The sequence below is a fragment of the Schistocerca cancellata genome, chromosome 9 (assembly GCF_023864275.1).
Source record: "Schistocerca cancellata isolate TAMUIC-IGC-003103 chromosome 9, iqSchCanc2.1, whole genome shotgun sequence".
In the NCBI taxonomy this organism is placed as follows: Eukaryota; Metazoa; Arthropoda; class Insecta; order Orthoptera; family Acrididae; genus Schistocerca; species Schistocerca cancellata.
The window spans coordinates 290,641,604-290,785,782 of NC_064634.1; the positions used below are offsets into that span (position 1 = coordinate 290,641,604).

Here is a 144,179-nt window from a genome sequence, read left to right on the forward strand (position 1 = left end):
TTCTAGTATAATACATTTGTCCAATGCATACCCGTTTATCATCTGCATTTCTTCTTGGTGTAGCAATTTTAATGGCCAGTAGTGTATTAAGAGAAATCATAAAAATATATGCGGACGCTACATTAAACGTCGAAAATACGAACACTTCTGCATAAATGCGGACGTATGGGAAGCCTTTGTAGGACGCATGTTGTCTCGTAAGTTGGAAGGAGAAGTAGCAACCGGAAGACGCTGAGCGCGCGAAACCGACGCCCTGGCGTTGCAGTCACGAGGGTGAGGAGGTGAAGCGGAGCAGACGCGGGCGAGAGGCGGCGTTGCCTATGTATGAGTGGCGCGGGGCGGCGCAGGCTGGAAACAATCCATTCGGTTCCGTTCGGGCTGAGTTATTGCCCCTCTAATGCGGACAGCTGCTGCATTCATTAAGAACGGCCCGCAGCCACGCACGCCACGGCGCACAGATTCGGCGTTTTCCGGCGTTTTCCATATCCTCCTACCCCCCGGCCGCCCTCTGACCCACTCGACTCGCAGTCCTCCCCGCCTCCCTCTTGAACAGTTGGTCTGCCTGCGGCACACCGCTCTGGCGAGCTGAATTTGTGTCCGCTTTCCCGACCGCCCGCTTCCGCAGCCGCCTTACCCGTGTCGCTCCTCGGACGACAGAGATGTGTGGCCGCCACAGGCCAGAGGAAAGAACTAGACGTGAGTGAAATTTCGGCTGCAGATTCTCTTTCCCGGCCTGGACTTCTGTTTTTCTGTTTCGATCCTTTCAAGACACCGTGACGTTTCAGCTCAACACTTCTAATATTGATAATGTTACACACAGTATCTGAACAAAAGTATTCGGACACCTATTAGTGGACATAAATGTGGGATGCGTCTATGTTCCAACTTTCCGCTGAGGACACTTTTCATGAGGTATCTGGACGTCTGTGGAAGAACGGCAGCCCATTCTTCCTCAAGCGCCGAAACCAGAGAAGGTAGTGTTGTTGGACACTGGTGTCTGGAGCGAAACCAACGGTCTGTCTCATCCCATAGGTCTTCCTCTGGGCTCATGTTGGGATTCTGGGGAGACCAGACCTTTTCAGGACAAACTGTTGCCTCATAGATGCTGCTTTATGGCAGGGTGCATTATCATGCTGATACTGTACGTAATACACAATTATCCAAAATGTGTTCGTATCCTCCCACATTAAGAACACCATCCATACTATGAGTGTTCAAAAAGTCTCTCCGCAGTGCCGTATGATCGTTAGACGCGCGTGCCGTATGGTGCAGTGAATATACCGAAATGAAACTCAGTGAAATACAAGTTATTGATTTATTGAATATTCATTTTTACATACAAATTTTCACATTAAATGTTGAAAGTGACCCCCCTGTTGTTGAATAGGCAATTCAGTTCGTCTAATCATGTTTCCAAACACAAGTTGTAACATTTCTTCTCTAACAGAAGCTGTGAAAGTGGATATTGCAGTTTTCAATTCATCGATGGATTTTGGACGCTTTTATAGACAGTTGCTTTAGCTGCACCCCAGAAGAAAAAGTCAGGTGGTGTTAGATCAGGCGATCGTAGAGGCCAAAGTCCCTTTGAAATTATGCGATCACCAAAAACATCAGCAAGTAGTGACACTGAAACGCGAGCTGTATGTGCGGTTGCGCCATCTTGTTGAAAATAACCGTTCAGTATTTCACTTAATACAAGTTCTACTAAGAATGGGTACAGAATATGACTGCAGTATAGTTGTACGTTTATTGTTTCGTTGGAAAATATGGGACCCACAATCCGACGTCTAGAAATTGCAATCCAAACTCCTATTTTCACAGAATGAAGTGGTTCCTCATGAATACACAATTGAGTTGCAGTAGTCCGCATACGATAATTTTGCGAGTTCATGTACCACGATAAAATGAAACCACGCCTCATCAGTGAAAAACGTTTCATTAAGAACATCGCTTTCATTTTGTTGAACGAAATTTTTGAACCATTGACAGTAATGCAGTCTCTTGCCATGATCAGTATTTTTCAGTTCTTGCACGATTGTCACTTTGTATGGGAAAAGTTCTAATTTTTTCCTTACAGCCGTGTGGGCCGTTCCGACACTAACATCGATTTTCTGGGCGAGTTTTCTTACTTGTTCGGACTCATTGACATTTTATCGGAAGTATCGAGTAGTTTATCCTCAGACAAAACTCTAGGATGACCACTTCTCGGTGCATCTGTCACTGAATCCGTACTTCGAAATTTGTTAATCAAATCTCGCACAGTATCGCGATGTGGGAGTGTTGTTGTCTCTGGGAAAATTGAATTAAATTTTTGACGAACTGAAACTGTGTATGTACCGCCAACTTTGAGCACTTGTTCGACTAAAAACACACATTCTTCAATATTTAGCATTTTAACAGTGACAAAAACGAAACAAACGAGCAAAGGAACTAAACTTAAACGTTCACGTCAACACGTAACAACACACACCAACAATACTACGGACGCTGGTTGAGATAAACGAAACAGTGGAATGTTGGGAGACTCCACTTGAAGGGAAGTAACCCAGGCAGGCGAACAATCAAACGGCACGCGCGGCTAACAATCATACGGCACTGCGGAGAGACTTTTTGAGCACCCCGTATAACACCACCTCCGCTGTACTTCACAAATGGCACTACATATGATAGCAAGTAAAGTCGTCCAGGTATTCGCCAAACCCAAACCCTTCCATCGGAGTGCCACTGTGAATAGTGCCATTCACCACTTTGTTGTGTTGTCTTCATCATCATTTCATCTCCATCCGGCGCACAGGTCGCCCAGTGTGGCGTCGAAATAATAAGACCTGCATCAAGGCGGCCGGACCTGCCCCGTAAGGGACCTCCCGGCCAATGACGCCAAACGCTCATTTTCATTACCACTTCAAATTAGTCGTTTTCAGTCATCCACCATCGAGTGGCATAGCTCTTTACACCACCTCAAGCGTCACTTACCATGGACTACAGAAATTTTTGGTTTATGGGGAGCTGCTTGACAATTGGACCCCATTCTTGGTAACTCTCTACGCTCACTCACCGTGCTAGTGGACTGCACGTAACGCTTTAGAACTCACCAGCGCTTTCTTCCAATGAGTGATTTCTTACGATCACCTTTTACAATGCTCGACAGTCCCTGCTGGTCAGTACACGAGGTCTGCCTGATCTAAGTTTATCTGTGGTTGTTCCTTTGTGTTTCTACTTCACCATTCACATCACCAACAGTACACTTGGGCAGCTTTAGAAGTGATGAAATGTTTGGATGGATTTGTTACTCAGGTGACATCCTATGTCTAGCTCATGTTCAGAGTCACCCATTCGGTTGTTACTATTTTTCTACTGACAGCACAATACTTCCCACTTCCTTTTATACCGGTAGGTCCAACTCTCGTAACATTTGATGGTCAATTCCCAGTACAAAGGGGGTGTTTGACTATTTTCGATCAGATGGTGTATGTTCTTCAGTTTTTCCTCTTCTCAACAAAAGCAACGTTGCATTAACGCTAGAAATGTATTTTAACCATTAGAAACGAATACATCACCAGTTGCGGATCCAAGTGGGGTGGTGGGGTGGACGGGAAGGGGGATTGTTATGTAGCTCATGACCTCCTCCAAAGGACAGTTTACCAAAACCATTTATATTTATACACCGTCCTACCTACTAGCAAGAGCATACTCGAAATGTTAGAGTCCAAGAAAGTTAAGTAAGGCAAGAAAGAAAGAGACGGACTTTAAAGAAAGAAAAAAGAATGTAACAGGAAGCTTCACCGTTGTCAATCATAGCAGAAACGACCAAAACAAGCAACATATCCATCAATCAGGAGCTTCCAAATTCGTTCTATGGAGACCTGTGCTCACAAATGTAGTGCTAAGTAAAATACTACTAACGGTGAGAGCGGATTTCAATTTTACAAGGTGTAAATTATGACATTGCCATAATTGCGAATGTTTCTTGTTATTACGATTCTTAAGTCAGCTGCGTGGCATACAGATTTCTCAAATTTTCCATTGACATATTTGTCTGATTTGTAGTATGATGGAAGCTTTGTTACAGCACTGATGTAAACATGATACTAATTTCTTATTAATATATTAAATATTTATAGGCATCAGTTTCATTCGTCTCCTCTCCCTCCTCAAATACAAACGTCGAAGATGAATCATATTTGGAAAATCATTCTAAAGTACGAAGCGACTGTGACCTTCGGCAGGATAGAGCCCTGAATCCGCGCCTATACAACATTCAATGCTACGTTAACGGTTTCTGTAAACCCCTATATAACTGTGTCAATAGGGGTAACTTTTATAGTTTACGTCAAGAACCGATAGGTTAAGAAGTTGACATATTTGTGTTTGCTTGGTTCTCATCTTTGGAATCTGTTTTGTACTGGAAAGTCGACGTGGAATCCATATTTTAGGTCATATATTAAAAATAAAGTGTGTGAAACAAGACTAATAAAGTGTTTCGCTTATTTAATATAATATAAAATGTTTCTCCAAGAACCCACAGTTGAATGAATTAAAATGATTCACATATTTGGTGGCTTCTGTTTTGTGGGCCTTAACAATATCTCCAGCATTATAAGACGAAACATCAGTCAGAGATATATGCCGTGGACCAAGGCCTAGTGCTCAAAAAACAAAAATCATCAAATACGCAAATACCAGCCGTGAAAGTCTGCATGTGTGATTAAACATTCCCACAGTTGACAGTCCACAGTACGCCGTTTTAACCTATGCAGAAACGACCTCAGCAAAGAGCATTTCCCTATTTCCACGCTTCCAGAGCCATAGTATTCACAAACTTAGTGCTAGAGCTCAAAAATAAATTTTACAGGAACAAGAATAATGGTGCAGCTCTCACATTGCAAACATCATGTGTAGAAATGTAACAACACACGAAAAATGCACTTCATAATAGGTTTTGTTTCTCTAAAGGCGTCATGCGTAAAAGAAAGGAAAATCGCGACTGGCAGCACAACCGTTGTTCTATAACAGACGTACTAGTAATGCTACAAATTCATAAGCTTGAGTATGATTATTTATTAATTTATCGTGTGGTTCACAATGTAAACCTTATATTAATTGTTTTTGAGTCACAAGAAAAGCTATACATATTCGAAGATTGCTAAACTACTACATATTAACATTTCATCACAACTATCCAGCATAATGTAACACAATGATAAGATGTCCCCACTACATGATCAAAAGGTTGGTGTTTGGTGCGCCGTGACTCGTTAACTTATCATTGGACCGATCTTCTTTCAGGACATCGTAAATGCAGAACAGTACTGCACGTGCATTCTGGAGCCCTTGCTAGATGAACTGAATGAAGACGAAATTGAGAATGCCTGATTACAACAGGATGGGGGGACTGCACATACCGCCCACAAGGCGATGAACTTTTTAAAGGACATCATCGATGGCTGCATCATCTCTCGAGGGCTCTGGCCTCCACGTTCACCCGACTTGGCTCCACCGGATTACTTTCTGTGGGGTACGTTGAAGGGAAAGGCCTATGAAAGCAATCAGTACACTACACAAGAACTCCAAGCTGCACTGACACATCACATTCGAAACATCACTCCCGATGTTCTGCACAACGTCTTCAACAACATGAAGAAAAGTGTGCAAATGTGTCTTGAAGTTCAAGGGGATCACTTCCAGCATCTCCCATAACTTCCATGACTTTAATACGGCACGTTATGAACTCCATAGTTACTTAGTGAACAACTTGTATATAAATTAAGCAACAGGAGAGCCAGTATGGATCCCTGCGGCAACCCTTATTCAGTACTTTTGGACAGCTAGTGACTTTTCCTATAGTTCCAGTGCATGTCCTTCCAACAAAAATAATTGACAACATGTTAGCTGGCGATAGGTTACACAAGAAGTGACTTAAACCATTCCTTGTCACACATTTCGAATATAAAACATTGTTCTACAGCGGAAGAAGCACTGGGGTAGCAACTGATGTGCATCTAGGAGAGGTTTACTACTTCCTCCCACGTATGTCTCCCAAAACGACCACAACGAGAAATTACACCACACGTCGTAAAGAGGTTTGCAGGTGTCGTGCATCTGGTTTTCAGTATAGACAATAGCATCACCTGTGAAAAGCTTTTAGGAACACAGACTGGAGGAAATCTTTGTTATGCATACCGCATGGTGGTTTAGTCAGATCTTGGGTGCACGCTGGAGACTCTAACCTGCAGTGGGACTTCGGAATAGACTTTGTGGTATCGATAGCTACGATGCCACAGTGTAGGTACAAGTTCTTAGGTTGGCACTACGACACCGACGACAGCGCCCTCTAACCGTCGCTGTGCAGCTCTACGAGCGCCGCTCCAGATTCAGCCCATTTGTTCGCGAGCTGACGACCAACCAACATTGTTTCATTTTCATAGTGAGCGAGCCACTACAGATTTTGCCTGTGTGACTTCTGTGTGCTTTGATACATCCCGCTTCGCACCTACGTGCTCCTCAGTGCAAAGTTAGGTATTGCCATTATTATGTATTCAAGTTAATATTGTTGTGATATAGTGAAACCACTTTTGCCTTATCAGCAGTACTAAGAGATTTTTACCTCACCTGCTCCTACTCGCTTCCTACATTCGGCCTACCATTCAGTTTACAGGAGCAGGCCTACGCGCCGCCTTCCACGCGGGACACAAAAGACTTAAGCAGGCCCTTGTTAAGCAATTTACGTTTCTGTAACAGACAGATGAGATGCACAGTACCGTACCCGAAATCCGATTCCAAAGTCATGCCATTCTCGAATAGCGCTTAGGAGAAATGAATAATGCGCCTAAATCTTTGCCTACGTAGTTGTTCTGTGTGTGATGTTATTAACGGCAACATAAAATAGAGTTTTCGTGCCACGTACATCCACGTGAACAACCATAGATCACCGTTGATTGTGGAGTGTGCTTGGTAAAGATATTAGAGGTTTTTCTGCCCTATGCGCATATTGAATGACGAAATAGGGATTGTATGTTCTCTAATTTCTCGTATATTATTCCTGTTGCCTCTATGCGAGATATACGATAATTGCAGTAGAATTACCGTGCGGTCTACTTTGAAAGCCCGTTCCCTAAAATTACCCAACAGAGTTTCGCGACAACTACATTGTTGTTCTACCGAATGGGAGAGACAGTAGTGGTACAAGGTACCGTATATGCAGTCGCTCTGTTTTAACAGAGGACTTAGGTTAAATGATGGAATGCTGCCATTGCATCATGTCGAAATGTTGTGCCAATAAAACGCCGTCTGTGCCGCATCTTTCCACGTGATATAAACAGGTAACATTCATTTCACAAGACTTGATGCGAACGTGACATCTTTTTGAAGGCACATGCAATATGGAAAACCGCAGGAACTGATATCGACCTTTGTTAGAATTCGATGCTGGCCTCCCTCGCATGGGTAAAACGTACGCTTGTCGTTAACGACAAAAATATACCAACCTGAAGTGCCATAGGTTTGTAGAAAGTACTCTGAGATGAGTATTTGTGACAAGGAAGAACACGAATGTGATTGCTCATCGTTTCACTAGCTGCGATTTAAATACGCTCTTAAGTTCCAGCCTAATCACACACTCGGAAATCGCCACATATTCAAAAATAAACAGCCAAATATTTATTTCATGTTCGTTCTCTAATCATACGGAAATGTTAAATAACATCGAAAATTGCGGAACATACTCGTATTACATTCATCAGTAAGTCACAAAATTTTTAACAAATGCTAAGATGAAAAAAAAGTATAAGCATGTAGTGGGATGCGAACCTTCATAAACCACACCATTATTCATTACATTTTTTTATCATGAGCGATCGCCTCAACCATTCTTTTCTTTTTATATTTTTATTTCTTTTTGTTCACATGTTGCGATCTCTCGGTTTCCAGGCACGCACTTGACCGCATTTTTAATTTGGCGTTTTCTCCTCACCTAAGTTTAATCTAAAAAACAAAAATCAAATCTACCCCTACTTGGCACCGCCACTTTTATCCTACCATAAATAATGAAATACTCCTCTTCAGATGTTACCTCTAATTATCCCCAAAAATGATCCCTAGGTGAAAGGATTCAAGGTTCTATTATTTTTCTTTTCCTTTTATATTATTTTTAAAATATTTTTCCTTTATTTTTTTATTGCATCATTATAATTAATTAACATGTAGAAATGAAAATCGTATAATACAGAAAGTTACAAAATGTTATTCAAAGGATAAACTAAAATAACTTTGCATATTTGTTGTGCTACTTTAGGTAAAGAATCTTTCTTCAAGAACAGGAGCAACTGGAGTTTTCTTGTTCACTGCCATTGGCTTTTCTTTTTTGTCTCCAAAGATGCTGCCTAAAATATGTACAACAGACTTATGCTGCTTAGTTAACGTCTCAGTGAATGTCGCTTTCCATGAATCTGTTTTGTTCCTCACTGCTTACAATTCAGGTCATTCTATTTTCGAAGTGATGCTACGCGAAACGTCACACTGACCCTGGCGCTCCTCACCTCTCTAGGACGATTTACGAAAACACGGTTTGAATAATTCGGAAAGAGCCTACGGTACCTCAGTGTGCGTTCAGGAGCGTTGTGAGCGTTTTGCAGGTACCACCAGTAATCAAGGTCCATTTCTCCCCTTCGCCAAAGACATATTGGATACTCATTCCCTTAAACTACCAAATTCAAAAGATTTTTCCATCACACTTCTGCAGGCGGTTCTGCGTAACAAGGTAGAAACCAAGTACCGAACTGTCAGTTGCTCACGTCATCGGGTTAATGGATGATATTTCGTGGGGGGAAAGTACTAGATATTCGGACACAGGAGGGTGCGAGGTTCAACCACATCCGGTGTGATCGATTCCCGGCGGGGTCAGGGATTTTCACCTGCCTCGAGATGACTGGGTGTTTGTGTTGTCCTCATCATTTCATCATCATCCAGGAAAGTGGCGAAATTGGACTGAGCAAAGATTGGGAAATTGTACGGGCGCTGATAACCATGCAGTTGAGCGCCCCACAAACCAAACATCATCATCATCATCACATCCGGTGTGATACAGAGGTAGCAAGCTAAGATCTGTGTCAGTCGCCAAACGCCGGACGACGATACACACGTGAAGCGATGTTCATTGGTGTCCAGGAGGCGACAGTCAGGGCAAAGTGGGGAGTCCGTTAATCCGATAGCGTGGAGCCGGTGTCTCGTCGCATATGTTTTTGTTGGCGACTTGATACTACGTTGTGCGGATTGTGGTTGACAGAATGTGGCGGTATATCGTTTTCCACACTTGTGGCCAATCGAAATTTGGGTATTTGGTTTCTGTCATGTTACGCGGAACTACCCGCAGAAGGGTGGTGCAAAAATCTTTTGCCTTCGGCGATCGCGTTGCTGGGATACCCGAGATCACGTGGCCGTGTTCTAGAACGAATGTCTATACATGGGAGAGCTGTGTCGCGACGTGTGCCACCGACGCTGGCGGAACGTGAGAAACTGGCATAAGGATATCCAATAGATGACTCACGTGGGAGTCGTGTAGAGTGTCCATTGGGCATACAAATGCAGCTGCCTGTGCGCGTACTTGAACCAGCCCCTGCCTTCTATCGTATGGGGGGGGGGGGGGGGAATGGCGGAGGGGGCTAGGAGGGAGGGGGTGAGGGTGTCATAATAACTTTAAATACAAGTCCTGTGGATAGTAAATAATCGAAGACTGCATAAATCTGTGACATATTACCACTGGCAGGGGGAGGACCTGTGCGACGTGACTGAGTTTTGACACCATGTAGAGGTTGCAGCTGGTTCAAGTCACAGAGCTGGTTCTGGAGCAACATCAAGCATACAATGTATAGTAACTGTCGATAATTTGCCGCGGCCCTTCTGAACAGATCCTCCATAAACGTGACTCCCAAATATTTCAGTTCAGTAACTGGCGGGAGAGGGACGGGAGTGCCTGGCCCGAGATCGCGCCTCATAGCCAGCGCCGACGACTTATTGATGTTCAGAAGACTGCCCACAGCTTGTCTGTATCGCTCTATCCAGTTTAATATGCTGCAGGCTTCATCGGTAGAACAAACCAGCAGGTACAGGTCGTCAGTGTATTCCCTACAGCGAAAGGTGACGTCTCACAGGGTGATGCCAGATAGCCTGCGGTTAAGACCCCTGAGGAATGGCTCGAGTGCGATTGCATAAAGGTAGGTAGAAAGGGGCCGACTATGTTGTGGAGACCTCTTCATAGGTATTGGACTCACCATCCATCTGTTGATCTGGACCTAAGAGCTGGCTGCTGCCAGAAGGAACCACAGCTTGGGAGAAATCCCATGTGGTCCATCAACAATAGGAGGTAGTTATGGTGTACTCTATCAAAGGTCCAATTGAAATCTATGGTGACGATAGTCGCTCTCAGGCGGCACGCCGAGACGTTTACTGTTAAGTCCCTGCAGTCATCAGTGGCCATTTGCATGTTGGCATTTCCCCCCTGCGACATCTGTTCTGGGGCAAGAATCATCGGCAATGTCTTCTTAAAGCGGCCTGCAGAAAGCCTCGTAGAGATCTTGTTGTCGGCGTTCAATATCGTATGTGGCAGAGAGTCATTGAGCGATTGCCCTCCCACAGGCATGTGTACTGGTATGCGAAGTTTTTCAACTAAATTATGTGGTACAGTGCAATCTGGAGACATGAATTCTCGGAACATTGTAACCCAGTGGGGCTTCGTGACGTCACGGAAGGTACAGTAAAATTCGATATGTAATCAGTTAGGTCCTGGAGACTTATTACTCGCATCTTTGTCCAAGGTGTTCCTCACCTTCTCGGACGAGAGTTCTTCCATTAATACCATCGCTGTTGCTGTGGCGATAGAGCGTGTCACCTGTTGTAATGCTTCTGCAGGAGCCTCGTCATCTACAGCTCTTTCCCAGTAAAGATTATGAAAATGACTCTCCACGGCTTTGGCTATGGTTGTCTTTTTCGTACAGGAACGACTGTCTCGCGTTGTAAGGCATCTGATTAAGTGTTGGTGCTGTAGGAGCGTATCTGCCACAATCTGGTGCATGGTGGGTGCCTCTGCGGCCGGTCGGACATGTTGTCATGAGCGCACTACGGTGCCTTCTAAGCGGCGCTTCGCCAACGATAGTATGTAAGCCTTGATTCGTTGTCGTTCTCGTTGTCTGTCGGACAGTGGGGTAGAGCGTTGAGGTCTCTGAATGCCATGTAGTAGAAGTCCAGGGTCTGCAGGTTCCAGGTAGCTGTGCACTCGTCAAACTGCGTAAGTGTCTTGCTGACTGCCAGTTTGACGCAGAGGAGCCACCACACCAAACTCGAGTGGTATTGGGAGTGACGTCATTCACAGTTGTCCCACACCGAGGCGACTTGCTGACGGCAATCTGAATCCTGGAGGTGAGTTATTATTCATCTTTGAGAAGCTGTCACTATGTCAGACTTGTTGAGGGTGGAGATGTACCGTGCAGAATAGCCAGTGTGATCAGAGGAGGCCAGAGGACCAGGGATGAAGGACACATTATTGAAATCACTGCCGAAGACGCAGCGCTCATATCATCCTAGAAAGAAGGGGGCAATGTCAGCAGGGTAGTACTTGGCCCGGTCACTATGTTTGGTGTTGCGTGACGATGCATAAACATGAATGAATCAGATTCCGTGTGCCATGACTGCAAGTCCTTGAGTAGAGGGGAGATACGTGATGTTGGTGGCTTCGATACGGTTGGGCACGAAAATCGCCACGCTGGTGTCTGTGGGACCTCCACAAGTAGCCACATACATGTTGTGTAACCATAAAAGTTCGGTAGTGCGTTCGTTCACACTTCTTGCAGGAATGTAATGTCGACTCCTGTGGCTGGTATTGTTTCTCTCAGGAGCCTAATCTTGGCATAGGAACTAACCATGTTATTATTCATCTTGGCCATGTAGTAAGCCTGGCGGTGCGGTGGTTGGGCAAGCTTATCCATGGTGATGATGGAGAGAAGTGGACATCGCGAATGATGTCACATTCCACCGACTACAGCCCTCCCAGTGTTGTTCAGACCTCAGTAGGTAACGGATAAGGATCCTGCCTGGTTTCGACGTCCTTGGCCAACGATGTGGTCGTGGAAGTCTGTTCATGTTCCATATGTAAAGTCATCATAGGAAGGGACCGAGCAGCTTCGCAGCCTACACTGAAGCCTTCCTGCGGATTATTTTTCACGGCAGAGGACTGTCACGGAATCCGTCTGCACCGCCATCCGTTCTACAGGGGTGGAGTCAGTGACAATGGTGTCAGCCTCATGGTCGGCGTCCTGCAGGATAAGTTTTTCTTCTTTCTGCGAGTGGGAGCTGCCGTGTTCCAAAATAGTCTTGCAGTGTCGCTTTTGACATTTCGGTGAATGCTGTTTTCGTGTATGATCTTTATGTTGGATGATGGCACTGACTCACGCCTCAGAGGCACAAAGGCTTTTGGTGGTACCACAAGTGTATCGATTGCCATCCTACTGTTGGCAGCGCCCCCAATGTTCAGTGATATCAATGCATTGTTCGGAGTTGTGCCACTGGCCAGCTTGACTGATCTACCAGAGGGCTGTTCAGTACTGCAACGTCCGTCTTTTGTATCTGGACAGGCTGGGATGTCGTGGGCACCGCCGCATAAGTTGCGTTCTTGCAGAGGAAGGTATGTGATTTGACGTTGGAGGCACTCGGAACATAAGGGACATTCTTTGCCACATCCAGAACACACAGGCTGACCATCATAAATAGCTTCAGGCCTGGCAGCCTCCTATTTGGAGATGTGATGGTGCGTATTGCATCTGGTGTACTCCATTGAGGATATGTCCTAAACTGAATCCACTTTTCTGCCACATGTTCTTGTATTGTATCGTGGAGGAGGGGGGGGGGGGGGGGGGCACCACCACAACGTATGCTGCTGGCAGTTCAAAATGTAGTTCGAATATGCGTATAGTCCGCAGTCCTAGTCTGGCGTGGTCAAGTCTCGATTTTGTTATTTCCGTCTTCGTGGCAGAAGTAGAGAACTTGCTTCATCTCTCGAAGAACCCTGTTGTATGTAGCGTCATTAGTAAGTTTGAACCAGACCATGTTACTTATGACCGAAAAGAGGATGCCAACAATGTCAGCAGCCAGGATCTTGGACTGTTCCTTTAACAAGTACTCGACATCGAGTCCTTTTGGCCTTGTTGTTGTTGTGGTCTTCAGTCCTGAGACTGGTTTGATGCAGCTCTCCATGCTACTCTATCCTGTGCAAGCTTCTTCATCTCCCAGTACCTACTGCAACCTACATCCTTCTGAATCTGCTTAGTGTATTCATCTCTTGGTCTCCCCCTACGATTTTTACCCTCCACGCTGCCCTCCAATACTAAATTGGTGATCCCTTGATGCCTCAGAACATGTCCTACCAACCGATCCCTTCTTCTGGTCAAGTTGTGCCACAAACTTCTCTTCTCCCCAGTCCTATTCAATACTTCCTCATTAGTTATGTGATCTACCCATCTAATCTTCAGCATTCTTCTGTAGCACCACATTTCGAAAGCTTCTATTCTCTTCTTGTCCAAACTATTTACCGTCCATGTTTCACTTCCATATGTGGCTACACTCCATACAAATACTTTCAGAAACGACTTCCTGACACTTAAATCTATACTCGATGTTAACAAATTTTTCTTCTTCAGAAACGCTTTCCTTGCCATTGCCAGTCTACATTTTATATCCTCTCTACTTCGACCATCATCAGTTATTTTGCTCCCCAAATAGCAAAACTCCTTTACTACTTTACTACTTTAAGTGTCTCATTTCCTAATCTAATACCCTCAACATCACCCGGCTTAATTCGACTACATTCCATTATTCTCGTTCGTTTTTGTTGATGTTCATCTTATATCCTCCCTTCAAGACACCATCCATTCCGTTCAACTGCTCTTCCAAGTCCTTTGCTGTCTCTGACAGAATTACAATGTCATCGGCGAACCTCAAAGTTTTTATATCTTCCCCATGGATATTAATACCTACCCCGAATTTTTCTTTTTTTTCCTTTTGGCCTAACAAAGTCGTTTCTAAGATCGAATTTCAGTGTTGATTTTCGGTATTGATACGCCATGATTTTGTCGCGCTTTGGCGTCGCATTAGTGTTGGTCAGAGGAAGTAAACGAGGCGAGCGTGCTCGCACTGCAGGTGGAAACACACACGACGTCAGCTCTGCTCGGCTGCTAAAGCCAGACTGCCGCTAGTCTAGGGGTTAGCTATGTAACTTTCGTCTCAAGTCTTAATTTCTCTTGAAGCCTTATATCACTGACAATTAATGATAAGGGTGTGCCATTGCCGTGAAATGGCATACAGCAAGTTATAATACAAAGCAGTTAAATATGCCAAAATGAATATGGCACCTGCCACATAGTTTGTCGATAAAGCGTGTAATGTCAAAATGACGTCATATTTGCAGGAAGTCTTGTGAGATGAGTGTTACAGAATATAAACGCTGCTGCAGAGAACTATCACATTATGCTTCAATATCTTGAAATGAAAGACTTCAAATGCATCACGAATCCCATACACTTGTCTCAACCTGACATGTCACATTCATCATTTTAAATACAGCAGCACACAATCGGAGCAGCAAAACATGTCATATTAATCCCCACTAGTGTGTGTCCAGACGTTTTCAATTAGACAGTGTATGCAGCATGTAGATAATTAAGATGGAAGCAATTTCTCAAGTAAGTTTTGTAATTGGACTTGAGGTTGTTGACTCTGGAGGTCACTGTGATGAGGAACAGCAGATCTCCTCCCACTGTGCCTTGCATGGAGGATGCGAAGACCGAGTACATTGTTCCTGACATGAGGTGGGAGTCAATAATTTATACAACTGTCCGCTCACATGTGATCACAAGGCAACGAGCCAGTGTGATGGTAGCCAACCAGTGCTTGTGGCTCGCCTGTTTCAATCATACGAGAAGTGGCGTCCACACCGCGTACATCACAGAGGAGTGTGGAGTGTTGATGGCCAGTGACCTCTGCAGCGCTGAGTAACACAGCTACTGGCGCAGATCTAGGGCCGGTCTGCTTGTGCATGTCTATTGTAATACACTCCTGGAAATGGAAAAAAGAACACATTGACACCGGTGTGTCAGACCCACTATACTTGCTCCGGACACTGCGAGAGGGCTGTACAAGCAATGATCACACGCACGGCACAGCGGACACACCAGGAACCGCGGTGTTGGCCGTCGAATGGCGCTAGCTGCGCAGCATTTGTGCACCGCCGCCGTCAGTGTCAGCCAGTTTGCCGTGGCATACGGAGCTCCATCGCAGTCTTTAACACTGGTAGTATGCCGCGACAGCGTGGACGTGAACCGTATGTGCAGTTGACGGACTTTGAGCGAGGGCGTATAGTGGGCATGCGGGAGGCCGGGTGGACGTACCGCCGAATTGCTCAACACGTGGGGCGTGAGGTCTCCACAGTACATCGATGTTGTCGCCAGTGGTCGGCGGAAGGTGCACGTGCCCGTCGACCTGGGACCGGACCGCAGCGACGCACGGATGCACGCCAAGACCGTAGGATCCTACGCAGTGCCGTAGGGGACCGCACCGCCACTTCCCAGCAAATTAGGGACACTGTTGCTCCTGGGGTATCGGCGAGGACCATTCGCAACCGTCTCCATGAAGCTGGGCTACGGTCCCGCACACCGTTAGGCCGTCTTCCGCTCACGCCCCAACATCGTGCAGCCCGCCTCCAGTGGTGTCGCGACAGGCGTGAATGGAGGGACGAATGGAGACGTGTCGTCTTCAGCGATGAGAGTCGCTTCTGCCTTGGAGCCAATGATGGTCGTATGCGTGTTTGGCGCCGTGCAGGTGAGCGCCACAATCAGGACTGCATACGACCGAGGCACACAGGGCCAACACCCGGCATCATGGTGTGGGGAGCGATCTCCTACACTGGCCGTACACCACTGGTGATCGTCGAGGGGACACTGAATAGTGCACGGTACATCCAAACCGTCATCGAACCCATCGTTCTACCATTCCTAGACCGGCAAGGGAACTTGCTGTTCCAACAGGACAATGCATGTCCGCATGTATCCCGTGCCACCCAACGTGCTCTAGAAGGTGTACGTCAACTACCCTGGCCAGCAAGATCTCCGGATCTGTCCCCCATTGAGCATGTTTGGGACTGGATGAAGCGTCGTCTCACGCGGTCTGCACGTCCAGCACGAACGCTGGTCCAACTGAGGCGCCAGGTGGAAACGGCATGGCAAGCCGCTCCACAGGACTACATCCAGCATCTCTACGATCGTCTCCATGGGAGAATAGCAGCCTGCATTGCTGCGAAAGGTGGATATACACTGTACTAGTGGCGACATTGTGCATGCTCTGTTGCCTGTGTCTATGTGCCTGTGGTTCTGTCAGTGTGATCATGTGATGTATCTGACCCCAGGAATGTGTCAATAAAGTTTCCCCTTCCTGGGACAATGAATTCACGGTGTTCTTATTTCAATTTCCAGGAGTGTATTACAGTGTTAGACTCCTCGAACGTAACTTGACAGTGATGCCATAGTTTGTGGGCCACTGTTTTTAGCACACCAAAAGTACAGGGACAAGTTTCCTACAGTGAAACATTCATACGTGAATATATGTGATAGCTAACACTGCAGTAACTATTACACATGGAACCATAAGATATTGTAAAAGAGTGTGTTGTTGTTGTGGTCTTCAGTCCAGAGATTTGTTTGTGCAAGCCTCTTCATCTCCGAATAACTTCTACAACTTACATCCTTCTGAATCTGCTTAGTGTATTCATCTGTTGGTCTTCCTCTTCAATTTGTATGCTCCAGGCTTCCCTCCAATACTAAGTTGGCGATCCTTTGATGCTTCAGAACGTGTCCTACCCTCCGATCCCTTCTTCTAGTCAAGTTGTGCCACAAATTCCTCTTCTCCCCAATTCTGTTCAGTACCTCCTCGCCGGCCGCGGTGGTCTAGCGGTTCTAGGCGCTCAGTCCGGAACCGCGGGATTGCTACGGTCGCAGGTTCGAATCCTGCCTCGGGCATGGATGTGTGTGATGTCCTTAGGTTGGTTAGGTTTAAATAGTTCTAAGTTCTAGGGGACTGATGACCACAGATGTTAAGTCCCATAGTGCTCAGAGCCATTTGAACCATTTTAGTACCTTCTCATTAGTTATGTGATCTATCCATCTAGTCTTCAGCATTCTTCTGTAGCACCAAATTTCGAAAGCTTCTATTCTCTTCTTGTATACACTAGTTATCGCCCATGTTTCACTTCCATACATCGCTACACGCCATACAAATACTTTCAGAAAATACTTCCTGACACTTAAATTTATACTCGATGTTAAGGGCGGTATGACGTCAGACGGGCGGACTTCGAGCGGGAGAGGCACCACAGAGGACATTTTAATTTCCACCGTCTACAATTTTACAAATAAATGCATAAAACTTTGTCAACATGACCAGGGAGGATTCAGGATTCACACTCATAGCAGTGGAAGTTCAAAAATATAACGAAATATTTTTTTTTTTACGTGTCAAATTTCATAATTTTTTTACTTACTATTGGTTGCATTTGTTACTATAGGTACACTTTTCTTCATAAGTAAGGGAGATTCTTCGATGAATTTTGCACAGCGTACAAACCATACTTACAGGTGTATGAAACTCTAGAATTTATTTAATTTATGGAAAAATGAATGAGCTGTTACATTTTAAACTTCATATTTACAAAAAAACTCAAATTTTATAGTTAATTGTTTCAATTTTTATCACAGTTTTTAAGAGATGTGGAAAATTCTAGAGTGTCATACACCTGTAAGTACGGTTCGTATGCGGTGCAAAATTCTTCGAAGAATCTCTCTTACTTATGAAGAAAAGTGTTCCTATAGCAACAAACATAGCCAGTATTAAGTGAAAAAATCATGAAATTTCATATGTAAAAAAAATTATTTTGCTATGTTTTTGAAGTTTCACTGCTATGAGTGTGAGTTCTGAATCCTTCCTAGTCATGCTGACAAAGTTTAACGAATTTATTTGTAAAAGTATAGACAGAGGAAATTAAAATGTTCTATGATGCCGCTCCTGCCCCAAGTCGGCCCGTTTGACGTCCTACCCCCCTTAACAAATTTCTCTTCTCCAGAAAAGCTTTCCTTGCCATCGCCAGTCTACATTTTGTATCCTTACTGCTTCGATAGCCATCAGTTATTTTGCTTCCCAAATAGCAAAACTCATTTACTACTTTAAGTGTCTCGGTCCCTAATCTAATTCCCTCAGCATCAGCTGATTTAGTTCAACTACATTCCATTATCCTCGTTTTCCTTTTTTTGATGTTCATCTTGTATCCTCTATTCAAGACATTGTCCTTTCTGTTCAAGTGCTCTTCCAGGTCCTTTTCTGTCTCTGGCAGAATTACAATGTCGTCGGCAAACCTCAAAATTTTTATTTCTTCTCCGTGGATTTTAATATCTACTCAAAATTTTCTTTTGTTTCCTTTACTGCTTGCTCAATATACAGATTTATTATTCGGGGATAGACTACAACCCTGTCTCATTCCCTTCTCAACCATTGCTTCCCTTTCGTGCCCCTCGACTCTTATAACTGCCATCTGGTTTCTGTACAAATTGTAAATAGCCTTTCGCTCGCTGTATCTGACAACTGCCACCTTCAGAATTTGAAAGAGAGTATTCCAGTCAACATTGTCAAAAGCTTTCTCTAAGTCTACAAATGATAGAAAAGTAGGTTTGCCTTTCCACTGGGGGCCGAGCCGCACAATAACCCTGTGTTCAATGTGGGGTAGCAGTGGGGTGAGTGGACTGCTGTAGCCTGTTGTGGGGTAGTGTACCACTGCGGGCTATGGCGAGGACGAAGCCTTTCCGTCATTTCAAGGTCCCCAGATCCATACAATACTATACAATGCCCCATGACTAATAAATTTTCGTCTCCCTTAACTATTTCAATAATTTCTTTTATTGCGTTATACATTTCTTCAATCTCTTCATCATCTTCGGTGGTAGTTGGCAAATAAACTAGTAATACTGTGGTTGACGTGGTCTTCGTGTCTATCTCGGCTACAATAATGCATTCAATATGCTGTCCATAGTAGCTTATCCGTGTTTCTAAGTTTTGATTCGTTATTAACCTACTCCTGCAGTACCCTTACTTTATTTTGTATTTGTAACCCTGTATTCATCTGACCAGAAGTCTTATTCCTCCTGCCACCGAACTTCAGTAATTCCCACTATAACTTACTTTAACCTATCCATTTCCCTTTTTAATTTTTCTAGCCTACCTGTCCGATTAAGGTACCTGACATTCCACGCTCCGATCTGTAGAACGCCAGTTTTGTTTCTGCTGATAACAACATCCTCCTGAGTAGTCTCCACCCAGAGATCCGAATGAGGGACTATTTTCCTCCAGAATATTTTACCACCGTCATTTAACGATACAGTGAAGCTGCATGTCCTTTGCCCCAAAACTGTGTATGGCAATGGAAGGTTGTAGTTTCCCCTTGCCTTCAGCTGTTTGCAGTACCAGCACTGCAAGGCTGTTTTGGTTGATATTACAAGGCCAGATAAGTCAATCATTGAGACTGTTACCACCTCTGAAACTACTGATTTGTTTAAATAATTCAATGTGTTAATTATTAAACATTAAAAGCCTCATAAAGACGATAATCGCTGTGTATCTGTGGATGATGATAATGAAAAGCGGGTATTTGAATAGTGGGAGAAAACGGTCCAAAAAAATTGCCCCAAAACTGTGTATGGCAATGGAAGGTTCAAATTTTACAATGGCAATGCAGAACTTGTAGCAATACCTGTGTAAGAAAATTTTGCAAAATATTTGCTAAATAACACTGGTGTCCACTACACCATTTATGCACCACCCAGTTGGCCTAGCAGAGTGCTGGAGGGGACAGGTAAGAGAGAGAAGGTGGCCATTTTGTATCATAAACTATGACCATTAATATTAGGTGATAGTATCTGGCCAAGCGACCAATTTGTTTACATAAGGAGAACAATGGGTCCATTGTGCTCGAACTCCCATATCTCTCCTACTACAGTAGTGTTATTACCATTGTTTGCTACTTTGTTCCGTAATGCTGATACATTAGAGATGTTTAGGAAATTTTGTGTTGGAACATCATGATTTTCATTATACAAGGACTACGTATAAATAGAAGGAAGGTGGAGAAGATGGCAGGAAGGTTGAATGGTAGATAGAAGCATCTACTGGTGAATAAACATGAGTGAGAAGAGAAGAGTCGAAGCGGTTTTTTAAACAGTGAATGGCGGAGATCATCCGAGCTAAGCTGGAGAAGTTAGTAACCATTGCACTTTGAATTGGGACATATGGGTCGAAAAAATGGAAAGAGAGAACTACTGTCAGTAGTTGATAAGCTTGCTGGAGAAAGAGAAAATGTGTGTAGGGACAGTGTCTAGAGTGATGAACTGCGTCTGAGGAAAGTTAATAATATTACATGAACATCACGGTTTTATAATAAAATTACACTATTCAATAACTGGAAGACATAGTCCGAATTTTGTATGGAGTGAAATTATAAACAAATGCGGACAATGCCGAACAATATAAATCTAATTGGGCCTGTACATTTGCTATAGCAATATTTCCTTTTTATTAGAACACTGTGTCAAATCCCATCCAGAAATTTTCTTCGGATTGTTTAAGATTTATATTTTACATGGCAGTACATTCTGAAGCCAGGACTGTGTCAGATAAATTTTTAGCGAAAATAATTCATATTTGATACCGAAAGCTGTCATTTATAACACATAACGAAGAATTCCTATGACGGGAAAAGACCAGGAATAATGCAGCATCCAGCAGTAGCCGGTAACGTCAAAAAGTTAAGAAGCTAAAAGAAAGACATCGCTGGTCGTGGAATAAACAACAATAATAAAACACAGTGTACAAAACACAAACTTTGTCAATTCTGTCACAACCAATGCACTTAGTTACCCTGGTACAAGTACATGTAACATATATACAGCGTGGTCAGAAACAGTCTAAGAAGTTTGTAAGAGTGTTGCAGCGTAGACTGTGCTGGTAAATCAATGTTAACAAAAAAATTCGATACATAGCGCCGTTTTAGAGATAATTAGCATTGATGTTTGCCAATCACGCAGTTGCGCACGCAAACCAAGCGGCCTGCCAGAGATGATGTCGCCAAACGTGAGTTTCACGCGGTTTGCTAAAACCAAGCATGAGAGCGATACAAAAATTGAACATGGGATACTAGTAAAGATCAGACCCAAGGGAAAGGCTGAGCACTCTCGTGAGCTATCATAGACGCTATGAAAACAACTAACATTAGTTGTACCAGGCCGGCCGCCTGAAATCGGGCGCGCACCGACCTTATTGGCTAACTTGAATGCTAATTAACTCGGAAACGGCGCAGCTTACCGAATTTTTTTCTTAACACAGATATTTCTTAACGCAACCTACCCCACGACAGCCTCATAATCTTTACAGACTGTTTCTGACCACCCTGTATGTACAATGCAATAATACGTACACAATTGAAAACAGTTATATATATATATATATATATATATATATATATATATATATATATATATATATATATGTGTGTGTGTGTGTGTGTGTGTGTGTGTGTGTGTGTGTGTGTGTTGGCATACATAATGTACTGAACTAAATCATGACTTGTTTACTCTGTGATTTGATGAAAATCCAGTTTCAAATAATTTTAATTTATACCTGTGTCCACTGCTTATGATACCATGTAGTTGATTTTTACGAAGCAGATTTGTCTGATGCGCTTGTGGTATGTCTGAATGAACGTGGACATGAATATGTGTATGCAGTCTATGTATTAAAACGAGAAGCAAGAAGTACAGACAAGCTGGTTACCTACTATAAGCTGATTTCAAGTAGCTTTCTGTGTGTAGAGGAGTAATTCAAGTTTGGTGACATCAGATGGTATTTTTACCAGGAATTAAAGAATCAGCTTATCTGAGAACCATTCAGCAGTTGAGTAAGGTGCAGCAGATCATCAATGTATTAAAGTGTGTAGTGTTGAAGCAAATATGAGTTACATATATCTATGCAAGAAAACGATCAGCTTTTGCAACTGGATGAGAAAAAAAAAAACTCTATCTTCATGAGAACTACCATTAATTTGATAAACATCGATCATATTTTGTGACTAGATTTGAAATTTTCCCTGCCACGAAACGCAATGTCTTCGCTTGGTTTGTTGAACGCTTAACTTCTTTCTCACCACTCTGAGGGACAGTGATATACCGGCATGTACCAAGTGTATTTGTCATTGCAACATTGGAGTCTTAAATATCATCTAAAAGACCGTGAGTGCACAATTATCTGCATGTTATTCTCGATACAAGTTAAGAATAGAAAATTATATGCTTTGCACCACATCTAATTTTATTATGCATACAGTTTAATTCACAATAAGTAGGAACATGACTTTAATCTACAAAAAATTTTAACAAATCACCTGATTTTTTACTTGTAAAAAACTTGTATCCTATGGCTAATGTTGGAAATCTGCTTTTTAAATTCTCCAGTTTATACGTAAAAGTAGTTCAATCAACAACACAGCACACATAAAACATTCTGCAGCAAAAACTAAAAAGCTATATTGTTTAAAAAATTGTTTTCTTATGGATACAAAATATACACTGCTATAATCAGCCTTTACAATTACTATTATTATCAGCTCCTTGCTTAATGTAAATAATTTGGAACATATATTAGTAATGATTAAGACATGCATCTACAGTATAGTTGGAAAATATTGTAATTCATTGTACTTGAGTACAATAAAAAGTTTTCGTAAAACAAAGATGCTGAACACTTGCCTACAAAAGGCACAGGCCCCAGGTTCGAGTCGTTGTTTGGCACACATTTTTAATCGGGAAGGAGATTTCACTAACTGTCCTGTTACACTTCTCATTATATTCTATAGAAGTGCTCTGGATATGTACCATAGTGTGATAAAATTTATTGATCCTATGTGTGGTGCTACAGGAGAATGCTGAAGATTAGATGGGTAGATCACATGACTAATGAGGAGGTATTGAATAGAATTGGGGAGAAGAGGAGTTTGTGGCACAACTTGACTAGAAGAAGGGATCGGTTGGTAGGACATGTTCTGAGGCATCAAGGGATCACCAATTAGTATTGGAGGGCAGCGTGGAGGATAAAATCGTAGAGGGAGACCAAAAGATGATTACACTAAGCAGATTCAGAAGGATGTAGGTTGCAGTAGGTGCTGGGAGATGAAGAAGCTTGCACAGGATAGAGTAGCAGGGAGAGCTGCATCAAACCAGTCTCAGGACTGAAGATCAGAACAACAACAACATAGATGAGTGTCGATTTTTCATTCAACGCTGGAACACGGCTGATTAACCTTTCTTCCCCTCTTTGCTTTGTCGCATTGCCTATAACTCGTTGCTGCTGCATTTGCCCAACTCTTTTATACTGTCGACTTTTGACCAGTCATTGCTAGAGCTCCGTCAGTGACTTCCTTATGCAACCTGTACGTTGCTCCACGCTTCCATATTGATGTTTTACTTGAACGTCAGCACACTCTGTTGCGTTCTACGCAATGCTCGCTACATCCGGCTAGTCCAGGCAGGTGCAGTACCTATTCTGATAGCCAAAACTACATTCAACAGTACTGGTTTTACAGGATAGCGAGCAGACTATACGACGCGAAAATGTGATAGTAACACGTGTGTGCAACAAAAATATTTAAACTTAGCGAAAAGACGAACAGTCTAAAGTATTTATGGAATGTGACATGTATTTTTGTTAAAGTAATTGATGCCGTACTCCAAGCTACGGCAAGATGAAGAACGCTAAGTGATGGGCTGTGAAGATAGGATCTTTCTGTTTTATTTATTCATTTCATGACACCAAAAAGTGGTTCAAAGATAGTCATCATCTCTCTGTCATTTTAGTGTATTAAGTTAATGGTGTAGTAACAACTGTCCTTTAGCAGAGGAGCATTCTGTAGAGCAGTTACCTCTAATTGATTTTCCGAAGATACAGTTGCTGCTATAGCTGAAAACGGAATGCTAACTAATGTAACTTCTTTTTCTATGTTACGCAGGTTCTGCATGCTTGGACCGAACTTCTGGCTGTGTTGCGCAATATTTCATTGCTAAATTAGGAGCGAAACATCCAGAGGTAGTTGCCGTTGTGAAAGAGATTCGAAAACTATTTGGTTTTCTGTTTCAAATAGACGAAGTGCATACATGAATGAACCAATTTTATTACATATGTTGATAATCAAGAAAACAGTACCTTTAAATAACACATGCAAGACTTTTAATTAGAAGCTGAATAACTGGTTATACTAGCATTAAAGACTATGTCGGCTACCCATTTCTCAACACTCGGCGATGAATAAATGATGTCATCTTTTCGTTTCTAGGTACCTGCATTTGGGGGGAACAAAATTTTGGTTGGCAATCTGAACAATTTCCACAAATTGGGTTCATCATTTTACATTATTAGAACGTTTAGCCACATAGCCAATGTAATGTACACATATTGTTTTTGTGGCCGCTCAAGCCAAATGCGGTTCAAACCACTGTTTTCAACAAGATACCAAAAATACCACGGGCATACGAAAATGTTTTACCTGTAAATAAATAGTTCTTCGTTATTGTTTCTCATTCGTAAGTCGTTATATTAATTTACATCTCAGAAGTGTTCATTTTCTTTAATTATTCTTTCTTTTTGTGTAAACTCTACTAATTACCGGTTGCGGTTTGAGCATAGTCAAAAATCTGTCGCAACTGCGTTGTACATAAATACGGGTCCTTATTTAACTATCATTAATTCACTTCCGGCAAAATTAAATCCTTGAATTTTCCGCCATATTTTTTGCTGGTGGCGCAGACGACGAAATAAAATTGACAAGAAATTGACAACAGTACTTTGATACAAAATGCAAGGACATGTCAATATCTGTGTTGATGGTGTATTTCTGGGTGTTCAACCAAATGGCTGTTTCCATTTTACGCACAATATTCCGACCGCGGACTCAGCCGTTCTCTTCAGGCGCTGCGAGTTGCGCTGTTATATGTACTGATCGTGTAGAGTCAACTAGAATGTGAATAACTGTTCGTTACGTGCCGCTGTTTATAGATGAGTTCTTCTCCCGACACCCACGGCACCCTCGAATGTTCTGTTGTTTTTTAGAGCCGGCACTGATATTCCGTGAAATGCACATTCTCTCCGCGTTTTCCAACTCTGGTGGACGTAATGGTCAGCGATATCTCAATAAATTCAGTGCTGGACCCCAAGCCTTATTTAAATTGAAACCTTCGTCTCTGATTGTTAGGCTGTCGGCATCTTTATTTCGATAGACTACTTAGTTACGCTGTCCCAGAATCTTGGCGTTCGCACCACAGTACCGGTCTCATCACATTTCATTTAACAATCATATTTGAGGATGTATTCGGCGGCAGCTGATTTGCTTCGTTGCTTTAATCGGGTGTGCTGCTTATGCTCCTTGACTGTTGTGATGGTTCTCCTCGCAAAAGACATGCCACATGCGAATGGAATGCGGCACACAGCCGGGTTTGGAAAACCTAGGTTGTTATTAACATTGCAGAGACGACTTTTTATCTTACCTGAAAAAACAGCGGAATACACTGGATGTCATATTACTGTAGAAGTCCACCGATGTTCCCAAGTATTGGGTTCCACTTTCTCTGTCTCAGTCTCAACCTCTTTCTTAAGTGTGTTATTGCAACTTTATTACCTACAGTTCTAATACTGTGTCAAGTTGTTACTGACGTTCTGTTTATCTATGTAGTCAATGACTTGCTTGGTTGTTTTAGTCGGATATATCGCTGATGTTCGTTGCATCTCTCCTTGTCATCTTCAAATAGTCTGCCTCACGTAAGACACGACAGATTTGCTCGTAACGCAGCATACATGCGGCATCCGGAGACCTAGATCGTTTTTAACAGTACTTGGAAGAGTTTTTATCTCAGCTGACGGATACGAAGAGCACTGAATGACATGTTTCTATAAGACTCTACCGCTCTACCAGGCTTTTGGAGCAACGTAAGGTAAATACACGATTCTTGACTTCTGTTGCTCTGCCTCAGTATCAACTTCTTTCTCAGGCTTGTTATTGTATCTTGACTTTTGACTTCCTGTTACTCTAACACACTGTCAGTTTGCTATTGCCGTGCTATGTTTTATGTAACTAAATCTCAGAAATTCTCACTGAACAACGTTTGGTGAGATATACTGACTACTAAAAGTCATCGAAGTTCAGCAGTGTAGCCTAATCGTGTGAAAAAAATAAAAAAAAATTTGAAGGTCCGCAAAACCGGATGTCTGCAGAAGAGTGTCGTCAACGTTTCGATCGATTCTCAAAGGAGCCTTCAGAGAGAGCTTCCTGCAGCTTTATAAAAAGTTTCATAAATGTGTTGTGATAAATGAAGATATTTCTGAAAAAGAGTGAAGATATTTGGGTCGTATTTTTTCTTTGTTTTGTCATTATAGTCACAAAAATTTGTCGACGCGCCGTATGGTTTAGTACTGCTGTGAGACTAAAATGATGTCCAATTCTGTGTACAGATGCATTTTCCTTGTTTGTGCCGTTAGACGAGAGAAAATCAAGACGTGAAGCTCTATGTGAGGTGTTTATTCTGAGGCAGGCGCATCATATGTGAAGGCCAATAACAGTGACGATGCATAGAACGACGTCATTCTTCCAGATGACGTTGCAGCACTTGTCGCGGCCAGCGTCCCATAAGTTGGCGAACGCTCCATGGCGGCCACATCCGTCGTTCTGCGCCACTTCCACCGTCACTGCCGACAAGAGCAGGGCGTTGTACAACAACCTGTGAGTCCATAAACTGCAAAAGTAACAATACACTGTGTCACAAATAACACGAGAAAGGTAGCTAAACTTGCGCCACGGAGGAACTGTGGAATGCTGGCTGGAAAATATATTAAGACAAGCGCATCTTTGTAATGAAGATGAGACGAAATAATAAGGACTACACAAACACCCAGTCCCCGAATGAAGAAAGTCAAACTCGGGAACCCGAGATCTAGGGGCAGCAACGTTAGCCGTAAGACGAGAAGACAGTGCACACGCCGCTCGTAGTTAAAGGCTCTGCTGTGGAGACGCCCAGTGCATACAATAGATTGGTGTATACGTTCTCAGCGTTTTTGTCGGTATTCCGGTCCCTATGGATCTATTTATCGACTGTCATTATTTATTTGTAGTTCACTGTTGCTGTTTGAGTTCAGATAGAAAATTTAATTACAATGAATACCCCTAGCTGCATACAGGCGTTGATATAAGTCAACGGGGATACTTGAAAACGTGTGCCCCGAGCGGGACTCGAACCCGGGATCTCCTACTTACATGGCAGACGCTCTATCCAACTGAGCCACCGAGAGCACAAAGGATAGTGCGACTGCAGGGACTTATATCTGGCACGCCTCCCGTGTAACCCACATTCCCAGCTTACTGTCTCGCACTATATTCATAGTGCCCCTGTCCATTATACTCATTACTCGCGGCTTTTTGCCGATTCCCGTAAGAGTTCGGGCACTGTTTGTGCATCCGCACAGAAGAAGATGGTCAATGAACCTTATATATATAGAAAATGTAGTGCCAAGTGGAGAAATCGGAACATTTCCGACATATTATTCTGTTTGAGTTCAATGGAAATGGAAATGATCGTATGGCCTTAGGTGATGCCGCATCGGCGACTTGCGAGTCAGTGATGATGAAAACGATGACGAAGGACACACAACACACAGTCCCATGCCGAGAATCAAACCCGGCCCCCCTGCGTGGGAGCCGGTAATGCTACCGCTACGCTACGGAGGCAGACTTGAGTTCAATAGAGGGGTGACAGGAGTGGAGGCAGCCAGAAGCATTTTCGCAGCGTATGGCGATAATGCCAGTGGGCAGAGTATGCCAAAAAATGGTTCTCTCGTTTTAAGAAGGATCTTTTTCACATTAATGACTGTCCGTATTTAGAAAGACCTTCGAGGTTCGATGAAGATCGTTTAAAGGCATTAATCCACAATGATTCAACTAAGTGTACTCGAGAGCTGGCAAATGTGATGAACTGTGATCATTCCACCATCGTGCGACTTGTGCATGCAATGGGGAAGGTTCAAAAATCGGGTGTATGGGTACCGCATGCTCTAATCCAAAATCACAAAAATCAGCGGGTGGCCGTATGTGCATCTCTGCTTGCTCGTCACCAATTAGCTTGTAAGCAACACCAGCCATTCCTATCCTGTATCGTTACTGGCGACGAGAAATGGTGTCTTTATGCCAAAATAAGGAAAAGAAAGGAATGGCTGAGCTCAAACAAAGCAGCAACTCGCCATACAAAGACCTGTGCGCATCCACAAAAGATAATTTTATGCATCTGGTGGAACAACGACGGTGTGGTGTACTACGTACTGCTTCTCCGAGGTACAACCATCATTGCTGACATTTATTGTCAACAACTGTGATGTCTTGCAGACACAATCCAAGAACAACGACCAGGAAGACTGCGTGATGCTACTCCACGATGGAATCCTCCAGCATTCTGCTAGACTGACAAAAAACGCTATGCAGGGCTTGGCTTGGGCAGTCATTCTACACCCACCTTATTCGCCTGATCTTGAGCCCTCAGATTTTCACCTTTTCCGCTTTCTATCGAACAACCCTCAAGGAACATACTTTCCAGATGAAAACGCGACACGACTCGAAGAGTTCTTCGAATCAAAACCACGTGATTTCGATAGTCGTGGAATCTAAAAGTGACCTCAGCGTTGGCACACTGTTTTCGATAGTGAAGGAGAGTATATTATTGATGCCTAAAGTCTGTGTTATGTGTATTTATCGTGTTTATTAAACTCATGGAAAAACGCTAGAACTTCTATACCAACTCAATATGAGGGACCCAAATGAAACCATTAAAAGCGTAATTAAAAATTGGCATTTTGCTCCATTGTTCTGTAAGTCGGCAGTACTGTTACCAATGATGTAAGGAATGCCCCGCAGATGGTAGCATAATACAGACAAGTGAAACGCGGTAACAACACTAGCTCAAAATGGCTACCCCACTTACTCCATGCACCAAGGAAGAACAGCATTCCCTAGTATGTTTTTGGAGCAGTGAAAGTACGAAACCTGTTGAAATTCACCAGCGAATGATTCTCCAATATGAAGATGCATGTCTATCACTGAAACAAATGAAGGAGTGGAGTAGGAAGTTCGGAAATCGCTTGACTTCTGTGACAGGCGCTCAGCACCCAGGTGAGACACACCGCATTGTAACACCAGGCGTCTACTGCAGCAGTTAAAGCCATTATGATGGAAAATCGCTGTGTGACATTGGATGAAGTAGCCGCAGATCTGAACATTAGTCATGACTCAACACATCACATCATTCATGAAGTGCTTAAGTTTTCTGAAGCACCTGCAAGGTGCCTTGGCAGGGCTCTCCAGAACTGGAAAAGCGATGCGCTGATATCTATGAAGAACTTTTGCTGCCTTTGAGCCAAAAGGTGATGGATTTCTCATTGGAATCGTCACAGGAGACGAAACCTGGGTACAGTGCCACCAACTTGAAACAAAGAGAGCAAGTAAGGAATGGTGCCACTCCTCGTCACCAAACCCCAAGAAGTTCCAGACACAGCCATCTGCAGGGAAGGTTTTTGCTGCCTCTCTTTTGGGATGAACGAGGCGTTGTCTTGGAACAATACATGACTAGGAGAAACATCATCACCAGCGTGTCATATTCCGATATTCTTCGGCTTGCAGTAAGATCAAAGCGACGTGGACTTCTGACTACAGGTGTCATTTTGCAATATAACAGTTCACGGCCTCACACTGCCCGTGCAACCTTGCAACCATCGATGACTTCCACCTTGATATTCTGCCACATCTACCATTTCACCAGACCTCACACCGAGTGATTTTCACATGTTTGGACCACTCAGGGAGACGATGGGAGGAAGAATCAAGAGGCACAGCAAGCGGTGCACGAGTGGCTGTGCAAACGGCCAAAAATAATTTTTTTTAGAGGAATCCGTGCACTTTCAACGTGCTGGAGGAAATGTGTTGAACGATAGGGAGACTGTGTCAAATGATACAATTGTGTTCCACTTTTGTTCAGTAAAAAATACTTAATGTTTTCATTCGACCCTCCCTCATGGTAAAACACATTATTCAATAATTTATTACTCAGTTTAAATTATCGGAAAGCGTTTCGAACGTTTTCGACACGGATTTAAGTGACGCCAATCGCTCTTTTCAGAATTGCTGATGCCAGCTGATGTTTTTCGGACTGATAATAGCTAGTCTTCAACTTGCATATTGGAATGCCAGTTATTCCCAGATAGCAAAGAAAAGATGTTGTGGCGTCTATAGCAGAGAACGGATGAAATGGCCTCTGCGTTGTATAGTTCTTATGGGCTTTTGTAGAAGGGGAATTTTAAGGGAATCGTACAAAATCTCCACACGATTTTCACTTTCTACTGCTTACAACGAAGAAAAATCAACGGAATGGCTGGACATTCACTCTCACATACCCATTTCACTATCTCTCAATTATGCTTTGATTATACTAACCTACGTTTGATTTTAATGTTTTGATAGTGTTAAAGAGCTTTTTTGTTTCTCTAGCATTGGCAGTTCTATCGATCGTACTAAAAGGCTTGCTAAATTTGTAAATGTCTCGTTTCAGGAATGCTACGTCTGTTGGCTCGAAAGCCAATGATCGTGGCATTTTGGGCGTCGGATAAATTGCTCCGTTGTCGCATTACTACAATGACTGCACTGCATCCCCTCGACATGTTTGACACAGGGTATATGAGAGGTGGTGGCCTATAATTCATACATGGAAAAATACAGACCAAAAGTAAATAAAAAGCTCCAATAAACATGGGTTTGCAAATCAACCGTTGCCGAGGCATCGCATTAATTCGAGTTGGGAACCAACTGTAAACGCCCCTGGATTCCGCGGTATTTACGTTGTTATCTCAAGGTTTGGGATCGACTATCTACTTGTTAATGCATCGCCGGCCGTTGTGGCCGAGCGGTTCTGGGCGCTTCAGTCCGGAACCGTGCTGCTGCTACGGTCGCAGATTCGAATCCTGCCTAGGACATGAATGTGTGTGCTGTCCTTAGGTTAGTTAGGTTTACATAGTTCCAAGTCTAGGGGACTGATGGTCTCAGATGTTAAGTCCCATAGTGCTGAGAGACATTTGAACCATTTGTTTATCCATGCGCAACTACTTCCCTTTCCCCCTCCGTTCACTGTGTTGTGCCAGCCTCATAATCAGTTACAAACATGAAGGCACCAAGGACAGAGGTTACACAAATGAAGAGTACGCTGACATGTACTTCATGTATGGCAAAGGGAATGGCAGTGTCGTTGAGGTAGTCCGACAGGCGTACATTTAGCCGGTTACATCAGAGCCTTAGAGAAACCTGTAGTTTCGCACACCCGTATCCATAACACCCGATGTTGAGGAGAGGGTGTTACGCATTGTACACGAACATCCGAGTACTTCAACAAGGAGGATTGCCGCTTCTCTTGAATCATAACAATATGTGGCGGATTTTACATCGGCAAGAATTCTATCTATATTATTTCCAGAACTGCAAGCCATCAACAATACACACTTACCTTCTGGAGAGAATTTCTGTTAATAGATGCAACAACAGAGTACCCTGAGTCCTGTTTGGAAGCAGTATTCTTTTCACGCATGAGGATGGATATATCAGTGACGGTATTTGTAACTATCATAACTGTCGCTGCCATAACTGAGATCACATGAAAGAAGTATATTGAGGAGAATATTTGAACTTGTGTATGAAAATGGGAGTTGGAGAAGGCGAAGGAATGACGAGCATTATGACTGCTATGAGAGGGATGATATGGTCAAGTTCATAAAGCTGTGTAGATTGAGATGGGCTGGACATGTAATATGACTCGATAAGACAGATCCTGCAAGGAAAGCCTGCTGCAGTGAACCTGGAGGGAGAAGAGCAAGAGGACGACCGAGGCTGAGATGGAGTGATGAGGTTGGAGAAGACGCTGCCAGAGTTGGTTGCCATAACTGGAGGTCTACAGCGAAGTCCAGACGGTCAACACTGGATAGGTAGATGAGGACCTGTGCCATGGTCTCCAAGGTCTCTGGCTTTAAATCCCATGGATATCTGTGTGTGGGGCCACGTAAAAAGCCTGGTCTACGCTACCGAGGTCAACTCCCTTGAGGAATTACGCTTGCAGACTGAAGCAGCCTTCCAGCATTTATAGAATTCCCCAGGACTGCCTGAGAGGATCCGCAACTCATTTTAGAGACGAGTTCAATGCTGCATTCAGACGCATGGATTACGTATCGAACACATTCTTTAATGTTTAGAGATTCCATGTGTTTCTAGACACTGATGAACGCAACAGAAAATGTGTTATTTCTCGACAAAGTTTGATTTGTGGACCCATGTTTATTGAAACTTTTTAGGTACTTCTTGCCTATACATTCCATGTGTGATTTATTGACCACCACTTCTGAAGCACCCTGTATACCCTCCACTGCCAGTGCTGCCACCTGCTACACTGTTCTGTGAATGGTTATTGGACATTCACATAGGTGGTGGTCACATTAATGTCACTGGGAATTGTAAATACATACATATAATTTTATGGTGTTTTCTTGTGTGACTGGTATGGCATTGTCTAGTTTTACACAGAGAATATTCAATGCCAACTGTTATCGGTATGAATATGAATGCAAAAGATTTTCACTACCTTAATCGATTGCTGGGTAGTGGGCCTTCTGTTTGATAGCTTATAGATTTGTGTACAATTTCTAAACGATTTCCGACAGGTGCTGTTATGGTTCCTTCAACAAGGGCGTTTGTGTAGGAATTCTCCCGCCAGTGCGTATTGAAAGTGTTAGGAGACGAGCAATTAAATAACTACATATGCCGGCTTGGGAAATTCTGCTAGTTTGTGGTCAGCTGTAGCGAAATATTTTCGACAGTTGTTGAACTTATATCTATTCAAGGTTGTGAGGAGTGCGATCCGATGAACGCTTCTCTAAAATATTTTGGATGAAGTGCGGACACTATTTATTTTATATGAAGCGAGATATGGCAGGAAACTGAACAATTTATGTTGAACAGGAGAGACTACATAACATTTCACACCATACATCTACGGTGAATTTGTAACAATATGCCCTATATTAAGGTAAAATCGTAACAAAATGCCCCATATTGCAGAGAAATTCTACCAAATTGCTCATGTTACAGTGAAATTGTAACAAACTGTCCATGTTGCAGCAAGAATTGGAACATTACTTCATGTTTCAGGAAAAAGTGTAAGAAAGTACCCCATTTAGAGAGAAATTGTATCAAATCGCCCACTTTTACAGTGAAGTTATAAGAAAATATCCCAGGTTACAGAGAAATGCCACCAATTGCCCCATGTTACAGTGAAATTGTTGCTAATTGTCCGTACTACAGCAAAAATCGTAACAAAATACCCCATGTCACAGTGAAATTGTAACAAATGTCCCCCTCTTGCAGTGAAATTTAACAAAATGCCTCTGTTAGATCAGAAGCTGTACGAAGATCCTCCATGTTACATAAGATGGTACTCCCTTAAAGCATTTTCGCCTGCATCACCTACATGGGGCGAGACTTTGGCTTTTGACATCACACATGTTTCTAGATGCTGTGGTGTTCTGACCTCGCAGGCCCCATGACAATGAAAAACTCTAAGTTCGACAACTGTCAAAAGTATTTGAAAGTCTAATTATAGTCGCACATATTACAATATTCTCAAGCTAGCAGACTTGTAGAATTCCAGTCGCACATATTTCAATATTCTCAATCTAGCAGATTTGTACAATTTCCCTCAAATTCAAATGGCTCTGAGCACTATGCGGCTTAACTTCTGAGGTCATCAGTCCCCTAGAACTTAGAACTACTTAAACCTAACTAACCTAAGGACATCACACACATCCATGCCCGAGGCAGGATTCGAACCTGCGACCGTAGGAGCAGCACGGTTCCGGACTGAAGCGCCTAGAACCGCTCGGTCACTGCGGCCAGCTTCCCTCAAGTCCCCAAGCATGGTCATTACGGCGTACATCTGGCACTCGCAACCTTGGTCTGTGAAAGTCTTCTCACACAAGCGGCCTTGTTGAAGGAACCACACCTGCATTCGTTGGACATCATTTAGAAATCCTGTGGAAACATCTGATGTCAAATCTTAAACGTTAAATATAAAATAGTGAAGCAGGAACGCTTAGACATAGATGTTCTATGATAAGATTGGTGTCATGTTTCGTTTCCTGAGTTTAAAATTTAGTTCTTTGATGTACATGTTCACTAACAGCGTAGCAGGCTTGACGCAAAATTCCTTAATTTCAGTAAAATATTCGCTGATTTCGGTCCTGTTCCACTCACAAATGGAGTGACTAGAGAACAGAAATCTGCTTCTGTACGAGCTTTCTTTACCCTCTCTTGTCTTCAGAGTCTTTATGCGAGACGTGCATTCGTGGCAGTATATTGTTCTGCAGTCTGTTGCAAGTGTTAATTCTGCAAACTTTCTCAGTAATAACTTGGAAACAAGAACGTCTGCACGCCTTTGAATTGCTTTGACACCTGCCTTCCATCTTAGCATCTCGCTAGAAGCCCGTTGCATTATATTTATGTGGCAGTAAATGTAGTAATTACTGTCTTGGATCATGGGGCTGCGCTAAGTCCCTCCATAACGGACTGCATTATATTTACACGGCTGTAGACGTAGAAGCTGTTGTTTTGGACGTTACAGTTTGTCATTACACGTCTTTTTCCGTAAACATTTAACGCCATATGCCTCCTGAAACCTGCCAAGGACTTGTGTCATGCAGAATCGTTGATGTATTGAGTGTAAAAGGTGCCTACGACAAAAATCTGTGTTACTAAGCGGCCAAGAGGGCTAGTAGCTGCTTGTCATAGGACACCTGCAGTTTCCTTATAACCAAGTGAGGGCTATCTGATACGACATTTCTTGTTGATCAGGCTGTGTGAGGTGGACAGCTGTAGTCTGGCTGCAGTGCCTCTCGCTCGCTCTGACGTGTGACTCATGTTTAAAAAAATGGTTCAGATTCCTCTAAGCACTATGGGACTGAATATCTGAGGTCATCATGTTACGCCGGAAATGCATATCCTCCTATTTCCATCTATTGCACTGCAAATTTTTTTCCTTATTTTGTTACCTGAAGATATAACATTTTTGTGTCTTCGTATATTGTAATTGTTTTACTATTTGTATATATATACATTTATGTCGATTTATAATTGGTTTGTTTTGTGAATATTATTTGTATTTATACGCTGGGTCTGGCCTAGGGAAAACTATGCTATCGAACGAATACATCGAGAGGTCGTGAGGAGAACCAAAGTGTTTAGGATCTTTGGTAGTGTTAACTCTGTCGCGTGGAGCGCAGGCAGAGGGAGAGTCTGGCTGGGGTGGTGCAGTGGAGCAGGTGTGTTGTGTGACGCTCCCGCGAGTTGCCGCGCTTTCGGGGTTGGGCAGCATGTAATTGCGCTCGACTTGCTATGATAGTTTCTGACACGACGTCGAGGACGGGAAGCATTAGCTGGCGCACATCAAAACCCCGTTTCGCCTGGTGACCGTGTCGAGAAGAAGGCGCGCCAACATCCAGCTTCTGCAACAGCGACGGCCGACAATGAGTGACTGTCGCCACCTCCTCGATCGACGGCTTCAAACTGTAAGTAGGCTGTTTATATTTTCTTATTGGCAACGTTACGTAGCGCTCTGTATGAAAATCACTGGCTGTGCTGTGTGCAGTCTGTGGCTAGTTTGCATTGTTGTCTGCCATTGTAGTGTTGGGCAGCTGGACGTGAACAGCGCGTAGCATTGCGCAGTTGGAGGTGAGCCGCCAGCAGTGGTGGATGTGAGGAGAGAGATGGCGGAGTTTTGAAATTTGCAATACTGGATATCATGAACTGCTATATACATTATGACTTTTGAACACTATTGAGGTAAATACATTGTTTGTTCTCTATTAAAGTCTTTCATTTGCTAACTATGCCAATCAGTAGTTAGTGCCTTCCATAGTTTGAATCTTTTATTTAGCTGGCAGTAGTGGCGCTTGCTGTATTGCAGTAGCTTGAGTAACGAAGATTTTTGTGAGGTAAGTGATTTGTGAAAGGTATAGTTTAATGTTAGTCAGGGCCACTCTTTTGTAGGGATTATTGAAAGTCAGATTGCGTTGTGCTAAAATTATAGTGAGTCAGTACAAGCACAGTCTTGTATAATTTTTCTAAGGGGACGTTTCATATGTCGACCCTTAGCCGAGGATACCTCACTGGAATCTTCTGATTTTTTTCTTGTAGTTTGTGTATTTAGTGTAGCTTTTGTTTATTGCTAGCGCGTAATTGTAGAGAGAATATCCTTTGTAGTTGCAGTCTTTCATTGTTGTATAGTAAAACAGGTGTGGCACGCATGTAAATTTGCGCCAAGTATTTCGCAGCTGCGCTTGCAATTAACGAGATATTATTTTCAGTGCTATGTTAATGTGTTCTCTTATTTTTACTCTTCAAATTGTGCTTTTCTGTGTTATCGTGTGAAATATTGTGACAATAATGGCGTGTGAAAAACGTATCACTAGGCTCCAAAGTAAACTGAGAAATAATAGTGACGACGAGGGTAGCTTATCAGCGCCGCCGATCAATGAATTAACTAATGTTCAAAGTAGTAATTTGGTAATTGTGCATAGAGAAATGGAGCGGGCTGCAAATAATGCTGTAGGCAGTGAAACAATTAGTGAACAGCGAAGCATTATCGATCGATCGGTCGGCAACAGCTCGCCTCAGGAATCCCAAATGACAGGACACAATCTTGCAAATACTGTAGATTCAGGTTTTGCGTCCTCACCGTTTTCTCAAATAAGTCAAGACACATTTTCTGCTTGTCAAAATGTGAATGTTGCCGGTGCAAATTCTCTGCCGAAAAGCATAGAGGAACAGATTCCAGACACTAATACATTATTATTGCAATTAATGCAACAAATGGAACAAAATCAGAGACAAACACAGCAAAAGCTTCAAAAGTTAGACGCAATGGAACAAAATCTTCAAAAGTTAGACACAGTGGAACAAAATCTTAAAAAGTTAGACACAATGGAACAAAATCTTCAAAAGTTAGACACCACACTTGAACAAACACGTGAAGATTTAATTACTGAGTTACATAAAATCGAATCGAAATGTCAAAAAGTCTGTAATGACGTAAAAACACAAATTTGTGAGAATTTCCGACCTATTTTTTCGCGTCATGAAAATTACAGAATCACGAAGCAGCCATAAAAGAACTGCAAACTATTGTTCATGAAAATCACGACACCTTGCAAGTTAAAATTGACTCAGTTGCATCTACCGATTCGGTTACGCAACTTGCAAAAACTCAAGAAAACTTAAAGGACACAGTAGATACGATTTCAACACAAATGGACACTCTGAAACTTGGTTCAGAAAAACACACTGAGGAAATAAGTACACTATCGGAGAAAGTAGCCGAACTTTCGGATCAGTTCACTAATTTATCTGCAAAGGTAGATGATGATCTGAATGAAACAAGACCTGTAGCCATCACTGACACAGAAGAGTATGAACAAATTAAGAAATTCAAACAAAATCAAAATCAAATCAATACACAGTACAAAAGAGAAATCCGGGGAGTACAAGATCAGTTGACGCAGGTAATACAAGAATTACATATTTCAGAGGACACTCGCGCTCCAGTACGGGAAGAGGGACATAGAAATACGGAACAACCACAAAATAATAACAGAGGACACTTCGGAAATTATGAAAGAAATTGGCAAGGTACACCGAATTTTGAGAGGGAACCGCCGAAACGACGTAACAATGACCGACATGCGACTCGCCGACATGATGATTTTGACTATAAGCTGTTCATTACTGCACGTAAATTCAAAACGTTTAAGAATTCTGCCAACGACATTCATCCACAAGCATGGCTCCATCAATTCTCTCATTGTTTTCCTCCCAACTGGTCATTAGAGCACAGATTAGAATTTATGTGTGGCTATTTAGAGAATGAACCAGCTGTAAGAATGCGATCGGTCATTCACGATTGCCACAGTGAAGGAGAATTTTATCATGCGTTCCTCTCAGCATATTGATCTCAAGCTACACAAGACCGAGTAAAACATAGTATCATGATGATGAAACACTTTGAACAATCTGAATTTTCCAGTCTTGTCAAATATTTTGAAGACATGTTGCATAAGAATCAATATCTTTCAAACCCATACAGCCCTTCAGAACTCATCCGCATTTGCTTAATGAAATTGCCTGAACATTTAAGAAATATTATTTTGGCAGGACGTTGCAAAGACGACATTGAAGCTTTTCAGGGACTCTTACAAGAATTAGAAATTGACACAGACAGTCACGGGGTGCGAAAACAGGAAAACAATCACTACAGGTCACACCCATCACAATTCCGTGACGACAGAAACAATAACTTAATACGACAAGTCTATTCTTACAACGTAAATCGTGACCAAAACAGACACCACCCGTATGACAACCACTGGCAGAATAATAGTTACAGAGAAAGATCGCATTTCCGTAGTAATGAATATGACAGGGACAATCATAGAAACAGAAAATTTGGCAACCAGAACTATTATTATCACGGGAGACAGAATAACTTCAGACGCAATGGTCCACCGTGCAGTGTTAATTCAGGGAGAAATTCTCCACCACTTAACTGACAAGAAAGAAACCTCAGGAACTACCGACATGACGACAGACGATATAATATAACGACAGACCTGAATTTCATCAGAACTGGCGGGATTTAAACAGGGCTGGGCCCTCTGGGCAAGGTGAATTTGTAGAAGTTAGACCTCCAAATCTCAATAACGACATGCACCAACAAAGAAACAGACAATGACTCGCACCGCAGGCAGCCACATGCGCCGGCTGGCTCAGAGAAAAATAACATAGACGCTAACATTGAGAAAAATTCCAGTATTCTTTACCGACGTATACCACATAATAATTGTGTCGAAGTTGAAACACTGCGTACTAGGAAGAGTAAAAGTTTACACCACATTTCACATGTAAAATCATTTATTGAGAGATAATCTGCTTTTTAACTTAGTCTTTGCTATAAAATTTTTCACTTTACATTACTAGTATGCTTTGTCAGACTTAGAATCTGTTAACATGCAACAATGTCTGAAGTTAAATATCCAGTCAAGAACCAAGAGAACTTATTTAAACAGAAATTACCACTGCATTGTGATAGTGAACAGATGTCACAGTGTCATTGTGTGTGTACATACTTGCTTGTTAGTTGCACGATTACATAATGACTACAAGGCTTACATACTTAGAACATATACTGGTACTGCTAAGGAGATTTTAATCCAACATTTTGGTTTACTTGAAAATACATTCTAGATTTAAAGTACTTTCTGTGAGATACCATGTGACACAGTGGTTAGTTTATGTGACAGCTACACGATTATATCATGACGCTACTAATGTGTGACACAATTTACATGTTGCTTTTGCGGTGTTTCTGTTTTATATCTGCACAGTTTTTCTGAATTATTCTGGAAAGTAAAACATGTTTTAGTAGTAACTTTTGTGGTATAGCTACAATGAGATAGCCTTTTTCGTAGTACAACAATACGTTACATTATAGTACTTTCTTGATCACGGTAAGGTATGTAATAACTTCGATATCTATACGCAAAGCATTTCACTTTCGTTTATGATGAGGTAAGTACATTAACTTTAGCAGAACTTTGCTTACAGAGAACGATAATTACGACACTTCCACAGAATTATCTTACAGCAAGACGCACATTTAGCGCTACATGGCACGCATTTGAGTGATTAATTTTGTACTTAAACCATTTATTTTTCATGATTTTTGAATTACAAAGAAAGTTTTCCGTGATACATTTCATTCCATTGCTGTAATCTGTAACACCTGAGAGTATAATTACATTAATCCTCAGGGGGGTACACGCCTACTTTGTGTACCAATCCTCAGGGGGGTACACGCTTACTTTGTGTACCATGTGCGTGGCAAGCACAAGGAGCCCTAGCTAATATGGTATTTGCTTATACAACTTTACACATCGGTACCATATTTCTCCAACACAGAATTACACAGCTATCTGATTATTTAACAGAGAAACAAAAAATTTTTTATGTCAGTGACACATGTTTACGTAATTACATAGTTGGATAACTTCACACTTATGAAATTGTATTTGTTCTGTACTTTGTGAACTGTTCATATTATTTCGGAACCATTGTGATACTATGAGAGCTTTGACTGATATATTTGGTATGGGATCATGATATTTAAAGTACGTTTGAGGTAGATGACACTATTTAAATGAGCAGAGAATATTTTTTAGGTTTTGAAATTATTGCAGAAAGCTACGACGTTTTTGGGATTTGACTGAGGTGTTATGATGTTGTTATTATGATGACAATGTGTATTATGCTGTTGAGGTATGTTTATGATTAATAAGCTGATGCTATATGAGGAATTTGATTATGCTATGTATTTATTATGATGAAATATTGAAGAAGTGTTGACGAACATTTATATGTGTAATAAGGTAATGAATAATAAGTAGTGGTTAGGGACTCTGACTTGTGAAAAAGGATGTTAGAAACCAAGAATCGTACTTTAAGAGTTATGAAATGTGTGTAAATGCGTGAATGTATCACAATGCCGGCGAAAATTTTTTGGACACTGTTATATTCATAGGATTTTGTTTCTACAGATTTGCAACGCAAATTCTTGACCTGTGAAATTTTTATGTGAGACTGTCATTGTAGTGGAAACTGCTGTCGTAAATATTTCGGTAAGAAAGGTAAGTGACCGTGACGCAATGCGTTGTGAGCGGCCAGGTGTGCCAGCTGCTTTGAGAAAAAAGCCATCAGGTGGAGAAAAAAAAAGACCATTAACCTCACTATTGACATGTCTTTGTAGAAAGCATCGCAAATAGGACACACTGAAACTTGAAAACATATGATTACACAGTGGAGCTCTTAATTTATGATATTTACTAAAATGCCCAATGAAATGATGAGAAACATTTTACATTTATTGTCTTTCTAGTTGAGAGATTCTTTTGCCTTTGGAGGCGCCATTTGCCCAGTGAATGACGTTTTATGCCTTGCTCTATATAGGCTATATATATTTGCTCATTTCGTTTAATATCTAGTTTCTAGCTGCACTGCAGCATTGGTTATTATAAAATTTAATAGATGTACTAATATCACTATTTTCTGTCTACAGACCCATGAAAGAATACATTTATGATGTACTTTCTTAGAAAAGAGAGCACAAATAGACATTTCCCTTCACAGGAACTGCATAAATAATTTTTTAAACGATTTGTTAACTTGTCTGCTACAGTAACTTATCGTGATGCATCACTCTAGTATTAAGGTGTGACATAGGTGTTAGACATGGCCATCTTTAGTGTAATATTTTTTCTGCTTGAGCTTTGTCATGTTTAGATATAAGTTATTGCATTTGCTGCTGCTGTTTGCCAGGCCTAGTGCTACTAAATTTCACTTTGTATTACTCTGTTAAGCTAGTTTTACTACTGATTTATTTTTCTTGTTACTGCACATTGGCTCATATTACTTATAATGTTGCATTGCTTGGTAATTTAGATTTGCTGTAGCTTGCTTTAGCAATTTCCATTTTTTTTCATTGCTGTTAGTATTAATTGTTTTATGCTGCTGCATTGCCTCGTCCCTTAGTTTAGCATCTGAGCTCAGTAGATTTAAGTTAACTTAAGAGGGGGTAGGCTATATAAGAGAATGAGTTGCGATGAATTGGAAGAAATGCATTGAGAAACTATACGAAAATGGTTTGGCGAAAAAAGTATTTTTGAAAGAGGATATGAACAAAAAAGTAGGGTTTAGGGACAACAGGTTTAGGTAGGATTTTCTTGGAAATAAATGATGAGGTAAGATAATGGAAAATAAATAATGAGGTAAGAAAGATGTGAACAGAATACAGAAAGCATGCTTGGATAGGATTTTTTGGTGGAAACAAATGTTGAAATAAGAAAAAAAGATCTATGGAATGAAGTTTTGGGTTGGACTGCAGTACCAAATGTTACACTGAAAACGAACCCTGTCCTTTCCTTTTGTGTTATCCCACTATGTGTTTGTGTACCCTTGTGTATTTGTTTTCTTCCTGTCTCTGTGTAGTTTCATAGAATTTTTTCTTCTTCTAATACTAAGCTACATCCACTATGATGAGGAATACTGTTATCCTAATATATAACTGGCATTAATAATATGTTATTTACTTTGTAAAGATGTTAAGACATTATTTATTCTGTTTTGTTTTAATGCTCATGTGTGAAGTTGATGTTTCAAAAGTTATTCTGATCTTTTATGTATTTAGTTATCTCATAATTCCTGTAACACTGTTGTATATGTTTATTTCTATTGTTTTGTAAAGCCTGTATTACTACATATGTTATCTGTATTGTTATGTTCTTTAATGATGTATTTTGTACCTTTGTAATTGTATTCTTATATTATAAAATTGTAACTGACACCAGTTCATCATATTATTAAGTTTTAAGTTCCATTTCACTGCACACGTTTCTGTTGGTCATAGTATATGGACAATATGTCAGAAGTAGGGACTGATAGTGTTTGCATGTGTGTTAATAATTCAGCAAGGGACTGGTTAACAGCATTGCTGGTTCTAAGGACAATTCCAAAAACTTTGTGAGTGCACAAGTGGTGGTTATGGACTTGCTATATTGTGCGCAAGACTCTTTGATGGTGATTGTGCACCTGCACAGTCGCAGCAGATGGCTGCTGGCCATCTCTACAAGGACTACAGTGGGTCTGCATCTCTGATGGCCCACCAATATCATTATTTCTACAAGGACTGCAGTGGGTGTACCAATATTCTTCAAAACGTCGAATGACTCTGCTGTGGGTTTGCTCTGTTGTGGCCCATTACCTATCAGCATGTCTAGAGTCAGCACTGTCTTTCTGTTGGAAGGACAACACTACTTCTTCAAGACTGCATGGAAATCCACTACTTCCGTGTGCATTGTCTTTTACTGCTCAGACTTTGAGAAAAGAAACGGCAGTTTTACTGTGATGAATGATCAGGACTGTCTTTATGGACTGTGACAGAATTTTAGCTTTTGACCAACATTGTATTAATAAGTGTGTGCATTTGATATCTTTGTAGTTATGAAAAATTTCATCAAATCATTATTGGCCACTGCCCAAAACAATTTGTAAAATTTTTTGTGGGGAGCATGGGGGCTATGTAAGTAGGCTGTTTATATATTCTTATTGGCAACGTTACGAAGCGCTCTGTATGAAAATCACTGGCTGTGCTGTGTGCAGTCTGTGGCTAGTTTGCATTGTTGTCTGCCATTGTAGTGTTGGGCAGCTGGATGAGAACAGCGCATAGCGTTGCGCAGTTGGAGGTGAGCTGCCAACAGTGGTGGATGTGAGGAGAGAGATGGCGGAGTTTTGAAATTTGCAATACTGGATATCATGAACTGCTATATACATTATGACTTTTGAACACTATTGAGGTAAATACATTGTTTGTTCTCTATTAAAGTCTTTCATTTGCTAACTATGCCTATCAGTAGTTAGTGCCTTCCGTATCGCTGTATTGCAGTAGCTTGAGTAACGAAGATTTTTGTGAGGTAAGTGATTTGTGAAAGGTATAGTTTAATGTTAGTCAGGGCCATTCTATTGTAGGGATTATTGAAAGTCAGATTGCGTTGCGCTAAAATTATAGTGAGTCAGTATAAGCACAGTCATGTATAATTTTCCTAAGGGGACGTTTCAAAACCTTCAGTCAACCAACAAGGAAGACTGGAAGCACGTAAAGTTTTAGAACTGTATAGCAGACCTCAGCTTTCAAACTGTTCCATTTTCATAACTAAATTACAGCAACGTAGCATGAACCTTTGTTGCTCATTGTCCCAATTGCGTTACCAGGCAGGGTCCCTTCCTTTTCCGGAATGAACCCGAGTGTCGTTGAAATTCAAACGCCAGCATCATTCGATTTCACTGCTTTAATTTCAAAGTTCAGTTAAGGTATTCATAGCTGGCTACAATATTTAGATTACACAAGCACAAATTAAGAGTGCGAGTTTTGTTACCGTATTTTAGCTTATCTGTGACTGCAGCTCAGCTTGGTACGTACTAAATTTTAATATTGTTAATCGTTCAGAATCATTTAATTCAAGTTCAAAGTTAAATTGCGTAGATTCAAGTAGCTTTTGAAATGATTGTTGAGGTAGTCCAAGACTAACCGTATTTTACTGAATTTCGATGTGCTTCAGAAAGAAAGCTCACTATTAACTTCAGTCACTAAATTAACTTTCGATTTTCCGGTTTTATTAATTCTTTTGCTAAATTAAGTCAGAGTGTAGCGAAATTTGTTACTTCTGACAAACTTTCAGTTTTCACACTACACGTGTCAACCTTCGGTTGCCATGCTTCTAGTGCTAATTATATGTGTAATAACCTTTCTTTTTCAGTTGCTATAGTAATTGTCCTTAGGACTGGCGACCATAATTTCCCCCAAATCTCAAATATCTAATTACCGCTAGTTAATTGTTAACGTAACGGCCGCACATTTACTTTCTTTATTAACTTTACCCCTTTTCAAAATTAATTTTCACCAGTTTCATTTGCATTTTTCCTTTCATTTAGATGTAACCCTTTCCTCCCTCTTTACCGACAAATTAACTTCGGTGACGATTTCTTTTCCCAAATTTCCATTAGGTACACGCGGTTTAATTTTTTCACTGTCATTGAGGTCGATAAGTGAGGGGGAGGTTACAATCAGTCCCCTAGACTTAGAACTACTTAAACCTAACTAACCTAAGGACATTGAAAGGTGGCTACACTGAGCCACAGCGCCAAAGATCGCGCCAGAGAGTATTGTTCCGCCGCCTCCACTGGCAGTGCTTATTGAGACGTAGCGGCAGGCAGTTCTCACCAAGAAGTTGTGGTGGACACTGCTTGTCGTGAAGTCAGAGTGAGATGTGGTAGTGGAGAGTGTTGTTCCATGTTTTATGCAGTGGTTTGATGGGAGAGATAGCAGATGTTGTTCTAATGGAGATATTGTAATGGTCAGAGTGCATTTCGTCAATATATATGGAGGTATTTTCTTTTATTCTTTCAGTGACCTGGATAATGTGTCATTACAGGTTCAGTCAACAAAGCATCTGGCGTGTGTTCTTGTATTAGAGTGTAATTTTGGTTTTCTTGCACAATTATAGTATTTCTAATTTTCTTTCATCACGTCAGTATAATTGGTATTTAAAAATTCTTGTCTTGTTGAAGAAGAACCGTGCCAGATGTGCGTTGAGTCATACTACCACATACAGAACAGCTACACTTGTGTTTGTTGTTTCGTAGGTTTTATAGTTGCTGGGGACTTAATTAATTAATTGTGCTAACAGAAATTTCCTTACATTCTTTGTTGTCATTCTAAGCAGTCAGATTGCGTACTAAAACTAGACAGGGCCAGCCGTTTACGAAACAGCGTAATCGGACATACAGCGACAGAAAATTAAAAAGTATTTGCATTGCATTCTTATATCTTTATTATAATAAAGCCCCCATGCAACATCACGCACATCCACCCAAGGCAGGATTCGAACCTGCGGCCTAGCAGCAGCGTGGTTCCGGACTGAAGCGCCTAGAACCGGTCGGCCACAACGGTCGGCACTCATATTTCATCACTGTGTTTACGGAAGGACTGGACCACAGGCAGTGGTCCGAGCTGCTCCATTCATGTCCTTTCCGCCAAGTGGGGTTGCTCTGTTCCGTTGATGATAGCAGAGTTCTTTCATCCTGAATTTTAGAAGCATGCAAGGACACCCATCATTACTCTCGTAAGATATGTTTTTTCCCCCTGTTTTTGATGATTAAGATACACATAGCATCCTCATGAATTAAAATCTTGTTTTTGGTATAGCACGTTAGACACCCTTGCTTACTTGTTCTTCTATGTCTGATAATAGGGTCATTAAATGAAGGAACAATTTCGACTGACAGTGGAGTAAGTGGTTGGAGGCCAGTAGCAAGGCTCTACCGGTTCGTGACTTCTGACTCTGACTTAAGATTGTACCTTTATATTTTTCTTTAAACACAAGACATTGAGAGGCTAGCACATATGACTCGAAACCCTAAGATGTTTTAGTCTTATGTAAAGTCAGTAAGCTCAGCGAAATCAGTATATTTTCAAGAGCTGGTACCTCACAGCGCCCAGATATTAGAAAAATATCGTGTTACCGTCTTGAGCTGCTAAAAAGATCTTTATTTTAACATTCATTCCGGCCGACTGAACATCATCAGGTCTTAAAAGCATTTATAGTGTCATATCAGGCGAATATAAAGTCACTGACATCAGGTAATAAAACCATGATGTAGTCACTGTTGTCACATCGTAATATCAACTACATTGTCAATATATTAAACTGCGCTACAAAGTGTCACTTTTCTCGTTCATTAGCAATGTGATCCACTGTGCAGTAGGCTCTGTATGGTATGCACCCTTTCACAGCGTTAACACTGATTGAAGAACATGAAACATGAAATAGTGCAAAGTATAGTACAGTTCATACACTGAAGTGACAAAATTCCCGGGATAGCGGTATACACTTATACAGATGGTGGTAGTACAGCGTACACAAGGTATAAAATGGCAGTGCATTGGCGGAGCTGTCATTTGTACTCATTCCAGTGAAACGGTTACCAGCGAGATTGTGGCCTCACGACGGAAATTGACGAACTTGGAACGCGAACTGGTAGTTGGAGCCACACGCACGGAACATTCCAGTCCTGAAATCCTTAGGGAATTCAATATTCTGAGATCCACAGTGTCAAGACTGTGCTGAGAATACCATATCACGGGCACTGACGACTGGCGTTAGTGTCTTTCTAACAGCACGACATCACCTGCAGCGCCTGGCCTGGGCTAGTGCCCGTATCTGTTGGGGCCTAGACAACAGGAAAACCGTCGCCTGGCTCAGATGAGTCCCGATTTCGGTGGTAAGGGCTGATGGTAATGTCCGAGTGTGGTGCAGACCCCATGGAGCCATGGACCTAAGTTGTCAAGAAGGCACGCTCCATAATGGTGTGGGCTGTGTTTACATGGAATGGACTAGGTTCTCTAGTCTAACTGAACCGATCATTGACTGGGAATGGTTGTGTTCGGTTCTACATGACTACTCTGCAATTCACATTTAAGTGCTTGGCAGAGGGTTCGTCGAACCACAATCATACTATCTCTCTACCATTCCACTCCCGAACAGCGCGCGGGAAAAACGAACACCTAAACCTTTCTGTTCGAGCTCTGATTTCTCTTATTTTATTTTGATGATCATTCCTACTTATGTAGGTTGGGCTCAACAAAATATTTTCGCATTCGGAAGAGAAAGTTGGTGACTGAAATTTCGTAAATAGATCTCGCCGCGACGAAAAACGTCTTTGCTGTAATGACTTCCATCCCAATTCGCGTATCATATCTGCCACACTCTCTCCCCTGCTACGTGATAACACAAAACGAGCTGCCCTTTTTTGCACCCTTTCGATGTCCTCCGTCAATCCCACCTGGTAAGGATCCCACACCGCGCAGCAATATTCTAACAGAGGACGAACGAGTGTAGTGTAAGCTGTCTCTTTAGTGGACTTGTTGCATCTTCTAAGAGTCCTGCCAATGAAACGCAACCTTTGGCTCGCCTTCCCCACAACATTATCTATGTGGTCTTTCCAACTGAAGTTGTTCGTAATTTTAACACCCAGGTACTTAGTTGAATTGACAGCCTTGAGAATTGTACTATTTATCGAGTAATCGAATTCCAACGTATTTCTTTTGGAACTCATGTGGATCACTTCACACTTTTCGTTATTTAGCGTCAACTACCACCTGCCACACCATACAGCAATCTTTTCTAAATCGCTTTGCAACTGATACTGGTCTTCGGATGACGTTACTAGACGGTAAATTACAGCAACATCTGCGAACAACCTAAGAGAACTGCTCAGATTGTCACCCAGGTCATTTATATAGATCAGGAACAGCAGAGGTCCCAGGACGCTTCCCTGGGGAACACCTGATATCACTTCAGTTTTACTCGATGATTTGTCGTCTATTACTACGAACTGCGACCTTCCTGACAGGTAATGACGAATCCAGTCGCACAACTGAGACGATACCCCATAGGCCCGCAGCTTGATTAGAAGTCGCTTGTGAGGAACGGTGTCAAAAGCTTTCCGGAAATCTAGAAATACGGAATCAACTTGAGATCCCCTGTCGATAGCGGCCATTACTTCGAGCGAATAAAGAGCTAGCTGCGTTGCACAAGAACGATGTTTTCTGAAACCATGCTGATTACGTATCAATAGATCGTTCCCTTCGAGGTGATTCATAATGTTTGAATACAGTATATGCTCCAAAACCCTACTGCAAACCGACGTCAATGATATAGGTCTGTAGTTAGATGGATTACTCCTACTACCCTTCTTAAACACTGGTGCGACCTGCGCAATTTTCCAATCTGTAGGTACAGATCTATCGATGAGCGAGCGGTTGTATATGAGTGCTAAGTAGGGAGACCATCTGCAGGCGCTCATGGACTTGATATTCCCAAGCAACGATGGAATTTTTATGGATGGCAGTACGCCATTTCACCATGACACAATTATTCGCGATTGGTTTGAAGAATATTCTGAAAAAATTGAGCGAATGATTTGGGCACCTAGATCACCCGACATGAATCCCTTTGAACAAAAAAAATGTTCAAATGTGTATGAATTCCTAAGGGACCAAACTGTTAAGGATTTCATCGATAACTAGACGTACACACTACTTAAACTAACGTAAGCTAAGGACAACACACACACCCATCCCCGAGAGAGGTCTCGAACCTCCGGCGGGAGGGGCCTCGCAATTCGTGACATGGCGCCTCTGACAACGCGGCCGCTCCGCACGGCCCCATCGAACATTTATGGGGCATATTTGGAGGTCAGTTCGCGCAAAATCCTGCACCGGCAACACCTTCGCAATTATGATCGCCTATAGAGGCTGTATGGCTCAATATTTCCGCAGGTTACTTCCAACGAGTTGCTGCAGTACGCCGGGCAAAAGGAGGTCCGACACGGTATTACGATACATCCTATGAGTTTTATCCCATCAGTGTATGCTTCTCATGTGTGAAATATGTCCTTATATTCTCTTGCTTTCTGCGCAGTAAGCTGCTATTACACGCATTCCAGAAAGTATTTCTTCACGAGTAAGTTGTAGCCTGTGTTACTCAATCAGATCTGGCTGATTTTATATTTATTTGACTATCAGTCATTTATCTTGATCATTTACTTACGACTGAAACGCAAAATGTAATAAATACACTACTAGCCATTAACATTGATGCACCACGAAGATGACGTGCTACAGACGCGAAATTTAACCGACAGGAAGTAGATGCTGTGATATGCAAATGATTAGCTTTTCAGAGCATTCACACAGGGTTGGCGCCGGTGGCGGCACCTACAACGTGCTGACATGAGGAAAGTTTCCAACCGGTTTCTCATACACAAACAGCAGTTGACCGGCGTAGCCTGGTGAAACGTTGCTGTGATGCCTCGTGTAAGGAGGAGAAATGCGTACCATCACATTTCCGACTTTGATAAAGGTCGGATTGTAGCCTATCGCGATTGCGGTTTATCGTATCGCGACATTGCTGCTCGCGTTGGTCGAGATCCAATGACTGTTAGCAGAATATGGAATCGGTGGGTTCAGGAGGGTAATACGGAACGCCGTGCTGGATACCAACGGGCTCGTATCACTAGCAATCGAAATGATAGGCATCTTATCCGCATGGCTGTAACGGATCGTGTAGCCACGTCTCGATCCCTGAGTCAACAGATGGGGACATTTGCAAGACAACAACCATCTGCACGAACAGTTCGACGACGTTTGCAACACCATGGACTATCAGCCCAGAGACCATGGCTGCGGTTACCCTTGACGCTGCATCACATACAGGAGCGCCTGCGATAGTGTACTCAACGACGAACCTGGGTGCACGAATGGCAAAACGTCATTTTTTCGGATGAATCCAGGTTCTGTTTACAGCATCATGATGGTCGCATCCGTGTTTGGCGACATCGCGGTGAACGCACATTGGAAGCGTGTATTCGTCATCGCCATACTGGCGTATCACCAGGCGTAATGGTTTGGGGTGCCATTGGTTACACGTCTCGGTCACCTCTTGTTCGCATTGACGGCACTTTGAACAGTGGACGTTACATTTCAGATGCGCTACGACCCGTGGCTTTACCCTTAATTCGACGTGCGCCCACAAAACCCTTCTACTACTACTACTTAATTCGATCCCTGCGAAACCTTACACTTCAGCAGGATAATGCACGACCGCATGTTGCAGGTCCTGTACGTGCCTTTCTGGGTACAGAAAATGATCGACTGCTGCCCTGGCCAGAACATTCTCCAGATCTCTCACCAACTGAAAACGTCTGGTCAATGGTGTCCGAGCAACTGGCTCGTCACAATACGCGAGTCACTACTCTTGATGAATTGTGGTATCGTGTTGAAGCTGCATGGGGAGCTTAGCTGTACCTGTACACGCCATCCAAACTCTGTTTGACTGAATGCCCAGGCGTATCAAGGCCGTTATTACGGCCAGAGGTGGTTGTTCTGGGTTCTGATTTCTCAGGATCTATGTACCCAAATTGTGTGAAAATGTAATCACATGTCAGTTCTAGTATAATATATTTGTTCAATGAATACCCGTTTATCGTCTTCTAGATGTTGCAATCTGAATGGCCAGCAGTGTATTTCGTTAATGAAGTATAAAATTACATATATAAAAAAACATTAACCTTACAGCTGGCTTTCTCGGCTCTCCGCGCGGCTACTATGTTACAGCAGCCTCCAAAACAATAAAATGAAGTGGCCAGTTTACCAGCCCTGTCCATCATAGTCGTCGTGATTCCGTGACGGCTGTTCACCAGTGATGCGGAATGACGTACCTATGTACTTGAAGGGCTTGTTGAGGCGGGCGAGCGCAGAGATGCACGCCTCAGCGATGCGGTGGACATACAGCTCGCACTTCTGGCGTTGGAACGTCTCGCGGCCAACTATCTTCTCGACGCACTCCTTCACCAGGGTCGTCACCTCCTCCACCACGAACTCTGTCTGCAATAGTAGAGGCGTGCCGTTGAAATTGCAGAAAATTCCTGGAGGGAGATAATCGTGCTGAAATGACTGGGTGACAACATGTCGGCGAATAGCCTTCCCGAATTTCAGCTGTTACTGCAGATCACTTTCAGCTTGATTGTAAGACATGTATATTTCTATTGTCTATTGTCAAACCACGGTTTATGAAAGATGTTTATATTTTATTAATAGAATTAAGTAGGCATAATTAATATTTGTCATGTTGGAAATAATTGTGGTAGCAGGGGATGTCTGCACCAAAGTATTGTTGGCAAGAGAGATCGCAAATTGATACAATTTTAAAAAGGGCGGGAGAGACCGGTATGGATACATTTTAAGAAAAGAGCGGGAAAGACCGCGCATTGATACATTTTGTAATGGTAGCAGGGATTGTCTGCACCAGAAAGCATTGTTGGCAGGAGAGACCGCACTTTAGCGTTCGTCTGGTGCTACCGACTCGCTTCACTTCTCGCATACTACTGACTTCCTACGAACGCTAAAGTGTGGTCTCTCCTGCCAACAATGCTTTCTGGTGCAGACAATCCCTGCTACCATTACAAAATGTATCAATGCGCGGTCTTTCCCGCTCTTTTCTTAAAATGTACCCATACGCGGTCTCTCCCACCCTTTTTAAAATTATATCAATTTGCGGTCTCTCTTGCCAACAATACTTTGGTGCAGACATTCCCTGCTACCACAATTATTTCCAACATGACAAATATTAATTATTCCTACTTAATCCTAATAATAAAATATAAACATCTTTCTTAAATTGTGTTTTGACAATAGACAATATAAATATACACGTCTTACATGATAATCAGTCAAAAGGGATTAGATGTTGCTAGTTTACCGGGAAACCACCCACCCATCATTACATCCCACCGTCTATAGTTTGTGATGCTAGACTCTCTAGGGGTGGTGCAATGTTATCAATAAAGCGTGATTGAGGTCATACAAGCACAGGAAGCCCTTGAGGCCAGAAATAATAGACGTTTTAATTTATTAATGACTGTTTAATTTTTATTATTGTTCTTATGTGAGATCCGTAGGCGCAAGAGAAATACTATAATAGCTAGTAATGATTGGCAGGTAAGTAGATATTTTTCCATATCTTTTGTAGGTCATTAATCCATTTCTTTAAGAAATTAGTAACTTTCGCCCATGGAACACGTTTGTACCTGCTTGCCTAACGTACCGGAGCAGCCTTCCCAAAGTTTTTTTTTTTGTTTTTTTTTTGTTTGCAAGTTCTAATGATTCCTTAATTAACCCAGCAGCAAGGTCAAAAGCAGCACACGCCATATGGGACCAAGTGTAGTGAAATGTAGAACTGTGACTGCAGTTATATTGTGCTCAATGTTAACACAAGAGAAAATGACGTACAAAGACAACAGGAGACATAAAAGTACGTGCTATATCACAAACTTGTGATTTTAAATAGTAAGATAACGAAATTGTGCTGGGTGGGAAACCCCTCATTTTTTAAACCAATATATTTTTAATTAAATAATTTTCTCTGTCACTAGAGGGAAGGGAGATACCTTCTACAGGAGAATTAAAGTGGCCTTTGGAGAAAAGAGAAGCAACTGCATTAACATCAAGAGCTCAGAAGGAAAACCAGTCGTAAGCAAAGAAGGGAAAGTTGAACGGTTGAAAGAATATATAGAGGTTCTATACAAGGAAGATGAAAATTGAAGCCAATATTATACTATGTTCATGGCAAACAAAAACGGCCACAGTTGAAAAATACTTTATGAACCGATCGATGCCTTGCATGACAGAAGTCGGGATCTTAGCTCCATCATCAAATGTATCTGAAATCTGAAGTGAAACAACAGTGTAACCTACTCCATTAAGCAATTAAGAAAATTTTAAAAATTAAAAATTGATGTTTAGAAACTGAAAAAACGAATAAAATGATTGAACAATAGCTTACCTAGCAGTAGTAGGACATCATGTCCATGCCCTAACAACTAACAAGCAAACACCTACCGTATGCGGACCGTCAGATAACATCACGAACTGTAGCTGCGAAGAACTCCTGCTTAAAATCGCAGCCTGGGAAAATTCAACTCGTCTCATAATTGACACTGGGAAAGCATACGGTCTGTAACAATAAAGCCACCATAGGACATTGGGTGGAAGTCACGCACTAAACCAAAGTTAAACTAAACAACGACCCTGTGCCGCAGAGAGTGCAAATCAGCTTATAATGTGACATGACAAACCACGCGAAAACGGCCACATTCGAGGCCGACACTTACCAAACTCTGATACAGCGAGTGTGCCTGTGTGACCCGAGCGGCTACGGCAAGCGGGCTGAGCAGTAGCTTCGTGAACCGTATTCGTGGAAAACACCGTGAATGGGGTGTGTAACATGGCATGGAGAGGATCTGAGGTACAAGCACATTCGAATCCCGAAAAAATACAAAAGCAATATAGGTAATGACGAGCCATTATAAAAGATATTAGCATTAACAAACAAATAAGAAAAAGCAGCATGGTTAGTAACAGAATAAGTGCAACAAAGCTACACACACATGACAAGGAAACATAACATAAATAATGGCATAATACAAACGCCGAACTACATACAATTGACAAAATCTGCATCTAATAGCAGAAAGTCCAAACATAACAAATTATGGGTTATAAACCAGTGAAATTAAAAGCTTAAACATTTAAAACACAAAACTGCCAATATCTTCATTCAATAGCAGAAAAAAGCCAAACACAGCAAATGACAGGTTGTGAACCAATTATGTTAAAAGGTAAAAATTTATGCAATATTATAGAGCTGGAAGAGGACGTGAATGAAGATGTGATGCAAGATGTAATACTGCGAGAAGAATTTGATGGGGAAGTGAAAGACGTAAGTGGAAACAAGCCCGCGGGAGTAGTCCTCATTCCGTCTGAACTACTCATAGCCTTGGGATAGCCAACCATGGCAAAACCCTCCAATCTGGTGTTCAACATGTATGGGGTCGGCGAAACACCCTCAGACTTCAAGCAAAGTACAACGTATAATAATTACAACTCCAGAGGAAGCAGGTGTGACAGGTGTGAATATTACCCAACTGTCAGTTTAATAAGCCATGGTTGCAAAATACTAACACGGATTATTTATAGAGGAATGGAAAAAAAACTGATAGAAACCAACCTCGGGGAGGATTAGTTTGGATTTCACAGAAATACGGAAACACGCGTGGCAATACTGACACTACGACTTATCTTAGAAGACAGGTTAAGAAAAGGCAAACCTACATTTATAGCATTTGTAGATTTAGAGAAAGCTTTTGACAATGTTTACTGGAGAACTCTTTTTGAAATTGTGGAGGTAGCAGGGGTAAAATACAAAGAACGAAAGGCTATTTACTACTTGTACAGAAGCCAGATGGCAGTTATAAGAGTCGAGGGGCATGAAAGGGAGGCTGCGATTGAAACGGGAGTGAGTCAGGTTTGTAGGCTATCACCGATGTTTCTCAATCTGTACATTGAGCAAGCAGTAAAGGAAATCAAAGTAAATTTCGGGGTATGAGTTAATGTTCAAGAAGAAGAAATAAAAACTTTGAGGTTTGCGGATGACATTGCAATTCTGTCAGTGACAGCAAAGGACTAGGAAGAGCAGTTGAACGGAGTGGACAGTATCTTGAAAGGAGAATATAAAGTGAACATCAATAAAAGTAAAACAAGGATAACTGAATGTAGTCGAATTAAATCAGGCGATGCTGAAGGAATCGGATCAGGAAACGAGACACTTACAGTAGTAGATGAGTTTTGTTATTTGGCCAGCAAAATAACTGTTGATGGCCGAAGGAGAGAGGATATAAAATGTAGCGTTTCTGGAGAAGAGAATTTTGCTAACACCGAATGTAGATTCAAACGTTAGGAAGTCTTTTCTGAAAGTATTTGTATGGAGAGTAGGCAGAAAACATTCTAAGATATAAGGGGATCACCAGTTTAGTATTGGAAGGACGTGTGGGGAAGTAAAACTCGTTGAGGGAGACCAAGAGATGAATGCAGTAAGCAGATTCAGAAGGTTATAGGTTACAGCAGCTATATGGAGATATGTGTAGGATGGAGTAGCATGGAGAGCTGCATCAAACCAGTCTTCGGACTGGAGACCACAACAACAATTATATCTTATTTTCTTTTAGACCACCGAAGATACCTATTACGATTACGGGAGACACATTTGGAAAAATAATAGGGGTAATAATAATAATAACGATTGAGACGGAAAAGACTGATATAGCAATTTAGAAGAACTGTTACAAATATTAATAATAAAAACAAATCAACTTTGGCATATTTTGGACTTGCAAAAATGATATGAATAAAGACCTCTGTTCCAAATTTATTGTAACACAACGATGCTTCCCAGGAAATTCTCTGATACGATTGTACACGTGAAATCGTTGCAGTGTTGTGTTGATCTACTCTCGTGTCGGACTTAACAGACTTTCAGTGACGGAAAATGCTCCGTGTTCGCTTTGCCAGTACACTTGTGACATGAATCGCAACATTTGGGGGTTATCTAGGGCTGGTGTTCCTGGTGTGATAATAAGATATACAGCTCATCGGAAAACTTCGTCTGCTGTACGCAAGAGTGGAAGAGAAATTAAACTTCATGACTGACTTTATTAAAGGTTGAAACCGTAGCTTTAAACTTTGTCAGAAATGAAAATTTATAAGCATATCACTTGTTGCCAGTTTTTACCTTAGAGATTATTGTCAAGTGATACCAGGAAGCAGTCAACACAGATGATGCATAAGGCTGATTCTTACGTTACCAGTTGCAATGTTGGAATGAATATTAATTTCTCACAAAAGCTTCCAGGCTTCAGAGCAGCTGTGAAACCAAACTTAAGAAAGTTGATTTGCAGACAGGCATTATAGAGTACTAAAGTGAATTATTAACTACAACAAGAAGTCTACAATCTATAACTTTTTCCCGTTATTGTTATTTCATTTCCCCATGAGGTGGAGGACTGCTCTTCAGCTAACAGTGTTTAGAGGTTACATGTTCTCATAAACCATGTACATCGAGGTGGTGTAAAAGTGTACATAGATATAAATTACATGTTTCAAAACAAAACAAGATATGTTGAGATTCAATTAAAACTGTGTAGTCAGATGATTTTATGTGGCAGTTAAAACATATGAAAATAATGGCGTCGAAGCTATTGTGATAATTGTGACGGCGGTAATGTATGAAAACGATTATTTTATGACAATAGTCATTATCATGAAAGAGATGAGAAGATAAGTGCGGTAATGGTACCGTGAATGCCGCAAGAAAGGAAAGTGTACATTAGGGTTTATAAAATAAATAAAATAAAAATATTGTTTAAATATTATTTATTTTATCTGTATGATGGTGATTGTAATTGTAATTGATATTTGCTTATCTGGAACGTGGACGTTTAATTATTCGGTATCAGATGCTTGACAATGGCTTTTTCGTAAAGGCAATGTTACTCATAGTTGACCGTGAAATAAAACTGAAATAATCGGACTTCGTAATTAAATCGTTCCCAAAGACTGCTGCGGTAGGTGCGGACTCATAATCTAAATCTCAATATTACAATAATTTGCCAGCCATGCCAAAACGTCATACAGAGGTGATTGTCTACTAAACATAAAAAAGTTACACAGTTAGTTAAATCAGATATATTCAATGAATAAACCTACAGTTCATAATCCTACTTGCTTTTATAAATATAAATTCTTTACAGAATCGAGTGCCTAGTCTGGTTGCAACTCGCAGTATTCTTCTATAACATGAAATATGGCGGTGTGCCAGACAATAGAATAAAATACACAAGAAAATCTAAGTTATCTACAACTATTTACATGACATACATTATACACATTATATACAAAATTTGAATGACGCGGGTGCGCCGTAAAAGTTCTTATGTTGGCATGCGCAGAAGCGTCTGTGTGACTCCGGCACTGCCGTTATATCGTACAGTTAGATCACGCGGCACAGTATTGCAGTTCATATTGTTCGTGTGCGCGCGTTTCTCAGTCGTTGCACAAAGAAAATATTCAACCAAGATTACATATGAAGACTACATTCTATGACAGGTAACTTAGTTTTAAATTTACAATATTTGTTATAACACAATACAACTTAGATTGTTGAATGTTCTTAGTTACATAGTATTGTTTTGAAATACTTCAAAGAAAAATGTCCGTATGTTTCAGGTGCGTTGACCTATACACATCGTGTCGTTATTACAGTTCATATTCATCTGCTGCACAATAATTTTTTACAGGTTAGTATCGTCGTGGTAAAGTTTTTTTGATCACAGTAACATCGTTGTATAACAACGTGATTAATACATAAGCGTGTCCATTTCCCATTTCCATTATAGTCGTTGTGATGCAGTTCGTTGTGACTAAAGGCATTGCTCATTACAGATCAGACGTGACCCGTCGAGTAATTGGTCCACGTGCAGTTCGTTTTTTACATTCCGTGGAAGCTTGGTTGCAGAACCTCGGACGGCACATAGCTGGCGTCGATCCTTGGACAGTCCAGGTAAGAGTGTCCGTCACATTTCGAGAACATTTCATTCCCTGAAGTTCCAACCAAAATTCTTCCACCCGTCGTGTTGTTTTCTGGACAGGCACTATGTGTCCATTTAATCCAGTTAACATCTTGAAGTTAGGTACTGTAGTAATGTCACTAGACGATGCACGAATTATGCACTTCACATTTTCAGTTTTTTGCTGAATATAGCTCACCTAAATGTTCGTAGTTATTAATCAAAGAAATCGTTCATCGCATTTACATAGATACGCTGCATAATGAATGGCATTAACCGTTTCTTTCACATAGGTTTCTGCGTAGTTGCAGAGTTAGTAATGTTCGTTAATGTCCGTGAACAGAGGTTCACTATGCAATGTCTTTTTGGCACTCGTTTTGTTAAAATTTTTACATAGTAACAGTTACATGATACATCGGTTAAAAAAAAAAGCAATTATACATACACACGTCACATATTTTCTTAGCATAAACATAATACAGTTGCACATAAACATGTTTGCATCATCATTACATAGCTATAGGTTATTACATTGTGTCACGTGATGTCATCTGAAATTAAGATAGGTTAGACACAACATTCATTACATCAGTAGGCAAGACCAGGCGTTTTCACTACTCAATAAATATTCAAAATAGTAAGAGAGAGAAAATGTTCGATTCCTCGCGTTTTTTGCGTGTGTGTAGAGTGTCTGTGTGGCCTTGACTACTGATAGATGCTTTTCGTGTTGAGAGATGTGCGTCTAATCTATTTCTCAAAGTAAAAGATCGCTTCACAGATGACGTCTGTCGGTTCGTCAGGTGTCATACCAAGTCAGTGGTACCTACAATAACAAATGTTCCGTGAAAAATTAATATATCATTCACTGCTACGTAATCATAAATTTTATTTTAATGTTCCGTCTTCCAGGTGGTGGCGCGCGCTGAAAGAAGAGTTCTTCTGCCTTCAACTGCGACTCTGGAACCGCTGAAATGAAAATTTCTACACTACTTATTATCTGTGTTGTAACAACAGAGTTTTTCGAGTTGCTTAGCAATTTTTTTGATGGGTATGACTTTGACATTATTCAGCATGAAATGCTCTAAGATCTCGGTGTACGTATTTTTCTAAAATTCTTTGAAGTGTGTCAACGTGTTCCTTCCAAGACTGTGTAGCTATCAGTATATCATCTACATAGTGTGTGACTGTCTCAACTAAATCGTCGCCAAGCACGGTATCCAGGGCTGTAATGAATACCCCAGAGCTGACATTCAGTCCGAAGGGTAGAACACAAAACTGATAGGTTCGCCCCCCGAACATAAATGCAGTATATTTCCGTGAATCAGGAGTGATACCCACCTGCCAAAACGAATTAGCGAGATCTATTGTGGAAAAATATTTTGCATCTAGAAATTTCTGTAATTGCTCTTCTAAATTTTCGGGTTTTGTGTGAACCAGTAAAATTATTTCATTACTTGCTCGTGCGTCTAACACTAACCTAATGCTTCCATTTGATTTTTTGACAACAAGTAGAGGACTACAATAAGGTGAGGTGGATGGTTCAATGACCTTCCAGTCTAACATTTGTTTTAATTCTTGCCACACAGCAGGTCGTTGAGATAACGGTACGTTATATGTCTTGTGGTAGAATATCTTGTGAGGCTTAACTTCAATCTTGTATACATACGTGTTGATAACACCTAATCGTTTGGTAAAAACTTGCAAATATTTGGATAACACTTCCTGTAGTTTTATACGTTCATGTACACTGAGAGCTGTAGCTTCACTTATCTTATGATCAAGCAATGTTTTCAAGTCCATTATCTCTGTGTCAGATGAGTGTGTTTGCATATCTTGAATGTCATTGTCAAGTACTAACTGAACCTTGTACCCTGTACAGTGTTTGTCATGCTTTAGAGTTCTCCTGTCCAAATCAATAATAATTACACTGCCTTTATCATTTAAAATACATTTACCTTTGGAGAAGTCTATAATAGAGTCCTTCTCGCTCATAATATCTATTCCTAATATGCAATTTGTCACAAGGTTTTGTACAACCAGGAATGGCCATTGTACGGTTCCATTACCTATTTTAATGTTTACAAAAACTTGCTTCGTAACCCTACATGACTTATTACCTAGTGCAGTAGTTATTTTACAGTTTTGGGCAGGAAACTCAGGCACAGGTTCCAATTCACACATCTTTTTATAGAAATTAAAAGACAAAACGCTCACAGCTGCACCTGTATCTAGGATAATAGTAGTTGGAATCCCACCTACTACACCAGTAGTAGATGCTAAAACAATTTCATTTGTGTTTGAACGACATTGTGTACTGTCTTGTAAAAGTTCATCTGATATATTGTTATTGTAGTTGTATCTTATAAATAAAACAGGTAATTTTTGTTTAGAATTATTCGGCATATCATTATTCTGTTGTTCAAGTGTGGTGTCAAATAACTGATTAACATTGAAGTCGCCCCCCAAGAATTCTTCAGCCACGACCTGGGGCATAGAAGTGACTGTTTCTAGTTTGTTGGATTAGCATTTGTACTAGGTACTGACACAGATTGAGGTTGTACATCAGGTGTCATTTCTATTATATTCACATTCGGATATTGCCTATTATGATCTCCAAACTTTTGCGGTTGTTGTTGCTGTTGCGCATTATAACTTACCTGTCGGTCGTAAGGTATGCTCCAATTTTGTCCTGGTGGCTGCTGTGGTAAAGCAGAGTTTGAATGAAAGTACTGATCGTTACGAGTCCAACCTTGATGCTGTCTTGGCTCGTAGTTATTATTATTTCTATTTCTGTTTGTGTTTTTGTTGTTGCCTTTGTATCCGTTGTTACCGTTGTAGTTATTACCGCGGTGCCTTTTGTATGGATTGCCGCATGAAGTGTTATTACTGTTATAACTATTGTTTGTATTGGAATACGCGTGTTGATTTTCATTTTCGTATTGAGACGGCGTGTGAGTTTGCTGTTTTTGCTGTACCGCGTATCCAACTGTGGGCGCGCCAGAATTGAGTTGGCAAGCCTGCATGTTTTGCATACTACTAGTATAAACATTGTGGGTGCTGTTTTGCCGCACGAAGTGCTGATCTTCTAGTAACATGTCAACCGAATCTAAAGCTGTTAAAAAATAATCTGGATCGTCATCCGGGATATGTAGGAGTTTTTCTTTAATGTTGAAAGGCAATTTGGCCTTCAACGCACGGAGTATATCACGCGTTGCGACTGGTTCGTCTAAAAAGTGTCCCATGTTCAAGTATTTTTCAAAATATCTGCGTAAGTTGCCATTTTTACTGTTAAAAGTTTCAAGTTCTAAAATTTGTCTTCTGAGTCGCTCCTGGACGGATTGCGACCAGAATTTGTTCAGAAAAGCACGCTCAAACTCACTGTACGTGGTACATACGTCAGCTTGACTGTATGCCCAGACAGCTGCATCGCCTTGGATGTATCCAACAATATATGAAATCTTTTTCCGGTCACTCCAAGTGCGTGGAAATGCGTTACTAAAAGATTTAAGAAAAATCACCGGATGAATGGTTCGTTTTTCTGGGATAAAAATCTGAAATTGCCTGTGTTTCATTAAGCTTTCTTCTTCCTTCGTATTGTGATATGGATTTATTCCACTGTAATTACTGGTATGTTCAGCTGGCGAGTAATTATGATAATGTTGTTGTGGTTTACCATGATAATAGCTTGTGTTTGTGTTTGCACATGGTGGTATGTGTTGTAGTCGTGGTGTGTTTTGTTCTTGTGTGTTTGTCGTGTGCGGTATGTGTGTGTCATACTCGAATGTATATTGGTTCCTGAACTGTGCGTTTTGACTGATATTTTCGTTACATTCAGACTGTGGTCGATCGGTGAATTGTCTCATGGGTGCAGTGACGGATTGTACTGCGTCACTGATCAGCTGTTTGTTATTAGTAATGTATTGCGCTACGGAGTCGTGCACAATTGTTGGTAAATTTTCACGTAAGCATCTATCAAAATGTTTGTCTTTGTTCACTACCCAATCATGAAATTCTTTATTAATATTTTGAAAATGAGCTGTGGCATCAGATTGTAAGATGTCAGTCAGGTGTTGTTCAACATTGTCAAATTTATTCTGTACGTCAGTAATTCGTTTTTCAAGGTTGTCATGTACTGAAGGATATGTTTGAATTTGTTCAGTAAGAACTTCACACGTGACATTAAGGTTTTTTACTTGTGTCTGTAAAAGTGCTACGTCAGTTGTAGTCTTTTCTTGTCTCGTATTAAGCTGGGAAAATTTAGTACTGAGTTCAGTCATCTGTTTGGTCAGTGTGGCGTCTATAAGTTCCACACGTTTACATAAAGTGTCATTACCTGTCTTGAGTGCTATGAGGTCAGATTTAATTGCGTCATTTTGTGTCTGTAAGGTTGCCATGTTTTCGGCGTTCTGTTTCCTTATGTATGCCATATTTTCTGCGTTTTGTTTCATTAGCATTTGTAACATGTCGGCAATGTTTACTGTTTGAAAGGTCTGTGCCCCCGTCGCGTCATTAGACGTGACGTCATGCATCAACATGGGCTCTGACTGAGACTTTGAAATTTTTTTAGTGGACGGCCTATTGCCAAAATTTCCGTCAACACTTGCGTCAATGTTTGATAAATCGTCACTACCGGTTGCTGTCGTAAAGTCATTTTCTAACATTTGTCTCTCGTCCGAGTCGGATTGCGTCTGAATAGTACGTCTTTGCTGTTCCATTTTTGCGTATTGATTTCTAGTTATTACCATGCCACACGTGATATAGGTTTCAAGAAAATATTTGACACTGATTTTAAAATAAAATGCAGTTGAGCATGAATCGCTCGTAGCAACAATGGCTGTCTGTTAATTTAAAAATATAAACTGAATTTGAGATTATTGGTAATGGCTGCTGTCCATGTTACTACGTATCGTACAGAAGTCGGCCATATTGTACACTCGTGTATTGGTATTGTTGCATACGTTATTGTTTAAGGAAAAGTACTGAGAATGAAATTTATCACTGAAAACTGTTATGCACGAAAGAAACACTACAGAATCTACTGAAAGCTAATACACTGAATTATACGTCTGGTCAAGCCTGCTAATGCAAAGATGCTGCGTCTTACCTTATTTTGCTGGAAGTTTCATTGCGTCTTCCCGCAAAATTTTAGAATTGGAAAATATCTTCAGATTTTTTGTTATCTCTCATACATTCACGTCCAGGTCCAGAAAGTTGATTTTTCACATGAAACAAAGAGAACAATGTAACAAATGACAAAATAACAAGTCCGACACGCAGTCGCCAATATAAAATAAATAAAATAAAAATATTGTTTAAATATTAATTATTCTATCTGTATGATGGTGATTGTAATTGTAATTGATATTTGCTTATCTGGAACGTGGACGTTTAATTATTCGGTATCAGACGCTTGACAATGGCTTTTTCGTAAAGGCAATGTTACTCGTAGTTGACCGTGAAATAAAACTGAAATAATCGGACTTCGTAATTAAATCGTTCCCAAAGACTGCTGCGGTAGGTGCGGACTCATAATCTAAATCTCAATATTACAATAATTTGCCAGCCATGCCAAAACGTCGTACAGAGGTGATTGTCTACTAAACATAAAAAAGTTACACAGTTAGTTAAATCAGATATATTCAATGAATAAACCTACAGTTCATAATCCTACTTACTTTTATAAATATAAATTCTTTACAGAATCGAGTGCCTAGTCTGGTTGCAACTCGCAGTATTCTTCTATAACATGAAATATGGCGGTGTGCCAGACAATAGAATAAAATACGTGCTTCTCGCACCACTTCTACCAGAGCTCTCTCATTCCTTAATCAAAACATAAGAGTAACGTAATTGTGCTTTTGTTTTATCAGCGACACAGCGCTGCAGTTGTGTGCCATAGGCTTTATTTATTTGTCACTGATTATTTATTTAATTAATATTTCGCGTTTCCGAGGAAACTCACGCTCGGCATGCAAATGTGCCTTTATAGGTTCAACATATCATCTGCAAAGTGCACAAGCCTAGGTTGCACTAGATAAGAAAATTTTCACATAATAATGCAGGGGACACTACGTAGAAAATTATAATATAGATTTGTGTGGTCATAGAACGACCAGGAGCACATGAAAGGTTCACACTAAAATCTGTGTTGGAATAATTCTGCGTGGGACTCGTTTTCGAGCCATATATGCCCTGTTAGTGTTACGGGGTTGTCATTATCGCTATGAAATGGGGGACAACTTATATGTCTGAAAATAAATGTTAGAGAACCCTTGTGGTGTTACTTTCCGATTTAAGTGAAGTTGAAGCATCATGAACGTTCTGCAACGGCTTGTTGTCTGCAAACCGCTCCTGCTTAGGAATTTAATCGTATTGTATTTTCTATGAACGGTTTGTTGTAAGGGTTTTGTTAATACATTAAATAAATGTAATATCTGTGTAACAAAAATAATTTGAGGAGCAGAAGTTCAATGACACATTACACAGGCCAACGATGGAAAAAACTTTTTGTTGAAAACACCTTATTCTTATGTTTTTTAGGGTGGGAAATACAAATATGAAACTTAGAAAACTGTATCACCCACCATTTCTCCATATTTTACAGTTAAATGTATTATATTAAGCGATTTTTAAAGAATTTAACGGCTTTTATGTAGTTAAAATAATTTAAAAAGGAGGTGTAATGAATGTAGATGATGTTGGTAGCACTACTGAAAAACATTTGCTGGCAAAAAAGGTCGATTCTATTTTTGGGTGAACAGATGGTGTTTTGTTTACTGTCAACCTAACCTTACTTTCCTGTTACCTGTACATGTGCTCAGAAAAATGTCTAAACGTGGTTGTAAAAATTCCTGCTTATAGTTTCTGTTATATTTGTGGTGTATTTGTGATTAAAAAATACCAAAGAAACATTACAGACTTTGTGAAAAAGGTTTATCTATCATACTTTGGATCTAAACTTGATGATCAAAATAAATCTTGGGCGCAGCATAAGGTATGTTAGGTGTGTGTTGAAGATCAGAGAAAATGGTCCAAAAAGGAGAAAAAAGCCTTTAGATTTGCTGTTCCTATGATATGGAGGTAGCAAAGAAATCGTTCTGATGATTGCTACTTTTGCAGTGTTGATATGACTGGTCATAATACTAAAGAAAAGAATGTAATAAGCTACCCTAACCTTCCGTCCGCCAACCGACCAGTAATGCATGGTGTATATTTGCCAGTTTCTAAACCACCAGATGATTTAAATTCTGTTCCAACAAAAGTATTTTCTGATGTACAATCTGATTTAGATGGACCAGATGATGATGAATTCCATTGTAATACAGAAAATCTAGAGCCCAAATTGTTTACTCAGGCCGAGCTTAACGATTTGGTTAGGGATCTGGGCTTAATAAAAGAAAAAAGCTGAATTGCTTGGCTCTAGATTAAACGAAAAGAACTTATTGGAGTACAAATCATGCTTATATTGTAATAAAGTGTTTCATTCATCATCATCATCATTTAAGACTGATTATGCCTTTCAGCGTTCAGTCTGGAGCATAGCCCCCCTTATACAGTTCCTCCATGATCACCTATTCAGTGCTAACATTGGTGCCTCTTCTGATGTTAAACCTATTACTTCAAAATCATTCTTAACCGAATCCAGGTACCTTCTCCTCGGTCTGCCCCGACTCCTCCTACCCTCTACTGCTGAATCCATGAGTCTCTTGGGTAACCTTGCTTCTCCCATGCGTGTAACATGACCCCACCATCTAAGCCTGTTCGCCCCCCCCCAAGTGTTTCATTAATTTCCAAATTTACTGTATAGCATAGGATTTTTATACTATATAATAAAAAGCATATTGCTCGAAAACTACGGGTGATACAGAAAAACTAAGGGTAGATCTGGATTCAGCTCATAGAAGTCTATAAAGATCAGCTATCAAAGTAAAAAAAGTTTAAATTTTTTTTTCATTGGCCTGTGTTATTTACACACAGCGTTATGACTTTTTTTATAACGTATCTACCGTGTATTTCACTGTGACGAAAATCTATCATGGTTCTGTTTAAAAGTTGTAAAACTGCCAGCAGAATAAAATATGCAGTTACTGCATTGGCAATTACTAATTCTACTCTGAGTCGCTCATTTACACATAGAGGGTACTGCAGCTTTGTGAGGCACGCAACCACGCAGCTAACTACAACAGAAACAAGTAACTGGTCAGAAGTAATCTAGGTTTTTGTTTTTAAGTATGAGTAAAAAAAGAAAAAAACACAGTACATCTTGATGAAATCGCTGACCATAGTTTTCTTGATCACGTACAACACAGCAACAATCACTTTTTTAAATTTTTTGCTGCAGCATTCTCCAGCCGTAATAATGATAAATTTCCTGTTTGTGTGGCAGATGCAGTATAGATTTTTCTTATTCTCACCGCAGCTCCTTACGGATTAGTTGTAAAAAAGAACACCAAAATATCAGAAGTACAAATCCCATGTTACGATGCGAAAAGAGAGACGGACAATAGCGCTCTGAGTCGCCTGGCAGAAAACTTCCGATTCGGGAAAATATGGCGCGACAACCCGTATTCTTGCATTGCGAAATACGAGTACTAAACGATACGTTTCATTTAAACTTTGTGGTTAAGTATGGTAGCGTGGTGGTAAAGTGAAATTATTTGTGAAACCCAATATTGCAGTTTGTACTGTGTGGCTGTTCTAAAGCTGAAATTTTGTTCCTGATAACGAACTTTTTGCGTGTATTGTACTCTTTGAATTGCACTGTTAACATGTTGCTTGTATTTTGCTTAATTTTGCTCTTGTCTATAATACTGGGTGGGGTAAATGATTCCATATTTGTTTTTGTTTCATATGAAACAGAAGCTGGTTTCGTCACATGATATTCTGTGGACTCATGACTGTTCGTTACTGCCTACGAATCCGTGTGTTAACTGCTGGATTTAAATACACTGTAATGTATCCCTCGTATTCTGCGTTGTTTTTTCGTTGTTAATGGAGGCCACCGAAATTTTCATTGCCTTTTGCCGGAATATAGTGTTTGTAGTGCCTGTTAATATCGCCTGAAAACATTTGTGTGTTTACTGTCGCATTTTTAGCATTTGCAAGGAAGGCTGCTCTAGTCACCAAGACTACAAAGTACGCTCATTTACAGTTACATGCATATTCTACAAGCCACTGGGAAATGCATATCACTCAGTGGCAAGAAGCAACACCAATTAAACCAGAATTACACACTCATTCTGTGGCAAGATGTAGAAAGTTGAATACCGTAACAATACTGTTAAAACCTGATAACATAGAGTTCTCTATTAAATGCGGGGAAGTACAGCAAACGGATGCAAACAAAAATAAAGCCGAATAATGCATTTAAATCTCGCAGTTCACACACAAATTCGTAATCGGTAACAAATACAAAACAGTCCACATAATAATATGCGACGAAACCAGCTTCAGTTGTATATAAAACAAAGGCAAATATGAAATCATTTATTCCACCCAGTATTAGGGATGGCAAGAATATGTGTAACATACCTTACAATACACTTCAAAGTGTGCAATACAAACGAGAAGTCGTAATCAGAAACACAATGTGGTGAAACCAGCTTCACCTAGATGGGAAAGGAAAACAAACATGATAGACGAAAAATCAGCCAATAGGAAAGTGACACGATGAAATGTTAAACTTGCAGCGCTCCAAGTGGCCTGGCAGCGAACCAAGGTTGTGTTACCGGAAGTCTCTATATGAGAAGGTCAGTTCCAAAAGGTACCAAATCCAAAAAATTGAAAAAATGGGATAACGGCTGGCAGCACTAATGAGATCCATTATCTACATAATAAGAACTTTTATATATGCCAAAATGTGCTGTATCCATTGTATATTTTCCCTGACGTATTGCGGTTCATGACAAAGAGTACCAAATTCAGTCTTATTTCGTTTCCAAAAAGTACCAAGTCCCGGCAGCCAGTCATTGCTCCTCATGGAAGTGACATCACGCACAACATGGCCGACATTTGTTTACACGACATAGTATGTTGTAAAGATGTGTCTGGCGTTTACTTTTGGTTCACTGTGAGTTATTAATCAAATTAAGGAGTCTGACATATCAGATGAACATCATGAATCATCAACACAAACTGAAATTCAAGGAAAAGCGAATGCAGATCGGAAATGTGGAAGGAAAATGTCGCAAAACGAAATGAGCATGCAAAATGCTAGTGTTGCACCTTCAAATTAGTTGTGAACGTGACAGTGTCTTATGTGTACTGCACGTTTATTAACAACTAAAATTCAAGAGTTTCATCTCATTTTTCATCAGAAAAAAGATTCTGTTTCACAAAAGAAACAGAAGTTCATTTCGACATACATTGATGTAATTTCACAGTAGAGTCGCATGTCCAATCAAGAGAAGTGACAAAGTTGTCAAGAAGACAGTATCTGTAAAACATAAAGTAGAATCTGTGACTGGGGTGACAAACGTACGTCGAGATACATTTCTAAGTGCATTGAACATTTGTGGCATTATCGGTTCAGGGAAAAGAGGTGGGTCTAGAATGACAGTTGAAATGATTAGACTTTAAGGTCAGATTTTTTTTCCCAAATTCGATCATTCAAATGCAGAGAAAAGCATTATGGCCGAAGTGGAGGACCAGGAAGAAAATATCTTCTTGTAGACATGAATATTTCAAATATGTGGATGTTATTTTGTGGATAACATGGAACTTCTGTGTTATCTCCTTACTGCACCTACACTTTGTATTACAAGGCAATTTGCTGCATTCTGTCATTTAATGTCCCTTATACTCTATAATATTGTAAATTTAAAGTTTAGCAAAACATAAAATCATTTCGGTTATTGTTTGCATAACATATTTTGCTTGAAAGCTGAAAAACAATTTTGTTATGGATTTTGCATGAAAGCATATTCTTATACTCATTAGCATACGCTTGTTTTCTGTAGTAGGAGTTCCTATGATTTTTTCCAATTTTAAATAATTTACTTCAAATGTAAATATTTAATCGGCACAACAGGTTATTTTTTACTGATGTTTGTTACCAAGCTTAACCTAGGTCTGGAAGCATGAAACAGGACATTTGGAGAGAATGGCTGAACTAAAGTATACAATTTCAATCAGCTGTATCTCTGCATCTGCAGAAGAGAAGAGGGATATAGTTATTAAATGCACGGTTTGTAAAGACAGGGCAAAAACAGTTTTCCAGAACCCAACAAGTTGCCTGAAAATTCACTGACTGTCAATTTTGATTTCATGCAAACTAAGTCTCTGAAGACTACCATTGGGCAGCCCTATTACTCAAGGCAGCTGTAGCATTACATTCTCGGTATTGCTGATTGTGGAAAAAGATAAAACTATTAATGAGGATACAACAGACTTCTATAAACAGCTAGAAAATGGGGTGGGTAGAGGACCTAATGAAATAAGTTCTTATTTGTGGAAATTTTTCTTGAAAATACTTTTCCCGTTTTGTGAGGAGTAGCACATAGATGCATTAAGAGTCTTTTGTGACTACTGTTCATGACAGAAAAAAACTGTTGTAAACTTTTCATGTTTTCAGTACTTGTACATCAATTCAATTTGCAAGTGGCAAAGTAATGTTGTTCTTTGTTTTGAAGCTTGCTTATTTTTATGTTCATAATATCAATATTGTTTTTTAATTTACACAGTAGCGAACATACTGGAAAAGGATGTTGTGATGACGTCAGTGTCCTTTTGGATGTAAATGTACGTGGATTACCTCCTTGTCACATGTAGACTCTGTTGTAGTGGAAGTGTCTAATATTGTTTTGCATGGAAAACAGTCCTGCAGGGAGTAACAGGGAAAGCCATTTAGTTCATTGTTTAGGTTGTGTGAAAGTGAAAATAACTCGTAAAATATTTTGTGAAACAAAAATATTCTCACAAATTTTCTTTGAAATATTTCTAAATCGTTGAGTTAATAACAGTTCTAAATAACCCCGAAGAGAATAAATTGCAGTACGAAATACTGGAAATGAACAGTCAACTGCTTGTAGTAATATAATGTGACACCAGAACAACAGTTACCGGTCTTAACTAAATCTTCTGCCAAAAGGTACCAAATCCATTTTTACTGATGCAATAACAAATAAACATTTAACGGAGATACTTGGCGTAACGTGTTTCAACATGTGCCTGCATATAACAATAAAGTTACAAATCATTTTCTGATGTCACTGTAGTTGTAAAACTTTTATGTCTCTCCTGTTCAGTTAGATTTTATGGATATAATACCTTTTGGAAATGACATTCTCAAATGAGTTTCGCCCATGTGGATTGTATAGGAAGAAAATAAAAAAATCTTCCAATAAGCGGGCCTGCCAACTGATTGCGAACGAAACTTAAAAAAGAAATAATGTAAGTTTTAAGCATTCTATACTGGAATAATTAACTGATATGATGTAACGCTGTAGGTCATGTAATACATTGCCGTTACACGTTTATTTCTTCCTGTTAGTGATAAACGACTGTACTTTCACAGACAATTACGCGAAGTAGAGTTGGTAGTATGGGTTCACGTATGATTGTTATCTCATTCTCGACTTAATAATGCTGTTGAAGAAATGGCTGTAGAACTGTGTTAACTACTGTGTCACCGACAGTAAATATGGGAATACCAGCACACAGAACATCGTGATTATCTAAATACAAGTAACAGAGGTGGTAAAACTCGTAGAGCCAAGAACTGAATGCGACGGAAAATTCTTACATGCACTATCGACTGCTTTCCTTTGGCTGATGTGGTACTCTTTGACTTACCTCTTCCTCCGCAAAATCATCCATTACTTTTGTTCTGTCAAAGGAGAATCTCAGGTGTGCGCATCAGACGACTGCGTTATCAAAGAACCTGCACAACAGCTACTGCAAAACGTTCGTGTTTAGCACGGGCGTCATGACAACGACAGTTTATTTTGTCAATAAATAAAAGGAAATAGTTTCAGAACCATGTTAGAAACATCTAAGCTAAGTGAATGGTTTCATTTTTTCAGATCGTGTTTAATGTAGGAAAAGTGCAGGCATCTAGAGCTATTTCTACGTTTCTTCGTGATGTAGCATTCCTGTTAAAAGCAACCTACCGTCAGAGGTTGTTTGCTACTTTTACTTTTTTAATTTTTTATTGGCACTTGAAAAGGTCTAGGTCAGTCAGCGTTATTATACCGTACGAGGCAGCTAAGACGAGACAAAAAACAGTATCTCCAGATCGAGTACATACTAGGGGCTTTTGAAAAGTCTGTGCAAAAATAAAAACTACTTACGTGTTTGGGGTAACCTTTTTTTATTTTTCGACATAGTCTCGTTTTAGACTTACACACTTCGTCCAACGTTGTTCTAATTTGTTGATCCCTTCCGAATAATAAGAATTGTCCAAGTCTGCAAAATAGCTATTAGTTACTGCAATCACCTCCACGTTTGAATAAAATCTTTGTCTCACCAGCCGTTTCTTCAAATTGGGGAACAAATAGTAGTCCGAGGGAACCAAGTCTGGGATGTGGAGCGAGTTGGAATCCTATTTCCATTAATTTTGCAACAACTGCTGAGGTGTGTGCTGGTGCATTGTCGTGATGTAAAAGGACTTTTTTGCGGTCCAATCGCCGGCGTTTGTCATGCAGCTAGGTTTTGAAACGGTCCAGTAACAATGAATAATATGCACCTGTAATAGTTTTACCCTTTTCCAGATAGTAGATGAGGATTATCCCTTGCGAATCCCAAAAGACAGTCGCCATAACCTTTCCGGCCGAAGGAATGGTCTTCGCCTTTGTGGTGCAGATTATCCCTTGGTAACCCACTGTTTAGATCGTTGTTTGGTCTCAGGAGTATAGTAATGTATCCATGTTTCATCCACAGTGACGAAACGACGCTTAAAGTCCTGCGGATTCTTCCTGAACAGCTGCAAACCATCCTAGCAACACTTCAAATGATTCCGGTTTTTGTTAAGCGTGAGCAATCGCAGAACTCATCTTGCGGATAGCTTTCTTACGTCCAAATGTTTATGCGAAATATTGTGTACCCTATCATTCGAGATGCCCACAGCACTAGCAATCTCACGCACCTTAACTTTTCCATCACCATATGGTGGATTTTATCAGTGATTTCTGGAGTCGTAACCTCCACAGGATGTCCAGAACGTTCAGCATCACTTGTACCCATATGGTCACTCAAAAAAATTTTAAACCACTTATAAACTATTATAATCGAAGGTGTAGAGTCACCGTAATGTTTACCAAGACTCTCTTTAGTCTCCTGAGGTGTTTTGCCTTTTATAAAGTAACGTTTGATCACCACACGATTAGGCAAATTTTCTGGCGTACGGAAGTAACTGTTAACATATATAGCTGCCAAATGAAGGCACCTACATAGTCCTTTTCCAAATGGAACTACACTGGTGTGCGAAACTTAAGGACGAAAGTAACTTTCGTGTGATGTGTCATTGCAAAGTAACATAGCTCGACGAAACTTTGACTATACATAGAAAGAACTGCTAAGTGTAGTAAAGAAATAAAATGGAAGAAAGACCCAATGATACGAATAGAAATAGCACCTGCATTCAAAGCGAATAATTACACTAACGTCCCCGCTTTTCATGAAGGTCTCCTGCCGGCCGCAGTGGCCGAGCGGTTCTAGGCGCTTCAGTCCCGAACCGTGCTGCTGCTACGGTCGCAGGTTCGCACCCCGCCTCGGGCATGGATGTGTGTGATGTCCTTAGGTTTGTTAGGTTTAAGTAGTTCTAAGTGTAGGAGACTGATGACCTCAGATGTTAAGTCCCATAGTGCTTAGAGCCATTTGAACTATTTTGAAGGTCTCCTGGACATTACAAAATGCGGGACATGGTTCTTAATAGGGTGTGTGATCGTCACAGCGGACTGCAGTGCGAGCTACGCAACGTACTGCCATGCTTATCACAAGGTTGGGATAGAGTTCTTGTGGCAGTGCCTTCCATTCTCCACCTGCATTGTCGACAACGGCTGGAGGGTAGTTTGTGCATGTGGGCGTGCCGCAGTACGTCTCCCTAATGCATCCCACAAGTGCTCGGTGGGATGTAAGTCGAATACTTTGTCCTCCACCTGGGATGTAAGTCGAATACCTTGTCCTTGTCCTTCGATGCGGTCGCGCTTTACACCCATAAACACGAAGTCATGGCCGACTGTACACCTGAAAAGACGAACATGGGGGAAGGAGTATACCGTGTTTAAAGATTTGGACGTCAGTACGCCCTCGCAACATTATGCCTCCCCACTCTTTCATCACAAAACGATGACGTTCGACCATTTTCCTGGGTGCATTTTGCGTTCCCGTATGAGGGACGCTCGGTATTGTAATGTCCAAGGGAGGATCATGAATCATGGTGACTGCAGTCTAATTATTGTCTTTGAATAAAAGTGTCATTTCTGTTCGTCTCATTGCGTACTTCGTTCAGTTACCTCCTGTACTATAGTGAAGCAGTTCTTTCTATGTGTTGTCTAAGTTTCATCTAGCTATATTACTTGGCAGTGAGACATCATGCGAAAGCCACTTTCATTCATCACATCACTAATTTTTAACACATGTAGCTACCGAATGAAGTCACTGACTTGTTAGTTTCCAAATGGAACTGTATAGTGTTTTTCTGTGACGTTCAAAAGAGCCTTTGAGTATCACTCCACTACATAACAGGAGTGGAACTTCGTCAGTTACTAAGAAGTTAACATCCCCAACCAGCGTCCTTCGTTAGGAGAAGCGGTTACCACAAACGTCACCCCTGCTGTATCAAATGCAAGCAAACACGTGACCTAGGGATGGTTTGTGTGTTTGGCTTTGCGCGTTAAGGGCAGCGTCATTCAGTAGATGTTGTAATTCGACAACTATAAATATTAAAAAGTACTTGCGTAACTTAGAAAATTTGCCACGTGGTTCACTATCATTTAACGAAGACCCAACATCGATATACAGGGCGTTTAAAAAGAAAAGCATTACATATTCTCAACAGGAGGGAGTATTGGTGAACGCTAGACGAAAATTTCCTGCAATTTTGTGTACGGAAATCAATAGCTGTTGAAATATGGGCATTTCTACTTGTGATGCGTAACGCGCAGTATTCGATGGTGCAGCAAAACTCCCATGAGATGGCATAGTAAATTATCACAATACGCACGTGTGGGCAGATGAAGCTACTCGAGCAATCATGGAGATGAGGTATCAGTATCGCTTCAGTAAAAATCTACGTTGAGGAATTGTCGGTGATAGACTGATAGGGGCATACGCATTACCAAACGGATTAACATGTGCTATGTATAAAATATATCTGTGAGATGAATTACCAGCGCTACTGGAGAACGTTATCCTAAAAGACAACGACTGGGTTTATGCATGACGGGGGCGCCACCCTTTTTATGCGGATCGTGCGTTACCTCTCAGCACAGTGGTTCAGAACGGCCGATTCCCTGACCAAAAGTCGAAAAATAAAGGTTGAAGGATCGATTCTTGTAGAGGGGGGTGTGGAGCATTCAGATCGTATAAGCAGAGGTCACAATATTGTATACCTGTTTACCTGCGACAGTCGTAATTTGCCTCTCGTAGAAACACACGCGGGACGCTTCAGTGCCCAGTTATACAGTGCTTCAGAAAATCGTACAGAATTTTACAACGACACGTCCGATTCCTATTTTCCAAAATGGAAAATGTTGATGAAGGTATGTAGAAACATTTTATGTACTCCAATTATCGAAAATGTTTGTTGTTATTTATGAAACGTTATGCTTATGGTAGTCGTGATTACCATGTTGTTTCGCTTCTTTAGGCATACATTTGTGTCGATACAAAAACATTTTAACACATTTTAACGCTGGCATTGACAGGGACATGTTTCAACAATTATCCATTAACGAAATTTTCAAGAATTAGCTGCTCGAAAGTTGCCCATTTTGAATAATAACGATTTTAGTATTACCGTGCACGCTGTCGTGCGCATTACGCACTGTGACTAATGGCGATATTCCCCCCTCAACTCTCTATACCCGAGGCTTGAAGAGTCCCAGGTATGGAAGGTTTTTCGTAGATGTTTTCTGTCTCTTTCTCAAGTATTGTGGAGATAAGTACGGCATATTATTGCAACGGTGTAGCATTGTGAATAAAGATTTTAAATAAAATTCCAACCGTAATGACCATTTTATAGAAATATCGAAATATGTTTACAAATATTATTTCAAACATTGTTCATGGACAACAAACAAAATTTGTAAAACATAATAATATAGTTTTCTAATAGATTGTTCATGACTGTAGGATTGTTTATAATATTTTTATGTTACGTACAATATATATACAATTTTTTAAATTTTAACAGGGCATACATGCAAAGAAATTATTTATACATACAGACAAATATTCTTGGCCCTGCGTGATGTATGGAGCTCAAAATTTGACAAACAAGTATAAGTTCTGGAAAAATATTTTAACGAATCGGAAGGATGTCTTTCGCAATTTCAATTGATGAAAGGAAATGTTTAAGGAATCTCTTATTTACAATGAAGAAAAAGTGGCAGGGTAGCCGCAGAATTCTGGAGCGCTTTTAAACCAGTCATGAAGAGTGGCTTGACCAGGACGTAGCAATTGCGGTTTGTCTATTTTCCTATTTCTTATACACTGGAACCTTGTTTATGTTGACTGCCTCGAAACGTATACCTCGCGTTAATGTTGACTCGAGAGGAGTTCCCACCACTATGACTTTCTCCTTCCACATTTCCCCTCTGCGCACCAACACAAATGCATTCCGCTATGCTTTTCAGTGTGTGATTACTGAGGTGGGGGAACAAGAGGTCAACATAAACGAGAGGTGGGAAGTGAACATAAACGCGAGTCAACTTAAACGCGAGTCAATATAAACGAGGTTCCAGTGTATCATTGAAATTTTTTATTTAAACGTTTTTTTTTCACTTTCGAGCTAACGTTATTGCGGTTTGTTGTAGAATGCGAAATTCAAAAACAGGGACGAACCTGCTCCTAATTCTGATACACCAGGATCGGATAAAAACCACAAATGTGGAAGACCCTCATTGGACTTTTCATCATCCAGCGAACCGAGTCCAAGGGCATTGGCATTCGCAGCGGAGATGAATCTTAGTGCTTCTGGGTCCCACACTGCAGCAAAGGTGCTCAAGGATATTACAAACACTTCTCCTACGCGTGCCTCTCGGTATCAGCATTCGCGCAATGTTCTAGACAAGTAATTCAAGAAGTTTGTGCAGATGTTGCTTTAAACTTAATAATAAGCGGTAAAATGACGAAAGAAACGTACAATATGGGCCGGGAATTAAACAACGAAAACAACGACAGGTCGGTTTACCCTAGTTATCATAAAATATTAGCTGCTAAATCTCGTTGTTACCCACAAGAGTGTTCAATACGTATAACGGAAACAAGTGCGGAAGTATCATTGCAGGCTTTACTAGATCATACTACAGCTCGGTGACTTCAAGTACAATCAGATGTCATTAAAACACTCGGCAGTTCCTTCACGAATAACATGAAGTTAATTTTGAAGTGGGGATGCGATGGTTCGTCATCGCAGCAGTATAAACAAAAATTTGACGAAAGCGACAGCTCTGATGCCCATGCATTTTTTACTTCCGTGGTTCCGTTACAAATGCTAGCTTCAGGCGACAAATCTGAGCAGCAACTTGTCGTTTGGAAGAACCCAAGGCCTTCTTCACCACATTACTGCAGACGGTTGAAATTGCAATTTTTGGAAGAAACCGTGCAGTCAATTGTTGATGAAAAAAATATCGTTGATAAGCAGATAGCGTCTCTCGTCACATTTGCTACAGTAACGGAGGGTATTAACGCTGAAGTAGAATATGACTTATCGTTTACAGTGATAGATGGAAAGGTGAGAAATGCTATTACTGACACTAAATCTGCTCAAAGATGTTATTTATGTAAGTTGACGTCGAAAATTTTCAACAATTTACAATTAGTGGAACAAGCAGAATGTGATAGCTCGAAACTAAATTTTGGAATTTCTTCCTTATAATACAGTAAAGATAGGAAATGTGTAATACCTATATCAGATCTTAACACTAGAGTGATGCGTCACAAAAACTTACTCTGACAAATATGTTACAAAATCGTTGAAAAATTATGTATGCAATTCCTGTGAAGGGAAATGTCTATTTGTGCTCCTCCCTTTTTTTAAGAAAGTGGATCATATAATTATTATTTACTGGATCTGTAGGCATAAAATAGTGATATTAGTACATCTATTACATTTTATTTTAACCAATGCTGCAGTGCAACTAGAAACTAGATATTAAACTAAATAGGCAAATTTATACATAAAGCAAGGCATGAAACGTCATTCACTAGCCATATGGCATCTCCTAAGGCAGTAAAAAATCAAATAGCAAGACAATAGATGTAAAATGTTTCTCATCATTTCATTAGGCATTTCAGTAAATATTAGACAAAGTAGGCGTGTACCCCCTGAGAATTCATGTAATTATACCCTCAGGTGTTACAGATTACAGCAATCGAATGAAATGTATCTCCGAAAACTTTCTTTGTATCTTTGTGATTCAAAAATCTTTAAAAATAAATGTTTTAAGTACAAAAATTAATCACTCAAATGCGTGTCCTGTAGCGCAAAATGTGCGTCTTGCTGTAAGATAATTCTGTGGAAGTGTCGTAGTTATCGTCCCCTGTAAGCAAAGTTCTGCAGAAGTCATTGTACTTACCTCATCATAAACAAAAGTGAAATGCTTTGCTTATAGATATCGTAGTTATTACGCTTATTGCCGTGATGAAGAAAGTACTGTACTGTAACGTATTGTTGTGCTACGGAAGTGGCTGTGTCATTGTAGCTACACCAGTATTACAAAATTTACTCTATCTGATGGACACACGTCCAGATCGTCCGCTCTCCCCACATTCACCACTGCTGGCGGGTCACCTCCAACTGCGCAACGCTACGCGCTGTTCACATCCAACTGCCCAACACTACAATATCAAATATTCCAACAATGCAAACCAGCCACAGACTGCACACAGCACAGTCAGTGATTTTCATACAGAGCGCTACGTGGCGTTGTTGTTGTTGTTGTTGTTGTTGTTGTCCTGAGACTGGTTTGATGCAGCTCTCCATGCAACTCTATCCTGCGCAAGCTTCTTCATCTCCCAGTACCTACTGCAGCCTACATCCTTCTGAATCTGCTTAGTGTATTCATCTCTTGGTCTCCCTCTACGATTTTTACCCTCCACGCTGCCCTCCAATACTAAATTGGTGATCCGTCGATGCCTCAGAACATGTCCTACAAACCGATCCTCTCTTCTAGTCAACTTGTGCCACAAGCTCCTCTTCTCCCCAATTCTATTCAATACCTCCTCATTAGTTACGTGATCTACTCATCTAATCTTCAGCATTCTTCTGTAGCACCACATATCGAAAGCTTCTAGTCTCTTCTTGTCCAAACTATTTATCGTCCATGTTTCACTTCCATACATGGCTACACTGCATACAAATACTTTCAGAAACGACTTCCTGACATTTAAATCTATACACGATGTTAACAAATTTTTCTTCTTCAGAAACGCTTTCCTTGCCATTGCCAGTCTACATTTTATATCCTCTCTACGTCGACCATCGTCAGTTATTTTGCTCCCCAAATAGCAAAACTCCATTACTACTGTATGTGTCTCATTTCCTAATCTAATTCCCTCAGCATCACCCGACTTAATTCGACTACATTCCATTATCCTCGTTTTGCTTTTGTTGATGTTCATCTTATACCCTCCTTTCCATTCCGTTCAGCTGCTCTTCAAAGTCCTTTGCTGTCTCTGACAGAATTACAATGTCATCGGCGAACCTCAAAGTTTTTATTTCTTCTCCACGGATTTTAATACCTACTTCGAACTTTTCTTTTGTTTCCTTTATTGCTTGCCCAATATACAGATTGAATAACATCGGGGATAGGCTACAACCCTGTCTCACCCCCTTCCCAACGACTGCTTGCCTTTAATACCCCTCGACTCTTATACTGCCATTTGCTTTCTGTACAAATTGTAAATAGCCTTTCGCTCCCTGTATTTTACCCCTTCCACCTTCAGAATTTGAAAGAGAGTATTCCAATCAACATTGTCAAAAGCTTTCTCTAAGTCTACAAATGCTAGAAACGTAGGTTTGCCTTTCCTTAATCTTTCCTCCAAGATACGTCGTAGGGTCAGTATTGCCTCACGTGTTCCATCATTTCTATGGAATCCAACCTGATCTTCCCCGAGGTCGGCTTCTATCAGTTTTTCCATTCCTCTGTAAAGAATTCGCATTAGTATTTTGCAGCTGTGACTTATTAAACTGATAGTTCGGTAATTTTCACATCTGTCAACACCTGCTTTCTTTGGGATTGGAATTATTATATTCTTCTTGAAGTCTGAGGGTATTTCGCCTCTCTCAACATCTTGCTCACCAGATGGTAGGGATTAGTCAGGACTGGCTCTCCCAAGGCTGTCTGTAGTTCTAATGGAATCTTGTCTACTCCGGGGGCCTTGTTTCGGCTCAGGTCTTTCAGTGCTCTGTCAAACTCTTTACGCAGTATCATATCTCCCATTTCATCTTCACCTACATCCTCTTCCATTTCCATAAAATTGTCCTCAAGTACGTCGCCCTTGTATAGACCCTCTATATACTCCTTTCACCTTTCTGCTTTCCTTTCTTTGCGTAGAACTGGGTTTCCATCGAAGCTCTTGATATTCATGCAAGTGGTTCTCCTTTCTCCAAAGGTCTCTTTAATTTTCCTGTAAGCAGTATCTTTCTTACCCCTAGTGAGATAAGCGTCTACATCCTTACATTTGTCCTCTAGCCACCCCTGCTTAGCCATTTTGCACTTCCTGTCGATCTCATTTTTGAGACGTTTGTATTCCTTTTTGCCTGCTTCATTTACTGCATTTTTATATTTTCTCCTTTCATCAATTAAATTCAGTATTTCTTCTGTTACCCAAGGGTTTCTACTAGCCCTCGTCTTTTTACCTATTTGATCCTCTGCTGCCTTCACTATTTCATCCCTCAAAGCTACCCATTCTTCCTCCACTGTATTTCTTTCCCACATTACTGTCAATTGTTCCCTTATTCTCTCCCTGAAACTCTGTACAACCTCTGGTTCTTTCAGTTTATCCAGGTCCCATCTCCTTAAATTCCCACCTTTTTGCTGTTTCTTCAGTTTTAAACTACAGTTCATAACCAATAGATTGTGGTCAGAGTCCACATCTGCCCCTGGAAATGTCTTACAATTTAAAACCTGGTTCCTAAATCTCTGTCTTACCATTATATAACCTATCTGATACCTTTTAGTATCTCCTGGGTTCTTCCATGTATACAACCTTTTTTCATGATTCTTGAACCAAGTGTTAGCTATGATTAAGTTATGCTCATATTCACGTACTACGTTTCCTTCCCTCCCTTTCCCTACTCTCGAATTCCAGTCACCCATGACTATTAAATTTCCGTCTCCCTTCACTACCTGAATAGTTTCTTTTATCTCATCATACATGTCATCAATTTCTTCATCATCTGCAGAGCTAGTTGGCATATAAACTTGTACTACTGTAGTAGGTGTGGGCTTCGTGTCTATCTTGGCCACAATAATGCGTTCACTATGCTGTTTGTAGTAGCTTACCCGCACTCCTATTTTTTTTACTCATTATTAAACCTACTCCTGCATTACCCCTATTTGATTTTGTATTGATAACCCTGTATTCACCTGACCAAAAGTCTTGTTCCTTCTGCCACCGAACTTCACTAATTCCCACTATATCTAAATTTAACCTATCCATTTCCCTTTTTAAATTTTCTAACCTACCTGCCCGATTAAGGGATCTGACATTCCACGCTCCGATCCGTAGAACGCCAGCTTTCTTTCTCCTGATAACGACGTCCTCTTGAGTAGTCCCCGCCCGGAGATCCGAATGGGAGACTATTTTACCTCCGGAATATTTTACCCAAGAGGATACCATCATCATTTAATCATACAGTAAAACTGCATGCCCTCGGGTAAAATTACGGCTGTAGTTTCCCCTTGCTTTCAGCCGTGGCGTTACCAACATAAAAACCTAAACAGCCTACTTACAAGCTGTATATCGTAACGTTCACGTAACTTAAGCAGTTTAAGCAGTGCTTGACAACAGTGTGTTTGAGAAGCACGAATGTCATCTATTCTATATTTAATTAGCGTCTGGCGTGACATCTCGTGGCACTCATGGGAGATGCAAGCTGCAGTTGGTTGGTTGGTTGGTTGGTTGTTTTGGGGAAGACCAGACAGCGAGGTCATCGGTCTCATCGGATTAGGGAAGGACAGGGAAGGAAGTCGGCCGTGCCCTTTGAAAGGAACCATCCCGGCATTTGCCTGGAGCGATTTAGGGAAATCACGGAAAACCTAAATCAGGATGGCCGGACAAGCTGCAGTGCAGCGCTATTCATTGTGAACTATGGCCCGACGGCAGAGCCAGTACGGTTCGGTGCTTCTTCAGCTCAGTACTAAACGCGAGGAACTAGTCAAAGGCGTATTCGCATTGAAAACCGTGACGGAGTTTGGTGAGTAAGCCATATTGGCGAGGGTTATTCGGTGTTGTTATTACTTTCTATGCTTGTGACTTTCAAGCAGTTGTTTTATTTAGCTACAGACTAAAGCCTAGGCAGTGTCATTTTGTATCAGTAAGTAGTCATTTCATTTCACCTGTTTACTAAAACTATTTGACAGCTTGCCCTGAGCTATCACGGTGGCCGTGACACATTGCGTCATGGCTTGACTTCGTGAAGTAGTCTCTTCAATTTAGTTTTGGGGCGCTCTGGGTGCGTGCGACCACAACAGTTTCTTGCGAGCTACAGCCGCTTGCTGGCCATCGGACACTAGCGGCTGTCCAGCGCATGCTCTATTTTTTGTGTGGTCTTTTTCTGCATTTTCCAACGCAACGTGATCGCGAAACATAATCTGCCACGTAACATCGGTATGATGCACCCTCTGTCACATAACATTGTATGAAGCACCCTCTGTCACGCAACATTCGTATGAAATACCCTTTGCCATGCAACATCAATACGAAACACTCTCTGTCACTCACCACTGGTACGAAACAGCCTCCGCCATGCAACTTTGGTATGAAGCGGGGCTGGCACACATCAGTATTAAGCAACCTCTGCCACCCAACGACACTCGACTGCATCACCAAGCTAAGCAAGCTACCGCTATTCCAAAAAGTTGTGCCAGTCATCGCCAGATGGCAATGACACTATTTTCATGGCGGCAGGGGACTTTAGTTCATCATAGTTCAGACAAGTTACACGAAATATTCACAAATTATATACACAAACTTTCCTCATAAATCAGCCTATCTATTAAATTTTACGTTAAAATTTTTGAAATAGATTACATGTTTTGTATTTGGTGTACTTGGTGGTGGACATCATTTCATATTTGTACAATCGCCTCCAAAACCAGGATCTAAGAGTTTGGCTCCATCTTCCCCTCAGCAACAAAAAACTGCCTAGGATGCTCTCAGGGTTGGAATCTCGTCAGCGAAATGTGTCCAACGTCATCACCATTACCGCGAGACCTTGTTGCCCATCATCACCTTCGCTGCCAGTCATAGCTGCCTGTCCTTACTGCTCGTCACTTCCTTTGCTGACATTCCTTGCTGCCGGTCATTGCCTTTGCTGCCAGTCCTTGTTGCCAGTTGTCGCTTTTGTTACCAGATCTTGCTGCTAGTCAACACCTTCGCAACCAAACCTTGTCCTCGCCATAGGTCATTGTCAGGCACATCCCTACATCTTCACCCCCATCATTTAGTTATCACAGTTTCATCACCTGTTTACTGTCACCACTGCTGCCACATTCTGCAGTGTATCATCCTCACAACTACAATGTCCACAATCATCCACTCTCACCTGTATTACCTCACTCGTCTCCACTTACTCCTTTACCCACTACTCACCGTCTCCTCCTGCTTTTAATATCTTTCACAGCTTCCCCACTACTCAGATGACTTTATCCATCTTCCCACTGATACACATTGCATCGCCAGACTTAGATGACTCCTCATTTGCAGATGACATCACTACTGCATGCGCTGTAGCTCGATTGCCACGGCTACCGCTACCGCCACTACCATCACCACCACCACCTCTTCCAGCAACATTAGAACTGTACCAGCCAGTAATGTCAGCAGCCTGTACCACTGCTACCACCATCATCACTACGTCTCGGCCCGGAAGCAGAAACACCTGCCACACCTAGTTCAGCAACAACCAAACCTGGACCAGCCTCACATGCTGCAGGAGTGACTGCATAAATCTCAAAAGCACCAACTCTACGTAAAAAAAGGAAGAGCCATACAAAATCTTGTCCCACTCCACAATCAATGCCCTCCAACAACCCATCCTCAAACGATCCTACACACTAACTAGTACAGATACCCCACCTATCTATAACACTCACAAACCCCACACAAAAGTCGTGCACATAAAAGTCCTGTCCCACACCCACCATCTCCTCCAACACATTCCTTCATCCTATCACATCCAGATGTCAGATTCCTCAATCCTAAAACCTCAAAATAAAAAGTACCTTCCGAACCTCAACATATGACACCTCATAGCCCACAAAGAAGCCATAATCATCAGGTCCTCTGATCCTAATTGTCAAACCCACTTACTGCAAAGACTATATTTTATCACCTTTGGTCAACATACCTTCCTGCTTCCACTCATTCCTTCAGGACCAAGATACTCACAACCACCACGCTGCCCTCTGACTCTCACTGCTGTGATCAAGGGGGATGATCCCAAGATCACAGTGGAGGAAGTTGAGCAGGAGCTAAACACCAATTTCGACTCCAAAATCGGAATAGCTCTCCGAATTCACACCATTCTGGTCCTTCATTTCTCATCTGTTTCTTTTCTGAAGATCCCTCAACTGTAGCTCACCTCCTTCAGAATGGAATCATCTATCACCGTAAACACAAAGCACAGCCTTCACAATCCTAAGCCAAGCCTACCACTGCCACAGATGCCTCATCTCCAGTGGTAATTCAACTCCTGTCCAACTGCAAAGCCAACCACCTGTAGCAACAGTGTCCTAAACTTCAGTCTGCATCCATCTGGAACACTTGCAACCAATAACGTCCCATTTAAACTCATGTGAGTGTATCCCAAACCCACTACCACCAAACCTGAATTGACTATCCCGAGCCTCTCTGTCGGCACAGCACTTGACCCAAATAACTCCCTACACCCTACCCCTGCTGCTCAAGAGGTGATCCAATCCGGCACCACTGTACTTCAAAATATCCACCCATTTGAGCATCAACATATCCTCTCTCAAGTCACCCTGGAAGTCCATTCAGTACTTTATTTAAATGCCACCGTCATATACTCACAAAACCACTCGCATTTTCTCTTTTTCCGAGCAGATACCCTCGCTGAATACTTTCCCGCTCACCCTTGAGCAGCCCCTCAAACCCCATAGCACCCAACTCTATGCCACAGCATAACTAGTACCCAACCATCACCACAACCCTCACCCACCTATACACAACAGCATTTTCCCTTTCTCCACAACTTCAACATCTGCTCTCTATCCTCATCCTCCGTTCACTGTCCACCCTGATCTCGACTGTCTACTCATTAAGTGGAGCAGAAACGACGTCATCATCATCTTCTGAAACTGGTCATCTCCAGGCAGCTCGCCATACAATGTCAGCTCCACCACATCGGCATCACCCCATTGTTTTTCAATGCTATTACATTTCGTTCAGCTTGCGATGATTGTTAACACTGTTGCTAAGTTCTTAAAACTATAGGCTGAAGAGTTGCTCCATCGTTGCTGCCAGCCGGCCAGTGCGTGAGGGAATGAAATGATCATAAAGGAAAAAAAAAATTCCATGATCTGCTTAGGTTGCCAGAATTTGTTGGTAGCAAACCTGGGCGTTTATCTAAAATTAACTAAAAACGGCCATAATTTGTGAAACACAAACTGGGACATTTCGGGACACCTTTCTTAATGTTAAAAAAGTGAAATATTTGTGCGAATTATTGCTGTATTCAATTGACTTAGTGAAATAAATAAATAAATGAACACTTTATACTGTAATTAATTTAATAAAACCCAAGGGAGGGCTTTCAAATGGTAATAACATTTTACAATATTAGTACTGGTAACTGAAGAATTTTTTATTTTGAAACATTAATAGAAGATACAAAATTGTCAGCTGAAACACTATATGTTGAAGTGTGAAGATCATATTATTTGTTATCCTACACCTCATTTATCTGAATTCTGAGCTTTGGAGAGAAGATCTTTCCACTGTGTGATGAATTCATAAAACATAGAGCAACTAATTTGATAATAAAAAACACATTTAATTATTGCTTCGACCGTTGGTACTTGTAATCTCTTTCATTCCTCAGTCCTTGCACATTCATGAGAGAAAATACCCGTTCCACATTTGCATTATGCCCTGGAATACCGAAGACGAATTCACACAGATTCAGCAACTCAGGATACTCTTCTTCGCACCCAATCTGTCGAAAGAAAAAGGTCCATTTCTCTTGACATGATTTACTACACCTGTTATCGCTATTTTTGTTGATTTTTGATTCAGTGAACTGCCTGAGTAAAGAAAACTGGTCAAACAATGAACTATCATCTACTGACAATGCTCTACCTTGTAGAAATGTTGTTATCCTTGTCACATTGCACCACTCAGATTCTGCGTACAGCAACATCCATTTAAAAATGGAAAACTCACTGAGATTTGTTGTCCATTTTTCTAAATAAGCTGTACACGTTTCATAAAACTGTTGTACATCAACACGAAATTTTTGAATTTCACTAGTTAACGCAACCTCGATGTTCTGCAAGAGAGAAGTCACTTTGAGTGGAATAAAACTTTCTTCTTTACGATGTTCTATGATTCTGCTAGAATTTTTCAAAATTGCAGCTACTTCTATAACACTGCTGTCTGCTTTCTCAAGTTCAAGTATTTGTCTCTGAAGCACGCTCAACTGGCTATGCAGCAACCACAGATATGCTTCCGTTAACGGATTCTGGAAGATGGTTGTCAGAAATTTAGGTGCCTTTTCTTCTAAGAGGAAGAATGATTTAAGAGCATCATTCAACTTCAGTACTCTCTCTACAGCAACAAACAAAGATAACCACCTTGTTTTTGTATGTGTCAACAATGCATGACACTCTATGTCCACAAACTCAGAAAACTCCTTTAGACTTTCCGTTCGTACTGTGTATGTGGAGAAGTAATTGGACACTTTAATTAAAAAGGTTTCTACGTCAGCACTCATCACGTCAGCGGCTGTCTTGGCAGCATTGTGTAGCATGTGAGCAGGGCAGTCAACTCCTAAAAGGTTTTCATTTACTTCACTTTCCAGTCTAGCAAATACATTGTTTGTACCTGCTCGTCGCACTCCTAAAAAATTGGTGTTAGCATTGCCACCGCAAAATGCAATACACTTACTCTTATCAATTTTATTTTCTTCTAACGCAGTAATTCAGTACATACTTATTGTAGAGGCGGTTTCATTTGGCAGCGAAACCAATTTAAGCAGTTTCACTTGAATGCTATTCTGATGTGTAAAATACTGAACAATTAATGGAAATATTTTTTCAGCCTTGTGATTACTCGCATCTGTAGCTATTGAATAACAGCGGAGCAGTGAAAGGTCGTCGCATATTGGTTTGTCAGTGTCAGGTGCCAAAAATGCGTTCAATAGTGCTGTTGTTTTGGTTCTGCCCAATGTCACACTCTTCGCTGTGACAGAAGAGTTAAAAAGATTGCAGCTTAGCCTAGAAGTAAAATCTACAGATTTCAAAGACGTATTATGTTTAACGGTATGGTAACACATTGCTAATTCCACTGCTACTACTGATTGCCACTGTTTTGATGACTTTGGAATAAAAAAGCTGTCTTTTTTTATGCTTTTGGCTGCCTAAATGATCTGTAGTATCTACCCTTCCTCCATGTGAAATGAAAACATATGTCTTACATATTCCGCATTTCACTTCATAGTCATGTCTTCCTCGTTAGATGAAAGACCAACCTTCTGTTCCTTGAAAGGAACACTTTCGCTTTGACATTTGGGGCTCACTTCACACACACGCAAATATGAACTAAGCGCATTAAGCCTCGGACAGAAAGCCACGTAGCTGCAACGTCTTAACTGAACTGAATCCCAAGAGAAGCGTTAATAATACACTCCTGGAAATTGAAATAAGAACACCGTGAATTCATTGTCCCAGGAAGGGGAAACTTTATTGACACATTCCTGGGGTCAGATACATCACATGATCACACTGACAGAACCACAGGCACATAGACACAGGCAACAGAGCATGCACAATGTCGGCACTAGTACAGTGTATATCCACCTTTCGCAGCAATGCAGGCTGCTATTCTCCCATGGAGACGATCGTAGAGATGCTGGATGTAGTCCTGTGGAACGGCTTGCCATGCCATTTCCACCTGGCGCCTCAGTTGGACCAGCGTTCGTGCTGGACGTGCAGACCGCGTGAGACGACGCTTCATCCAGTCCCAAACATGCTCAATGGGGGACAGATCCGGAGATCTTGCTGGCCAGGGTAGTTGACTTACACCTTCTAGAGCACGTTGGGTGGCACGGGATACATGCGGACGTGCATTGTCCTGTTGGAACAGCAAGTTCCCTTGCCGGTCTAGGAATGGTAGAACGATGGGTTCGATGACGGTTTGGATGTACCGTGCACTATTCAGTGTCCCCTCGACGATCACCAGTGGTGTACGGCCAGTGTAGGAGATCGCTCCCCACACCATGATGCCGGGTGTTGGCCCTGTGTGCCTCGGTCGTATGCAGTCCTGATTGTGGCGCTCACCTGCACGGCGCCAAACACGCATACGACCATCATTGGCACCAAGGCAGAAGCGACTCTCATCGCTGAAGACGACACGTCTCCATTCGTCCCTCCATTCACGCCTGTCGCGACACCACTGGAGGCGGGCTGCACGATGTTGGGGCGTGAGCGGAAGACGGCCTAACGGTGTGCGGGACCGTAGCCCAGCTTCATGGAGACGGTTGCGAATGGTCCTCGCCGATACCCCAGGAGCAACAGTGTCCCTAATTTGCTGGGAAGTGGCGGTGCGGTCCCCTACGGCACTGCGTAGGATCCTACAGTCTTGGCGTGCATCCGTGCGTCGCTGCGGTCCGGTCCCAGGTCGACGGGCACGTGCACCTTCCGCCGACCACTGTCGACAACATCGATGTACTGTGGAGACCTCACGCCCCACGTGTTGAGCAATTCGGCGGTACGTCCACCCAGCCTCCCGCATGCCCGCTATACGCCCTCGCTCAAAGTCCGTCAACTGCACATACGGTTCACGTCCACGCTGTCGCGGCATGCTACCAGTGTTAAAGACTGCGATGGAGCTCCGTATGCCACGGCAAACTGGCTGACACTGACGGCGGCGGTGCACAAATGCTGCGCAGCTAGCGCCATTCGACGGCCAACACCGCGGTTCCTGGTGTGTCCGCTGTGCCGTGCGTGTGATCATTGCTTGTACAGCCCTCTCGCAGTGTCCGGAGCAAGTATGGTGGGTCTGACACACCGGTGTCAATGTGTTCTTTTTTCCATTTCCAGGAGTGTAGAAAGAAGCGTTACGCTCAATAAAGGCCCTTGACAGACGCTAGCAGATGCAACAATGAAACAAAAATCATTATTTTGCTTAACAGTGACAGTTAAAATATAAATCCACGCCAGCATCTGGGAAGAAATGATGGTATGAGAGTATTTCTTTCGGCATCACAAAAACCGAGACTAAACTAGCGTCCTGAAAGCAATTTTCAGAATTCTCATATTTAAATCCGAAACTGGGACTGTCCCGGAAAACCGGGACGTCTGGCAACCCTAGACCTGCTACTGTACGCTGACATGAGAAAAGTCATGGCATACTGATATGCACATATACAGATGGCGGTAGTATCGCATGCACGCGGTAGGAAGGCGCATGTAATGGTGGAGCTGTCATTGTACTCATCTAATCAATGTGAATAGGTTTCCGACGTGATTAAGGCCGCATAACGGGAATTAACACACTTTGAACGCAAAACCGTAGTTGGAGCTAAACGCATGGGACATTCCATTTCGGATATCGTTAGGGTATTCAGTATTCCGAGATCGACAGTGTCAAGAGCGTTCCGAAAATACCAAATTTCAAGCATTACCTCTCACCACGGACAACGAAGTTGCCGATGGCCTTCACTCAACGACCGAGAGCAGCGGCGTTTGCGTAGAGCTGTCATTGGTAACCGACAAGCAACGGTGCGTGAAATAACCACAGAAATCAATGTAGGACGTACGAGGAAAGTAACCGTTAGAGCTGTGCGGCGAAATTTGGCATTAGAGGGTAGCAGACGACAGGCGGGGAGTGCCTTTGCTAACAGCACGGCATCGCCTGCAGCGCCTCTCCTGGGCCTCCGACCATATCGGTGATCAAACAAGAAAAAAATATCCATTAAACATGTGCTCTAAAATTCTTACCTTAACAGCTATGAGCACCCGTTTATCTTCGGTACTTTGGAGCACAACTCTTCTAATGAACAAGTGCTCATAGCTTTTAAGGTATGCATTTTGGAGCTCATGCTTACTGAACATTTTTTCCTTGCTTTGGGCCATACTACCACTTACCAAAATATGGAATGCAAAAAGCTTGCAGTAGAAGATATTTGTTTCACAATATTGGAAATCAAGAATATCTCATAGCTCTTAAGATATCCGTTTTAGAGACCATGTTTTACTTGACATTTGTGCTTCTATTATTGTGTACTTTCAGCTGTGTAGGTTTGCGCCATCCTTTTTGCTACACCCTGTATACGCAACCCTCAGTAAATCTATTAGTGAAAACCGTACCAAATCTCTACAGTATTTTCTTAGGTAGCCTTCACATATAGACAAAAAAAAAAGGTGTCGGGGGTCTTAATTGCGTGTGTAGACGATAACTTTTTAAACAATTATTATTTTTTGCAATGGCAACAGCACTCCCGACCCAGACGCAAGTAGCGTAATACTACGGTCTGATTTCTTAGATTATGTTTTAGGGACTACCAAACGGCCACAGACTCTCAACCTGGAGGGTTCCCTTGACGCTGCAGCAAACAAGAAATAGAAGAAATGTGTTGCCCTCACTTCCAGACATTAGTCTAAAAGAGTCCTGCAGAATTTGTTGCTGGTCGGGTGTTGGGTCGTTTAACGTAAACGTTTTAGGTAAATATGTCACTAACACACCAACAACTTTGACTTTCGCAAAAGTGTTATTACGGCCTTCGTTGCCGCGCAAATCAATAGTTTCTTGGAAGTTAGAACTTGCAAGAATAGATTAGCATGAGAGGTGCATCAAAACGTTCTTCGAACTGGATTCCTCAAAACAATAATCCTAATATATCATTCTTAAATTTTAATAGCCTCTTTGTACGGCATTTAGTGATTGTACTTATTTATTTATAGCTTATTTAGCCTGACCAGATTAGGGCCTTTTGCCCTCTCTTACACCTGACCCGGAACAAAAGATATTACAAAAACATTTACAGGAATAACAACAGTAATAACAACAATCTCGGGGGAGTTGCTAGTCACCTACCGAGCGCCTCCCCGGGTGGCGGATAGGGGGATGCTCACCAGATATGGTGGGTACCGAGGAAATAAAATACCCGGGATGGGCCAAAACTAGTACCAAGGACGTGGCGGTTCCACATGTCAGTGGCGGTACCCCAACAGCGTCTTTTCCACATGTTAGTGGCGGATGATGAAATATACTTCAGGGATAACAACCTTGAGAGTTAACTACGTCACCCACTATGGTGACCCCATATATACACTCGTTGTACTTAACATGAGGAGAAATATCAACAGAAATAATACCCCAGGTGGTAACCAACCCACCCACAGTCATGATGGTGCAAGCAGCTCATCGGATTCTGGGGAGCCTGCACCTTCATGTACTCCACCAATACTGACCTCACATAAAAAAGAACAGAAAAAGAAAAGAAACATCACTTATCTAGCTACAGTGAACATGAACTCCCTGTTAAAGGTTGATAAACTCAAACACGCCCTTGATGTGTTGGAGAAGTATAACGCCAAGATAGCGGCGTTACAAGAGACTTGGTTCCCAGATGAGGATGCAATGGAATCCCAAGGATACCGGATCTATAAAGGAAAAGCAAGTGAAAGAGTGATGAAGACAGTCCCACACCTGGCTATACTGTACATCACAGAATCGTCGACCATATTTTAGAATTCACTTCCCCCAATGGCAGAACCTCCTCGTTATCCTTGAGGTCCCACAATAGAGCATACACAATAGTTAACTTCCATGCACCTACAAATGACACCAATAGGAAAGACCTGGAAGCAATAGTATACTACTGGAACACCCTTGATGAGACCCTAGACAAGATCCCTAACCACCACACCATCGTACTTATGAGTGACTTCAATGCACAAGTTGGCAAGGAAAAAAAGTACACCAAGATAGTAGGCGGTTACTCAACCCACAAGAGGATCAATATAAATGGCGAGCGCCTCATAGACCTTTGTGACAACTACAATCTGGTCTTAAAATCAACTGTGTTCAAGAGACTACCAAGGAAGACCATGATCTGGAGAAATCCAGATGACACGCTGGGCCGGTCGTGGTGGCCGAGCGGTTCTAGGCGCTACAGTCTGAAACCGCGCGACCGCTGCGGTCGCAGGTTCGAATCCTACCTCGGGCATGGATGTGTGAGATGTCCTTAGGTTAGTTTGGTTTACATAGTTCTAAGTTCTAGGGGACTGATGACCTCAGAAGTTAAGTCCCATAGTGCTCAGAGCCATTTGAACCATTTTTTGACACGCCGAGCCCACTATCAGGAACCATGACTCTATACCACCCACCAGGAAAGAAATAGAGATGATCATCAAAGACCTTAAGAACGACAAGGCCCCAGGTGAAGATGGTATATTGCAAAAATGTGGAAACACGTAGATGACCAGTCCCTGCAGAGTATCATCCAGATCATTCAGGACATTTGGAGAACGGAGGTCTTGCCAGAGGGATGGACCTCAGCCGTGATCCATCCACTACACAAGAAAGGAAGTAAGACCGACCTCAACAACTACAGAGACATCTCCTTGTTGCTTATAACCTACAAGATCTCTAAAGCCTTGCAAAATAGAGTCACCAAACAGCTAGACTCCCAACTAGGTGAATACCAGGCTGGTTGACGTGCAAGTAGGTCCTACACAGAACAGATTCAAAACCTCAAGACCATATGCTGAATAGAAGCCGAGGCGGACACCCCTGGGTAGCCATTGTTGTAGACTTCGAAAAGGCATATGACTCAATAGATCGACAGACCTTCTTCTCTACCCTGTGGGAACTAAGCCTAGATGGGAAGACTACCAGACTGGTCCAAGATACCCTGAAGAACACCATTCCAAAGTCAAGTTCAGGGGTGAACACTCCGCGAGCTTTACCCTCCAGACAGGAGTCAGGAAGGGGGATGGCCTCGCTTGCATCAACTGTGTTCTGGAGAAAATCACCAGAGAATGGGCTTCCACAATGGCACCAGAAGCGGGACTGAAGCTTGGGTACAAGAAAAACAACCTCAATGTACACTGTATAGCCTTTTCTGATCATCTCACTCTATGGCCAACAGCGCTACTCGCCAACTACAGAGCCTCTACAGTATTGTGGCAAAAACCGGCTTGAAGGTCATCATACAGAAGACTGAGTTCATCACGAATATCAAGCAGGGTTCTTCTACAATCCCACTAGGATACAATACTATATGTAAAGTTCCTGCAGTCAAGTACTTGGGAGAATGGATGTCAGCAAGCGAGAGCGAAACCTTGATCATAGACGCCAAGTGCACCAAGTTAGAGAGGGCCTATCATTCCAGTAAGAACATCTATACCTCCAAGTACCTATCCAAGAACATCAAGGTGAAGCACCACAACTCGGTAGTAAAACCCTCTGCACTCTATGCCTCTGAGTGTCTCTTGATGAATCGAAAGGGCCCACTCAGGAAACTAGAACTTAAAGAGAGGAAGATCCTGAGGAGAATACTAGGACCCACAATAGAGGTAGACGGTACCTACAGAATCAGACACAATAACGAGCTCTACGAACATCAGGAAGACATAGTTAAAATGTATGAGGAAAAGACGGCTGACCTATGGGCACATTACCCGCATGCATCACTCCAGGCTCACCAACAGGATCCTCACAGTGATAAGTAGGGGAAAGGCGTCCAAAGCCAATTGGATCACATCTGTTAAATCAGAGGAACTGCACGTCCCATTAAAGACAACCGAGAACCGAACTCAATACCGGCAGGCCATCCTGCACGGAGTCTTCCCACTGTCTCTCACAAGCAAGAAGTGTACAGGCACCACCAGGCCTAAGTGGACGGACGAGAGGAAGCAGGCTCACAGCCAAAAGATGAAGGCATACTGGGCCAAGAAAAAGCAGAAGACCCTAGCTGAGAGTTAAGACGAGCCCGTGGTCCCTAGTAGGCCGAAACGAAAGAAAAAGTAATAACAATAATAGTAAAGGATATTAAGAATGATGCTGACTAGTTTAGCACACTTGAACACATGTTTAAAGCGGAAGGGATTAAGGAAGAGGATAAGATTGAAATGACTGTGACAGTGGCTGTCAGGAAAGAACAGAATTTAAATTAAGAACTTTGGCAACATGGGGTAGGGGAAAGTTTTGTGGGAGGGCTGATTGACAAGAGTGAGCCGCAGACGAGTATATGGTAGAGGCGACTATTGTGATAGAAGTTGGGGCATTGAGTGTCGTTTGAAGCTTCAAAGGAATTTAATTTCTCTTACTGTTTGAGGAAGATTGTTCCGAAGTCGAGTTACTGATACAGAAAATGATTTAGAGGACGTGGCAGTGTTGCGCAATAGTACAGAGAGGATTCTTACTTTGTTGAGAACGAGTATTTCTGCTGTGTTGTTCAGATTGAGAAGACGACAGAGCAGACATAGAGTCTGATAGTCTCTACGCTTATTAGCACGCAGCTATAACTGTTCGTAGACAGGAGTGATGTCGAAATAGCGAACGTCACAAATGTATCGCACACAAGCATTCATCGCCAGTTCTATTCTGCGTGAGCTTTCGTACAAAAGTCCTTGGAGAATGGGATCACCTGAATCAGGCATGGGGAGTAATAATGACTCTACGAGCTTAATTTTAAGTAGCATATCTTTTGCTATTTGGCATCTGAGCAGGACTCCTTCAGCCAGATTCATACTTGTAATTCTTAATACATTGCAGAGCAAGGTACACACAGAATTTAACACGTTGCTCATCTTCGTTAATGTAATATTACTGCAGAGTCACATTAAAAGTTGACCTGCTCTTCTAACAAAAAGTCATATAAAGGACGATGTATACTCAAGTCTTTTAAGCATAGCAATGAGATTACACATGACGGCAAAGAGCAACCTGTGGGGGCACCACACATTGTGGTAGGTGACTTAAAGTGTCGTATCTGTTCGGGCAGCGAGGTGGCGCAGTGGTTAGCACACTGGACTCGCATTCGGGAAGACGACGGTTCAATCCCGTCTCCGGCCATTCTGATTTAGGTTTTCCGTGATTTCCCTAAATCGCTTCGGGCAAATGCCGGGATGGTTCCTTTGAAAGGGCACGGCCGATTTCCTTCCCCATCCTTCCCTCACCCGAGCTTGCGCTCCGTCTCTAATGACCTCGTTGTCGACGGGACGTTAAACACTACTCTCCTCCTCCTCCTCCTCCTCTGTTCGGGCAGCCAAAAGAAAGATGCGATTAACGTCCTCTCCTTACCGTGCTGGCACAATGGGGATGCGACCAAATGTATACGACGTAGATGCTTCCTGCAACGGCACTGGTTGCAGATGAGGCATCTTATAGTGTTCTTGAGTCTTCTGGAGCATCGATGTTTCTCGAGCCAGAAATTAGATATCAGCTCCGTGTTCACTTCGGCAGAATCTTTGCTTTTTAATTTTGCGATCTCTTGACATTCGGTATTCCACTTCTCTCTGCTCATTTATTTGATAGCGTTTGAATGGTCTGTAGATGGTAATTCCATGTGTGCCCCTCCGCGTCATAAATGTTAAAAAAAATGTTTGTCAGATCTTATGGGACTTAACTGCTAAGGTCATCAGTCCCTAAGCTTACACACTACTTAACCTAAATTATCCTAAGGACAAACACACACACACCCATGCCCGAGGGAGGACTCGAACCTCCGCCGGGACCATCCGCACAGTCCATGACTGCAGCGCCTAAGACCGCTCGGCTAATACCGCGTGGCGCGTCATAAATGGCTGCTTTGTCTAGCTTGTCTATTGTTTCATTGCCAGGAATGCCTTTGACATTAAATTTTATGGTGAACTGAAACAGAAATTCCAACATCAGCCACAATCGGGAAATGAAATGATTCAATGGCGACAAGTGAAAATTCGTGCCAGGCCGAGACTCAAACGCAGATTACTGCTTTGCGCGAGCAGTGACCCTAACCTCTTCGGCTGTCCGAGCACACGTCCCGTCCAACCCAAATTCCCGACTTGCCGCAGACTACATAAGTAGATCCTCCTGTCCACCATACTCATTGCTCGCAGCCTCAGAGTGATTACTGGAAGAATTTGGGAGAGAGGGTGCAACCACACAGAAATGATCTTTAATGACCGGCAAATATATGGTATACCTGATGAAATGAAATAGAAGTTTTGACCTCAGTTGTCGTTGGGAACTGAAATGCATGCAACAACGAAGAGCGAAAATTTGTGCCAGTTCAAGACTTGAAGCTGGATTTCCCACTTTAAGCGAGCAGTCGCCTTAACTACTTGGGCTACCTGAGCACGATTCCCATCCAACCCAAATTCCCAACTTGTCACGCGCTATTTACATACTGCCCCCTGTCCGCCATACACATTGCACGCAACCTCACAATGATTTTCACTGGTAGCCAGTGAAGCCGTTTCAATGCCCGATTGTCGCCGATATATGATAATGTATTTTGTTTCATCATATGTATGTATGGCTGTGGGATCAAGAATGATGAAAATGATACCTGTTCTTTCGGACATAACCACCTTGCCGCCCTGTGTGCCTTAGCGCGCAACATGATGCAGCTAGGACATTATTCCCAGTTATCCTTCTAGCCCGTCACAATCACAGTACTGGAGGGGTCGCCTGCTCCGTGTTGCGTACTACCCTGGTGGTTTCCATCAGACGTTATTGTTAACGTCCTTGCAATCCACCTTGTGGGCAGAGGGTTATAGTTCATTTCTCTGGAGATGTACTCTTTCACAAAGTACTACGAGAATCAGCTTGAGGGTGTAAGCAATGAGTGTGGTGGACGTGGGAGGGGGGGCTCTACGTGAATAGCGTGTGACAAGATGGGAATTTTAGCCGGATGGTAAGCGTGGTTAGATGGCCGATTTGGTTAAGGCAGATGCTCGCGAAACGGGAAATCCGGGTTCGAGTAACGGTCAGGCACAAATTTTCGTTTGTCACCAGGGAATTAATTTCAGTGCCGATTTTAGAACGCATATTTCATTTCGTCATGTACATGCATGGCTATAGAATCAAGGATAGTCCAATATATGTATAAATAGATAAAATTTTATGTTTTTCTACTGTTTCCTTCATGATGTCGCATTTTTTTACCCAGCAGTGTATCGGTAAGTCTCTATAACCATGGAAATTTATGCTGTTTGCATGAAGTGTAATGAATTCAGAGAGACTTCCTTTCGATATTAATCGAGTTAAGGAGATCACGGCGGCTCTTCACGAACCCGCGCCTGAGTGCCGCCCCCGGTTGTTTCCCCTCGCAAACTCCGACTTGTGAGACCCCGTGGGCTGAAGCCGGCAGCAGCGCTAGAAGTTGGACAGCAGCGGCCGCCGCCTGCAGGGGAGGAGAGAGCTTCAGAGCTCTGCTGGGCGGTGGAGCTTGTGCACAAACAGCGACCCTGGCCGCTGGGAAAAACCACCGCTGCCGACCGCTCGCGCGGAACTACAAAAATATCGGCGCAGCGCGGCGGGCCCGCCTCACGCTTCACTTGTTGCTATTTTTGCAACGAGCCCGCCTGCCCCCGGCTTTTTGTTTACAGAAAGATGAGCGGGCGGTGCGGCAGGCAAAGGTCCGCTAATGTATTCCGGCGGGCAGATTCATAAACATTGCTGATTGCGAGAGGGCTAACGTTGTTAATACAGTGCTGCGGCCCGCCGCGAGGAGCGCTGCCGGCGCCACTAGAGCGCCGCGCCGCGGCTGCGCTGCGAACTGCACCGCCACCGCCACGCTTTCCCGCCGGGGCGCTGAATGTTAAATCAACCGTGAGACTAAGCGTCGATGCAACTTTTTTTGCTTTTTTTCCCCCTGCCAAAAAAATTGTTTTTATTTTCGACACTGTCTCTCGTGTGTCAGTGTGCGTATATTGTTAATTTGCTGCCGGCGCTGAATTTAAAATGATGTATCCTGAATGCGGCCACCATTCCCTGTCAGATTTTTTTTTTGTTTTCCGCTGGTTTTTGTTTTCATTCTGTCGCGTGGTCGTCGCGTGGCATTATGCAGTCGGTGGAGTTTTGCTAGCAGGAGTTTTCCGTTGGCCGACTATAAATAATTTATGGCCCCTGCGAGAATATTCATAGCACTGGGCAATGAGCACAGCTGTCTTGGTCGGTCAAACACAATTTGTGGACATCGCAACTGGCAATTACTGGTGTTGTTGCTCGGATGGCGTGCGAGAAATGTTGAATCTGTGCCACACTACAGTCGGTAAATGCGAGCCGCATCAAACTGTTTGTGTTCGCTTCATAACTTTGATCTGTTAGCGTAGAATAAGTCTATTCGGGAATTTACAAATTTCTGTGGCCCCATACTGCGCGTAAAGAAGTCCAGCTGCATGTTTTCAGATATTATCTGTAGTCCCTTCGCTCGAGAATGGAGTGTTTCATATGATATAACGTTTTCCAAGTCAAGCGATAGTTTCTATTTAATTTCATTTGAAAACTACCAATCATTAATACAGCGTTTATGACAAGACGAAACTATGGGCAAACCATGAACAAATTAAATGTGGATGCAGTTTGTGAAACACTAAGCAAAGAAGCACAGAGGCACATATATCTTTACGTGGCGATTGTTATTCGATTGTTTGGAATAACCATAAACCACCGTTCCATTATGGGGAGTATAAACGGCCATTTTGTTGAAAAAATTAGTTTTTGTTTTTTCGCACAGAAACATTATTTAGAATTTGCTGATTACTTTGATGTAACTATTTATTAAATTTGGTTGACTGGAAGTACACTTAATTTAATTTAATTAGTGTTCGTGTTGGTAAGGATATTTATGCAAAAGAAAGGAATGTCTGCTGTGAAGCCCGTTAAGCGCGCAGCTACCTGGCAACACAAGAAGATCCTGATGAAGACTCCGACAGAGGGGTCGAAACGTCGATCGTGTAAGAAGAAAGTCAAGAAGAACATGACTTGGCCTAACAACCTAAAAGATTTTATTTTCAGTAACAATTACCATTACAAAATTGATGACTTCATAAGTTTCAAAGAGTTTGCGCTACTCAGATTCGTAAATAGTGGCCTAAAAACTAGCTAATCCCCCCAGGTAGACATTTTGCATTGTAGACATGCACCTGTCGTTACATCTTAACATGCTTATGGTTCGTTGCAGCATACTTTCTAAATGTTTTGTTACATTCTATACTACTACCTTGGTAATACTTCGGGATTTACTCGCAAAACTGGCCAGCCCATGTGACCGAGCGGTTCTAGGTGCTTCAGTCTGGAACCGCGCGACCGCTACGGTCACAGGTGCGAATCCTTCCTCGGGCACGGATGTGTGTGATGTCCTTAGGTTAGTTAGGTTTAAGTAGTTCTAAGTTCTAGGGCACTGATGATCTCAGATGTCAAGGCCCATAGTGCTCAGAGCCATTTGAACCGTTTTTGAACTCGCAAAATTACGGTTGCGTAAAGACCGGCAATCCTTTCTCGTGTTTCTTATTTGGTATCACGTGGCATTTTCGGTTATCTTGAGTCGATTGCAAAAGTTTCAACAAGTACTCCCTCGGTATATACAGGGCGACACAGAAAAAAGGGGAACATTTCCACAATCCAATAAAACTAGAAGTGATGAAGGAAAGAAATTGCATTCATAGTAATCGAAACCTTACAACTTTGACATTTACGAAACATTGATGGCATTTACCATTTTTCAAAATTACGTCCTTTAGATGGCGTCCTCCTATACGAATACATTCGTGAAATCTGCTGTTGAGATTCCTCACTGACCGCTGCAAAATCTCAGCTGGGATACCGTGAATTGCATCCCGAATTCTCTGTTTTATCTCATCCAGGGTTCTTGGTCGAGTCGAGTTGACTTTGCTCTTGAGGTAGCCCCACAAGAAAAAAATCACAAACGGATAAATCTGGCTGTCTAGAGGGCCAGGGATTGTTACCGAATCGTGAGATCACACGGTTGCCAAACAATTCTCGCACATATGCCATTGGTTGACGTGCAGTGTGCGATGTCGCTCCGTGCTGTTGAAACCAGCCCTCTTGGACGTCTGGAAAGTTGTTCAATGCAGGTGTAACGAAAGTTCGTAACATGTCCACGTAACGATCGGTATTGACAGTTATTGTGTTTCCCTGTTCATTTGCGAAGAAATACGGTCCGATAATCCCATGTGATGAAACACCGCACCATACTGTCACTTTACTAGCGTGTAAAGGGCGCTCATGAACGTCGTTCGGATTTGTGTTGCCCACTAACGGTAGTTCTGTTTATTCACGCAACCTGTGAGATGAAAATGTGCCTCGTCTGACATCCACAACTTGTTTAGAAATTCATCGTCATTGTTTATTTTTGTTATCATTTGTTGACAAAATCCTTGTCGTAACCGGTAATCGTTGTCCTTCAATTGTTGCACCATCTGTAGTTTGTACGGGTGAAATTTTAATTCAAGATGAAGAACTATGCGAACACTCTCCCGGGACATTCCAACCACTGCTGCTTGCTTATGAATTGAACGCTGTGAGCTCCGTAAAATAGCCTCGCGTATACCAATGTTCGCTGGAGAGCGCTCACTTCTTAGTCGTCCTGTTGGTTTCGTCTTGAGGGCAGATCCAGTCTCTTCAAAGTTATTTACTATCCAACATTTTGTCGCGTGTTTAGACGGAACGGCATCAAGACGTACTAAATTATAAAAACGTCGAAACACCCTCTGCGCCGCTACCAAACTATCACTGTTTCTATAAAACATTTTTATAGCTAACGCAAGCTAATTAATTGTCGTCCGCAGCTTGTGGTCGTGCGGTAGCGTTCTCGCTTCCCACGCCCGGGTTCCCGGGTTCGATTCCCGGCGGGGTCAGGGATTTTCTCTGCCTCGTGATGACTGGGTGTTGTGTGATGTCCTTAGGTTAGTTAGGTTTAAGTAGTTCTAAGTTCTAGGGGACTGATGACCATAGATGTTAAGTCCCATAGTGCTCAGAGACATTTGAACTAATTAATTTTCAGTAAGATCTTATGGGACCAAACTGTTTAGGTCATCGGTCCCTAAGGTTACACAGTACTTAATCTAACTTTAACTTACACTATGGACAAAACACACACACACACACACACACACACACACACACACACACACATGCCAGCTGCCTATGGCTGCCACTACTCATTTCAAACATTCCCGTTATTCTGATCAAAAGTAATTGACAGTCGTACGTAACGCGCAGTTAAGTGGCGGAGCTGCGAGTACACAAAGGAAGACAGGGAATACTGTTTTGTCAGTAGAGATGCAGTAACAGCAAAATGGGTCGGTCAGGAAAGTTAAACGACTTCGAACGTGGACTTGTCGTTGGATGTCATCTGCGTAACAAATCCATCAGGAACATTTCAACCCTTGTACAGCTGCCCAAGTCGACAGTTGATGATGTGATGATTGTGTAGTGGAAAAGCGAAGGAACAGCCACAGTTAAAATAAGACCATGGGTCTGCGAGTGCTGTTGGCAAGTGGGGCGCACTCTGCCCTTGTGAGCCCGACTGAGGAGCTACTTGATTGAGAAGTAGCGGCACTGGTCACAAACAACATGGTTGTGGAGACGAAGCAGCTATTAGTATGATTAATCAACTATTCAAAAATAGTCTTAATCGCATTTATTATTATTATACCGCCAAGCGGTTTCAACCCGACGTACGGGTCATCTTCTGGGCGTTTACACCATTGGTCGACTGCTGGTGGTGTCACTCCTGTCTACATAACGGCAGGAAACTATCCTACCTCCGTTATGTAGACAGGAGTGACACCACCAACAGTAGACCAATGGTGTAAACGCACAGAAGATGACCCCTAGGTCGGGTTGAAAGCGGTTGGCGGTATAATAATAATAAATGCGATTAAGAGTGTTTTTGAATAATTGACTGGTCACGAAAAATGGCAGTGGCTGGGAGAGCGGTGTGCTATCCACGTGACACTCCGTATCCGCGTATGTGGTGACGCCTAAGGTCTGAGGATGGCGCGGTGGCCGGTCGGTATCGTTGGTCCTTCACGGCCTGTTCGTTTTTTAGATTAGATTAGATTTACTTTCATTCCAATTGATCCGTAGTGAGGAGGTCCTCCAGGATGTGGAACATATCAGAAAAACAACAATACATGACAAACATTTACAACTAAAACAAATAAGCTAATGTACCATTCCACAGGTCCCAAGTGGAATGATCGTCATTTTTTAATGAACACTAAGAGTCATTTTACAAATACTAATGCACTGAATTTAAAATAAAAAAGGTTTTTATTTATTTATAAGGTAATAAACATGTAATACAACTACTGTAATACTTATTTACAATGAACACACTACTGCACTGAAATGGTGCAGAAGTTAGATTATACTTACACACACACACACACACAAATTTTCAATGAACACATTACTGTTCTGAAATTGTGCAGAAGTTATGTTGTACTTATATACAAATCAGTTGGTTTTACTAAGAAATTCATCAATGGGGTAGAAGGAGTTGGCCACCAATAAATCCTTTAGGCTTCTCTTATACTGAATTTCATTGGTTGTTAAGCTTTTTATGGCTGCTGGCAAGTTATTGAAAATGTGTGTTCCTGAATAATGCACACCTTTTTGTACAAGACTAAGTGACTTTAAATCCCTGTGAAGATTATTCTTATTTCTAGTATTGATTCCATGAATTGAGCTGTTGGTTTGAAAAGGTGATATATTTTTAATGACAAATTTCATTAAGGAATAAATATATTGGGAAGCAGTAGTTAGTATCCCTAGATCCCTAAACAGGCTTCTGCAGGATGTTCTTGAGTTCACACCACATATAACTCTTACTGCACGTTTTTGTGCCCGGAAAACTTTAGCTTGGCTTGATGAATTACCCCAAAAAATAATCCCATATGACATTATGGAATGAAAGTAAGCATAGTATGCCAGCTTTTTCATTTTTATATCCCCTGTGTCTGACAAAATTCGCATTGCAAACAGAGATTTGTTAAGACGCTTCAGCAGTTCTGTGGTGTGCTCCTCCCAGTTGAATTTATGATCAAGCTGTAATCCCAAGAATTTAACACTGTCCACTTCTTCTATCTTCTTGTCATCGTATGTTAGACATATACTCTTGGGACACCCCTTACAAGTTCTGAACTGCATGTAGTTGTTTGTTAGTATTGCAATATGGTGGTATTTCTCGTGGTTAGGGTGTTGTCATCTTATAGCGCGTAAGAAAACGCTAAATGCGGAAGAGTACGAGCGTCTTTTACAATATTGTGTATCGTGTACAACAGAGGAACAGGAAGGAGGTGGTGATGGTTTGTATAAGCATGGCAGTGCACCCTGCCAAAAACCCGTCAGGCTATGCTGTGTGGACAATAACATTCCTGAAATGGATGGACCTAGCCAAAGTCACAATCTGTGACCTGAGTAACATCGCTGGGATGAGTTAGAGCGTCGACTTCGCTACAGACACCAGCTGTTGAGGACGAATGGGCTGTCACTCGTTCGCACACATTGTGACACCTCTTTGAACGTGTCGCTAGCAGAATTCGAGTCGTCATAGAGATGAAGAATGGACAGACTAATAGGTGTCCGGATACTCTTAATCTGATAGCGTACTTGTAAAGGATGTCAAAGTAAACCAGGCTTCTCCGTTTAGTAGAGTCCTGAGGTTCTCTACTCGTGAAGGGGACAATAAGGCTAGTGTGGCGTACACTGTTTTCAGACATTGATAACTTTTATTTTGGCTGGAGCCACAGTCTGGTAAATTTTTTAATGATGCGGCCGCCATTTGATTGAAATAATTTTTATTTTATTGTTATACGATCCTGACTTCGGCCTTATAGTCAAATGGCAGCAACACCATTAAAAAAAAGAGGCAGCAAAGGGACGTCATTCGACCACTGAACCGTTATTACGATAAATAAAACACTGAAGACGTACTGTGTAGTGATCGCCCGAAGTCATCAACCGCAACTGGTGACAGCTACCGGCAACGGGTGCACCAAAAATTCATACTGCCTATTTGGAGGCCACACGGAGGGCTGCGTCAACGCAGGCAGTACGCAACCTCCTCCACACAATCATTTTTATGTAATTTGAAAGTGGAGGGGGGAGAAAAGAAAGGAAAGGGACTATTAATGTCAGCTGCATCGGGACTTTACCCGGAATCAGCAGCGACAAATGAAAATGTGTGCTGCACTGGGATTCGAACCCAGGGTGTTCTGCTTACTAGGCAATTGCGTTAACCACTGCGCCACCCGGACACAATGTTTATCACAACGACACGGACTATCTCGACACGTCTCATGGACGACCCACACTCCCACTTAGGCCCACCTATCAGCAGTCCCTGTCCATGTCGTCCATGCTCGCTACCTGGAGGCTACCGCACAAGGTCAGACGTAATTTTGCATCCGCACTGAAGAAGGCGGATTCGTTGCCTACCGAGGCGAATCAGTTATACGAATATGTGGTGTCTGCCCCTTCAGACATGTCCGAAAGAACAGACACCACACATTCATATGAACAGTCAAATTGGTCTCTAGGAGTACATAGGAACAACAGAACAGAAACCCCAGAACCGTACTGCACGAAAAGGTGGACAAGGGGGCACTCGGAATGTAACCTGAATCAATGACGAAGGGTTCTCTTCACCGACGAGTACAGGATTTCCTTCACACCTGATGACCGTTGTAAGTCGTCTCAGACATGCATCCCCACAGATTCGCTTAGAGAGGTGGGTCAGTTATGTTTCGGCCTGGTATCGTGTGCGGATATCGGAAGTTTCTCGTTGTTGTTGCGAGTAATTTGACGGCCGTGCGGTAGCTGTAGGGGTTTGTCCAACATGTTGTCGAGCCCTAGAGTCAACACTTCGGTAGTGGATTTCAAAATGTTCAAATGTGTGTGAAATGCCTAATGGACCAAACTGCTTACGTCTTCGGTCCCTAGACTTACACACTACTTAAACTAACTTATGCTAAGAACAACACACACACACACCCATGCCCGAGGGAGGACTCGAACCTCCGGCGGGAGGGGCCGCGCAGTTCGTGACGTGACGCCTCTAACCGCGCGGCCACTCCGCGCGGCTGGTGGTGGATTTGTCTTTCAAGAACACGCGTGATCACAGCGCGCCAACCTCTTTAGTAGCTTCCTCTTGGGAGATACAGCTGTCTGCGGTTTCTGGTGACATGAAAACGATTGAATATGCTGGAGCTGCGTTGAAACTTGATATGCATTTTCACAGTGCACTACCTCACGCTGCTGTCTCCCACAGCTCTTGCAACTGCAAGCTGTCAAAATGGAAGAAGCTTGCCTCAGTTTACGGGCGCAGTAAATATTAAGGATATTAACACACACAACATCCGACCGTGTATGCCGTAATCAACGATCCTACTTGTAGGTTCCCTGGATACTGGGTAGGTGGAAGGACATCACAACATTAATAAGAAAGAAATTAAGGAATAACAAAGTACAAGCGGAATAATGCTCCTATCGGAGCACAAAAATGCTCATATCTTCCTGTTGATTAAAAAGACTCTGACTGGAAAGCGGGTTACTACGTGCCTCATTCTACCTTCCTCGGAATCTTTAAAAATTTTCCAAAAAACTTTGGCGTTCGAAAATATTCGCGCTTTTTGTAACATGAAACTCACCTCAAACTCCCACAAACCCCCGTAAGTGTAACTCACTCACACCCAGTAGTCCATGGCTACAAGTCGTCTGTAACCATACACTCACAGTTGCCCTTTCTCACTCATTCATTCAGCCCAATTCACTGGTATTACCTCTTTGTGGTTCTCTGTTTCCTGTCTCATAGTCACAATGTCTATCATTCTCTCCTACTAATACTGTCCTTCTCACAGTTACTGTCTCCATGCTCTCTCTTACTATTAGTGTCTCATTCATTCCTTCCCACTGTTACTGTCTCTTCTCACTGTCGCTGAATCTTTCTTCCTCGCTGTCATTAGACTCCATCTCTTATTATGACTGGCCCTCGCTCACTTGCACTTTCTCGCCGCGCGGGGTAGCCGTGCGGTCTATGGCGCATTGTCGCGGTTCTCGCGGCTCACCCAATCGGAGGTTCGAGTCCTCCCTCGGGTATTCGTGTGGGTGTGGTCCTTAGCGTAAGTTAGTTTAAGTTAGATAAAGCAATGTGTAAGCTTAGGGACCTATGACCTCAGCAGTTTGGTCCCATAGACCTTACCACAAATTTCCACTTTCTCCTTCTCTTTATTCCTCTGCTGCTGGCGCTCTTCTCTCTTTTCCCAGCACTGTTTGTCACTGTCAGCTATGTTCCACTGCCCTTGTGTGTCCTTCTCTTTTCTAACAATCCCATTGTCTCCGCTCTTTTGCCGGCCGGTGTGGACGAGCGATTGTGGACGCTTCAGCTTGGAACCGCGCAACCGCTACGGTCGCAGGTTCGACTCCCGCCTCGGGCATGGATGTGTGTGATGTCCTTAGGTTAGTTAGGTTTAAGTAGTTCTAAGTTCTAGGGGACTGATGTCCTCAGATATTAAGTCCCATAGTGGAGTCATTTGGACAATTTTCTTCGCTCTTTGTTTACCACAACCACTGTCTACTGTTTTCCCATATTTATTAGTTTTCTGTCTCTTTCCCATTGTTACTGCCTCCTTCTCGTATAAAAAAGCTCAAATATGTTCGCCTGTCAAAATTTTTAACAAATTTTTTAAAGGTACGGATGAAGATAGAATGAGGCAGCTGGTACTCCACTTTTCAGTCAGGGTCTTTTACATAAACGGGGACATATTCCCGTTTTTTGTGGTTCTATAGGAGTATTTTTCTGCTAGTTCCCTTCTTTTCCCTGCTACAGTAGGTCATATAACTCATTTGAAAAGAAATGTATCGGTCAGTAAAATTAAGGTAGTTTATTTATGTGAAACTGCAATAACGCAAAACTAATTTTACACTTTGTACCGTATTTTACGTGGAAAAAAATTATTCATGTGTTTCAGTAGTACGACATGGGGTTCCTAGACGATAACGGAGACTCTTTACATCGTATTTCTCCACGCTACGTCGCTTTATAAACTACGGTTTCACTTCACACCCAATTTTATGTGCGTCTTTTACACCTGCGAGTAGCGTAACTTTGAACCTCTCTTTCTCGGTACCCATAACGACATCGAGAAAATTTTGAAGTCTGTTCGAGATAGAAATCTTAGGAATATATCGTAAAAATTCCAACCAGTAGCTGTGCATAGCCGTCTTGGAATCCTCGGTTGGGTTTTGGTCCGCTGGTGACGGCGAAAATATAGTAAAAAAAACCTTTTTGTGGTGTTTTCCAAGGAACTGCCCGTGAACTAATCTAGCACTTATAAGTCCCATCAAGCCCACAGTAGATCACATCAAATGCAAGAAGAAGCAACCGATTTTGCCTAAGCAGGAGGAAGTGTGTTATATTCATACATTGGTCCTGTAATGAAGGATAGTGACACTAAGACGATTATTCTCTTGACCTGTGTTTATGCGCGGCGTTTTGGAACGTATTAGAGATACATGCTGTCACATGCATACTAATATATTTTGAAATCGAGATGCGAGTTATACAACGACAAACGACGCGGGGGGTTTGTATTGATATCATTCATTGATACACAGCACTACGATCAAATCGGAGACAGAGTGCTGGATTATGAGATTCAGGTCAAGGAGGCGAAGGGAGAGATTTCGGTGAATCTTTATCATGTGGCTGGCTCCTCTGGTTTGCAATCATAGTGCGAGATACTTGTGCTCACCAAGTGAACGACGTGCGTTTTTGAACGACATTGCTATGTTCTGCTCAAAGTAATGAATATCTAAACGGCTGTTACTGCATAGTGATAAAACATGTAGGATGACGCAAGCGAGAACGGTGGTGTGGTGCAGCTGCTGGTCCGTCTCGTAGCTGACACTAAATGGTCCTGGACATGATGACGGCCAGACCCTTTGTGGCATGATGGCATCACACCCTGGCTGTCTTCCGACTACAAAAAACAGATCTGTGGCCAACTACGATGGCTGTTCGGAATGTAATGCCCAATCGGCCGCGAAATAGGAACCCCTGTGAAAATGGAAAAGGGTTATTTGCAGCAATTAGTTGTTGTTTTTTGGGGGAAGAGACCAAACAGCTAGGTCATAGGTCTCATTGGATTAGGAAAGGAAGTCGGCCGTGCCCTTTCAAAGGAACCATCCCGGCATTTGCCTGGAGCGACTTAGGGAAATAACGGAAAACCTAAATCAGGACGGCCGGATGCGGGATTGAACCGTCGTCCTCCCGAATGCGTATCCAGTGTGCTACAGCAATTAGTCACACCTTGTAAGGTTCTCATATGTTTTCTGCTATTGTAAATAATTCACCTTTACTGTACTGGAACAAAGATGGATGAGCGCACTTTAGGAGTTGTGAAAGAGATCCTTGACTCTGTGCTTAGTTTTGTCTGTGGTTGACACGCTAGTTAGTCTGTTGTGCTGCACTGGGACGTAATAGCTGAGGCGTACTAGCGTGCAGTTAAGTTTTTCAAATAATGAGATGTGTTTTCTGTGAATCTGGGAGAAACTGTCTAGAATACTCTATTATACGGATAAAAATTGGTATATAATAGTTTATTGTTCATTTTACTGATTCAGAAAGGTTTGGAGGAATTTCAAAGGTGTGTTTGTAGTTCATTTGTAATGAGAGAATCTTGTAACTGGTATGAAACGTCCTCTTAGAAAAATTTATGAATTACTGTGCTGATAAACCTCTTACGTTATTTGATTTTCAAACAGCTGAGCAAAACTGAACGTACTCAGACATTTCTCTCTTTACTTATTCTGATCAACACTAAACTGACACACAATATGTTTTCCGCAACGCAGTCTGACTTTCAATAATCTCTACAAAAGAATGGCCCTGACTAACAATAACCTATACCTTTCATGAATCACTTACCTCACAAAAATCTTCGTTACTCGAACTACTGCAATACAGCGAGCACCAATACTGCCAGCTAAATAGCTAAATAAAAGATTCTAACTACTGAAGGCACTAACTGCTAGCAAATGAAAGATTTTGATAGAGAACAAACAAAGTATTTACCTTAATTTGTCTTCAAAAGTCATTATATATATCAGTTCATGACATCCAATCTTACAAATTTACTCTTTCTGATGGACACACGTCCAGATCGTCCCCTTTCAAAATTCTGCCATCTCTCTCCCCACATCCACCACTGCTGGCGGCTCACCTCCAACTGCTCAACGCTACGCGCTGTTCACATCTAACTGCCCAACACTACAATAGCAAATATTCCAACAATGCAAACCAGCCACAGACTGCACACAGCACAGCCAGTGATTTTCATATAGAGCGCTACGTGGCGTTACCAACATAAAAACCTAAACAGCCGACTTACATAGCAAACAGCCTACCTACACTCGTAGAGTCTTTTTGTTTCTCAAAAACGATTTTATTTAAAGCAAAGCCCACCTCCATGTTCCATAGCAAAGTTTTGAATTTTTTTCCTGTGTGCATTGCACCGTACAGTACACGCAGCAACCGACTGCTTCTGACAAAAACATTAGAGTAGATTATTTATACTTATCTGCTGCATCTGCTCATTTTTATTTGCTTTCGAGAATGTCAGCACTCCAGGCACAAAAACAAAATCCTGAGCAAGAGGTAAGTCACTTTTAGTTCAGGGCAGATCTCACCTTGTGTTCTTGTGTAAACAGTTTATTGTCAGGATTGCCAGGTGTCGTGCTAGTAAGTACATTAATTTTCAGTGAACAGTGTTGGTAACTTCAAACAGTAATTTTCTTCCGAGTAGAGCAGTAATTTATTTTGGTGGATATTCTTAGTCTAACATTGTACTTCATATCACGCATCGTCTATAATGTAATGGTACTGAGTTTTAGTTACATAGTTTTCACTGAGCACACAATTAGTTTTTTTGGCATCTAATTAGATTCATTTCTTTTATTTCAAATTTTGCATTTCATGAAGTTTAAAGTTATATTTCACAACGCTCTTCACATGCGCAAAACAGGGCCTAACAACAGTCAATTTTGCTTAGCAAATGAATACATTATCTAAGATACATGTTACACGAAGAGAAAGTTTTCGAAATCAGTGTATTCAGTTTCCTCTTACACAGATGATATTTTACATACTTCTCGACATAGTCGCCGCTCCGACTTTTGACATCTGTCGCAGTGTTCTTCCAACTTTCTAATACTCTCGTCGTGGAAGAAGCTGCCTGTGTATTCCGACAATTCTCTACGCTAGTCTACAGCTAGTTGTCTGTACCATAATGTTGTCTTCATAGCCAGCGGTTCGTGTGAGCAGAGATGAAACTCAGGGGGAGCCAATTACGGGCTGTATTGTGGGCGATCAAACATTTCCCATCGTAAACGCTGTAGGAGTGTCGCCGAGAATGTCACGAAGAAGGAAACGCTTGACAGTTATTTCATGTGGCCTGCATGACATCGGGCGAAATCTCTCACCAGGCCCTCATATTTGGGGGGAGACACTATTTTCTAGACATCTTTACATGATCACTGTGTGCTCGGAACTGAAAAGAGCAATGTGACGCGAACGACGGGCATTGCAGGGAGACTGCCAAACACATTTTTGCAAAGCCTCCTCAGATTTTCACTGTTGTTTCCATTTAGCGCCCGATCGAACCTTACTTTCGGAATAGCCCTTCTGCCTGGGACCCCAAAGGGTCAGCGCTTGCCTGCTGAGGCATAATAACTGACCACGTCCTTTTTCCCACAGACGTTTCCTATATTGGCGCCATCCAAACCATTGGAAAGCCGGTTTTCGCAGTATCAATAAGCCTCTCACGAGAAGGAAGACGCCTGCTTAAAACTTGGGCAGTTTTTAATGGTTGCTGCCGTTTTGAGCAAATTATTAACTTTACTCCAAATGATGGCAGCTGAAATCTGTTTCCAGATTATGGTTAATTAGTATGTTAGCAGTGATTACCATGAAGTTTCGTTTCTCTCGGAGTTTAAATAACGATGAATTTTCGAGTAACTCGATGTAAAATTAGAAGAGAAATTGCCCGTACACTGGTAGATTGTTCAGTGCCAAAGGGTTAGGAATTTGTCACCAGATCTATTGCTCATTACTATCTGCTTGAGTCTTTCTTTGTTTCTAGCCTTCTCTGGTCGGTCGCCCAGGCACGCGTCTCGACACGTGACAGTCTTGGAAAGGTTCGTAACAGGTGGTGATATAGCAGGAATCAACTTCACACACAGAATGACATCAGAAGGGCATTGACGAAGAGTGGGACTGGATTCAACTACAACGTCTCGACCACATTGTCGTTAGTATGTCAAATAGGTCCCATACATTCCAACATACACTACGGAACAACACGGTGTTGAACGTTAACCACCAGAAGATTTTGGTTTTATAGACGTGCAAAAGTGTATTCTATGTTTATTGTTCTGTTTTCATTTTACAATATTTTTTAAGGTTTTCATAAGGCTCTTTTCCAATCACAGATACGCAGAAGGTACAAGGTTATTTTGAAACTATGTAACTTTCACCGGACTCGCGTGTCAGTAGCTTTGTTATGATGAGTGATGGCGAGTAAGTAAGCTACAGTGCATGTAATAACATCAGATGCCCTCACGTGTCCGCCGGTTTGGATAAGCATAATGCATGATGTAAGATTCGCTCTCTCCCCTCTCATGCTGTCCCAAAGCACGATGCCTCAGCATGTTAAGTGTTGCTGCCGAGGAGTGCATACAGAGGGGCATGGGCAGGAGCACACATCGGTGCGTTGTGCTATTGAAGTATCTATATATTATGCAATGTGTACACTATGCAACAAATAGTGTGTAAGTATAAATTAAACATACTGAAGATTGTATAAGCATTGTATTCACTACACTTATCAACAAAGAAAGGCATTTTCACAGAAGCCAAAACTCAAAGAGTAAATAGGCTTTTCAAAGCGTAATTATTTTTCCCCGTGTCGCGTACAAATCTTCAAATCAACAAGTATGTTGTGCTACACAATTTCCAAGGTAGGTTATGTTCTTCCTCAGGCTTCATTCACCTCCATACCAAATTTCATTTAAATCGGTTCAACGGGTTAGCTGTGAAAATGTACTTTCTCATTTGTAATATTAGTGTTGATAAATCTTTCAATTATGATATTATTTTTTCCGTGATCCGATTTTGATGAAATAAAAACCTATACTGTGCCCCAAGCTGTGCCCAAGTAGTTACCTATGCAAACCCCATGAAAGATATTAGCGAGTTCAAACAGAGAAACAGACAGATGCGACTTACAATCACGATAGCTTTTTTTGCGTGATCAGATTTTGATGAAATGAAGCATATACGTTGCCCCAAGCTACGTTCAGGTAACCTGCGAAAATCTCGTGATAGTTCGTCTAGTAGTTTTGGAGAAGCGTGTTTAAACAGACTAGCAGAGAGTCACGGCAGTTTTATAGATTTATTATTAGTGTAGAACAAAACAAGACAATGAAGCCGAACGCATGAGTTGGTGGACGTCATGTGGACTTGCTTTGTAGCCTCTGTAATATCCAGACATAGCGTTGATGAACTTATCCTCCCAAAGAATCTGTTCTACTAGACTTTAACAAAACATGCTAGGATCTGATGGCTATGGTTCTTCAAACAGAGTCATTTGCTCGTCACGAAGTGCATTAGAACACGGTACGTTGCAGTCTATCATGACAGTAAGTATCATTTTCAAAAATTGCTTTTAAAATTCACTGCAGACCATTAAAATTATAGCGTCAAGAGGGATGCAAATAACGATATTTTGCATATTATGTGTATGCAGTATAACGGGAAGAATACATTGGTACATTTGTAGGTGATTTTGGAGTGTACACAGAGCTGCTAGTTCAGGCATTTGGCAGTAGTAACACCTCCAACTGGCTGGCCATCGAATAGAAATGAACCTGAACTACAGATACGGATACGTCATTCCATGTCACTACAGATCTGTCCCAGAGCTCATCAGTGGTACTGTTAGACAAATGCAGAAGTTTCAGTGTGTCGGTAACTCGTGATATTGTAAGATGGCAAGAACTATGCCCCTTACATGAAGTCATTAAGGATCACCTAACTCACGTTGAGCGAACAGTAGGGTTGAACAAAAAAATGACTGACAAGGCACAATGCATCTTGTAGAGGGTATAGTATGGACATATTGGAATAATTAATGTCGGGTGATGGTTTTAAAGTAATTCACACAACATGAAAACTTTGTGGAAACGAGTTGATTTACTGTACGCTAGTTTACCCCAGGAAAACATTTAGAGTTGACTGTGGCTGGCTGGGGAACGGCGAAGGGAAGTGACAATAGGCAGCTTAGGGCGGCTCAAGCTCTGAGAAAGCGGTAACGCGGCACGGCCTCCATCCGCCTTAAGATGAGTGACAGTGAGTGGGTGGTTGACCCCGACTCCATGCTCGTGTACCGGGAAACAGACGGAGAACTTGTACGCCTGTTGATAAATGTCTGTCGTCCCATTTTCTGAGAAACATGCGACAAAGCCACACAAAGCTACGGTGGAGCGGTCAACAGAGGTCAAAGTATGTGTGTTCGTGACTATAGCAACTTCACGCTAAATTCATGGTCCGCAGAGCCTGAGGGAAATCAGGTGAAGAGCGACAGCATGAAATACGCCAGCCTCCGACGGGAACGTAGGACCAAGGAATTTGAAGTACTCTCCTGGGAGTCAGAATTCCGGAAAACTTGGTGTTTGTGCAGACGCTAACCTTGCTGGGAGGCCTGGGGGGAGCTAAATAGAAGAAATCGAGAGGAAGGGAAATTTTGTGGGAATTTGTTCACTTCCCAGAGCAGGCATTGGTCGGCGCTGGGAAGCGACGCATAATTAACGCGACTTGAGCTGCAATTGGCGTAAGTGATTTTGCTGGAGGGGAAACCAAGGTGAAGAGCGGACTGTGAGAAGTCTCCGTAGAGGTCTTCCGTTTCCAGCTTGCCTAGAGTGCGGACGTGGCATTCTTTACTCAGCTTGCCTGAGAAAGAGTGAGCATCTCTGCAGTTTAGGACTTAGCAAATGGAACGATTGAGCTTGGAGATAGAAAGTTTTGGTTCAAATATGTACTGAGCAAGATAGCTAGGAGTGAATAGATGAGCACAGCCTTGCAGCACCATGAGGTCGGCCGACGTCCACACAACGACACCGCTCCGCCACACTGTATTTGGTGATATTGCGCCCGCTCCGGCCACTGATTAATTTGTTGGATCACGTTGGCAAAGTTTCCACGAGGGTTTCATGGGCCGTGTACTGTAGAATTCTTCTCACACTTCACATTACGAGCCAGCTGGAGTGGCCGAGCGGTTCTAGGCGCTAAAGTCTGGAACTGCGCGATCGCTACGGTCGCAGGTTTGAATCCTGCCTCGGGCATGGATGTGTGTGATGTCCTTAGGTTAGTTAGGATTAAGTAGTTCTAAGTTCTAGGGGACTTATGACCTCAGCAGTTAAGTCCCATAGTGCTCAGAGCCATTTGATCCATTTTTTTCGCATTACACCTGGGACAGTCGATAGAAATTACTTTTGACTTATCGAGCTTTACTCCTCGCAAACGCAATTTATTACCACTGCTTGGTAGGAGAGACATGTAATGTGATGATTGAAGGTCGTGAGTTAAAATAAATTTGTGATAATCGACTGCATCTGTTTTCAATCAAGTAGTTGATATCCCAAGTCACTTTCTTAATTAATTTTGTGTTCAACATTTGCATCTGGTGTTCAATAGCTGCATATAAAATCAATGTGCACCCCTTTTTAATTAAAAGTGATCAATTCTGAATCAATTAATGTCAACACTGCCACCGCAGTTCAATCAGGAGTCACAGGGCCTTATTACTTTCTTTGCATTATCTGATATTGAGGCAGTTGTGCACTCTCTGTTGATCTGTTAGTCAATTAGCTGGGGTGAACACACGCCAAAACGAGATAAGCGACGGGTGGGGTGTTACAATATGTTTTCAGCAGTGGGAGAGCTGGAGAGCGGGCATATCTGTGCACCAGTCGAGCTCCCTCTGTACGGAGGTAGGACAGCACAGCAAGGGCCAGATGAAGTCTTCCGTTATTGTGTTCAAAGCTGTTTTGGAGTCTTCGAAGATGTGACAAACCCACAGGCCTTTATCATAAAAGTAGCAAGTGATGTTTCAACTACCAGCTATTCCGGTTAGAGGTGGTGGTGTTGTGTTTCCAATGGCACCCTATTCTCCATATACAGTCTAATACACACACACACACACACACACACACACACACACACACACACACACACACACACACACACACACACATATGCATACGCAGAAAAAGACACACCACGAAGGAATTATCGGAACGGGATGGAAATCGGTAGATATGATGCACATGTACGGACAAACAAATGATTACAAAAATGGTTCAAATGGCTCTGATCACTATGGGACCTAACATCTGAGGTCATCAGTTCCCTAGAACTTAGAACTACTTAAACGTAACTAACCTAAGGACATCACACACATCGATGCCCGAGGCTGGATTCGAAGCTGCGGCCGTAGCGGTCGCGCGGTTCCAGACTGAAGCGCCTAAAACCGCTCGGCCACACCGGCCGGTAAATGATTACAGTTTCAGAAAAATTGGATGATTTATTCAAGAGGAAGACCAAATTAAACTAGTCAATAACGCACTCGTCTGCCTCTGGCCCTTACGCAAGCAATTATTCGCTTTGATTGACAGAGTTGTTGATTGTCCTCCTGATATCATGCCAAGTTCTGCCCAGCTGGCGCGTTAGATCATTAAAATCCCGAGATGGTTGGAGGGCCCTGCCCATAATGTTCCAAACGTTCTCAGTTGGGCAGAGATCCGGTAACCCTGCTGGCTAAGGAAGATTTTCGCAAGCATGAAGACAACTTTCACTGTGCGCGAGTGGGCATTATCTAGTTGAATTGTAAGCCCAGCGTGGCTTACCATGAAGAAAAACGGGGCGTAGCATATATCGTCGACGTATCGCTGTGCTGTAAGGATACCGCGAATGACAACCGAAGGCGTCCTGCTATGAAATGAAATGGCACTCCAGACCATCATTCATGGTTGTCGGGCCATATGGCAGGCGACAGTCAGACTGGTATTCCACCGCTGTCCAGGGCGTCTCCAGACAGATCTCCGGCCTGGGATCTCATTGTCTTCAGTGATGAATCCCGCTTCGAGATGCACCCTGATGATCAGCGAAGACGTGTCTCAAGACGCTCCGGACATGCGGTCGGATGCCAACCTGACTGTCGCCCACCACCTATCTCGACAACAGGAGGGATGGTCTGGGATGCCGTTTCATTTCAGAGCAGAACCTCTTTGGTTTTCATCCGCGGTACACTTAACAGGATAGCCGTGCGTCGACGATATTCTACGCACCACTTTGTTACCCTTCATGGTGAGCCATCCTAGGCTTACGTTTCAGCAAGATAAAGCCCGCCCACACACGGTCAGAGTTTCTACTGCTTCTCTTCGTGCTTGCCAAATCCTTCCTTGGCCATCAAGGTCGTCGAGTTTCTCCCCAATTGACAACGCTTGGACTGTCATGGATAGGGCCGCCCAAGCAGCTGGGGATTTGGACGATCTAATGCGCGAATTGGACAGAATTTGGCACGATAACCCTCAGGAGGACATCAACAAGTCAATGCCAGGCTGAATAACTGCCTATGTAAGGGCCAGAGCTGGACCGAGGCGTTGCCGACTCACTCAATTTGAATATATCTTCCCATTTTTCTGAAATTTTAAAAATGTTCAAATGTGTGCGAATTCCTAAGGGACCAAACTGCCTACGTCATCGGTCCCTAGACTTACACACAACTTACACTAACTTATGCTAAGAACAACACACACACACATGCCCGAGGTAGGGCTCGAACCTCCGGCGGGAGGAGCCGCGCAATCCATGACATGGCGCCCTTAACCACGCGGCCGCACCGAGCGGCTCTGAAATTATAATTATTTGTTTGACCGCAGATGTACATTACATCTACCGATTTGCGTCCCATTCGTAAATTTCTTCGTGGTGCGTCTTTTTCTTTTTTTGTCTTAGAGTCCTTATTACACTCAAGGTGCTGGGTCTGTACAGTAACTAAAATACAGTTTAGTAACATTCGTATTTCTTGTAGCCCCAAAGCACGGATACTACCACTGGAATAATTCCAAGACGGCACTTTAGTTCTGAATATCGGTTCGGAATATATTAGTGATCAGTCCTGAATTTACTGTTCTGATGGTGTAAAGAAAAGTCAATCAGCTCAGTTGATGTTTCGAACGAAACCGAGGCTTAAATAGCAGTACTGATAAGAAGGCGATTGATGGTCTTTACGGATCCGTACTTCATTTGGTAAAAAAACCAAACTCTTTGTTGTCCGTCTGCCTGTCTGTCTGTCTGTTAAGAATTCTATTTCTCAGGAAATGGTAGACGTAACTAGTTGCAATGTAGGTCACATACTGAGGTCTACGGTCTTTTATAGGTGTAAACAAATTAAGTTCCAAAGTCATTGCAATTAAAAGATACGGCCATTTATGTTACATATTTTGACACTCGCAAACTCACTCATCAAATTCTATAGGGTACTTCCCGTTGATCTATAATCATGAAATAGAGCATGAAGCAACGTTTCATGGTACAAGTAAAGAAAAAAATACAAAAATTGTTAAACTGTAATTACATCACACAAAAACTGCCTTTTGACATTAGAACATTCTTGCATTCACTATGCGCCAAAAGCACAGCACAAAAATATTACCGCATCCAAATATAAAATATAAGCTGAAGTCATGTTTTAGTAAGTAAAGAAAAATATTGTATTAAATCTTCTCTCTCTACATAATTGGACTGCAGACCCCTGCTTGCTTCTTTATGCACACTACTGGCCATTAAAATTGCTACACCACAAAGATCACGTGCTACAGACGCGAAATTTAACCGACATGAAGAAGATGCTGTGATATGCAAATGATTAGCTTTTCAGAGCATTCACGCAAGATTGGCGCCAGTGGCGACACCTACAACGTGCTGACATGAGGAAAGTTTCCAACCGGTTTCTCATACGTAAACAGCAGTTGACCGGCGTTGCCTGATGAAACGTTGTTGTGATGCCTAGTGTAAGGAGGAGAAATGCGTACCATCACGTTTCCGACTTTGATAAAGATCGGATTGTAGCCTATCGCGATTGCGGTTTATCGTATCACGACATTGCTGCTCGCTTTGGTCGAGATCCAATGACTGTTAGCGGAATATGGAATCGGTGGGTTCAGGAGGGTAATACGGAACGCCGTGCTGGATCCTAACGGCCTCGCATCACTAGCAGTCGAGATGACAGGCATCTTATCCGCATGGCTGTAACGGATCGTGCACCCACATCTCGATCCCTGAGTCAACAGATGGGAACGTTTGCAAGACAACAACCATCTGCACGAACAGTTCGACGACGTTTGCACCAGCATGGACTGTCAGGTCGGTGACCATGGCTGCGGTTACCCTTGACGCTGCATCACCGACAGGAGCGCCTGCGATGGTGTACTCAACGACGAACCTGGGAGCACGAAAGGCAAAACGTCATTGAATCCAGGTTCTCTTTACAGAATCATGATGGTCGCATCCGTGTTTGGCGTCATCGCGGTGAACGCACATTGGAAGTGCGTATTCGTCATCGCCATACTGGCGTATCACCCGGCGTGATGGTATGGGGTGCCATTGGTTACACATCTCGGTCACCTCTTGTTCGCATTGACGGCAGTTTGAACAGTGGACGTTACATTTCAGATGTGTTACCACCCGTGGCTCTACCTTTCGTTCGATCCCTGCGAAATCCTACATTTGAGCAGGATAATGCACGACCGCATGTTGCAGGTCCTGTACGGGCCTTTCTGGGTACAGAAAATGTTCGACTGCTGCCCTGGCCAGCACATTCTCCAGATCTCTCACCAATTGAAAACGGCTGGTCAATGGTGGCTGAGCAACTGGTTCATCACAATACGCCAGTCACTACTCTTGATGAACTGTGGTATCGTGTTGAAGCTGCATGGGCATCTGTACCTGTACACGCCATCCAAGCTCTGTTTGACTCAATGCCCAAACGTATCAAGGCCGTTACTATGGCCAGAGGTGGTTGTTCTGGGTACTGATTTCTCAGGATCTATGTACCCAAATTGCGTGAAAATGTAATCACATGTCAGTTCCAGTATAACATATATGTCCAAAGAATGCCCGTTTATCATCTGCATTTCTTCTTGGTATAGCAATTTTAATGATCACTAGTGTATATCCGGGCTGTAGTATTCCTCCTAAACTCGAATAGTAGCCTGAGGCGTGAATAAGAATTTGTTTTGAGGATAGAGGCATTCTATGGCAGTCCGTGCAGTTGTGCAAAGCTATGTTGGTAGGATGGCACAGTGGTTAGTGCATCTGCCTACTGAGCAAGAGATCTGGGTTCGAATCCTAGCCTTGGCACTAATTTTCATTCATCGCTTCGATCTGCGTTTATACACCCAGATGTTTGAGAATTGAAAAGATCTCTGGAATCTTCTAGTTTTATTTGATTATTCAATTAACAGTGTAAAAGCTATGCCGGTATGCAGCCAAACATGCCGAGATAACCCTGATTTGTGAAGTGCAAACACTCACAGAAAATAATATCATCTATTGTGAGGATGTGTTTCAATAATGGGTCCTTCCCTGCTCACTTACGTCAGACGTGCGTATCAATTCGTGATATCAATCGCATTCTCTTTCAGTGTAAGCTTTATGAGACAGGCAGAATCAACTTTTTACAGGAACTCACTCGACTTGGTCACTGTCAACCACTCTGTACTATCCCAGTTTTATATCCGTCCAGGAGTAGAAATGAACCCTTAGCCAAATTTATGGCTGAAGAAGATATAAAACTCGAAAAGAAATGATGGTTGTCGATCTTACTTCAGGGACTGAACTACCATCTTTCATACAAACAACTGGTTTACTTTCACAGGTACCCAGTATTCTCATTGAATGGGTATCATAATTTATCGCTACGGTCGCAGGTTCGAATCCTGCCTCGGGAATGGGTGTGTGTGATGTCGTTAGGTTCGTTAGGTTTAAGTAGTTCTAAGTTTTAGGGGATTGATGACCTCAGCTGTTAAGTCCCATAGTACTCAGAGCCATTTTTGTGCACCCGTACAAGTAGGATCGTTGATGACGGCTTACACGGTCGGATGCTAGGTATGTTAATACCCTAAATATTTACTGCGTGCGTAAACTGGGGCAAGATTTTTTTCATTTCGGTCACCTGGTATTGCAAGAGCTGTGGGAGGCAGCAGCGTGAGGTAGTGCACTGTCAAGATGCATATCAAGTTTCAACGCAGCCCCAGGATATTCAATCTTTTTCATGTCACCAGAAACCACTGACAGCTGTATCCCCCTGGAGGAACCTCAAAGTGACTGATCACGGTTGTATGTTATACTATTCTAACTGTCATTTTAATTAAGTTCAGGTGGCTAAATAGTGTCCTGATAGAAGAGGCTCTGAGCACTATGGGACTCAACATCTTAGGTCATAAGTCCCCTAGAACTTAGAACTACTTAAACCTAACTAACCTAAAGACATCACACACACCCAGGCCCGAGGCAGGATTCGAACCTGCGACCGTAGCAGTCCCGCGGTTCCGGACTGCAGCGCCAGAACCGCTAGACCACCGCGGCCGGCCCTGATAGAAGAAAAATGGTTATTCAATAAGTATCAATGCAATATATCATAAACAAGCAATATTACCACACACGGCAAAACCCTTTGCGCAAGCCTTGTAATTGTAGCTCTTGTACTTTGGATGTAATTAAGTACTATAAATAAAAATAAAAATCTTTACACTTTATTATTCATAGAACATGCCTTGGGGTAAGAGAATAGTACGTATATTAATGTTCCGATTAACCGCCACAATTACAGAATAAAGTCAAAACACTCAAGTTGGACGATACTGCACCACTCCCCCATACACGAGTAGTATTAGAAAATGGGCGTACTGTTACTGCCGATTGCCATACAAATGTCTCTTTACAGCATTTTATGAAAAAAAGTCTGTGAAAAGGGAAAAATAATTTTACATCATGACCACACATCGTTGCATACCACAAAACTAAGAGCTGAGTATCTGAATGCCCTGAAGGTCAACACCATGAATGTGTTGCCATATAGCACTGACCTATCGTCTCATCAAATCATTTTGTTTCCAAAAAATTAGAGATAAAATGAGACAAATCGCTTAATCTGATGAAGCCGCGGAACATTACAAAAATCTAGTTTCCGAAGTGTCTCAGGAAAAGTGGCATTGTCGAATGCAAAAACCTATTGAGAATATATTGAAACAAATCATTTAAATATTCTTAAAACTAATACTTATTTGGTTTTGTAAACTTTTCCTGTGTCGTCCTCGTGCTCAGGCGGTAACCTCTCCGGGAATCATTCGCGCCACACGCCGCAGGCAAAGTGGCTGACGTGTCGTGCTGATGCGCGCGAGTACACTTTACAGGGGATGCGCTTTAATCCGACAACTCGCCACGCGGATTATCCGTGGGGAAGGAAGTTGCTTTTGCTTTGAAGGCCCTGTTTTCATTACCGCACCGATGGCCATTCCTCTTCAGACAGTTCCTGTGTGTGTGTGTGTATGTGGAGGAAAGAGGGGGGGGGTGGAGGGGGTGGATGCGGATGGCTCGGAGGGGTGGATCCCTCCCCGCGAGGTCGTAACTCAGGCGCCCGCCGCCCTCTCCGTATAAACACCACCTCACCACCTCCAGCGCCACAACCTCCTTCCTTTTTATTGCTGCTTTATTTGCGCCGCCTCATGAAATTCACATGTAGCCGCCCGGTCTCGCAGCCACCTCTCGGATATCGATAGATCGACACTTGGCGCGCGGGGCGTCCGCCCACCTACCGACAGAAGAGTCCGCTCGCACCAGAAGTTTCCGCAACGTCGGAAGCCGTGCGTCCTCGCTTTATTGAGCTCGAGATGAGCAATGTGCTCTGACGTACCCCATGACGTCCGTTGGTTGACATCATATTTATGAACGCATTTTTTTCCCATTATGGATGACCTGAAAATGAGAAGGGTGGAAACTCCGTAACATACGAGCTGCAGTTCTGAACTGATGTTACCTCTAACAACCTGTGTACTCGAGCGCAAGAATGTCGCGCTGTATCAGCTTGTTGTACATCAGGACCGGACTTCTCCAAGAAACTCTTTGCGCCTATGTGATCATTACGATGAACAATCTTTTTTGTCACTGCAGTACCAAATAAGTCTTGACCTTACCACGTGGGAGCTCCAGGTGGCAAAACGTTTAGAAAAAGTAGTAATTTTCGCACGGATCGCGAGATGCGTGAGTCATTCAGTTGAGTACAATTCGCAGGCACCAGATGGTGCAGCGAAAGACTACAGAACGCTAATCCGACGATCGTGCGTTCGAGTCCGTATGCGGAAAATTATTTTTATTTTAAATTTTTAAGTTACACTGCAAATAAACAGAAAATGATCAAATTAGTCCAGGTCGCACGCAGCACAATATGTTATAATCCTTTCTAGAAAATTATTGCCAGTATTCAACGTATACTTACCAGGCAGTACTGTCTCCTTCGGGTCGAGGATTCAAAAACCGGTGGATAGTACACGGCAAAATATAGCAATGTTATGACTTCTTCAAAAGCTGGGAAACTTACAAAAATGTTTTGACTGATGTGACGTGGAGGAGAACAAATTCCTTCTGTTAATAGACTCATCGGGAAGACAAACAAATTCACAATTATGTTACAAAATTTTGAAGATGGAGAAGAATTTCCATTGTGCTGGTATTAAAATGGTTCCCTCTCCTCCTCGCCCCCACCCCCCTCCACCGACCTTCCAAATCCACTAAGCTTGTGCAAACCCTGTGATACCTGTTTTTAACGCCAGGTAAATTACTTGGTCACTTCCCGCGCCCGGGTTCCCGGGTTCGATTCCCGGCGGGGTTAGCGATTTTCTCTGCCTCGTGATGACTGGGTGTTGTGTGATGTCCTTAGGTTAGTTAGGTTTAAGTAGTTCTAAGTTCTAGGGGACTGATGACCATAGATGTTATGTCCCATAGTGCTCAGAGCCATTTGAACCATTTTTTTACTTGGTCAAAAGGCTTCAAAAGTGGTCTTATCGAGCGAGAAAAACAAATCACGTGCCGAGAAGTGTGCATCAGAATGTAGTTTGAGGACATAAAAGTTTTCTGGGTGTGGTACCGCGTCATAATGTATTAAACTACTGCCGCTGGAGAAAAACCCAACGTTTCGGCCACGGTTGCAGCCGCCTTCTTCTGGGTCTACTTTTGTTTTTCTACAGAAACATGTAATTGTAAAAATGGGTAATTGTAAAAATGTGTGCAAGATGCCGAGAAGATAAATGATTCACCTGCTTTTTACGATTCATATCACCGCAGCACATGTAAATCATCAACCGAAAAATAATAAAGGTGTCTAATTTTACACACGGAGTTCTCGTCTATGGTTCATAACTGCATGCTGGAAATTTGTTTTCAAAATATACTCTGCCTTCTCTTTTCATGCCTTTTATGAAAATAGTAATACACTCCTGGAAATTGAAATAAGAACACCGTGAATTCATTGTCCCAGGAAGGGGAAACTTTATTGACACATTCCTGGGGTCAGATACATCACATGATCACACTGACAGAACCACAGGCACATAGACACAGGCAACAGAGCATGCACAATGTCGGCACTAGTACAGTGCATATCCACCTTTCGCAGCAATGCAGGCTGCTATTCTCCCATGGAGACGATCGTAGAGATGCTGGATGTAGTCCTGTGGAACGGCTTGCCATGCCATTTCCACCTGGCGCCTCAGTTGGACCAGCGTTCGTGCTGGACGTGCAGACCGCGTGAGACGACGCTTCATCCAGTCCCAAACATGCTCAATGGGGGACAGATCCGGAGATCTTGCTGGCCAGGGTAGTTGACTTACACCTTCTAGAGCACGTTGGGTGGCACGGGATACATGCGGACGTGCATTGTCCTGTTGGAACAGCAAGTTCCCTTGCCGGTCTAGGAATGGTAGAACGATGGGTTCGATGACGGTTTGGATGTACCGTGCACTATTCAGTGTCCCCTCGACGATCACCAGAGGTGTACGGCCAGTGTAGGAGATCGCTCCCCACACCATGATGCCGGGTGTTGGCCCTGTGTGCCTCGGTCGTATGCAGTCCTGATTGTGGCGCTCACCTGCACGGTGCCAAACACGCATACGACCATCATTGGCACCAAGGCAGAAGCGACTCTCATCGCTGAAGACGACACGTCTCCATTCGTCCCTCCATTCACGCCTGTCGCGACACCACTGGAGGCGGGCTGCACGATGTTGGGGCGTGAGCGGAAGACGGCATAACGGTGTGTGGGACCGTAGCCCAGCTTCATGGAGACGGTTGCGAATGGTCCTCGCCGATACCCCAGGAGCAACAGTGTCCCTAATTTGCTGGGAAGTGGCGGTGCGGTCCCCTACGGCACTGCGTAGGATCCTACGGTCTTGGCGTGCATCCGTGCGTCGCTGCTGTCCGGTCCCAGGTCGACGGGCACGTGCACCTTCCGCCGACCACTGGCGACAACATCGATGTACTGTGGAGACCTCACGCCCCACGTGTTGAGCAATTCGGCGGTACGTCCACCCGGCCTCCCGCATGCCCACTATACGCCCTCGCTCAAAGTCCGTCAACTGCACATACGGTTCACGTCGACGCTGTCGCGGCATGCTACCAGTGTTAAAGACTGCGATGGAGCTCCGTATTCCACGGCAAACTGGCTGACACTGACGGCGGTGGTGCACAAATGCTGCGCAGCTAGCGCCATTCGATGGCCAACACCGCGGTTCCTGGTGTGTCCGCTGTGCCGTGCGTGTGATCATTGCTTGTACAGCCCTCTCGCAGTGTCCGGAGCAAGTATGGTGGGTCTGACACACCGGTGTCAATGTGTTCTTTTTTCCATTTCCAGGAGTGTATATACAGTTTATTGAACTTTATTTCTGTTTATTTGCAGTGTAAATACACTTATCAGCCAGAACATTACGACCACCTAGCTAATAGTTGGCATCTCCACCTTTGGCACGGATAACAGTGGCGACGCGTCGTGGCATGGAAGTAAGGAGGCCTTAGTAGGTCACTGGAGGGAGTTGGCATCACATATGCACATACAAGCTACCTGATTTCCGGGCAGGTTCAGAACTGGCGAGTTGGATGGGGGGGTGGGGGGTGGGAGGGCAGCACATCAATTGGAACTCGCCACAATGTTCCTCGAACCACTCCATCACTTTCCTGGCCTTGTGACATGGCGCATCATCTTGCTGAAAAATGTCACTGTCTTCGGGAAACATGACTGTCATGAAGGTATGTACCGACGTGGTCTGCAGTCAGTCTACGATACTCCTTTGCCGTCATGGTGCCTTGCACGAGCTCCACTGCACCCACCCGGATGTCCACGTGAATGTTACTCAGAACATAATGAAGCCGCCGCCAGATTGTCTCTGTCCCGCAGTGCAGGAGTCAAAGGGCTGTTCCCCTGGAAGAGGACCGATTTGCACCCTCTCATCGGCATGATGAAGAAGGTGTCGGGATTCATCAGACCGTGCAAAGCTCTGCCACTGCAACAACGTCCTGTGTCGATGGTCACGTGCCCATTTCAATCGTAGTTGCCAATGTAGTAACATTGGTATATGCATGGGCCACTAGTTGCGAAGGCCCATCGTTATATGTGTTCGGTGCACTGTATGTTCAGAAACACTTGTACTCTGTCCAGTATTAAAATCTAATGTTAGTTCCGGTACAGTTCGCCGACTGTCCTGCCTTTCCAGTCTGCCCACCCTATGACGTCCGACATCTGTAATGAGCGATGGCCGACCAACCCCTTCAAAACGTCTGAACGTGGTTTCACCTTGGTTTCGCCACGTGTTGATGACAGTCACCACAGTACTCCTCGAACACCCGAGAATTCGCGCAATTTCCGAAATGCTCGTACCGAGTCTCCGGGCCATCACAATCTGCCCTCGGTCAACGATAGACCGCGCGCCTTCCCCATTCTGCACACGAACAGCACTCTCACTGGCACTGCATGCACCGTGCGTGCGTCTGACTAGCAGTCATTCCTCACCAGGTGCCACTGATATCGCCTGGACGGGGTTATATCGATATTAGGTCGATGGTTATAGTGTTCTCGATGATCAGTGCAACACAAAAATTGAAAACAGAAAAAAGTTTCCACATAGGGATTCGAACTCATGACCTTTGGATTAGCGTTATGTACTCATTCCGCCGAACGAACCACTGCCCTGAAACAGCTCTAACGTAAATGGCTTATACTGTATAGCCGACCGGCGCCAAAATAATATTCTTTCAAAAGTCTTCAAAAATGTTCAAATGTGTGTGAAATCTTATGGGACTTAACTGCTAAGGTCATCAGTCCCTAAGCTTACACACTCATCATCATCATCATCATCATTTAAGAATGATTATGCCTTTCAGCGTTCAGTCTGGAGCATAACCCCCCTTATACAGTTCCTCCATGATCCCCTATTCAGTGCTAACATTGGTGCCTCTTCTGATGTTATACCTATTACTTCAAAATCATTCTTAACCGAATCCAGGTACCTTCTCCTCGGTCTGCCCCGGCTCCTCCTACCCTCTACTGCTGAATCCATGAGTCTCTTGGGTAACCTTGCTTCTCCCATGCGTGTAACATGACCCCACCATATAAGTCTTTTCTCCCTGACTGCTACATCTGTAGAGTTCATTCCCAGTTTTTCTTTGATTTCCTCATTGTGGACACCCTCCTGCCATTGTCCCCATCTACTAGTACCTGCAATCATCCTAGCTACTTTCATATCCGTAACCTCAACCTTGTTGATAAAGTAACCTGAATCCACCCAGCTTTCGCTCCCATACAACAAAGTTGGTCGAAAGATTGAACGGTGCACAGATAACTTAGTCTTCGTACTGACTTCCTTCTTGCAGAAGAGAGTAGATCGTAGCTGAGCGCTCACTGCATTAGCTTTGCTACACCTCGCTTCCAGTTCTTTCACTATGTTGCCATCCTGTCAGAATATGCATCCTAAGTACTTGAAACCGTCCACCTGTTCTAACTTTGTTCCTCCTATTTGGCACTCAATCCGTTTATATTTCTTTCCCACTGGCATTACTTTCATTTTGGAGATGCTAATCTTCATACCATGGTCCTTACATTTCTGATCTAGCTCTGAAATATTACTTTGCAAACTTTCAATCGAATCTGCCATCACAACTGTCATCCGCATATGCAAGACTGCTTATTTTGTGTTCACATATCTTAATCTCACCCAGCCAGTCTATTGTTTTCAACATATGATCCATAAATAATATGAACAACAGTGGAGACAGGTTGCAGCCTTGTCTTACCCCTGAAACTACTCTGAACCATGAACTCAATTTACCGTCAACTCTAACTGCTGCCTGACTATCCATGTAAAGACCTTTAATTGCTTGCAAAAGTTTGCCTCCTATTCCATAATCTTGTAGAACAGACAATAACTTCCTCCTAGGAAGCCGGTCATATGCCTTTTCTAGATCTATAAAGCATAGATACAATTCCCTGTTCCACTCATAACACTTCTCCATTATTTGCCGTAAGCTAAAGATCTGGTCCTGACAACCTCTAAGAGGCCTAAACCCACACTGATTTTCATCCAATTGGTCCTCAACTAATACTCGCACTTTCCTTTCAACAATACCTGAGAAGATTTTACCCACAACGCTGATTAAAGAGATACCTCTGTAGTTGTTACAATCTTTTCTGTTTCCATGTTTAAAGATTGGTGTGATTACTGCTTTTGTCCAGTCTGATGGAGCCTGTCCCAACTCCCAGGCCATTTCAATTATCCTGTGTAGCCATTTAAGACCTGACATTCCACTGTTTTTGATGAGTTCCGACTTAATTTCATCCACCCCAGCCGCTTTATTGCACTGCAATCTATTGACCATTTTTTCCACTTCCTCAAATGTGATCCTATTTCCATCATCATTCCTATCCCATTGTACCTCGAAATCTGAAACATTACTGATCGCATTTTCACCTACATTGAGCAACTCTTCAAAATATTCCCTCCATCTGCCCAAGGCATCCTCAGGATTCACCAGCACTTTTACTGACCTGTCCAAAATACTTGTCATTTCCTTCTTACCTCCCTTTCGAAGACTGCTAATTACACTCCAGAATGGTTTTCCAGCAGCTTGACCCATAGTCTCCAACCTGTTTCCAAAGTCTTCCCACGATTTCTTCTTGGATGCTGCAATTATCTGTTTGGCTTTGTTTCTTTCTTCAACATAACTTTCTCTGTCTACCTGGGTTCTGGTATGTAGCCATTTTTGATACGCCTTCTTTTTCGTTTTACAGGCTGCCTTGACTGTATCATTCCACCAAGCTGTTTGCTTCATCCTACTTTTACACACTACTGTTCCAAGACATTCCTTAGCCACTTCTAGTACTGTGTCCGTGTACCTTGTCCATTCCTTTTCCAATGACTGTAATTGACTACATTCAACTAACTGGTACCTTTCTGAGATCGCTGTTATGTACTTGTGCCTGATTTCCTTATCCTGAAGTTTCTCCACTCTTATCCTCCTACATATGGACCTGACCTCCTGCACTTTCGGCCTCACAATCCCAATTTCGCTGCAGATTAAATAATGATCAGTGTCATCAAAGAATCCCCTGAATACACGTGTGTCCCTCACAGCCTTCCTGAATTCCTGATCTGTTATTATATAGTCAATGACAGATCTGGTTCCCCTGCCTTCCCAAGTATACCGGTGAATGTTCTTATGTTTAAAAAAGGAGTTTGTGATTACTAAGCCCATACTGGCACAGAAATCCAAGAGTTGTTTCCCGTTCCTGTTGGCCTCCATATCCTCTCCAAATTTACCCATAACCTTTTCATACCCTTCTGTTCGATTTCCAATCCTGGCGTTAAAATCACCCATGAGCGGAACACTGTCCTTGTCCTTTACTCTAACAACTACATCACTGAGTGCCTCATAAAAACTACCTATCTTATCTTGATCTGTTCCTTCACAATGCGAATATACTGACAAAATCCTAATTTTTTTGCTAAATACTGTCAAACCAATCCATATCAGTCGTTCGTTTACATACCTTATTGCAAATACGCTGGGTTCCATTTATTTCCTGATGTAAAGCCCTACACCCCATTGTGCTATTCCTGCTTTGACTCCTGACAGGTAGACCTTGTATTCTCCCACTTCCTCTTCTTTTTCACCCCTTACCCGAATGTCACTAACAGCTAAAACGTCCAGCCCCATCTTACTTGCAGCCTCTGCGAGCTCTACCTTCTTCCCAGAGTAGCCCCCATTGATATTAATAGCTCCCCATCTCATACTTTGGAATAAGGCTGGGCACCTCGGACATATTCTGAGTCGTGGTCACCTTTGTGCTCATACGGCAAAGACTACCAAATCCACCGGCTAGTCCCTCAGCCGTTAGGGGTAAAACCCAATGGGACTCGGGGCAAGTAAGGCTAGCAACCTGCTTCCCTGGTACTTTAAATATGATGCTGGCAACAATCAGAGCAAAATGCCTCGGACCTTTGGAGGTGACGGAGTCCCACCTCTAACTGACAAACCAGGAACTCCTAAGATACGACTTAGCTTACACACTATTTAACCTAAATTATCCTAAGGACAAACACACACAACCATGACCGAGGGAGGACTCGAACCTCCGCCAGGACCAGCCGTACAGTCCATGACTGCAGCGCCTTAGACCGTTCGGCTAATCCCTCGCTCAAAAGTCTTGCCATCTGGAGTTCCCACTTATGTCAGTTATATTTCAGGCCAAGTCCTGCATATACCCTGTATCTGTACCTTTTAGGACCTCTTTAATATGCATATATTGAACGTAAAGTACATTTATCCGCTTTGGTCATCCCTGTTATTACGGAGGAACACAAAGATAGACCGCGCGCCTTCCCCATTCTGCACACGGACAGCACTCTCAATGGCACTGCATGCACCGTGCATGCGTCTGACTGGGAGTCATTCCTCGCCAGACCGCTGCTATCGCCTGGACGGGATTATGTCGATATTAGGTCGGTGGTTGTAGTGTTCTTCTTTTCGACATCTTGTCACCTGACGTCTTCTCGACATCCCCTAATCAAAGTAACTTCTATGAGCTCATGAACTGAACTACATCTTTCAGCTCTGTGGTTTCCCGTAGTTAACAACACAGGCTTTTGATTTGCCACTTAACTGATTACGTCCTCTTCTCTGATACTTCAAACTTGTAGTTCACAAGTAACAACTTCTCGTATGAGAGAATGGTTAAGTTGAAAACTTCGTGATTCCAGTAATTAAAGAGTTCTTATTTAAGAAGTTTTACAAAATAGGTTTTATCTTTTCCATACACCCTTCTCTGATACGTCAGACATCATTGACCATGGACGAAAGATCATCAAGAAAACTGAACCGACTGACATCTTTAGAGTATATATTATATGTTATTAGCTTATGCGGTGTATGACAGACTTCGAATCGGTCATTATAATACAGGGTGAGTTACTATTGTCACCTAGAATAGCTCCGAAAGTATGATAGTAGCTAAGCTAAGCCAGCTAAGCTGGTCGTAGGTAGTGTTCCAAAAATGAACGACATAGAGATACAAGTGATGACACTTTCTGCAGGACCTGACCATCATTTTGCAGGACAATGCTCAAGCACGTACAGTGCAAGCTGTTACTGATTTGTTTGACTGATGCGGCTGCTAAGTGGTATACCACCTACTGCACTCCCCTGACTTAAGCCCTCGTGAGTTCAACTCGATTTATAAACTGAAGGAAACAGTTCACGGCATTCGCTACAGAAGTGCTACAAATTCGTCGGGCAATAGACCGCGCCGCTCGAACTGTCAACACAACTGTCACTCCTAAGAGTATCCTACGACTTCTACATCGCTGGCAACGGGCTATACAGGGTTATTACAAATGATTGAAGCGATTTCACAGCTCTACAATAACTTTATTATTTGAGATATTTTCACAATGCTTTGCACACACATACAAAATCTCAAAGTTTTTTTAGGCATTCACAAATGTTCTATATGTGCTCCTTTAGTGATTAGGCAGACATCAAGCCGATAATCAAGTTCCTCCCACACTCGGCGCAGCATGTCCCCATCAATGAGTTCGAAAGCATCGTTGATGCGAGCTCGCAGTTCTGGCACGTTTCTTGGTAGAGGAGGTTTAAACACTGAATCTTTCACATAACCCCACAGAAAGAAATCGCATGGGGTTAAGTCGGGAGAGCGTGGAGGCCATGACATGAATTGCTGATCATGATCTCCACCACGACCGATCCATCGGTTTTCCAATCTCTTGTTTAAGAAATGCCGAACATCATGATGGAAGTGCGGTGGAGCACCATCCTGTTGAAAGATGAAGTCGGCGCTGTCGGTCTCCAGTTGTGGCATGAGCCAATTTTCCAGCATGTCAATATACACGTGTCCTATAACGTTTTTTTTCGCAGAAGAAAAAGGGGCCGTAACCTTTAAACCGTGAGACTGCACAAAACACGTTAACTTTTGGTGAATTGCGAATTTGCTGCACGAATGCGTGAGGATTCTCTACCGCCCAGATTCGCACATTGTGTCTGTTCACTTCACCATTAAGAAAAAATGTTGCTTCATCACTGAAAACAAGTTTCGCACTGAACGCATCCTCTTCCATGAGCTGTTGCAACCGCGCCGAAAATTCAAAGCGTTTGACTTTGTCATCAGGTGTCAGGGCTTGTAGCAATTGTAAACGGTAAGGCTTCTGCTTTAGCCTTTTCCGTAAGATTTTCCAAACAGTCGGCTGTGGTACGTTTAGCTCCCTGCTTGCTTTATTCGTCGACTTCCGCGGCCTACGCGTGAAACTTGCCCGCACGCGTTCAACCGTTTCTTCGCTCACTGCAGGCCGACCCGTTGATTTCCCCTTACAGAGGCATCCAGAAGCTTTAAACTGCGCATACCATCGCCGAATGGAGTTAGCAGTTGGTGGATCTTTGTTGAACTTCGTCCTGAAGTGTCGTTGCACTGTTATGACTGACTGATGCGAGTGCATTTCAAGCATGACATACGCTTTCTCGGCTCCTGTCGCCATTTTGTCTCACTGCGCTCTCGAGAGCTCTGGCGGCAGAAACCTGAAGTGCGGCTTCAGCCGAACAAAACTTTATGAGTTTTTCTACGTATCTGTAGTGTGTCGTGACCATATGTCAATGAATGGAGCTACAGTGAATTTATGAAATCGCTTCAATCATTTGTAATAGCCCTGTACATTCTAGGCGCTGCAGTCAGGAACCGCGAGACCGCTACGGTCGCAGGTTCGAATCCTGCCTCGGGCATGGGTGTGTGATGTCCTTAGGTTAGTTAGGTTTAACTAGTTCTAAGTTCTAGGGGATTAATGACCTCAGAAGTTGAGTCCCATAGTGCTCAGAGCCATTTAAACCATCTTAAACGGACTATACACAATGCTGTTCACTAGTTTGGAAGTCAGTAAAACTTTCAAACGCGTATCTATTTTGTACGCCCTGTAAATAAATAGTTGCCACTATTAAAGTTCCAACCCTCGTATTAGCTATGACTAAGTTATGCTCTGTGCACAATTCTACCAGTCGGGTTCCTCTTTCATTCCTTATCCCCTTCCATATTCATCTACTACTTTTCCTTCTCTTTCTTTTCCTACTATCGAATTCCAGTCCCCCATGACTATTAAATTTTCGTCTCCCTTCACTATCTGAATAATTTCTTTTATCTCATGATACATTTCTTCAATTTCTTCGTCATCTGCATAAACAGTTGGCATATAAACTAGTACTACTGTGGTAGGCGTGGACTTTGTGTCTATCTTGGCTACAATAATGCGTTCACTATGCTGTTCGTAGTAGCTTATCAACGCTTCTATTTTTTTATTCATTATTAAACGTACTCCTGCATTACCCTTACTTGATTTTGTATTTATAAGCCTGTATTCACCTGACCAGAAATCTTGTTCCTCCTGCCACCGCACTTCACTAATTCCAAATACATCTAGCTTTAACTTATCCATTTCCCTTTTTAAATTTTCTAACCTAGCTGTGCGATTAAGGGATCTGACTTTCCACGCTCCGATCCGTAGAACGCCAGTTTTCTTCTTCCTGTTAACGACGTCCTCCTGGGTAGCCTAGCCCGGAGATCCGATGGGGGGATTATTTTACTTCCGGAATATTTACCTAAGAGGACGCCATCATCATTTAACCATACAGTAAGGCTGCATGCCTTCGGGAAAAAAATTACGGCTGTAGTTTCCACTTGCCAACTTCTTACCAACAACACTGAGCTGCTGTAACCATCATCTCTATCGTCTCTAATGACAGAGTAGCCTGGGAGTGCGAACTATTCGTTGCCTTTTATCATGTTTTAGTTATGGCATAAATGTGTACTTTAGTTCGGAGCAGAAAACTCGTAGGTTGTCTTTATTTACCTTGAGAGATGATTTCGTCCCATTGGGTGATTTTATGGGCGATTTCGGGGTTCAAGGAGTGAGGTCAACGTATTTTGGATTGACATCTGTAGCAAATCGGTTCGTAGTACTAGAATGGGTCCATTAGTAGCCTGCGGGTACACGTCATCCATCACAGCCGTAATTATACTTCAAATGTGGTTAATTCTGTTGATTGTGATATTGTGGTGGGTATGGGTTGGGACCCTCTGGAGCAAGGGGAAGTTATGGATGGTACACTTGGTTCCGGGGGACTGCGCTTTGATGGGGTCCTCTATGTTCCATAGAATTTACGCGTTGCTGGTGGTGTAGCTGCGCATGCTGTATAAGAAGAGGAGGCAGAGGCATCGGTGGGGAATTCCCTGCAGACATCGTACCTGACGTCGGCGGCCTTGTCGTCATAACATGGGCTGGTTGCTGAAATTTGCGTTGAGTCGTCATTGAATCGGAAGGTATGGGAATTCTGTAAGCTGTCTCGGGATGTTAGGGGGACAGATAACTGCATTCAAATAACGACCCATTTTCAAACACAGCTGCTGATTCTGGAAAGATAATGTTACAGAGAGACATAATTTTAATAATTTCCTTGTGTTTGAGAAACATCGGGCAGGTTAGAGATAGGTCACTGGACCACCGACACAATGAATACAGGTTGGTTGATTGGCCCTTCCACAAGCATCTGTGTGGACCAACACAGGACCCGCATCTTGTGTTACTTCTGCACCGTCTGCTGCCATTTCTAAATCGCAAACAATTATAACTCTGTAAGACGGAGGATGTATACGTATCCACTGGACAGTGAACTCCTTAATTATAAACGAACTGTTGAGATGCTGTGATTTTAATGTCATAACTCAAACTGGTGATGGCTTTGTTACCTTTTCCTCGTTCAGGTTTATAATTGTACTAAATCGCCTGATTGCAGCAACACGTCACTTCCGTTAGCAGCCGCGCGGAGTGACCAGGCGGTTTGAGGTACCATGTCACGGATTGCGCGGCCCCTCCAGGCGGAGTTTCGAGTCCTCCCCCGGGCATGGATGTGCGTGTTGTTCTTAGCATAAGTTAGCTTAAGTTAGTTTAAGTAGTGTGTAAGTCTAGGGACTGATGACCTCAGCAGTTTGGCCCCTTAGGAATTCACACACATTTGAACATATTCTGATAGCAATTCTCCCTCCGTAAGGGGAGGTTTCAACATTACTTATGATGCCTTGATTAGCAGCGAAGAATTTCTCGGAATGCAGACCTTCAAATTTGCTTCGTCTAAGAATGTTGAACCAAGGCATTTGCAGTTAATCCTGACACCGTATCAGTTTTCAGACGTGTTTTCCCTGCCGGAATGATATTGAGTATGTGCTTGAATAGTGTCTCGCATTCCTGTCTAATAAGTTATTAATACAGCAGACTACGTTCATGTGTGCCTCTCGACAGGCTGCCACTGATACAACAAACGCCGTCGATCACGGCTACTCTGGCGTCGTGTAAGTGTCGACTGGAGGGTGGAGTGGCATTGTTGTCTTCAGTGGTCAATATGTGGGTTCTGCCTGTATGCGTGTGATGGACGCGCACGTGTATGGCGTAGACATGGTGAGCAGCCTATGCCAGAGTGCATACGGCTCGACACACAGGTCTCGTCCCAGGCTTCATGATGTGGTGGCCTCCAGTTACAACTCGCCGTCATATTTAGTGTCTCTGCAGGGTAAGTTAACCATTGCCCTCAACAATGCGTAGGCTGTTATACCTGTGTGACCGCCATTTATTCGATAGGAAGACTGCCCACTACAGTGCGCAGGCTGTTACTCTTATGGTACTGCCACTTCTTCGACAGGAAGGTGATGCAATTTTTGAGGAAAGTTCACGTACACATACGGCTGCTGCAAGCCAAAGTGGTCCTCGTAGTGTACAACAACTGTCCTGGCCAGCAAGATCTTGCCGATTGAACATGCATGGGCCATGAAGAAGTATGAACCATTGCATAATCTCAAATAAAGACGCAATGTGCTTGAGACTATCGTAGGGTTCCATTTGGCTCCTTTGGTGATCGCTTGCATGCGAGATCACAAGCCTGCGGTGACGACAGAAGGGGATGTGCATTGTATTTATGAGACTGTTTGGGCACCCTTTGTTGTAGTATAAGTGTTTCATTTGTTCTGCATTTGTTATCTTATACTCTTCCAATGTACTACCTGTCACGTCATTTGTCAATACAATAACCTTGTGAAACTTCCTGACAGATTAAAACTGTGTGCCTGACCGAAATTCGAACTCGAGACCTTTGCCTTTCGCGGGCAAGTGCTCTACCATCTGAGCTACCCAAGCACGACTGACGCCCGTCCTCACAGCTTTACTTCTGCCAGTACCTCGTCTCCTATCTTCCAAACTTTACAGAAGCTCTTCTGCGAACCTTGCAGAACTAACACTCCTGAAAGAAAGGATATTGCGGAGACATGGCTTAGCCACAGCCTGGGGGATGTTTCCAGAATGAGATTTTCACTCGCAGAAGAGCTTCTGTAAAGTTTGGAAGGTAGGAGACGAGGTACTGGCAGATGTACAGCTGTGAGGACGGGACGTGAGTCAGGGTTGGGTAACTCAGATGGTAGAGCACTTGCCCGCAAAAGGCAAAGGTCTCGAGTTCGAGTCTCGGTCCGGCACACAGTTTTAATCTGCCAGGAAGTTTCATACTAGCACACACTCCGCTGCAGAGTGAAAATCTCATTCTCAGTAGCCTTGTCTTTGAGGCTATCGCATTTTTTCCACTAGTGTAGATATTGTTTGGTGGGGAGGGGGTTATCACCTTGGATGCACGTCTGTAGCTACCTGCCGGCCGGTGTGACCGTAGCGGTCGCGCGGTTCCAGACTGAAGCGTCTAGAACCACTCGGCCACTCCGACCGCTGCTAAACTCATCCTGGTGCTCTACGAACCACGCACGTACACTGCTAGCTGTGTCACGTGTTGTCCTGCTGGTAGATGCCATCGTGCCAAGGAAAACCAAATTGCGTTTGGAGGTGGACATGGGCCCCAAGGATGGATGGTACTTGTGTTGCTTTATTATGCCTTCCAGAATGACGAAATCACCCAGAGAATACTACGAAAATATGTCATAATGTTTCCTCCACTGGCCTGGGCCCATCCGAATACTGTTGCAGGGTGTTTGCTTTTTGAGTGATGGAGCGTAAAACGTGATTCATCTGAAAAGGTGGTCTGTCGCCACTCGCCGGACGTCCAGTTGCGGTACTGACGCGCAAATTCCAGCGTTTGTTGCCGATGAACAGTAGTCAGCTTGGACGCATGGTTCCACATGGACCAGGTGCCTTCTGCGGAAGTTCATAGGCAGCAACGTTCGCTGAACTGTCATTGAGAAGACACTGGTGGTAGCGCCTTGGACCGTCTGGACGGTCAGTCGGTCTACAGTTGCATGTCGCGTAGATATCTCTACAGGCGTCATTCACACCTGTCATCTATGTTCTGTGGTTCACCACAGTTGCCCCGGAGCCGGTTTTGGGTAACACCATTTTGCAATGGGCGGTAAACTGTAACCACGATAACACGCGAACAGTTTACAGACTCAGCTGTTTCGGAAATGCTTCCATTCTTGCCCAGACAGTGAATGATCATACCCTTTTGGACGTCATGTAAGGAATCCAAGAAAACTGCGCCTCGTGAACTTTGCGCCCAACCAGAAATCTGTGAAATATGCTCCCAATACCTGGTTCCTTTGTGACACGGCTTACCTTACCTGCGCCCAGGCCGTCGTAACTACTCTGAACTATCCGCTCCCTAGCCACGGCGGAACTGCGCCCTGATAGACCTCTACCACAGTAGCCTACAGTCTGCACAAACAGCCCTAGCTTTCGTAGAGTTGATATCGTGCGACTTACGTATTTCTGTCACAATAGTTCCGATATGGAAGTTTCAACGACCATTCGCGTTAAGCCATGTTGCCGCTGTGAAGGTATTTCCTACATAGCGAAGAGAGTGAAAGAAGGCAGTTCTGTGACGTGGCGCTGTTCAAGGCAGAAAGCAAACCACTGCCGAGCAGTGCTTAAAACCAAGAAATCGACGTGCTTTTCTTCACTCGAGCATCAATGTGGAGCTCCGGATGACGCTCGGTTGGAAATAAGGAAAGCTTTGAACGAGGCGAAGAAAAGGGCACGAGAGGGAGAGACTTCTATTTCCAAAATATATTCAGAGGAGCTGGGATCCCTGCCTAATGGAGGGTATGATTTTGTCACTGAAAATCTAGAGCAGCAAGCAACGACGAGAACTTTAGACTACCAGCGGGAAAAAGCAAAGGGGAATGAGACAGATCCGCAGAGAAGAGGCGAAACTGACCTCAAAGCAGAGTTACTAGTAAGGAATGATTGCAGTAGTTTTCAGTTAAGTGCCGACAAATTAGGAGAAAGGATAATAGCTTTAGCGGAACAGCAGGGAGAGAGGATCTAAGAAGCAAGCAAATTTCTTTTTATGGATGGTAAGTTCACATGCTGTAGCAAACATTTTTCGCAATTTTACACCATTCACGCCGACTTTGAAATCACAGATAAAGAGAAAAACATCTATCCAGTTGCCTTTACATTACTGCCAAACAAAAAAAAAAAAACAAAAAAAAAACAAAAACAGACATACATCCGTCTTTTCCGAAATTTGATGGAAAATGTTCCAGAATGGAAAGCTGCAAACGTGATCGTAGATTTAGAATCAGCAGCGGTTTCTGCGATTAAAGTAGTACCAATAGCATGGATGTTATTTCCACATGAAAAAGTCTGTCTGGAGAAAAGTACAAGATCTAAGACTTACACGTGAAAAGAAAATTAAGAAGTACGACAACAAATTCGCATGTGTGTTGCGCTGGCATTTCTACGGCCTGTTGCAGCTCGTGGTCCAGTGGCGAGTGTTGCTGCCTCTGGATCACGGGGTCCTGGGTTCGATTCCCGGCCGGGTTGGGTTTTATCTGCCCGGGGACTGGGTGTTTGTGTTGTGCTCATCATTTCATCATCATCATCATTCGTGACGGGGGCTAGATTGGGTTGGGTAAAAAAAATTGGACTGTGTAAAAATTGGGACTTTGTACGGGCGCTGATGACCGCGCAGTTGAGCGCCCCACGTACCAAACATCGTCATCATTTCTACAGCCTGAAGATGTCTGTGATGGCTAGCACTAGATACTTTCACAGGCACCTGATATCTCCAGGCCTTGAGTTTTTTGACTACTTTGTAGACTTTCTTTTATTGACTACTTTGTCGACAGATGGTTGGAAAACGAAGAATACGCTATTAGCCTTTGGAACTGCCACAAACCGTGCGTTCGAACGATCAACGCTGTAGAAGGTTGGCACCACAAACTTACTTGCTTGCTAAACCAAATCCAAAAATCAATGACATAATCAGTAGTAAGAAAAGAGAAGCAGAAAATTCAGCGTACGCGTTAATGAAGGCAGAGCTTAGTATGTAAGGTAAACGATAAAAGACAAAACGGTCTACATGAAACGGGAGGAAAGGTTGGAAAAAAGTAGTAAAAAAGCGTGAAGAGGGTGCTGATATCAGAGCTCGCTTGAAAGCTGTTTCCTATCTACAAAAACTTGAGTAAATTTATCAGAAGCTACATATAGATAGAAAAGTGTAAAAAATGTAATTAGTAACTTATCAATAAAAGAAATTAAAAACAGATATATTGATGAAACAAATAAGCTGATTTTAAACACGCCTATCCGACAATAATTTACGTTCACCATTTAACCTGTCCAAAGCCTGGATAAAGTGTGACAGAAATCTGATTATTTTTAAAAACTTTGGTTCAGTCCTATGGCCGGCCATACCAAATTTAATTTTCCGTCGTTTCTCAGATCATTCCACGCAGTTGTTGGGATGGTTCCTTAAGGAGGCCGTGCTTGCTTCCTCCCCCTCCAATAACCGCAAATCCGACCGAAAGCTAAATCTCTAACGATAACGTAAAAAACCAAACGTAAAATTTGTTTTCGCTAGGTTGTTTTGACGATGAATGAAGATATTCTGAACTAAAATTAAACGTATCACTGGAGTGCAGACTTTGTTTCTGTAAGTGAACTTGTCATTCACTTTATAATGCTTCTAAGATACATACATATACTTTAACGATGTAAAGATAAGCCGGCCGGGGTGGCCAAGCGGTTAAAGGCGCTACAGTCTGGAACCGCGGGACCGCTACGGTCGCAGGTTCGAATCCTGCCTCGGGCATGGATGTGTGTGATGTCCTTAGGTTAGTTAGGTTTAAGTAGTTCTAAGTTCTAGGGGACTGATGACCTTAGAAGTTAAGTCCCATAGTGCTCAGAGCCATTTGAACCATTTTGTAAAGATAAGACTGATGAGCTATTTAAATGTTATTGAATGTCTTGGCAGTATTTGCGGTGCTCCATTTCGAGCTTGTACAAAACTATATAGAGAATTTCCTATTTGGTTACCTACACATACAACATTTTACTCTCGTTCAGAGTGACGTTTACGCAGTGGCATAGATAGGTAGTTTAGTACCCGGTAGAAAATTTTGATTTAATAGTCTCCTCCTCCCACAACCCAAAATTGCGAACCTCACAAAACAATAAAATACAAAATTTGTGTATAGTTTTTTTCATATGCGTAATTAAGTCATCAAAGTATAACGTTAACTACTTCGCAAACGGTTTTTTAAGGTTGAAAACTGATAAGTAAAACGCTTTTTTTAAAAACCACACAGTTTAACTGTTTTTTTTTTTTTTTTTTTTTTTTTTTTTTAAGAAAGCAGAACAAGTAACCGAAGATATCTTTAGCGACAGGTGACTAGCACGTACCTTGGAATTTCTTCCTTCTTTTGCAGATCCGGGTTCGATTCCCTACCGGGTTGCGGATTTTCTTTGCCCAGGGACTGGGTGTTTGTGTTGTCCTCATCATATCGTCATCATCATCATCATGGTCATCATTCGTGACAGTTGCTAGATTGGATCGAGTTAAAAATTGGACTTTGTAAAAATTGGGACTTAGTACGGGCACTGATGACCGCGCAGTTTAGCACCCCCAGACTAAACATCACCATCTTCCTTCTTTTTCGGCTGCAAGTTTTGAAATTGCCTCGTAAATAACGATACCTTTGCTAGACCCTTTTTAAAATCGATTAAAAGCTAAATTACACAGTCGTGCTTGACTCATAGTGGATCCAAATTAATTCTGAATTAATTTGCCTTTTTTTAAAAAAATGAATTATCTTACACAACGCTATGTGTGGTGTTACCGCGAGACACCACACTTGCTAGGTGGTAGCTTTTAAATCGGCCGCGGTCCGCTAGTATACGACGGACCCGCGTGTCGCCACTGTCAGTAATTGCAGACCGAGCGCCGCCACACGGCAGGTCTAGAGAAACGTACTAGCACTCGCCCCAGTTGTACAGCCGACTTTGCAAGGAACGGTTCACTGACAACTACGCTCTCACTTGCCGAGACGATAGTTAGCATAGCCTTCAGCTACATTTGCTACGACCTAGCAAGGCGCCGTATTCAATTGATATTGATATTCTATTAATGTATCATCAAGAGCGATGTTCTACAAATGTGGATTAAAGTTAAGTATTCCAGAAGCTACGTACTTTTCTTTACAGCATTCATTACGTATCCTGTTTCAGACCTCACGCCAGCCTGCGTGAGTTTAAGCGCGTGCCTTTCGGCTTCCTCTCATTGTGTCTAGGCTGTCTTGTCTAGACACAACACTATGGAAACATACAAAGTTAAGAAAAATCTTGGCTCCAAAATAAAGTTGGCAACAGTTTCGGAAAAAATCTTTCTAGTTGTGAAATTTGTGCAAGGATGCCGTCATCAGGAATCTCATGATAATTGCTAACCGATTTTTGTATATATCGTGGGAAGTTTCGTTTGTGAAATTTTAATCAAATGACTAGCATCTAAAACAGCATCTCTTATACATTCCATGGTTTTGCAAAGTGTATCGATTTCCTGTAGAAAGCTGTCGATGTAGTCTTAACATTGACCTTCTCAGTTCGCAGCATTCTGCATAGTGTGGCTGGAAAATGCGAGCTCGGAAACATGTAGGCAGCGTCAAATGTTTAGATGTGTGTGAAATCTTATGGGACTTAACTGCTAAGGTCATCAGTCCCTAAGCTTACACACTACTTAACTTAGATTGTCCTAAGGACAAACACACACACCCATGCCCGAGGGAGGACTCGAACCTCCGCCGGGACCAGCCGCACAGTCCATGACTGCAGCGCCTTAGGCCGCTCGGCTAATCCCGTAGGCAGCGTCCCTCAGCTCTTCTACCTGCCGGGCAAGGGGATTAGTGGACCTTTTCTCGACTCTTTCTGGACGCAAATTTCACTAGGCCCATATTTCTGTGGGGGCAGTTTTCAGTAAGCCCATCTAAATTGCTCCTTTCTGCAAAATGACAATGACTGCACTGTTTTCCGAGTCCTTCCAATATGCTTTATTTACCCCCCCCCCTCCCCCGCTGCTAGTGCTCCACCATCTGAGTGACTTCTGCACTTTGGCGTGGAACATAGGCAGCGACTGGACTGTGTGTTACACCCTGAACACTCACTGGTCGCACAGACACACACCGGTTGCTCAAACTGCCCGCATCTCGTGGTCGTGCGGTAGCGTTCTCGCTTCCCACGCCCGGGTTCCCGGGTTCGATTCCCGGCGGGGTCAGGGATTTTCTCTGCCTCGTGATGGGTGGGTGTTGTGTGCTGTCCTTAGGTTAGTTAGGTTTAAGTAGTTCTAAGTTCTAGGGGACTGATGACCATAGATGTTAAGTCCTATAGTGCTCAGAGCCATTTGAACCATTTGCTCCAACTGAGGAAAGAGGTACGATCGCTGTATCGTATTTTGTGTTGCTTTCGCCATCTCTCTGGAGCACGTCCCACTCTGCACTCGCGGGTGGAGCATTCCACCGCTCTGTGGCACAACAGAGACGGCAGGTGTGGGGCAGAGCGAGCGCCACGTCGGCTTATGACGCGTTTGCGGCAGTGCTCGCGGCATTGTAAACATTGCAGGGGCACGTCACCAGCTCGTGTGTGTATGTGTGTGTGTGTGTGTGCGTGGGGTTCCGCGTGTGGGTGGTTGTGTGCGCGACTGTGGCGGCCGGGCCGCTTGTTTGGCGGCCTACGCGCGCGCGCCAGGCCCGGCGCGGCCCGAATGAAATAAACCGGGAGCGGACGCCGCCCGAAAAACACACACGGCCAGTTTACCCTGGCGCGCGTGTTTATTGCAATTAAACACTTAAGGGCGCAGCGCCGCCCTGTGTGACGCGCGCATATTTTAAAAATCAAATCAGCCGTCCGCAGCGGCGGGCCGGGCCCGGCTCGGCTCGGCGCTGTGGCGGCACGCACCGGCGGCCTTCATTTCCTGGCGCCTCTGCTGTGTGCTGTGGTGTTAATTAACGCCCGCGCGCGTAGAGTGCACTCGCGCGTCCGCGCCCGTCAAGATTTGTTTCGGCGCGAGAGCCCGACCGCGCCGCGCCGCACCGCGCAGCGCCGCGCCAAATATCCGCCCTCGTTTTAATTGGACGTTACGGACGGCGGCGGCCATCGTGTTTAACGACTCGTCGCCATCGGCGTTTGTTTGTCTGTCTGTCCGTTTGCACAGGGGGGGGGGGGGGGGCGCCCTTTCCCGGCGGCAGTTGAAAAGCATAGCTACACACGCATTTAGGCCCGTGCCTTTACGAGTCGCTCGCACGCCACGGCCACTCAACTGCGGCAATTCGCGTCAATTGCGATGCTTACGGGCGACATGAAAAGTGAAGACGACCCCACTTGCACACTAAGTGAATGCGGTAACAATGTAGAGAAGCAGGCTGCTAGGCCGGAGCCCACACTCCGTTCCACCTCATTCCACTTACATGATACTGTACTTGTCTTGTAATAACGTCATTGTCTGTACAAAAAAGTATAGGATCTCCTTTTTTTTTTTTTGGTAATTCTGTGTACTTAACAGATTTTGAGGGTGTGTTAGCAGACCGTCACTTTTGTCTTTCTGAGTTGTGTTGAAAGTTTCTAGTCATTAGCTCATCGGGTAATGACGCCAGTAAACAAAGTATTCTCCGCCGTACAGCAAACAACTAAACGAAATAATACTGCAGTATCAACCAGTTCTGAGCTGCACTTAAATTTCAAGTCCCTAACTCATCAGGAAATAGTATAACGCTCACTGTAAAATTTGTACCGTGCATAGAGACAGACAGTAAAGTGACATCGATTTCCTCTTTTGTGCGGCTGGTCCCAGCGGAGGTTCGAGTCCTCCCTCGGGCATGGGTGTGTGTGTTTGTCCTTTGGATACTTTAGGGTAAGTAGTGTGTAAGCTTAAGGACTGATGACTTTGGAAGTTAAGCCCTATAAGATTTCACACTCATTTGAACATTTTTTTGTCTTTCTGAAAGGTAAAGGTACCCGAAAGGTAGTTCTGACGTATAAATTTCTAACGAAAGCAACATTTAAGATGAATCAAGATACATCTATAGGAATTGTTGACCCAGAAAAACACTTCGACAGTGCAAAATGGCGAAAGACGTTCGAAATTCTCAGGCAAACAGGCGTAAGCTATAGGAAAAGACGGATATTATACAGGGCAATTATAGACTCCACGACACAATTTAAAAAATCGGTACTGGTAGATGTGTAAACACAAGGCAGCAGGTGATACAGTAATACCTACGAGGGTCACGCCAAAATAAATGCACACTATTTTTGTAAAAATACAGTTTTCGTTCTGCATGTTTTAACAATACCACCACTTGCAAAGTAAGTTAGAAATCAGATTAATAATGTTGCTCACGCAGCATATGTTCGCTTTATCAGGCAACAACAAAGTGATTGACTGTGGATGGTATCGTCAGAATGGAAATAATGAAGCCACTGTAAAAAAGTCATTAATTTTGGCACTTATCTTGAACGGACTCCCGCGTAGATTTCTTCGAAGTTGTTATGGCTCATCTTGTTGATTCTAGGGTGATTCCACTTTGAGTACTAGAGGGTCCAGATCTGTATTTTAGCAATATTTGAAGACCTAACAAATGGGTTTTTCAGGAAATTCTTAATGATCAAACTATCCCAGATCAGAACAATGGTATGG

The 144,179-nt window shown here is 42.7% G+C and overlaps 1 protein-coding gene and 1 non-coding gene across 2 annotated transcripts; both read right to left on the reverse strand.

Moving 5' to 3' along the window:
- Positions 1–26,707: 26,707 nt before the first annotated feature.
- LOC126101363 (dynein light chain Tctex-type 1-like) lies at positions 26,708–70,732 on the reverse strand. Its single transcript, XM_049912031.1, has 3 exons — positions 70,709–70,732; positions 51,109–51,341; positions 26,708–26,903 (listed from the first exon to the last, which is right to left on the reverse strand). The coding sequence occupies exons 1-3, from the start codon at positions 70,730–70,732 to the stop codon at positions 26,708–26,710; spliced, it is 453 nt and encodes a 150-aa protein (XP_049767988.1).
- Trnat-ugu (transfer RNA threonine (anticodon UGU)) lies at positions 27,383–27,457 on the reverse strand. Its single transcript has one exon. It is a non-coding gene; the product is annotated as a tRNA-Thr (tRNA).
- Positions 70,733–144,179: the final 73,447 nt, after the last annotated feature.

Coding starts and splice junctions, on each gene's coding strand:
- LOC126101363 (XM_049912031.1), bottom strand. CDS start 70,732: ATGGATGATTTTGCGGAGGAAGAG. Junction 51,342..70,708: donor ATGATTTTGCGGAGGAAGAG/GTAAGTCAAAGA, acceptor CTACTATTGCAG/ACAGAGTTCGTGGTGGAGGA. Junction 26,904..51,108: donor GACTATGATGGACAGGGCTG/GTAAACTGGCCA, acceptor TTACTTTTGCAG/TTTATGGACTCACAGGTTGT.